Source organism: Heptranchias perlo, chromosome 28, assembly GCF_035084215.1.
Source record: "Heptranchias perlo isolate sHepPer1 chromosome 28, sHepPer1.hap1, whole genome shotgun sequence".
Taxonomy (NCBI): domain Eukaryota; kingdom Metazoa; phylum Chordata; class Chondrichthyes; order Hexanchiformes; family Hexanchidae; genus Heptranchias; species Heptranchias perlo.
In genome coordinates this window covers 14,497,960-14,642,138 of record NC_090352.1, presented here as the reverse complement: position 1 = coordinate 14,642,138, position 144,179 = coordinate 14,497,960, and the positions used below count along the sequence as shown (strand labels likewise).

The following is a 144,179-nucleotide window of genomic DNA, read 5'->3' as shown; positions in this document are numbered from 1 at the left end:
CAAGTGGCATCCTACTGGCTTTAATTGCCTGCGGGATTCCCACCAGCAGGGGCTGCGCATGCACCCCCGCACGTCAGCGCGGAACCCGGAAGTGGGCGGGATCGAGGCGCGATCCGGTCCTGCTCCGGGATTTCGGGATTTTCGGGGCCCCCCCGCCGAGAACGCACACGGTAGCGGGTGCTAAAATCGGGCCCAAGGCCTCTATGTTTTAATCTTATGTACAGAGAGTGTAAGATTTTGTATTTTAGAAGGAAAAGCAAGGAAGGGGGTGTATAACAACTTACATTTATATAGTGCCATTAACATAAAGAAACATCCCAAGACACTTCACAATAGGCATTAAGCCAGGAAGGATGAAATTAGGAGGGATGGGTGAAAGCTTGTACAAAGAGACTGTTTTCAAGCAGGTTTTTAAAGGTAGAGAGAGAGAATGGAGAGTTTTAGGGAGAAAATTCCAGAGAGTAAGGCTGAGGTCACTGAAGGCTCATCCACCAGTGATGGGTGGAAGAAGGGAGAGGCACAGAAGGTCAAAGAAAGAGGAGGGTATATAGGAAGGAGATTGCAGAGATAGAGTGTAGTGAGGCAATGGACTAACCTATAAACAAGGACAAGAATTTTAAATTTAGTGCATTGAAAACGGCGAAGACTTGGATGATGGGCACAACCCTTTCTGTGCCCCTCTGCCACCGAAACAATGACACATGCTTTTGTCACCTCTAAACTCAACCATTCTAGTGGAACTTGTGTAGAGTTTTTGACAAGTTGAAGTTTAATGGAGGTGGAAGATGGGAATAGTTGAGTCTGGAGATGACAAAAGCGTGTATAAGGTTTTGTAGCAAGAGCTTGAGGCAGGCAGGCAATGTTGTGGAGATGGAAGTAAATCGTCTTGGTGATAGATAGGATATGGGATTGAAAGCTCGGCTCAAGATCAAACACTCAATGGAAAACTGCTGACGGTGTGGATGAATAGAGAGACCTAGGGGTTCAGACACATAATTCCTTGAAAATGTGAGTGCTGAACCATAATGAAGGCCAATAGTATTTTAAGTTTTATAAATAGAGGCATAGAGGTCAGTAGCAAAGAGGTAATGATAAAGTTGTACAAAGCAAAGGCTAGGCCATGGTTAAAGTAGCCATGATGTGGAGATGCCGGTGATGGACTGGGGTGCACAAATGTACGGAGTCGTACAACACCAGGTTATAGTCCAACAGCTTTATTTGAAATCACAAGCTTTCAGAGCTTTGCTCTTTCGTCACCTGACGAAGGAGCAAAGCTCCGAAAGCTTGTGATTTCAAATAAAGCTGTTGGACTATAACCTGGTGTTGTACGACTCCGTACAATGGTTAAAGTACTTTTTGGAGGCCCCATACTAGAAAGAACATTAAAGCGATAGGGAGTATACAGTATATATTTACCAGAATGAAACCAGGGATAAGAAGCTATAATTATGAGGAGAAACTTCTGATACTGAGACTATTTCCATTTGAGCAAAGCAGAAGCCCTTGGGCAAAGGCTATTTCCCTGAGAGTCAGTAACAAAGGATCACAAGATAATTACAAATGAGGGAGGCCAATCTGCCACTTTATTGATCCTTCAAGAAAGAACCTAAGGCCCCCATAATAGCAGCCAATTGTTTCTGAAACAATTCCAGAGTTTTTGCCTCCTCTAATCTGCCCAGGAGCCTGTTCCACGTATTGATCAGTCTATGTGTGAAGAAAAGCTGAACATAAGTCCTAAATTTGCCTTTTATTAATATAAACCCATGTCCCCTTATCCTACTTTTGCTGTTTAGTTTAGTTTTCCAGATTTACCTTTTCCATACCATATACTATTTATATACCTTTCAAACACCTCCTTTCAAAGTTGAAAAGCCCATGGTTCTCCAGTATTTCATCAATTTAAAACTGCCACTTACAAAAGTGGGGAGAGAGGTTAGAAGACATTTTTTTACACAAAATTATTAAAGCATGGAATGCTTTGCCATATGGGAATGCATCTTTTAAGAGAAAAGTGGATAAACTTTTGATGCTAACGATGATACAGTGGGTTGAATGGCCGCCTCCTGTGCTGTACCTACTATGATACAGGGCTATGTACCATCTTCTGTCAGTGCTCACCTGCTCAACAATCATCCTTTCCCCTGAGATTCAAGCAATCAACCCAGCACTCCTTTATTTCCAATAGCAGACTTGATCTTCATCTATTCAGAAAGTAGTTGAGTGCAACATAGATTAAATTACCAATACTCTTGTATTTCAAAATGTCTTATTCCATGACACAGAATCATGCTAAATCCTTATCAATGACATCTCAATTCTTAGGTGGACTGTTTGAATAGAAATACATTTTCCTGGTAATTGAAACCTTTGCCTGGAGACTGACCTATCACCTCTCCTGTTAATACCTACTGCTGATTTTGAATTGTCAGTCATTTTTAACTGCCAACTGAGCAGGTAGTGCTTACCATGAATGCTTTTCTCTAATTTGGTTTACCTCTATGTTTCTTTTCCATCCAGAGCAGAAAATAAGAAAGGACAAAGCTGTAGTACCAGTTGTTTCCTTTGCATTGATATTATAATATGATCCAATTATCCTTGAGAACTACTTGTACTCCCCAGATATTAGACCTCTCTAGGGCTTCTTCCGGCTCAAGCAAAGGAACACGTGCTGAGCTCCACTTAATATAATTTTGAAAATGACAACCTTGCACTATTTGATAAACATTAGTTACAAAGCAATAAGCTTCAAAAATTTCACACAGGGCGGCTATTCTTTTCTTTCAAGGGATTCACAAAAGACCTATGTTTCAGTTCCTTACAGTTCTCTTAACTGTTGATGGCAAGATATAGATATCAATTGGTCTACATCTGCGTCTCATTGAAGTTTTTCCATGCTGCTATGTGGAGTCCGACATTCTGTTCTTTACCAGTGAGATCTTAATTGAATTCTAATGCCTTGCGTACTTTAGCTTTTAAACTGCTGCAACGCATTTCCCTAGAGACACTGGGCTACAAAGTTGGAATGCATTTTGCCCACTTTTCGAATCTAGAATGGGCACAGCAATGGCGAATTTTGCAGCATGACAGATCACACCCAATTTGTGTGGCAGTTTGGGCCACTGCTAAATTCGTCAGGTCCTTTTTTTTATAGGTGGTCCTGGTGGACGCCTGATACAAGTTCGGACGGCATTTCAATATTGAATCTTGCTCCCGTTTTATGACCCATTTGCTGCACAAGCTCTGACTGTTTTTTTCGGATCAATAGTGGGCTAACCAGCGGTCCTTAAAGGGACTGCTTGAGACCTTCAAAGAAACCGTCAAGTAAGTTTTTTATACTTACCTCAACGTGGAGCCAGGAGGAGCAGGAGTGCCCCTCCTACCTCCATGTTAATACAGTGGGTCGGCTCAGCATCCGAGCCAGCCGAAATTGGGAAGGCCCAGCTGGCAAGCAGCATAACTGTTATTACAATCGGGCCCAAGGAACAATTTCTTGCGATCCTCGGGCCTCCATCTCCGGGCGCAGGTATCGTTCTCTGCACCCATTTGGCACCCAAAAATGGCCTTAAACCAATTTCCACCCCATTGACTTAAGGTGGCGTTGCTTGTGGCTATCATTTCTGTTTTAGCTTTGAGTTAGGAGGGCTTTCAATCAAATTCCCTTACATCCAGTTCTTTAGGTAGAAGGCTTTCCTGTGCACCTCACGTGAATGTGTTGCATTAATAGTTTTAGATCCATCTTCTGTTTGATTCTAAGCTGTTTTGTGGAGACAAAGTTTCATTTTTAGATGTTTCTGTGACTAGATTTACTTTTCAAACAATTATTCTGATGTTATGCAGGTTTATCTTATTTAAACTGAAGAAGAGTTCTGAGGCATCCAAGCAGGCACTTTCCCATTCAAACAGTATATTTCATTCACCTGCATCTCAACTGCTAAATCCCACTGCCCTTCACCCAGGACTGGTTTATTGTGCCTCACTGGTTTCTTGCATCACCTACTGCAAAGAATGTAATAGAATTAGTGAAGCACCAACATAAATAAAAAGAAACAGTTCCTCACCTAAGTACGCCATTTTTAAGGATGCTGCTTGTCACTAATCCTTATAAGCCCTCTCAACCCTTCCCTGCAATATTCTTTCTTCTGGTTAGCCTAATATCTTCCTTCCTAGATTATTTTGTCTGGTTTCTAGATCACTAACTGAACTGCTGCAGAAAGGTTCGAGACTGGTGCATGAACAAACCTCAAGGGATTATAGGAAACCAATTGGTGAGATCATCAAACTTAACTGCCTGCTCTCTCAGGCTGGGGTCCGGCATCCATCTACAATAAAGAATATGACCTGATTAATGAAGCCCAATATTCTACAAAGCACCTTTACCAGGCAAGTAATCAATATCCCTTTTCCCAGGCAAAAATCGATTACAAAGAATTTCATAATTCTCTGTTGTGGACTTTGCTTAAACCTGGTGCCAAGAATGCATCCAGACCAGGGATGTATTCACCACTGCACTTTTACATATTTAGGGCTTTATTCTCAAAGGATTGTCCTTTACTGCTGTTTTTATTGCAGCCCTCACTAGCACACCAGCTTTATTGGCAACACAGCATAACAACTGGTGTCCATCTCAATCATCTGTGTGGAGAATATACATTTATGTTATATCTAAGTCAGGTTGGTGATGTGTTAGAATGCAAGTCCCATCATTGGAGCTAATGATTTTCTTTTTTATGTCCCACCTGAAAATAAATATAATACAATCAAAAACCATGATCAAAACAGAATGACTGGGCAGCTGTAGGATAAAAGAACTTGCACTCATTGGTTCTGGAGAAATTGAATTCCTACAGTATGCAAAGGATTGCTGAATGAAGAAAATCCTTTTGGCTCCACAAGAAAATTCTTCCCCCTCCCTCCAAGTGATGCCCTCCAGTCCCCCCTCCCAACCACTTACCTGAGTGCAGGGGACCGTTATTTCGAGTCCCCAGTGGAGGCGACCTGCCACCCGAAATCCCACTTCCATCCGCCGACCAGCTAGCGCTTCCTGCCGGGCTCAAGCAGAAGACTGATGGGGCCTTTGCAGATGAGGCCCAGGAATTAAAATCTCCCTGGCCTCACGCTGGCAGGGCCAGATGGTTTGCCATCTGCCACAGCCCCCGCCCAATAGCCTCCCATCAAGAGTTAAAATCGGCTCCATTATTATTTATGTTTTCTTTCAGTTCCTGGGCTCTTCACGTGGAAACTCAATGCAAACTTGTATGAATTAGCAATCCCATAATCAAAAGCTACCTTTTCAGGACACAAAACAGCCAATTATTTAATAAAAACTGGCACGTGCCCAGATCCGTAGCATACATTGCTGAATTGAGCATTTCAGAGAGCTAGAAAAAGCTCCAGCAGGCAGAGTGAGTTATGAGGAACAAAAGGCTTCTCCATCGAAAAAAATATCCAGCACCTGTGTTTGTGTTGGTGCGGTCCCCCAAAATAACTTGGATCTTGGCTTAAAATAGCACAGAGCACTGTAGCTCGTCTGGGTACTTGGAGCATGACTCTAGCAAAGGCAGCTTAAACGTATCAATTCAAAAAGGCGTGGACTCTGGTATATTTTGCACAGCCAGATCCAAGAAATACAACAAAAAATATAGTTTGCAGAGACAGCAGCAATCCAGACACCCCTAGATGTTGAATGGGATCGTTGCTCAGTTTACCTGTGCTGATCTAGGCCCATGTGGTGCTGTAATCATAATAAAATGAAGAAGAGGAGAGGATAGCTATCAAAGGCTCCAAACATTGTAAAACATGCAACAGTCCATTCTTTATTGCATGTGGATATGAAAATTGTTAAGCTATTTCTTCAATGCACGATCCAGCTGATTGCCCAATTTGCCTTGGGCTTCGAAGCTAAAAATAACAGCTTAGAATTAATAAAATGGCAGATATAATATGAAGCAAGGCCTCCAAAAAGTAGCCAAAAATGTTTCCTGTTAGGTTTTGCTGACCATGATTTACTTGAGCCTTTCAAAGGGAGGAGCTGAAAGTACCCAGGCAGCCGTCGAACAAACGAAATTGACAGGCAGGAAAAGACCAGCTGGTCCATCAAGCATGCCCAACACTCATGGTGGTTGGAGCATCAATCCAGAAAAGTAAGAGTACTATTGACCTACCCTGCAGGTCACTCAATGGCGGATGGTGTGGAATTACAAGCATCGGACCTATGACAAACACGCACTCTTATTGGCTGATGTACTACATGAGTACTTTGCATCTGTCTTCACTAAAGAAGAAGATACTGCCTATGTCACAGTAAAGGAGAAGGTGGTAGAGAAATTGAAAAGGATATAAATAGAGGACATAGGTTGGCAGCGCTCAAAGTAGAAAAGTCACCCAGCCTTGGTTACTGAGAGAAGTAAGGGTGGAGATAGCGGAGGCTCTGGCCACAATCTTCCAATTCTCCTTAGATATGGAAGTGGTGCCAGAAGACTGGAGGATTACAAATGTTATACCCCTGTTCAAAAAAGGGGAGGTGGATAAACCCGAAAACTACATGCCAGTCAACCTAACATCTGTGGTGGAGAAACTTTTAGAGACAAGATTAATTGTCACTTGGAAAAATATGTGTTAACAAATCCATATTGGCTGTCATTTATTAATGGCAAATCGTGTTTGACTAACTTGATTGAGTTCTTTGATGAAGTAACAGAGAGGGTTGATGAAGGCAGTGTGGTTGATGTTGTGTATAAGGACTTACAAAAGATGTTTGATACAATACCACAGAATAGACTTGTTAGCAAAATTGAAGCCCATGGGATTAAAGGGGCAGTGGCAACATGAATACAAAATTGGCTAAGGGGCAGAAAGTAGTGGTGAACGGTCATTTTTCAGACTGGAGGGAAGTATACATTGGTTTCACCCAGAGTTCGGTATTAGGACCACTGCTGTTTTTGATATATATTAACGACCTGGACTTGGGTACACAGGGCATAATTTCAAAGTTTGCAGATGACAGAAAACTCTGAAATGTAGTGAACAGTGAAGAGGATAGTAACAGACTTCAGGAGGACACAGACAGACTGGTGAAATGGGCAGAAGCATAGCAGATTAAATTTAACACAGAGAAGTGTGAAGAGTTGCATTTTGGTAGGAAGAATGAGGAAAGGCAGTATAAGCTAAATTGTACAATTTTAAAGGGCGTGCAGGAACAGAGAGACCTGGGGTTGTACATATACAAATCATTGAAGGTAGCAGGACAAGTTGAGAGGCTGTTTTAAAAAAAAGCATACGGGCCTCTTGGCTTTATAAACAGAGGCATAAAGTACAAAAGCAAGGAAGTTATATTAAACCTTTATAAATCACTGCTTAGGCCCCAGCCTAACCAGTGATTGTATCCAATTCTGGGCACCAAATTTCAAGAAGGATGTCAAGACCTTAGAGAGGGTGCAGTGGTGATTTACCAGAATTGTACCAGGAATGTGGGACTTCAGTTACGTGGAGAGACTAGAGAAGCTGGGGTTATTTTTCTTAGAGCAGAAAATGTTATGGGGAGATTTAATGGAGGTGTTCAAAATCATGAAGGATTTTGATGGAGTAAATAAGGAGAAACTGTTTCCAGTGGCAGAAGAGTCAGTAACCAGAGGACACAGATTTAAGGTAATTGGCAAAAGAATCAGAGAATTTTTTTTATGCAGTGAGTTGTTAAAATCTGGAATGCACTGCCTGAAAGGGTGGTGGAAACAGATTCAATAATAACTTTTGAAAGGGAATTGGATAAATACTTGAAGGGGAAAAATTTGCAGGACTATGGGGAAAGAACAGGGGAGTGGGACTAATTGGATAGCTCTTTCAAAGTGCTGCCACAGGCACAATGGGCCAAATGGCCTCCTGTGCTATATCATTCGACTCTATAATCAGCATCCAAACTCTTCCCCACCGGGAGGAGACAGGGAGATAGAGCATCAGCCAGCTTCAGTAGCCTTACAATGTACAGTTGGAAGTCAAACAAACAATCCAAATCAGCCTCATCAGCCTTAGCAACAGGCAGCTCGTTTATATTATCTCATGAGGACAAACAAAACAAATGCTTCCCTGGTCACTGAGGGATGTTGTTTAGAACATTTTGCCACCTTAGCACTGGAGACAATGGTTTCCTTGAAGCAGCTCTTATTAGGCGATGGAGTTCAGTGGGGGAGTAGCAGCGAGTGGAGCGAGAAAGCAAGGAAGGCTGGGGATAGTCAGTTGAGAACGGTTGAGTGGAGTGTGAAGCACAGGCAGAGCGAAGATGTAAGAATAGAGAGGGTAGACAACAAGGCAAGGAACAAGAGGGTGGAGAGGCAGTAAAGCTCTGTTAGGTGAAGGTATAGCTGACACATCGATGTCTAGCTCTTGGATGTCTCTCGACTCAGCTGATTGGATAACATGGCAGCAGATGCTCTCAGTCACCTCATAGTTCTTTTGTTTGAATGGAAGATTCACACGGAGGTAGTTCTGCAATTCCTGAGGTATGGGGCTGTTTAGAGCTTGACCTGTTTGCATTTTTGGACAGACATCGCTCCCTTATTTCTGCTCCTGGACAAGAGGCACATCTGCTTGAAAGTTGGATGGCCTCTGCTTTTCTTGGTACATTAGTTTCTATACAAATTTCTTCTGTTACTCTAGTTTCCAGTGTGCTGCGCAAAGCATACTCAGAAAAGACAAATGCCATTCTAATAATCTGGTTACACCAGCTGTAGTTTTTGGCCATACAGGCCAGCATCAACTTGCCCCACAGATGAGATCTGCTCTTGCAGCTAAGGGAGACGGAGGTCAGATTCTACAGCTGGAACCAGATTATTTCTAAATGACAGCATGGTTGGTGATTGTCAACATGTAGGGAAAGATTTCTCACCAACGGTAGTTGATACTTTGATTAGTTCCCATAAAACATCCACTAAAAGGACTTTCAATACAAATTGGAAGAAGTTTATTGAATGGGGTGCCAACAAGTCGGTTACCTCTCCAGTATGTAGGATACATCATATTTGATAGTACCTACAATATTTGTGTGAATTGGAATTAAAGCCCACTTCCGATTGTGTGTCTGTTTCTGTTACCATGAGCCACTGGCCTCAAAGCTAATTAGAGGAACATCCTTTGAGGTCTCAACCATAGAGACTATCTCTAGCTGGAAACGACACCAGAACAGGATTGTTATTAACATTAGTTTCAGCTTAAAAATTAGGGTATCTTCGTGTAAATCAACCTTATTTGATTTGGCAGGAAGATAGAGCACTTCTTAGAACTCACTTAGGAATTAACCCCAGATTTTTTCCCAGGTTCATTTAAATCAAGAAATTGTTGTTCTCTTGCTTTATCTGTATCTTATGGCAGAAAGATCCTTGGCAAATCAGTAACGAAAGAGTGGATAGTAAAATGGCTGGTAGAATGCATTCTTCACTGCTACTGTCTAGCAGGTCAGAAATCCAGGGGTCTAACTAATGCCTGTTTTTCTCATTCCACAGCTTCTGTCTGGATAGCCCCTTCTCATTTTGTGGATTCTTCCTGGATAATCCCATCATCAGATACATGGAGTATCCCTCATACATTACCTAAATATTACTGTTTAAATTTGGGAAGTGCACAGGATGGTGTTTTTGGCAGATCTGTTTTGGCAACAGGCCTCCTTCCTCCTAAGTTCTGTATTATTTTAATATGGCTGCTATCATATGTGAAGGATGCTGAAATAAAGAAGAAAGATAGATTATCAATCTTGTATGGACTCCTTCATTCTTTCATAGACATCCTTCACACACATGATACCTCCCTATCAGCATCTCAAGCCCTGCTGGGTTTATATTTTGGTTTGGTTGGAATTTCATTGCGCAGTCAATTAGATCATCTGGCACCTTAAACGATGCAGGATTAGGAGGTTTTACGTAACTGTCCAGCATGATGTTACGACAAAAAAATGAGTGTGTGCTTAGCACATGGTTTTTCTTAAGTTCCTAAAATTTAAAAAGGATGTCTATTATTCAAAGAATGAATAAGTTAGTAACCTATCTTGTTACTTATCACAACACTTTCACACTGAGAATTCAACTGATTGGGAAGCCAGTTTTAAGAAACTGCTTCAGTGAAATTTAGGATCACATCACTTAGTGTGAAATTCCAGGTCCTCGACCAGGTACCAACAATAACCGCCTAATGATGTCCTTACTGACAGCTGAAACCCAGATTACATGGAGCAATTTGGTGACCTTCAATTTGCAATTGCCAAAACATGAGACATAAATGAGCTGGGTGGTGGATATTAGTTGTGTAAGTAATTTTTTTAAATTCACTCTCGGGAAGTGGCCGTCACCGGCAAGGCTGGCATTTATTGCCTATCCCTAGCTGTCCTTAAGGTGATGGTGAGCCACCATCTCGAACCGCTGCAGTAGTATGATGAAGGTGCTCCCACAGTGCTGTTAGGTCAGGAGCTGCAGGATTTTGAACCATTGACAATGAAGGAACAATAATATATGTTCAAGTGAGGGTGGTGTGTGACTTGCAGGGGAACCTGGAGGTAATGGTTTTCCCATGCACCTGCTGCCCTTTTCCTTCCAGATCGTGGAGGTCACGCGGAGGTGCTGCAGTGCATCTTGCAGATAGTACACACCAGCCATAGTACACATGATTTGAGCAAGTGGATGGGGTGCCAATCAAGAGGACTGCTTTGTTTTGGATAGTGTCAAGCGTCTTGATTGTTGTTGGAGCTGCACCCATTCAGACAAGTTGAGAATATTCCATCACACTCCTGACTTGTGCCTTGTAGGTGGTGGGGAGTCAGGAGGTGCGCCACTCGCCACAGAATATCCAGCCTCTGGTCTATTCTTGTATGCCATGGCATTTAGGTGGCTGGTCCAGTTGAATTTCTGATCAATGGTGACATCCAGAATGTTGATGGTGGGGGACTTGGTGATGGTAATGTCATTGAATATCAAGGGGAGATGGTTATGCTCTCGATTGAGATGGACATTGACTTACACTTGTGTGGCGCAAATGTAAGTTGCTACTTATCAGCCCAATTCTGGATGTTGTCCAGGTCTTGCTGTATGCGGCACAGACTGCTTCATTATCTGAAGAATTGCGAATGGAGTTGAACACTGTGCAGCGAACAGCCCCACTTCTGACCTTATGATGGAAGGAATGTCATTGATGAAGCAGCTGAAGATGGTTGGGCCTAGGACACTGCTTTGAGGAACTCCTGCAGCAATGTCCTGGGGCTGAAATAATTGGCCTCCATTGACTACAACCATCTTCCTTTGTGCCAGCTATGACTCCAGCCACTGCAAAGTTTTCCCCCTTATCCCCATTAACTTCCATTTTACCAGGGCTCATTGGTGCCACACTCCCTCAAAAGTTGTCTTTATATCAAGGGCAATCACTCTCACTTCACCTCAACTTTGGAATTCAGCTCGTGTCCATGTTTGGACCAAGGCTGTAATGAGGTCTGGAGCCAAGTAGTTCTGGCAAAACTTAAACTGAGCATTGGTGAAGTTATTGGTGAGGATGGGGATGTTCATAGAGCCTCCTCCTCCCATTAGTTGCTTAATTGTCCACCACCGTTCGCGACTGGGTGTGGTAGGGCTGCAGAGCTTTGACCTAATCTGTTGGCTGTGGGATCGCTTAGCTCTGCTGCTTCTGCTGTTTAGCATGCATTTGGTCATGTGTTGTAGCTTAACCAGGTTGGCGCCTCATTTTTAGGTACGCCTGGTGCTGCTCCTGCCATGCTCTTCTACACTCCTCATCGAACCAGGTTGGTCATCTGGCTCGATGGTGATCGAGGAGTGAAGTATATGGCGAGCCATGAGATTACAGATTGTAGTGGTATACAATTCTACTGCTGCTGGTGGTTCACAATGCCTTATGGATGCCCAATTTTGAGCTGCTGGATCTGTATTCAACATATCTTAATCACTTAGCACAGTGGTAGTGCCACAAGACATAATAGAGGGTGTCCTCAGTGTGAAGATGGGATTTGGTCTCCACAGAACTGTGCAGTGGTCACTCCTACCAATGCTGCCATGGACAGATGCATCCAAGACAGGTAGATTGGTGAGGATGAGGTCAAGTATGTTATTACCTCATGTTGGTTCTCTCACCACCTGCAGCTATGTCCTTCAGGTCTCAGCCAGTGGTGATACTATCAAGCCACTGTTGGCGCTGGAAATTGAAGTCCCCACCCAGAGTATTTTCTGTGCCTTTGCTACCTCGGTGCTTCCTCCAAAAGTGGTGTTCAACATGGAGGAGTACTGATTCATCAGCTTAGAGAGGGCTAGGTAGTAATCGGCAAGAGGTTTCCTTGTCCACCGGTGGACAACTTGTAGTGTCAGACAGGCCGTTTTTCGTCCTTTTGCCTGTACCATTTGCATTTGGGTAATCTGCATGTTGCATACATATTGAAATGAGTATACTGATAACAAAAACAGAAAATGTGCGAGATACACAACAGGTCAGTCAGCATTTGTAAAGAGAAAAGACAGATTAACTTTTTAGGATAACCCTTTGTCAGGATTGATTATTGCTATCCAGAGACCTCTGCTAGAAAATGTATATGTGTGGATGTTGGGTGAGGACAGGATTGGTGTTTGCTGTGATGTCCTCCACAGTTGAATAGCCAGTCAACACTACACCAAAAATAGTCACTTAGGCAAGGAACTGGAATATGATTAGAACCTGTACTCTGCCAAGAGTCTGTACCTTCAGAAGAGGAAGAGGGGAAAAGATGTGACTACTGAGGGAGAGGGAATCTTTGTCTACAATAGAGTGCAAGCCTTCAATTAAAACACATATTGTTCAAGTGTCTTGAAATGGGTTCAGCATCAGAAAGTGACTGAAATGGTTTTTAAGTATAGAATCCATTTAAGCTTTGTTTATCATTTTTTTTAGATCACCGTGTTTTGTTTTCTAGTATTCCAACTGAAAGCCACAAAAGATATTGAAGACTATTTTGAGAAGATAAAGAGGGCTGTTGATGAAAGAAGAATTCCTGGTGGTGGTTTTTACGAGAAGGCAAAGAGGAATATAGATGAGGATGAGGACTATGATAATGAGGAGGATGATGATGACGAAGATACCGATGATTATGATGATTCGAAAACCAAAGCTAAACGACATGTGCACAGAACAAGAAAAGCATTAGATGAAGAAAGGGAAAAAAGGGAGTACGAGTATTATTCTCGTGGAAAATTTGCCAGGGACATTGATGACTATGTGCGTTAGTTACAGTATTAGTATTCCATTGCTTTGTCAGATGTTCAAAATGTAATTTGTCAATACAGTGCCTACCAAAAGAAGTAGTAAGAGGAAATAAAGATTTCTACACGTCTCCATTTGATTTTGTTAGTCATACAGTTTACATTAATAGTTTAAGCTTAGTGTTTGCTGTTGGTAGTGAACTGTGATCACATTTATTGCAGAGTTCATTTGGGGTTGAGTGTAATCTTGAAACCCGCTCGTATCTCTAGAGTTGTAGATCTTTAGTACGTGAGAAGTACAAGGGACCTTAATCCCAAATCAACAAAAAAAACCTCCCTCCTACTGATAACTTCTTAGAAATCTGAGACAATTCTTTGTATTATAAGTACTCGGTGCTCTGAAAATCAATTCCACTGGAGGCAATAAAGTGGTTTCAAAGATGCTGCTGAGCTCCAGCACAAGCTTCCACTATGCAAAAGGATTCCTCAGTAATGATGTATTCATTGCTGATGGGTTACCTCTCGAGATCTGTAGGTAGAAATATGGCAGAAACCTATTCATCACGTGTATGTGTATATATGGGGTAATTCTGCAATCCTGCACTATCAGCAGGGAGCCACACTTGCAGTCTGCCTGAGTCAGAGATAGGTTTATAAAATATTGTAACCCTGATATTACAATCTGTGCTCTTTGCAAGTGCAGCCCTCCGCTGATAGCACAGGATGGTGGAATCACTCCTACAATCTTTCCTGGTAACCGATGGCAAATCATTTAGTTAATAAACGTTAAGTAATGACACCAGAGTTGTTAATTTTGCAGCTTAACGATTGTGTCTGAATGATGTGGAGTACTCCTGCAGCTACATCCACGTTGACGGTTACTGCAGATGCAAAAGTGAACCCAAAACATATATGCAGGTCTATCCATCACATGTCAAGTGTGGCATTTGCATATGTAAAGTGTGCTTCACACTTGCACTTAAATGTGTTAAACATCATTTATAAAATAGCAACAAATCACAACCAAGTATGGTAGTGTTGTGGTTATGTTTCTGGACTAACAAACCAGAAAACATGAGTTCAGATCCCACCGTAGCAATTTGAGTTAAGTTTTTAAAAATTTGGAAATAAAAAGATGGTATCAGTAAAAATGACCATGAAGCTGTCGGATTGTCCTTTAATGTCCTTTAGACTGCTGTCTTTACCCAGTCTGGCATATTTGTGACTCCAATCCCATACCAATGTGGTTGACTCTTAAGTGGCCTAGCAAGCCACTCAGTTGTATCAAAGAATGGCATTTCAAGAAGGTGGCCCACTACCACGTTCTCATGGCAACTAGGGGTGGGCAATAAATGCCGGCCTTGCCAGCAACGGCCACATCTCGAGAATGAATTTTTTTAAATGAACAGATAGGAAGCCAATGGGCAGCAAGCAGGAACAAAATCTACCAATGAAGAAGTACCAAGAAGATACTGGAACTACCAATCAAGAATCAGCAGTCAGCAAGGAGAAGTAGAATCAATGAAATCATACAAAATATTTCCTGACAATCCTTTTAGCTGGCATCTTGTTTGGTTGGATAAGGTTGGTAACAAACATAGAAACGTTGATTAGTTCATAACAAAATGATTATATTTACCCATATAATTTCCTTTTGAAATCTCAACAATAGCATTTTCTACAAAGTCCTGCCCCTCTTTCCAGCATCGGGGACTTGAGTTTATGGGGCTTTCCATAGCTATCACTGCGTCAACTGAATGAAGAGGCAGCAGGCGATACTTTCCAGAATGCTCCAGTGTCACCCTGGGCACTACAACTACCAGAATGAAACTTAATGCTGCCTCTCTTCTGATGGTACTAAATACTGAACATTTTGGAACAGTAGCATATAACACACTTACAATCGTAGAATGGTTACAGCACAGAAGGAGGCCATTTGGCCCATCAAACCCGTGCCGGCTCTTTGTAAGAGCAATTCAGTTAGTCCCACTCCCCCACTCTTTCCCAGCAGCCCTGAAAATTTTTACCCATCAAGTATTTATCCAATTCCTTTTTGAAAGCCACGATTGAATCTGTTTCCACCACCCTTTCAGGCAGTGCATTCCGGATCATAACTATTCACTGCATAAAAAAGATTTTCCTCATGTCACTTTTGATTCTTTTGCCAATCACCTTAAAACTATGTCCTCTGGTTCTCAGCCCTTCCACCAATGGGAACAGTTTCTCTTTATTTACTTTAAACCCTTCATGATTTTGAACAGTTCCATCAAAGCTCCTCTTACCCTTCTCTGATCCAAGGAGAACAACTCCAGCTTCTCCAGTCTATCCATGTCACTGAAGTCCCTCATCCCTGGAACCATTTTAGTAAATCTTTTCTGCATCCTCTCTAAGGCCTTCACATCCTTCCTAAAGTGCGGTGCCCAGAATTGGACACAATACTCCAGTTGTGCCCGAACCAGTGTTTTATGAAGGTTCAATATAACTTCCTTGCTTTTGTACTCTATGCCTCTATTTATAAAGTTCAGGATCCCTTATGCTTTTTTAACTGCTTTCCCAACCTGTTCGGCCACCTTCAAAGATTTGTGCACATATACCCCCAGGTCTTCATGGGCTTCAATTTTGCTGACAAGCCTATTATATGGCATTTTATCAAATGCCTTTTGAACGTTCATATACACAATATCATCCGCATTGCCCTCCTTGTTACCTCACCAAAAAATTCAACCAAGTTAGTTAAACACGATTTGCCTTTAACAAATCCATGCTGGTTTTCCTTTATTAATCCACACTTGTCCAAGTGACTATTAATTTTGTCCCAGATTATCGTTTCTAAAAGTTTCCCCACCACCGAGGTTAAACTGACTGGCCTGTAGTTGCCGGGTTTATTCTTACACCCATTTTTGAACAATTCTCCAGTCCTCTGGCATCACCCCCATATCTAAGGAGGATTGGAAGATTATGGCCAGCACCTCCGCAATTTCCATCCTCACTTCCCTCAGCAATGTAGGATGCATCCCATTCGGACCAGGTGACTTATCTACTTTAAGTACAGCCAGCCTTTCTAGTACCTCCTCTTTATCAATTTTTAGCTCATCCAGTTTCTCAACTACCTCCTCTTTTACTGTGACTTTGGCAGCATCTTCTTGGTAAAGACAGATTTATAGTACTCATTTAGTACCTCAGCCATGCCCTCTGCCTCCATGTGTAGATTTCCTTTTTGGTCCCAAATTGGCCCCATTCCCTTCTCTTGCTACCCGTTTACTATTTATATGCCTATAGAAAACTTTTGGATTCCCTTTTACATTAGCTGCCAGTCTATTCTCATACTGTCTTTTTGCCCCTCTTATTTCCTTTTTCACTTCTCCTCTGTACTTTCTATATTCAGCATGGTTCTCACTTGCATTATCAACCTGACATCTGTCATTCGCCCCTTTTTTCTGCTTCACCTTACTCTCTATCTCTTTCATCATCCAGAGAGCTCTGGCTTTGGTTGCCCTACCTTTCACCCTCGTGGGAATGTTCCTAGACTGTACCCGAACCATCTCCTCTTTAAAGGCCGCTCATTGTTCGAATACAGTTTTGCCTGCCAATCTTTGTTTCCAATTTACCCGGGCCAGATCCGTTCTCAACCCACTGAAATTGGCCCACTTCCAATTTAAGTATTTTTACTCTGGATTGTTCCTTGTCCTATTCCATAACTAATCTAAACCTTATGATACTATGATCACTGTTCCCTAAATGTTCCCCCTCTGACACTTGCTCCACTTGATCCACTTCATTCCCCAGAACCAGATCCAGCAATACCTCCTTCCTCATTGGGCCGGAAACACACTGATCAAGAAAGTCCTCCTGAACACACTTCAGAAGTTCCTCCCCCTCTCTGCCCTTTACACTATTGCTATCCCAGTCTAAATTAGGATAGTTGAAGTCCCCCCATTATCACTACTCTATAGTTCTTGCACCTCTCTGTAATTTCCCTGTGAATTTGCTCCTCTATATCCTTCCCACTTGTTGGTGGCCTATAGAATACACCCAGTTGGGCTTTTTTATGATTTAACAGCAAGACTGGCCATTTCCAGAGCAAGACGAGGCTTGTAAGCCTAAAACTTATCAGAGGCATTATTAGGGCCAGTGGATACTTCAATGTAGCTGTGATATTTTTTGACTAATATAAGAAAACAGTAATACATAAATTTTGGATCTCTTATATGAGGAAACGCAATGTAATTAACTATATACAACTTGTACATAATCAAAACAGACAGCAACAAAAATGTTATATCTACAGACACTTTCCATATACAGAACTTTACTTCCTGTTGTCATGTTTTTGAACCACTTTTAATCAACTTTGTCCAATATAAATTCCTATGTCCATATTTATAATGAAAATTGCCAGTGTAAACTTGTCATGCTGTTCCAGTGATGATACTGTAATGCCTCCATTTTGCATCTCCCCGCTTCTTATCCTGTATCGTAGACTAACTCCTATGCTCCAACCAAATAAATAGTGTCAAATCAAAATATATAAAAATAAGAACAAGAATGGCTTTAAAATATCGACTGAACTACATCTGCGTGCCTGCTCTAGTTATCCCACACCCTCTAACTCCACTTCACCTTAATACTTCGCTTGTTTCTGATACCCCGTATGCAATACCACAGGAAATCGACTGGAATAAGAATCTAGCCAAAACTGTAGCCCAGTAATCAATAATACAGACAGCACACAACAATACTACTAATTAATATCAAAGCTAATGCTACATCCCAAAGTGTGCTTTCCTATCTCCGCTCCAGACGGCCGTCTCCCTGAGCCTTATTGATTTGAATACTCGGGCACATCCACCCTTTCAGTCTTCTCTCCAACCAGAAAACTCCTAGTTCTGAAAGTCTATCCTCATATATTTTATTCTCTAATCCCCTTATTCTAGTAGGTCTTCTCTGCACCTTTTCCGGCTCAGTTATATCCTTTCTGTAATGAGGGTTCCAGAACTGCTTACAGTGCTTCTTGTGCAGCCTGACAAAGCTCCGCACAGTGGTCGGGTTACTCCCTTTGATCCACTGTATTCCTCTTTTTACACAACCTAATATTCATTTGCTTTCTTGACAGGAATCAGTCATTGGCTTAATGTCTTGAGGGATTTATTTACTATGATTTGCAGATCCTTATCTGGTGTGGCAGCATATAGTAAATTCTTGTATATAATTTCCCTTATTTAGCTCTATCCAGCGAGATTCAGTCTCACAAGTCCTTGTGGATCTTTTCTGCGCTGTCTCCAACATTTGAATGTCTCCTTTATTTTTTTGATGACTAGAACTGACACAGTACTCAAGGTATAGTCTGACCAGATCACTATACAGTTTGATCACGACTTCCATCGACTTGTATTCTACTGTTTCGGCAATGTAATTCAATACTCTATTGGCTTTTTTGATTGCTGCTCTGCAATGACTGGACATGTTGAGAATTTAAGGCTTCTTTCAACTTCATCCTTAGCTATTCAACACCATTCATGAAGTATGTATGTTGCCCATTTTGTCTTCCTATGTGTAATACTTTGCATTTGTTTGCATTAAATTTCAACTGCCAGTCTGCAGCCCACTCATATATTTTGTTTAGCTCATTCTGTAGTTTCAGGGCTGCCTCCCTCAAATCCACTGTCCCTCCAAGTTTGGTATCATCTGCATTACCAATTTGCATTGAGCTTCAGAATCCAAGTCATTGATATAAATTAGAAACAGTAATGGCCCCAACATTGAGCCCTGGGGTACCCAACTCATTACTTCTCTCCACCATGACATTACCCATTTAACCAGTACCACTTCTTTTCTACCCTTCTGATAATTTCTTATCCATTCCCAAGTTTTGCCTCCATAATTTTGCGCTTAATTAGTCTCCTTTCATGTGCAACTTTATCAACTGCCTTTAGGCAGTCAAAGGATGCAACCTTCCCGGGTTGTCATTTCACAAGCCACTGTTTTCAGTTCCTTAAATCTATCTGGTTTGGAAACTCCCTCCTTTATTGGCTTAAAAATAACTTGTTAGAATGGGCCTTACTTTTGAAAAGTGGAACAGCTCTCCGAGTTTGTGATCTGTTTCACTCTTTCTGATCGGAAATCTGACTCCTAACCTTCCTCGATATTGTCCGAAGTTCTGGTTGGAGGACTCGCGGGCTGGATGCTCCAGCTGAGGTAATTCTGATTGGGGAGGGCTTGAAACTTTCGGCCGTGTCTACTGCCACCGCTATGGAGTATACTCACCCAACCCTTTGTCTGGACTGTGTAATTTGATCCAGTCTGCTGCAGAGTAATTCAAAAGCAAAATACTGCGGATGCTGGAAATCTGAAATAAAAACAGAAAATGCTGGACAAGCTCAGCAAGTCAGACAGCATCTGTGGAGAAAGAAAGTCAGGGTTAATGTTTCAGGTCGAAGACCTTTCGTCAGAACTCGAGCAGAGTAATTCAAGTTCTCTGGAATGTTTAATTTGATCCAGTCATTGTCAGGCAGGCTACAGAGTTCAGACAAGGAACAGTGCTAACACTACTGATTTCAGAGAACAGATAATGCTAACATTACCAAGTCCAGAGAACGCACAGCGCTAACACTACTGATTTTAGAGAACACACAGGGCTAACGCTACCGAGTTCGAAGAACGCACAGCGCTAACACAACCAAGTCCAGAGAACGCAAAGCGCCAGCACTACCAAGTCCAGAGAACGCACAGCGCAAACACTACCAAGTCCAGAGAACGCAAAGCGCCAGCACTACCAAGTCCAGAGAACGCACAGCGCAAACACCACTGATTTCAGAGAACACACAGCGCTAACACTACCGAGTTCGAAGAACGCACAGCGCTAACACTACCGAGTCCAGAGAACGCAAAGCGCTAACACTACTGATTTTAGAGAACGCACAGCGCTAACACTACCGAATTCGGAGAACGCACAGCGCTAACACTACTGATTTCAGAGAACGCAAAGCGCTAACACTACCGAGTCCAGAGAACGCAAAGTGCTAACACTACCGAGTCCAGAGAACGCAAAGCGCTAACACTACCAAGTTCACAGAACGCACAGCGCTAACACTACCAAGTTCAGACAATGCACAGCGCTAACACTACCAAGTTCACAGAACGCACAGCACTAACACTACTGATTTCAGAGAACGCACAGCGCTAACACTACCCAGTTCAAAGAACGAACAGCGCTAACACTACCCAGTTCAAAGAACGAACAGCGCTAACACTACCCAGTTCAAAGAACGAACAGCGCTAACACTACCGAGTTCAGAGAATGCACAACGTTAACACTACCCAGTTCAGAGAACGAACAGCGCTAACACTACCCAGTTCAGAGAACGCACAGCGCTAACACTACCCAGTTCAAAGAACACACAACGCTAACACTACTGAGTTCAGACAACACACAGTGCTAACATTACCAAGTTTTCTTTTTTATTCATTAATGGGACGTGGGCGTCGTTGGCAAGACCAGTATTTATTGCCTATACCTAATTGCCCTTGAGAAGGCGGAGAGCTGCCTTCTTGAACCGCTGCAGTCCGTGTGGTGAAGGTTCTCCCACAGTGCTGTTAGATAGGGAGTTCCAGGATTTTGACCCAGCGACGATGAAGGAACGGCGATATATTTCCAAGTCGGGATGGTGGGTGACTTGGAGGGGAATGTGCAGGTGGTGGTATTCCCGTGCGCCTGCTGCCCTTGTCCTTCTAGGTGGTAGAGGTCGCAGGTTTGGGAGGTGCTGTCGAAGAAGCCTTGGCGAATTACTACAGTGCATCTTGTGGATGGTACACACTGCAGCCACTGTGCGCCAGTGGCGGAGGGAGTGAATGTTTAAGGTGGTGGATGGAATGCCAATCAAGCGGGCTGCTTTGTCCCGGATGGTGTTGAGGTTCGAGTGTTGTTGGAGCTGCACTCATCCATTCAAGTGGAGAGTATTCCATCACACTCCTGACTTGTGCCTTGTAGATGGTGGAAAGGCTTTGGGGAGTCAGGAGGTGAATCACTCGCCGCAGAATACCCAGCCTCTGACCTGCTCTTTTAGCCACAGTATTTATGTGGCTGGTCCAGTTAAGTTTCTGGTCAATGGTGACCCCGAGGATGTTGATGGTGGGGGATTCAGCAATGGTAATGCCATTGAAAGTCGTGGGGAGGTGATTAGACTCTCCTGTTGGAGATGGTCACCGTCTGGCATTTGTGTGGCGTGAATGTTACTTGCTACTTATCAGCCCAAGCCTGAATGTTGTCCAGGTCTTGCTGCATGCAGGCACAGACTGCTTCATTATCTGAGGGGTTGCAAATAAAGCTGAACACTGTGCAATCACCAGCGAGAGTCCCCACTTCTGACCTTGTGATGGAGGGAAGGTCATTGATGAAGCAGGTGAAGATGGTTGGGCCTAGGACACTGCCCTGAGGAAATCCTGCATCGATGTCCTGCGGCTGAGATGATTGGCCTCCAACGATCACCACCATCTTCCTTTGTGCTAGGTATGACTCCAGCCAATGGAGAGTTTTCCCCTTGATTTCCATTGACTTCAATTTTACTAGGGCTCCTTGATGCCACACTCGGTCAAATGCTGCCTTGATGTCAAGGGCAGTCACTCTCACCTCACCTCTGGAATTCAGCTCTTTTGTCCATGTTTGGACCAAGGCTGTAATGAGGACTGGAGCCAAGTGGTCCTAACTGAGCATCGGTGAGCAGGTCATTAATGAGTAAATGCTGCTTCATAGCACTGTTGACAACACCTTCCATCACTTTGCTGATGATTGAGAGTAGACAGTTCACTACTGTGTTCAGAGAACGCACAGCACCGACACTGCCATGTTCAGACAACGCACGGCGCTGACGCTACCGTGTTCAGAGAACGCATGACCCTGACACTGCCGTGTTCAGAGAACGCATGGCCCCGACACTACCGTGTTCAGAGAACGCACGGCGCTGACACTGCCGTGTTCAGAGAACGCACGGCCCTGACGCTACCGTGTTCAGACAATGCACGGCCCTGACGCTACCGTGTTCAGAGAACACACGGCGCTGACACTACCGTGTTCAGAGAACGCACGGCCCTGACGCTACCGTGTTCAGACAACGCACAGCCCTGACACTACCATGTTCAGAGAACGCACGGCCCTGACACTGCCGTGTTCAGAGAACGCACGGCCCTGACACTGCCGTGTTCAGAGAACGCACGGTCCTGACGCTACCGTGTTCAGAGAACGCACGGCCCTGACGCTGCCGTGTTCAGAGAACGCACGGCCCTGATGCTACCGTGTTCAGAGAACGCACGGCGCTGACACTGCCGTGTTCAGAGAACGCACGGCCCTGACGCTACCGTGTTCAGACAACGCACGGCCCTGACGCTACCCTGTTCAGAGAACGCACGGCCCTGACGCTACCGTGTTCAGACAACGCACGGCCCTGACACTGCCGCGTTCAGAGAACGCACGGCGCTGACACTACCGTGTTCAGAGAACGCACGGCGCTGACACTACCGTGTTCAGAGAATGCTCCGCACAGACACTACCATGTTCAGAGAATGCTCAGCGCTGACACTACCGTGTTCAGAGAATGCACGGCACTGACGCTACCGTGTTCAGAGAATGCACAGCACTGACACTACCGTGTTCAGAGAACGCACGGCGCTGACACTACCGTGTTCAGAGAATGCTCCGCACAGACACTACCATGTTCAGAGAATGCTCAGTGCTGACACTACCGTGTTCAGAGAATGCACGGCACTGACACTACCGTGTTCAGAGAACGTCCAGCACTGACACTACCGTGTTCAGGGAATGCACGGCGCTGACACTACCATGTTCAGAGAATGCTCAGCACAGACACTACCGTGTTCAGAGAATGCACGGCACTGACACTACCGTGTTCAGAGAATGCACGGCGCTGACACTGCTGTGTTCAGAGAACGGCCAGCACTGACACTACCGTGTTCAGAGAATGCACGGCGCTGACACTACCATGTTCAGAGAACGTCCAGCACTGACACTACCGTGTTAAGAGAATGCACAGCACTGACTCTACCATGTTCAGAGAACGCACAGCACTGACACTACCGTCTTCAGAGAATGCACGGCACTGACACTACCGTGTTCAGAGAACGCACAGCACAGACACTACCGTGTTCAGAGAATGCACGGCACTGACACTACCGTGTTCAGAGAATGCACAGCGCAGACACTACCGTGTTCAGAGAATGCACGGCGCTGACACTACCATGTTCAGAGAATGCACAGCGCAGACACTACCGTGTTCAGAGAACGTCCAGCACTGACACTACCGTGTTCAGAGAATGCACGGTGCTGACACTACCGTGTTCAGAGAACGCACAGCACTGACTCTACCATGTTCAGATAGGAAGGTGTGAGGCCATGGAGGAATTTCAACGTGATGATGGGAATTTTAAAATCAAGGTGTTGGTGGACCAGGAGCCACTGTAGGTCAGCGAGCACAAGGGCGATGGGTGAACAAGACTTGCTGCGAGTTAGGATACGGGCAACAGAGTTTTGGATGAGCTCAAGTATGTTAAGGGTGGAAGATGGGAGGCTGGTCAGGGGAGCCTTGGAATAGTCAAGTCTATAGGTAACAAAGGCATGGATGAGAGTTTCAGCAGCTGAGGCAGGGGCGGCGACACAGGGCATTATGGAGATGGAATTAGGCGGTCTTGGTGATGGGGCAGACATGTGGTCAGAAGCTCACCTCAGGGTCAAATAGGACGCCAACGGTCTGGTTCAGCCTCAGATCGTGGCCAAGGGAAGGGATGGAGTCAGTGAAATGGCTTCAGTCTTCCCAATATTTAGTTGGAGGAAATTTTTGCTCATCCAGTACTGAATGTCGGAGAAGCAGTGTGACAAATCAGAGACAGTGGAGGGGTTGAGGGAGGTGGTGGTGATGTAGAGCTGGGTTTCGTCAACATAAATGTGGAACCTGACGTTGTATTTTCCGATGATGTCACCAAGGGGCAGCATGTAGATGAGAAATAAGAGGGGGCCAGGAATAGATCCCTGGGGGACTCCAGAGGTAACGGTGCGGGAGCGGGAAGCAAAGCCATTGCAGGTGATTTTCTGGCTATGACTGGATTGATAAGAATGGAAACAGGCGAGCGCAGTCCCACCCAGCTGGACAACAGAAGAGAGTTGTTGGAGGAGGATGGTGTAGTCAACCCTGTCAAAGGCTGCAGACAGGACGAGAAGGATGAGGAAGGAGAGTTTACCACGGTCAACATTATATAGGATGTCATTTGTGACTTTGATAAGGGTCATTTCAGTACTGTGGCAGGGGCCAAAACCTGATTAGAGGGATTCAAACATGCGGGAAAAATGGGCATGGATTTGGGAGGCGACAGCATGTTCAAGGGCTTTGGAGAGGACAGGGAGGTTTGAGATAGGGCGTTAGCTTGCAAGGAAAGAGGGATCGAGGCTGGATTTTTTGAGGAGGGGGGTGATGACGGCAGATTTAAAGGAGAGGGGGACAGTACCTGAGGAGAGGGAACCGTTAACGATATCAGCTAACATGGGGGCCAGGAAGGGAAGTTGGGTGGTTGGCAGTTTGGTAGGAATAGGGTCAAGGAAGCAGGAGGTGGGTCTCATGGTCAAGATGAGCTTGGAGAGGGAATGAGGGGAGATAGGAGAGAAACTAGAGAAAGATGCGAGTTCAGGGCTAGGGCAGGGTGGAACTGTAGAGGAAGTTTGGCTTGGTGGGCTAGGGGAAGGGAGGGAGGTGGCAGAGGCAGCTGAACGGATGGTCTCAATCTTAGTGACAAAGTAGTCAATGAGCTCCTTGCGTTTGTTGTTGGAGGTGAGGGTGGAGGAGGCAGGGGAGAATGGTTTCAGAAGACAGTTTGTAGTGAAGAGAAGGCAGTGTTCAAAGCTGGATAACCTGGTGGTGAAGGATGGAATACTAGAGCCTGGTCTTCAGTTGTTTCCAAGCCTTTATTCTCAGATGTTGGCAAGGGGCTGCAGAAGGTAACCTGAGCCCAGCTGCTGACACACAGGCAAGAGCAACTTTTGAACTAAAATAACCTGGGTTCAGTCACTGGCCTTAGCTGCCTGGAACCGGTTTGAATTAGCTAAGTTTTGTGAAAGACAAAGGAGATGTGATAAGACACAAGTCCTTATTTAGAAAAGGAGTAATGAGGTAATGCTACCTAAGTCCTTGGGACAGAGCCAATGAGGAGAAGACACAGACTAGGCAAGCAAGCCTAAACCAACAAAAGAGAGAGACAACACAGCTTGAAGAGATAAGATTTGGAATAAGAATGAAGGATCTGGGGCGTGGAGCCAGAGCGAAGACTCCGGAGACCAACCATCGCAGAAGTGGAAGAACCTACGTCAGGGACGTAGAGACGACGTATATTCTGTGACCACTCAGGGAGTGTCAGAGAAACCTCGAAAGAGAGAGAGCAAAGACTCCAGAGACCAACCATCGCGGAAGTGGAAGAACCTACGTCTGGGACGTAGAGACGAAGTCGAGAGAGAGAACAGTACGCCTGGTCAGCGTCAGCTTTCCTTTTACGGGTATTATCCTTTATATTCTGTGACCACTCAGGGAGTGTCAGAGAAACCTAGTGGGTGTGCGTTTAGATCCTAGTTTGGGTATAAAACTGTATAACCTGGTGCAAACTGCATGTCTATATCTAACCAGACGTATAAACTATATGTATATGATCTAACGGCGTGAATAAAGTGAATTGAGAGTTAGGAGAGAATTGACTCTTCTCCTCTTTGTACTAAGCCAGTAACCGTAACTGGTGACCTCCGGTCAACACAGAGCTCCACATTACACACACCACACCCTAGTTATGCTCTCTTATATATGGATACGAGAGACCCAATTAATACACACCAACTGAATACAATTAACACTAGTTGATATAAATCATGTGGCTACAATCAACAGCCAGGGGTTATCATTGCATTCCAGATGATCCTGGAATAGTGAGTAGTTTTGGCAGAGGAGAGCAGGACCCGATAGTGCTTTATGTGGTCCAGCCAGATCCGGCGATGAATGGCTAAACCAGTTGTAAATGCCATAAACGTTCAAATCTGCATCCCTTGTACTTAAGGGAGGGGAGATAAGGGCCGTACCCAGGGGAACGAACTGGATGAGAGAGAGTATTGGTTTTAATGGGGACAAGGGAATCAAAGATGGAGGTGAGAATGTGATTGAGCAGATCCGTAGCTGCTGAAATGTCGTGATGAATGGAGGACCAAAGGGTAGACAGTTGGGAATTTGAAAGTGCCGTTGCAAGTGACTTGGTAGAGAGTTTTTTCCAGGGGCGGATACAGAAGGAAGTGGGATTGGAAGGAGAAGGGGGATGTGAGTGGAGAGGGATACAAGGAAGTGATCAGAGATGGCCTTACCTGTGATTGACGCAATGGGAGTAGAGAGGCCATGTGAGTTGGCAAGGTCAAGGGGGTGGCCGTGAATATGGTAGGGGAGTTTATAGAGAGAGATTAAAGGATAGGAGGCCAGTGAACTCAGAGGAGAGAGAGCATGATGAGTTGAAATGGAGGTTGAAATCACCGAGAATGAGAAGTCGCTCCGTGTAGAGGCTGAGGGAGGAAAGCAGTGAAGAGATCTCGTTGAGAAACTTGGCGTGGTACTTGTGTGGGTGCTTGTAAACGAGGATTTTGAAGGTGAGGTGAAAGGGATGGAACAAGGTGAGATGCTCAAAGAAGGAGAAGGTGCCAGAGGAGTAGGGGGGCAGACCAAGACGTGATTTGGTGTTAAGGACCACACCACGACCACAGTGGAGCAAGTGATGGAAGATATAGCTAGGCGGGGAGGCTTCATTGAGGGGGAAAGTGTCATCACAGCGACGAGGGCCTCTATGGGCCCTTCGGAGGATGTCAAATCGCCAAGGCTTCTTCGACAGCACCTCCCAAACCCGCGACCTCTACCACCTAGAAGGACAAGAGCAGCAGGCACATGGGAACAACACCACCCGCACGTTCCCCTCCAAGTCACACACCATCCCGACTTGGAAATATATCGCCGTTCCTTCATCGTCGCTGGGTCAAAATCCTGGAACTCCCTTCCTAACAGCACAGTGGGAGAGCCATCACCACACGGACTGCAGCGGTTCAAGAAGGCGGCTCACCACCACCTTCTCAAGGGCAATTATGGATGGGCAATAAATGCCGGCCTCGCCAGTGACGCCCACATCCCATGAACGAATAAAAAAAATGAGGCACAGAGGGAAGCTGTAGGCAAATCTAAGAGGGAGTCAAGCCTGGGACGGCAGCAGGAGTGTAGGAAGGTCAAGGAGTGCTGAAGGGTTGGGGTAGGAATTTGGGGAGGGCGGGGCAGAGTACTCGAGAGGAGAGAAATGAAAGGAGGCACGACGACAGGAGAGAGGGGCCTTGGAGGGGTAAAGAGAAAAGAGAAGAGACAATAGGAGGGAGTCCAAAGTTAAAGTCAGAGATTCCGTGGTGGGATAAGATTGACAAAGGTAGGATGGAGTCAGCTTGGAGCATCGACAAACTGATGTCGAGGTTCGGAGACAGCTGTGGAGGGCAAGCCAACAGGTTGTCTCCAGTTCCCTGTGCTCTCATATTTGTGAACAGTCTCTTATGAGGAACCTTGTTGAATGCTATCGGCATGATCTGATAAAAACTCCCAACAAACTCCCCTATCTGCTGGAGGAGTGAGGCCTTCACATTGAGCAGCCGCCCACCTCGCTTTGACTTGGAAAACGCTCCATGCCAACCCAGCAATTGACCTGTGGGACCCTTCGAATATGTGGACCCATGAGCGGGCATTGCAAGATCATGCGGGGGGGAACTGTAGCAGTTTCTCTGTGAGGCTGAATTTGACAAATCCGCAGCGTTGACTATTATACATAATTTGAGCTGCAAGGTTGGTTTTGTGAGACGCATTTCATTCAACGAGTATGGGTGAGGGTGACGTAATTGGAAGTGATGTCACTAGCAGAGCGGTAGCTTATTAGCATGTGTTGAGAGTGACGTCTTTGGGTGCACGCGCAGGAAGACGTCATGCTTTGATCGAAAACCGGAAGTACACACACTGTCACTAATCACTCCCATCAAACTAAACACTGTGGGGAAAAAGCTGCCGTGGGGTATTGTGTACAGGCCACGGCTCGTTTTCAGGTTTATTGGGTAGAAAGTGAGAGGAGGGGGGTGTCACCTTTTACATTACAATGTGAATAGTGACACTGCATCCAAGACGTCACTTGCTGCGCATGGGTCGGGCTTTCCGAGAAATCAACTCGTTGCCATTCATGCTCAAGAGTGTGATCCAGGTCAAATGGAGGTGGTAGGGGGGAGGGGAGGAGAGGGTGATCCAGGTCAAATGGAGGGGGTGGGGAGGGAGGAGAGGGTGATCCAGGTCAAATGGAGGGGGTGGGGAGGGAGGAGAGGGTGATCCAGGTCAAATGGAGGGGGTAGGGAGAGGAGAGTGTGATCCAGGTCAAATGGAGGGGGTGGGGGGGGGGAGGAGAGGGTGATCCAGATCTAATGGAGGGAGTGGGGGGGAGGAGAGTGTGACCCAGGTCTAATGGAGGGAGTGGGGGGGGAGGAGATTGTGACCCAGGTCTAATGGAGGGAGAGGAGAGTGTGACCCAGGTCAAATGGTGGGGGTGGGGGGGTGAGGAGAGGGTGATCCAGGTCTAATGGAGGGGGTGGTGGGGAGGGAGGAGAGGGTGATCCAGGTCTAATGGAGGGGGTGGTAGGGAGGGAGGAGAGGGTGATCCAGGTCTAATGGAGGGGGTGGGGGGGCGGGGGAGGAGAGGGTGATCCAGGTCTAATGGAGGGGGTGGTGGGGAGGGAGGAGAGGGTGATCCAGGTCTAATGGAGGGGGTGGGGGGGAGGGAGGAGAGGGTGATCCAGGTCTAATGGAGGGGGTGGTGCGGAGGGAGGAGAGGGTGATCCAGGTCTAATGGAGGGGGTGGTGGGGAGGGAGGAGAGGGTGATCTATCTCCCCGTCTGGTCCACATTCTCCCTCTCTTACCCTCCTTCCTCCTCCTCTTCTTTAGATCTTGATCACATTCTCTCTCTCTCTCTCTCTCTCCCCTCCCTCCCTCCCTCCGGGCTCCCCATCCCCTGCTGCTTCCCCTTCTGCTCTTCCTTTCCCCCCCCCGATTTATGCTTCCTCTCCCTCCCTCCTATAACTACCTACATCGGCTGCACCTCTGCGGCCCGTCCTCCGATCCCCTCCTTCAGTGAATGGCGGCGAGGGAAGTCGCGGCTCTAGAGTGCGCACGCGCCAGTCGCTGGCGCCAGTCACTGTGGAAACGGAATCGAAAGTTCGCTTTGTGGAGCGATCGGAGGCACCGAGCGGGCGGGGCGAACGGAGCAGGATGGAGCCAGCAGGTAAATGCCGGTAACTCTGTGCAGGTTAGAGGCCCGGGGGGGGGCGGGGGGTGTATCCGCCCGGGGGGTTGGGCTTTTATTTATGAATTTATTTCTGTTTATTCTTGGTGTAAGTGCACACATCCGGCTTCGAGGGGATCGCACTGAGCGGCCGCTTAACGTGGCTCTAAAGGGAAAGTGTGGATCTGAGGGGATCTCCGAGAGTGGATTGAGGGATCACATTGAGGGGATCTCATTGAGAGAAAGTGGGTGTTACGCATTCAGGTCTGCTGCAGATGTTTACTCGGGTTCACTGGGTTCATAAGAAATAGGAGCAGGAGTAGGTCATACGGCCCCTCGAGCTTGTTCCACCATTCAATCAGATCATGACTGATCTTCGACCTCAACTCCATTTACCTGCCCGATCCCCATATCCCTTGATTCCCTTAAAGTCCAGAAATCTATCCATCTCAGCCTTGAATATATCCAACGACTCAGCATCTACAGTCCTCTGGGGTAGAGAATTCCAAAGATTGACACCCCTCTGAGTGAAGAAATTTCTCCTCATCTCAGTCTTAAATGGCCGACCCCTTATCCTGTGACTATGCCCTCCAGTTCCAGACTTTCCAGTCAGAGGAAATAACCTCTCAGCATCTACCCTGTCAAGCCCCCTCATAATCTTATATGTTTCAATTAGATCACCTCTCATTCTTCTAAACTCCAGAGAATATAGGCCCATTCTACTCAACCTCACCTCACAGGACAACCCTGTCTTCCCAGGAATTAATCTAGTGAGCCTTCGCTGCACTGCCTCTAAGGAAAGTATATCCTTCCTTAGATAAAGAGACCAAAACTATACACAGTACTATAGGTCAGGTCTCACCAAAGCCCTGTACAATTGTAGTAAGACTTCCTTACTCTTGTGCTCCAAACCCCTTGCAATAAAGGCCACATTCCATTTGATTTCCTAATTGCTTGCTGTACCTGCATGCTAACTTTTTGTGTCTCTTGTACGGGGACACTCAAGTCTCTCTGAATACCAACATTTAATAGTTTCTCACCATTTTAAAAATAGTCTGTTTTTCTATTCTTCCTACCAAAGTGAATAACCTCACATTTCCCCACATTATACTCCATCTGCCACCTTGCCCACTCACTTAACCTGTCTATATCCCTTTGCAGACTCTGTGTCCTCCTCACAGCTTACTTTCACCTAGGTTTGTATTGTCAGCAACTTGGATATATTACACTTGGTCCCTTCAACTAAGTCATTAATGTAGATTGTAAATAGCTGATGCCCAAGCACTGATCCTTACAGCACCCCACTAGTTACAGCCTGCCAGCCTGAAAATGACCCGTTTATCCCTACTCTGTTTTCTGTCCATTAACCAATCCTCTATCCATGCTAATATGTTACCCCCAACCCCATGAGCCCTTATCTTGTGTAACAACCTTTTATGTGGCACCTTATCGAATGCCTTTATAAAATCCAAATATACAACATCCACTGGTTCCCCATTATCTAACCTGCTAGTTACACCCTCAAAAAACTCTTAATAGATTTGTCAAACATTTCAGTTCGCCCCTTAAGCGGCCTGGTCCCCTCCTTCTTGCAGAAGTTGACTCCACTGCCTAATATCTACAACTGCCATTGCAGTGTAACATGAAACTCTTCTGTGCTCTGGAACAAATCTGTGTTTTGCACAAGTGCACTCCTTGGCACTGAAAGGCATTGCCATCGCCGAAATCCCACCATCAGCATCCTGGGGGTTGCCATTAACCAGAAACTCAACTAGACCAGCCACATAAATGCTGTGGCTACTAGAGCAGGTCAGAGGCTGGGTATTCTGAGGCAAGTGTCTCACCTGACTCCCCAAAGCCTGGAAATCCCTACCTAACAGCGCTGTGGGAGTACCTTCACCACACAGACTGCAGAGGTTCAAGAAGAAGGCCCAACACTACCTTCTACCTTCTCAAGGGCAACTGGGGATGCCAATAAATGCTGACTTTGCTAGTGATGCCCACATCCAGATAATGAATAAAATATACTCCAATATCCGCACAGGCGGACCACGGTAACAGTAAGCAAGACATTGTTCAGTTTGATTCACAAGCTGCTTTAATCGACAGTAGGTAAAATATACAATGCTTGGAGTACGATTAGAGACATTTGGTAGAATCAGTATAACATAAAACTATAAAAATAAAGGCCACCACTATACCTTACTTTCTGATATCAGTGTCCTGATTTTAAAAAAAATGTCTCTGACCCACAGAGATAAAAAGATTTTTTGAACATAAAGGAGCTAAATGTCTTTCTGAAGCCAGACATTGGCAATGATTGGTCATTGTTTGGGATCTGTCCAACAACTCTCCCGCCTGCATTTTAAATAAAAGCAGAAAATGCTGGAAACATCAGCAGGTCAGGCAGCATCTGTGGGGAGAGGAAGGTAAGGTTAACATTTCAAGTCAATGTCTTTTCATCAGAACCTTAAGTGTAGGAGGCCAAGGGCAAAGGTCAGAGTGGGAGTGGGACGGAGAATTGAAGTGCAAGCGACCGGGTGAAGCTCAGTATTGTACTCACTGACAGAATGGAGGTGTTCAGCAAAGCGATCCCCCAACCTGCATTTGGTCTCTCCAATGTGAAGGAGACCGTATTGTGAGCAGCGAGTACAGTATACTGGGTAGGAAGAAGTACAAGTAAATCGCTGTCTCATCTGGAAGGAGTGTTTGGGGCCCTGAAAGGTGTTATGGCAGGAGGTGAAAGGATAGACATCTCCTGCACTCAAATGGGAAGGTGCCAGAGGAAAGGGATCAGGTGTTAGGGTTGATAGAGCAGTGGACCAGGGTGTCAAGGTGAGAATGTTTCCTTCAGAATGCTGAAAGGAAGGGAAGGGGAGGGGAAGATGTGTTTGACAGAGGGATTGTGTTAGACACGGCAGAAATGGCTGAGGATAATCCGTCAAATGTAGAGGCTAGAGGATGGAAGGTAAGGACAAGGGGGTCCCCTATTGGTTCTGGGAGGGAATTTTAAATACCTGCATTTTAAGTACCTCTCGTCTGCCTATGAGAACTTTGATGTGGAGATGCTGGTGATGGACTGGGATGGACAAATGTAAGGAGTCTTACAACACCAGGTTATAGTCCAACAGCTGTTGGACTATAACCTGGTGTTGTAAGACTCCTTACATATGAGAACTTTCACCACACAGATTGCAGCGGTTCAAGAAGGCGGCTCACCACCACCTTCTCATGGGCAATTAGGGATGGGCAATAAATGCTGGCCTCGCCAGCGACGCCCACATCCCATGAACGAATAAAAAAAAAATCCATTACTCAGTATGGAGCTGTCTGAGGAAACTAAACCCTTTGAGGCAATTTTCTGCCCAAAACATATTATTAGAAAACTGTTTATGTCCAAGTCTTTTCTTTGGAAAACAGACAAAGATTCCCAAACTGTGACAGTGGGTCTGAGGGGATCTCATAGAGGGAGTGAATCTGAGGGGATCTCATAGAGGGAGTGAATCTGAGGGGATCTCATAGAGGGAGTGAATCTGAGGGGATCTCACAGTGAGTGGCTTAGATGGGATCTTATTCAGAGCTGGTCTGAGGGATCTCATTCAAAGAATGGTCTGAAGATTTTCATTTTTTACAATGTCTGTTTACAATGGTCTGAAGGTTTTCATTCATTGAGCAAGTCTTGATGATCTTATTGAGAAAGCAAATCTGAGGGTACCCCACCCAGTCTAAAGGGTTCTCATTAAGTGAATTGTCTGCGGGAACTTCTATTGTGTTTGAATTTAAAGAGATTACTTTGAGTAGATCTGGAGGGTTTGTATTGAAAAAGCAGGCCCGAAAGGATCTTATGAGAGTGAGTGAGGGGATTGCATTGAGTGAGCCGGTTTGAGGAAATCACATTGAAAAAACAAACCATAAAAAGGGTGCACACTGAACTGTGTTGGTTAGTTACATACAGTATATGTACACACACAGAGGAGAGGCTTACACTGGCCTATCTAGACTAGTATTATGTACACATAGAGAAGGATGAAGTTAATCTAGAAATGGGGAGCTGAGCTGACTAAAGGAGCATGATCAAGGTATGTGAATGGTGAGTGAGGCTAAGGTCTGCAAAAAAAACCCAGCTGAGATGCACAAGCAGGACCAAGTGCCACAAAGGTGGAATCAAGAATGAGGCTGGAAGCTGAGTGTGAGTAGTGGGTGTCAGAAATGAATGGATGATGTCCTTCTCTACAATGTGCCCCTGTCTAACAAACATTTCAAATAAACTGTTGATGTCCTGGGACTATCCTTTTCACTCTTTCAGTTGTATAGTCTGCAAGTTAAATCTCATTAGCATATTATTTGGTGAAACTTTACACGTCCCAACATGCTTTAGGCTGGAAGTTTCTTTATATTATTGTTTGGTCTCTGTAAAGAAGCTTGCAGGAAATGCTATCCTCTGACCTTTAGTGATTTGTTCCGGTTAATGTCTCATTAACCACAAAACAGAAACAGTGTACAGGCTCCAATTTTGTCTAGTTTTTGTTGTGTAAATTTTAGGGTTTTTCTGGTCAAATTGATTTTCAAAAGTTGATAGTTATTAACTGCCTTTGCTCTCTTCTGAATAACATGATTTAAGACTTTATCACAATTAGTCAATCTCCTGTGCATTGCCCATGAACTCTTCCTGTAACTGCCTCCCTCTCTAATTCTTTCTGTCTTTCTGTTACTCTTCCACTCTGAAGTTCCCTTTACAAAGAGCTTATTCTCTTCCCACTAATCCAAAGATAACATTTAATTCACTTTTGGATTTATAAAGGATAATTGCTGCCAGGAACTTTCTATGCCAACAGCGCTTATTGGAAATTCAGGCACCTGTGTCGAAAATTGTGGGCAGTGTGCACAAATTTCCGATATGCGCTGCTATAGGTGAGACTCCCTGCCGGGAGTGCAAACTCATAAAATACCCTATGACTACAGAAATACTGTATATACACAGACACCCGCATTGTTAGTAATAATCTGCTCAATGACCGTGTACAGTAACACTGTCACCATTGGCGGCCGTGCCTTCAGCTGCCTTGACCCTAAGCTCTGAAATTCTCTCTCTAAACCTCTCCACCTCGCTACCTCTCTCTCCTATAATCATAGAATCATAGAAGTTACAACATGGAAACAGGCCCTTCGGCCCAACATGTCCATGTCGCCCAGTTTATACCACTAAGCTAGTCCCAATTGCCTGCACTTGGCCCATATCCCTCTATACCCATCTTACCCATGTAACTGTCCAAATGCTTTTTAAAAGACAAAATTGTACCCGCCTCTACTACTGCCTCTGGCAGCTCGTTCCAGACACTCACCACCCTTTGAGTGAAAAAATTGCCCCTCTGGACCCTTTTGTATCTCTCCCCTCTCACCTTAAATCTATGCCCCCTCGTTATAGACTCCCCTACCTTTGGGAAAAGATTTTGACTATGGACCTTATCTATGCCCCTCATTATTTTATAGACTTCTATAAGATCACCCCTTAACCTCCTACTCTCCAGGGAAAAAAGTCCCAGTCTGTCTAACCTCTCCCTGTAAGTCAAACCATCAAGTCCCGGTAGCATCCTAGTAAATCTTTTCTGCACTCTTTCTAGTTTAATAATATCCTTTCTATAATAGGGTGACCAGAACTGTACACAGTACTCCAAGTGTGGCCTCACCAATGCCCTGTACAACTTCAACAAGACATCCCAACTCCTGCATTCAATGTTCTGACCAATGAAACCAAGCATGCTGAATGCCTTCTTCACCACCCTATCCACCTGTGACTCCACTTTCAAGATAGTCCCTCCTCAAAACCTACCTCTTTGACCAAGATTTTGGTCACCTGTCCTAATATCTCTTTATGTGGCTCGGTGTCAAACTTTGTCCGATAACATTTCTGTGAAGCTCCTTGAGACGTTTTACTATGTTAAAGGTGCTATATAAATGTGAGGAGTTGTTGTTGTTGAACAGTAACACTGTGTAAATCCTCCACTCACTGATCCTGTACAGTAACACTGTATAAATACTCCACTCACTGACCATGTAGAGTAACACTTAGTAATACTCCACTCACTGACTCTGCACAGTAACATTGTTAATAATATTCCACTCACTGACTCTGCACAGTAACATTGTTAATAATATTCCACTCACTGACTCTGCACAGTAACATTGTTAATAATATTCCACTCACTGACTCTGTACGGTAACATTGTTAATAATATTCCATTCACTGACTGTACGGTAACATTGTTAATAATATTCCACTCACTGACTCTGTACGGTAACATTGTTAATAATATTCCATTCACTGACTGTACGGTAACATTGTTAATAATATTCCACTCACTGACTCTGTACGGTAACATTGTTAATAATATTCCACTCACTGACTCTGTACGGTAACATTGTTAATAATATTCCATGATGTGGAGATGCCGGTGATGGACTGGGGTTGACAATTGTAAACAATTTTACAACACCAAGTTATAGTCCAGCAATTTTATTTTAAATTCACAAGCTTTCGGAGGCTACCTCCTTCCTTCCTCAGGTGAACGATGTGACACATCGTTCACCTGAGGAAGGAGGTAGCCTCCGAAAGCTTGTGAATTTAAAATAAAATTGCTGGACTATAACTTGGTGTTGTAAAATTGTTTACAATAATATTCCACTCACTGACTCTGTACGGTAACATTGTTAATAATATTCCACTCACTGACTTTGAACAGCTGTATCCAATTCATCTACAAGTAGAACAATGAAGAACACCAAAGTTTATATTCTTCATTTCAGACAAGAGGCTGAAACGCTTGAGACCAGATTTGGTGAATGGACTCAGCAAAGGTGTCATTGCTGATCTGGTGGATGCAATGCTGCAGGGATCTGTGATTAATGACTCCGAATCTGAAGAAATTCACCAAGCAAATGCAATGACTAAAGACAAGGCAAGATGCCTTATTGACACCGTGGCAAGAAAGGGAGTACGAGCCAGTGAGAAACTAATTGAGAGTCTGAACGAAAAGGACAAAGAGCTATGCAGAAAGCTGGACCTTGATCAGGCAGAAAGTAAGTTACAGAACAGAAAAATGAGCATGGGATCAGTGACTAAATATGAACAAAGCATTCAGAGTAGGAATAGGATGATTTCATGTAAAGTTGTAATGTGCATTCAACCGGCAATCCCAAACCAGAGGAGCTGTGCTCTCACACTATCAATCCCAAACCAGGGGAGCTGTGCGCTCACACTATCAATCCGAAACCAGAGGAATTGTGCGCTCACACTATCAATCCCAAACCAGGGGAGCTGTGCTCTCACACTATCAATCCCAAAACAGGGGAGCTGTGCGCTCACACTATCAATCCTCAAACCAGAGGAATTGTGCGCTCACACTATCAATCCCCAAACCAGGGGAGAGCTGCGCTCACACTATCAATCCCCAAACCAGGGGAGAGCTGCGCTCACACTATCAATCCTCAAACCAGAGGAGCTGTGCGCTCACACTATCAATCCCAAAACAGGGGAGCTGTGCGCTCACACTATCAATCCCAAACCAGGGGAGCTGTGCGCTCACACTATCAATCCCCAAACCAGGGGAGCTGTGCGCTCACACTATCAATCCCAAATCAGGGGAGCTGTGCACTCACACTATCAATCCCAAACCAGAGGAGCTGTGCGCTCACACTATCAATCCCAAACCAGGGGAGCTGTGCGCTCACACTATCAATCCACAAACCAGGGGAGCTGTGCACTCACACTATCAATCCCAAACCAGGGGAGCTGTGCACTCACACTATCAATCCCAAACCAGGGGAGCTGTGCACTCACACTATCAATCCACAAACCAGGGGAGCTGTGCACTCACACTATCAATCCCAAACCAGGGGAGCTGTGCACTCACACTATCAATCCCAAACCAGGGGAGCTGTGCACTCACACTATCAATCCCAAACCAGGGGAGCTGTGCGCTCACACTATCAATCCCCAAACCCGAGGAGCTGTGCGCTCACACTATCAATCCCAAACCAGGGGAGCTGTGCACTCACACTATCAATCCCAAACCAGGGGAGCTGTGCACTCACACTATCAATCCCCAAACCCGAGGAGCTGTGCGCTCACACTATCAATCCCCAAACCAGGGGAGCTGTGCGCTCACACTATCAATCCCCAAACCAGGGGAGCTGTGCGCTCACACTATCAATCCCAAACCAGGGGAGCTGTGCGCTCACACTATCAATCCCCAAACCAGGGGAGCTGTGCGCTCACACTATCAATCCCCAAACCCGAGGAGCTGTGCGCTCACACTATCAATCCCAAACCAGGGGAGCTGTGCACTCACACTATCAATCCCAAACCAGGGGAGCTGTGCACTCACACTATCAATCCCCAAACCCGAGGAGCTGTGCGCTCACACTATCAATCCCCAAACCAGGGGAGCTGTGCGCTCACACTATCAATCCCCAAACCAGGGGAGCTGTGCGCTCACACTATCAATCCCAAACCAGGGGAGCTGTGCGCTCACACTATCAATCCCCAAACCAAGTGAGCTGTGCGCTCACACTATCAATCCCCAAACCCGAGGCGCTGTGCACTCACACTATCAATCCCAAACCAGAGGAGCTGTGCGCTCACACTATCAATCCCCAAACCAGGGGAGCTGTGCGCTCACACTATCAATCCCCAAACCCGCGGAGCTGTGCGCTCACACTATCAATCCCAAACCAGGGGAGCTGTGCGCTCACACTATCAATCCCAAACCAGAGGAGCTGTGCGCTCACACTATCAATCCCAAACCAGGGGAGCTGTGCGCTCACACTATCAATCCCCAAACCAGGGGAGCTGTGCGCTCACACTATCAATCCCCAAACCCGAGGCGCTGTGCGCTCACACTATCAATCCCAAACCAGGGGAGCTGTGCGCTCACACTATCAATCCCCAAACCAAGTGAGCTGTGCGCTCACACTATCAATCCCCAAACCCGAGGCGCTGTGCGCTCACACTATCAATCCCAAACCAGGGGAGCTGTGCGCTCACACTATCAATCCCCAAACCAGGGGAGCTGTGCGCTCACACTATCAATCCCCAAACCAGAGGAGCTGTGCACTCACACTATCAATCCCAAACCAGAGGAGCTGTGCGCTCACACTATCAATCCCCAAACCAGGGGAGCTGTGCGCTCACACTATCAATCCCCAAACCCGCGGAGCTGTGCGCTCACACTATCAATCCCAAACCAGGGGAGCTGTGCGCTCACACTATCAATCCCAAACCAGAGGAGCTGTGCGCTCACACTATCAATCCCAAACCAGGGGAGCTGTGCGCTCACACTATCAATCCCCAAACCAGGGGAGCTGTGCGCTCACACTATCAATCCCCAAACCAGAGGAGCTGTGCGCTCACACTATCAATCCCAAACCAGGGGAGCTGTGCGCTCACACTATCAATCCCCAAACCAGAGGAGCTGTGCGCTCACACTATCAATCCCCAAACCAGAGGAGCTGTGCGCTCACACTATCAATCCTCAAACCAGAGGAGCTGAACGCTAACTCAGCAATCACCAGAAGGACAGGGCACTCTTGTTGAGATTTCCTGAAGGCACAACACGTAGTCCCTGGGCGAATTTTCCCACATCTGCAACCCTGGGTTGGGGAGGAGAAAATCAACCAGAATGCACAATGCTGATTGTGATCTGCAAAAAAGTGAATCTGTGCACATCAGGTGAACACAGGATGAGGATTGACTATAATCCCCATTGTTTGAATAGCTACTGACATTACTGGTTGAGCTCACATAAGGTTGTGAATCTTTGGAATTCTCTTCCCCAGAGGGCTATGAATGCTCAGTTGCTTAGTATATCCAAGGCTGAGATCGATAGATTTTTGGACTCTAGGGGAATCAAGGGATATGGGGATCGGGCGGGAAAGTGGAGTTGAGGTTGAAGATCAGCCATGATCTTATTGAATGGCGGAGCAGGCTCGAGGGGCTGTACGACCTACTCCTGCTCCTATTTCTTATGAATGATTACTTGACGGGTACCAAATAGTGACTGGTGTCCATGGAGCTACGTAAAATGTGTCCGTTGGTGGAAATGCATTGGTCAGCCCATTATTTGGAAAGTCCATTGTATCTCCAAGCAGACCCGGGCTTTGTTCACTGGTTTTGCACTGCAGGTGGCTTGTGAACTCTGTACTGATATTTTTCTATTTTTGCAGCAGATACTTCAACTACTGTTCCAAAGCAAGCTTCCCTGACACCAGCAGGTGCTGTATCTTCTCTATAAGCCATGTGCCTCTGTTGAGCAGTATGCTGTCTGTATGCTTTTCCCTGTGTAACTGCACATAACCCAGCTGTGTTCTGTTTGAGTTGGTCTTGCTGGCAGCTGTAATTACTGGAGTTTTGTTCAATGCCCAGTTCCCGGTGTTATTTTGCATCTGCAATCCGAGCAAATTTTAGTCCTTTTTATGAAAAAGAACTAAATCTTAATATTTTAAATCTGTCTAATATGTGTGTTTAACACATTCAATTTAATGGATGTTTTTGCTGTTTTCATCCCATGTTTTAAATGTTTGTCAAGTTGTCCCTGGACAGTAAATTTGCCAGCGATGACTCCAATCCTTGAGTACTGTGGGGCTGTTCTGATAGTTTAATGTCGTTATTCATTCTATGGTTTTTCCAAAGTGAGAATCTGAATATTGTAAATCACATTGAGAACAACTGGTAACTCCGGAGTGTAACTGGGTGTAAATTACTCAAGGAAATGGAAAACCGTAAACTTGTAATTTTATCACCCCAGGGCCCAGGAGCAGTACAGAACTCCTCAATGGGTTTTACTGATATTTAATCCTTTTTAATGATCTTGAACCTACTGTGTACAACTAATAAAACACTAGAATAAAACAGCACTATCTGAGTTAACGTCTGATTTAACCAGAGGCAGTCTAACCAATATGCATCTAGCAGTCCTCAATTGCCAGCACTTCTATCCTCAATTCCTCCAGCAGCCGGACACTCCCAGGCCATGGCCCGTCCAGCAGCCGGACACTCCCAGGCCATGGCCCGTCCAGCAGCCGGACACTCCCAGGCCATGGCCCGTCCAGCAGCCGGACACTCCCAGGCCATGGCCCGTCCAGCAGCCGGTCACTCCCAGGCCATGGCCCGTCCAGCAGCCGGTCACTCCCAGGCATGTGCCATAGAACAGTCAATCTCTCCTGGTCCAATCCAGCCATTGATCTCTCCTAAGTCCATACCCACTGCAGTTGCTTATCTCTCCCAGGCAACATCATTGTTTCATTCCAGCCAAAGTCCTAATTGCAGCAAGTTCCAAGTTCCCTTCAAACTGCAGCAGCTTTTGCTGCATCCAGTTGTAAACCCCACCCCCCCCGCCCCACGCAAGGATGAATTTCTCCTTCCAAGCATTGTGTGTATTTGTATTGGCCATTAGTGAGATAAAGCCCTCTATGTACCACTTGTGTAAGTTGCACAAGCATTAGTGAGGCATGGAACATTATATATTGGTGTGTAAGTTACACACCTGCCATGATGTCCATCAGTGGAGTGGATATCTTATTACAGGGTCTGTAGTTGTTGCATATGCAATACTGATATTAAGATTCCATTTCTAAGAATCTTTGGATGGGTCTGAGTGTGCTTGTGCTTCGTGTTTGCAGTAAAATAGAATCTCCTATTCCATTTCTGTGCTCCACAGATGTTGGATCAACTGTCCCATCCACTCGCACTCCACCAGCACCAGTGATTCCCGAGTCTGGTGAGTGGATAACTCCGTGTACACAACAGCAGTATGACGAGATTTCCCAAAAGACGAGCAAGGTACTGTACTGATATCCTGAGCTAGTGTAATGTTGCAGACAGCGAGGTACACTCGATGCTGAATGTGCTGGGAGTGAACGAGTGCAGCCCGTTACAGTTCGAGGATTGGCTTCTGAGGTTAACGAAAAACAAATTAAAAAGCATTCAGATCCAGTGCTGTTTGTTGTTTAGGGTAAATTCACCTGGTACAGTAAGATTAATAGCATCACATAGCACTGACTTGCATTGTCTCTTTAGAATCAATGGCCCCGATATTCACAGGGAGCTGGGGAGAGTGCGAGAGAGGTCAAAAATGGCCACACGGAGGTCCAGCTGAGCTTAACGGCAGGAACTCGATATCATTTTTTGGATCCGTTTAGCGCCCGGCAGCCGACCAAATTGATAACAAGGCTGGCAGCCAGGAGGGAAAACCACAGCCGGGGACTCTTGGGGGGGGTGTAGATTGGCCATTGCGGTGGGGTTGGGGGGAGGGGAAGGTCAGACATCGCGGCAGGGGTGGAAGATCGGACATCGCAGCAGGTGGGGTAGGTCAGCGATCGCTGCAGGGGGAGCGGGGACATCGTGGCTGGAGGGGGTCGGCGATCGGGAGGGGGGAGAGAGAGGCCACGATCGGCAGAGGGGAGGCCGAAGACTTCCTTGAGGGGCCGGCCGGAGCGCTCTCGCTCCTTCTGGCCCACATGGAATGCTGGAAAGGTACTTACCTTGTGGAGCCGGCAGCTCCCGCCTCCCATTCACTACCGGGTTTTTCGACCCCTGGGAAACCTGCACAGCAGCAGTGAATTTTAAATCGGTCTCCCAACTGCATTGTGGAAGTCCAATTTAAATATGTTAATAAAGTGTCCCGCCTCTCTACAGTGGGACACTTAGACACCACGAAACCCACCGCTGTAAAAACGGCAATGGGTGTATCCGTGGTGGGATAGGGTCGCGTTTCGTGCGTTTGACAGTTTAAACCCTCCCCAGACCCCCTCCCACCTGTCGTGGGGGTGTTAATATTGAGGCCGTAGACTTTCAGCATAGAGGAAGCCATTGGGTTCACCTTGCCTCTAATTCCATTTCCCTCATGCCCTTTCATATTTTTCTTCAAGTGTTTAGTTAATACCTTAAATTCCTTGCTCCAAAAATAACGGAGAGCTGAACAGCGCTCATTAGATTTAAACTCGCCCACAAACAATCCACGAGCTTTAGAGCGGGAACTTCCTCTAATGGTGAACTGCAGAATGTACAGCGCCCTCTCGCGGGTATCTGTGAACTGTGTGAGCAAATGGAAGAGCAACTTCCGGCAAGCGCAGTCAAACGTGCAAATCCGGAAGTTGCTCCACGAGATCCACTGCTTGTTTGAAAGCTGCACGGGAAGGACAGCTCACCGGTGAAATGAATGGACCAGCGCAAAGTTGCTGGAAACAAACTAATCTACACAATAAAAGGTACGCTGCGTTTTTAGGTCTAAACTATGTCTTGATGACTGCCAAGTCTTGATGACCTCTCTGGCACAGAAAATTAACTTTCAAAAATGTGGAATCTCATTCCTTCCGATTTTAATTGTTGGAGATTTTTTTTTTAATTCCATTTTTAGTCTTTTACTTTTTATTTCTGTCTCTTTTATCTCTGCCTTTTAATTCAATATTTCTTACCCTCTGATTATTTTGCTTTCTCTAACTGATTTTACATTGAATTAATTGTTGTAGCTTTCACTTCCTGGCTGTGTCTGCGCGGCTTGTCAAGGATGCTTCAATCTGATTGGTTGCAGGGAACAGAGAGATCCTTTCCCCGCTCACACAGCTCAGAGATGCCCGCGAGAGGGCGCTGTACATTCTGCAGCTCACCATTAGAGGAAGTTCCCGTACTAAAATTTGTGGATTGTTTGTGGGCAAGTTTAAATCTAACGAGCGGCGTTTGTTCCCCACTCAGAGAAAATTCCGGGCCATAGACTAAGGCTGACACACTACCTATAGGACACACTAAATAAAGAGACTCACACACTACCCATAGAACACAGTAAACAGACAGACTCAAACACTACCCATAGGACACGCTAAATAAAGAGACTCACACACTACCCATAGAACACACTAAATAAAGAGACTCACACACTACCCATAGAACACAGTAAACAGAGAGACTCACACACTACCCATAGGACACACTAAATAAAGAGACTCACACACTACCCATATAGCGCACTAAACAGAGACTCACATACTACCCATAGAGCACACTAAATAAGGAGACTCACACAATCCATACAGCGCACTAAACAGAGAGACTCACACACTACCCATAGAACACAGTAAACAGAGAGACTCACACACTACCCATAGAACACAGTAAACAGAGAGACTCACACACTACCCATAGAACACAGTAAACAGAGAGACTCACACACTACCCATAGAACACAGTAAACAGAGAGACTCACACACTACCCATAGAACATAGTAAACAGAGAGACTCACACACTACCCATAGAACACAGTAAACAGAGAGACTCACACACTACCCATAGAACACAGTAAACAGAGAGACTCACACACTACCCATAGAACACAGTAAACAGAGAGACTCACACACTACTCATAGAACATAGTAAACAGAGAGACTCACACATTACCCATAGAACACACTAAATAAAGAGACTCACACACTACCCATACAGCGCACTAAACAGAGGGACTCACACACTACCCATAGAGCACACTAAACAGAGAGACTCACACACTACCCATACAGCGCACTAAACAGAGGGACTCACACACTACCCATAGAGCACACTAAACAGAGAGACTCACACACTACCCATACAGCGCACTAAACAGAGGGACTCACACACTACCCATAGAGCACACTAAACAGAGAGACTCACACACTACCCATACAGCGCACTAAACAGAGGGACTCACACACTACCCATAGAGCACACTAAATAAGGAGACTCACACACTACCCATACAGCGCACTAAACAGAGAGACTCACACACTACCCATAGAACACATTGTACGAAGAGACACACGCTACCCATAGAACACATTGTACGAAGAGACACATGCTACCCATAGAACACATTGTACGAAGAGACACACGCTACCCATAGAACACATTGTACAAAGAGACACACACTACCCATAGAACACATTGTACGAAGAGACACACGCTACCCATAGAACACATTGTACGAAGAGACACACGCTACCCATGGACCACACTGTACAGAGAGATGCATAACCCATACACCACACACAACTTATATATCATACAAACACAGAATATTTTACCACATGTGGCTATTGAGGCAGAAATTTTACCAGCACTTAAAAGGAAATGGATGATTATTTGAGAAGTAAGATCTTAAAAGGAGATGGGGAAAGGTTAGGAAATTGAATTAGAGTAGATAGCTCCAGTTGAAGAGCTAGCACCAGCACAAGTGCAATGGGTCGAATGGCCTGTGCTATAATTTCTGTTATTCTATGAGACACAAAAAACTTTTAAATACACTGAGCAGATACCCTTACAGTTAAAGAGAAGTTATCTGCTGTTCTGTGTCCAGGTGACTTTAGATAGCATTGTGCAACTTTGCTTCTTCTGATTTTGAGCTTTTTCCCAGTATATCCAAGAGAAAATCCTGTAACTGCACACTTGGGTAATATGATTGAATTGGCTCCATTTTTGGGATGTGTGGCTTAATTGGTTGGGTGCTTGGGATGTGTGACTGGATTGGCTCAGTTTTGGGTTGTGCTACTTGATTGGATTGTTAATGGAGTGTGATGTCGCTACCCATATGTTTATGGGTAATTCAAGACTTTAAAAGGCCCAAAATCACAGCGGTAACTTTTTTTTCTAGGTATACAAGATGTTGCCTAAACCCACCAGGAAGCGTCTGGCCCTGTTGATTAACAACATTGAGTTTGAGAATCCTAATATGATACGGCAAGGTGCAGAGGTGGACGAAGAACAAATGCAGAAACTGCTGAATGGCTTTGGATACCAAGTGGAAAAGCACAATAATTTATCAGCAGAGGTAAAGCTCTTGGTTTATGTCTGGAACGTTCTTTGCAACTCACAGTTTACAGTAAATCTCCCTCTGTATTTGGCTTAACTGCATTCCCCAAAGTACTTACTTTCCTTCCCTCGAAGTCTCCCCCTTTATGTCAGAAAAGCCCATTTCAGTTGTGCTGTGTTAGACCGGTGAATTGTATTATCTGTTCAGGTGGATTTGATGCCATTACCTGCTCAGGATTAATTATTTTATTTGTTCCCTTGCATTGTGTTGAGTTACATTATGGTTTAGAGCATCGTGAGAAGAACCAGTAAGAGTCTGTTAATAAACCCTTCTATGCACCGCAGAATAAATATAGGCCCCTAAATGAGTAAATTGCTCCACAGAATCCATACTATCATACTAGTTCCGCTCCAGATAGTAAAGACTCTGCAAACCCACAATCTGGTGCTCTTGAGCAAAGACATTTAATGCCATACAGCAAAAATTATTCAGTCACAGTTAGTGATATAATACTAAACTCCACAAACCAAATATAATGGCAAATTTTATCTGCAGCCAAATATGCCATTGGAAAGACCAAGACCTGCCAGCAGATTCACCTGTTGATAATGTATTTCGTGGGAGGAGGGTGACAGAGCCAACAAGCATGGACCTCAGTTTGCAAGGACACTGATGCCAATTATAAGAACATAAGAAATAGGAGCAGGAATAGGCCATATGGTCCTTCGAGCCTCCTCCGCCATTCAATAAGATCATGGCTGATCTTCTACCTCAACGCCACTTTCCCGACCTATCCCCATATCCCTTCATTTCCTCAGTGTCCAAAAATCTATCGATCTCAATCTTGAATATACTCAATGACTGAGCAGCCACAACCCTCTGGGATGGAGAATTCCAAAGATCGAAGATATTTTCCCTTATCGCGGTCCTAAATGGCCAACCTCTTATCTTGAGACTATGACCCCTAGTCTCCTGCCAGGAGAAACAGCCTCTCAGCATCGATCCTGTCAAGCCCACAAAGAATTTTATATGTTTCAGTGAGATCACCTCTCATTCTTCTAAACTCCAGAGAATATAGGCCCATTCTACTCAATCTCTCCTCATAGGGCAACCCTCTCATTCCAGGTAACAATCTTGTAGCCTTCATTGCACCCCCAACTAAGGCAAGTTTATCCTTCCTTAGGTAAGGAGACAAAAACTGTACACAATATTCCAGGTGTGGTCTCACCAGAGCCCTATATAATTGCAGCAAGACCTCCTTACTCTTATACTCCAACCCGCTTGTAATAAAGATTAACATACCATTTGCCTTCCTAATTGCTTGCTGTACCTGCATGTTAACTTTCTGTGATTCTTGTACAAAGACACCCAAATCCCTCTGAATACCAGCATTTCTTAGGCCTACATGGCATGATCAGAATTTGTGGAGTAGTAGAGGGGGCTGGAATCTGTGGATTTTGTATGAAGTGTGGTATCTCCAGAGTACGATTTTGAGCAGCATGTAGACCATAACTTAGATTTAAGGTGATTGGCATGAGGAAATACTTTTTTTTACACAGTGAGTGGTTAAGATCTGGAATGCAATGCCTGAGGGGGTAGTGGAGGCAGATTCAATCGTGGCTTTCAAAGGGGAATTGGATAAGCACTTGAAGGGAAAAAATTTGCAGGGCTAAGGGGAAAGGGCGGTGGAGTGGGACCAGCTGGATTGTTCTTGCAGAGAGCCGACACAGACTCGACGGGTTGAATGGCCTCCTTCCGTGCTGTAACCGTTCTGATTCTATGAATTGACAAGGAGTTTGTAGAATTCACTCAGAATCTCCCACCCAACAGTAAATTATAGTATAGCTAACAGACATTTATCTCCCCGAACTCTCCAGCCCCTCCATCTGGCAGTGAAGATACAAAGGGCTTAGTGCATATGTTATGACAGCGCTATAAAGGTTCCACATTCTCAAGTATTATCAGTTATATTATGCTTTTTGAACTTAGACCCACAGAGAATATTCATAAAATGTTACAGCCTAAAATTTATATCACAAGAAGCTTCGTACATAACCTCTACGTCAGTGACTGGCTACTTAAAGCCTCTTTCCGAGGTGATCTGGGGCCTTACACAGACCTGGTGCTCCTAGTGAACACTCTGTACAGTCTTCATACGTGTTACAGATAAGTTCCATGACAGGAGATAGAAATATGGTTTAAATTTACCTGAGACAAATGGAACTGATAGCTGCAGCCATATTTGTAATACTAGACATAATGCAGTTATCATTAAACTTCAGCAGCCCAGTCTGCTGACAGTTATTATTCAGTTGATTTCCCTTAAACTAGCCTATTTTCAGTAGAAGAATACATATGATGGGTGAATTGAGACCCTATCCTAAAGAGCATGTGGCTGTACCTTTCTCCACTATGTTAACTAATGGGTTGCTATACAGCTTGCATTTATATAGCACCTTTCACAACCTCAGGATGTCCCAAAGAGCTTTATAGCCATTGAAGTATGTTCTTATACACTAAGGAGATCAAGGGATATGGGGTTAGGGCAGGAAAGTGGAGTTGAGGTAGAAGATCACCATAATCTTACTGAATGGTGGAGCAGGCTTGAGGGGCTATATGGCCTACTCCCGCTCCTATTTCTTAAGTTCTTATGAAATACTTTTGAACTGTAGTCACTGTTGTAATGTAGGAAACATGGCAGCCAATTTGCACACAGCAAGATTCCATAAACAGCAATGAGATAATGATCTGTTTTAGTGTTGTTGGTTGCAGGATAAATATTGGCCAGGGCACTGGAGAGAACTCCCCTTCTCTTTGAAATAGTGCCATGGAATCTTTTACATCCACCTGAGAGGGTAGATAGTATTTAGCATCTCATCTGAAAGCCGGCACCTCTAACAGTGCAGCATTCCCTCAGTACTGCGCTGGAGTGTCAGGCTGAAGTCTCTGGAGTGGGACTTGAACCTGCAACCTTCTGACTCAGAGGCGAGAGTGCTACCACTGAGCCACGGCTGACACCATAGACAGAGGAACATCCTGTAATTTTCAGACTTTGGGGAACTGAACACTCAATACACTCGGTGCGTAAACCTTTGCTGCATAATCTTGTACCTTCCAGTAGACTTTTTGACTGTAATAGGCAGTGAAAAACTACACTACATGGAACCGTGTTGCCTGGATACAGAGCAATTATGATCCATGCCATAGACTCACTTTTGGCACACGATATAGAATCAGGTTACGCCTGCACTTTCTCTACCGAAAGTCTTGATGGAGTTCCGTGTGATGCAAGAGTTTACGGTAAAGTTAGTGCTCTGTAATAGTCGTATTTATTATTTGAATGGGTCCTCAGATGTTCGGTAACTCATACAGCCTTAGTTAATATCACATTTATTTTAGAACCATAGAAAGGTTACAGCATGGAACGAGGCCATTCGGCCCATCGAGTCCGTGCCGGCTCTATGCAAGAGCAATCCAGCTAGTCCCACTCCCCCACCCTATCCTCATAGCCCTGCAAATTTTTTCCTTTCAAGTACTTATCCAGTTCCCTTTTGAAAGCCACAATTGAATCTGCCTCCACCACCCCTCTTAGCAGGGCATTCCAGATCCTAACCACTCGTTATGTAAAAAGTTTTTCCTCATGTAACTTTTGGTTCTTTTGCCAATCTCCTTAAGTCTCTGGTCCTTGACCCTTCTGCCAATGGGAACAGTTTCTCTCTATTCTGTCTAGACCCTTCGTGATTTTGAATACCTCTATCAAATCTCCTCTCAATCTTCTCTGTTCCAAGGAGAACAACCCCAGCTTTTCCAGTCTATCCACATAACTAAAGTCCCTCATCCCTGGAATCATTCTAGTAAATCTCTTTTGCACCCTCTCTAAAGCCTTCACATCTTTCCTAAAGTGCAGTGGCCAGAACCGGACACAATACTCCAGTTGTGGTCGAACCAGTGTTTTATAAAGGTTCATCATGACTTCCTTGCTTTTGTACTCTATGCCTCTATTTATAAATGATGTGGAGATGCCAGTGATGGACTGGGGTGGACAAATGTAAGGAATCATACAACACCAGGTTTTTATCCAACAGTTTTATTTGAAAATCACAAGCTTTCAGAGGCTTTCTCCTTCGTCCAACCTGACGAAGGAGAAAGCCTCCGAAAGCTTGTGATTTTCAAATAAAACTGTTGGACTATAACCTGATGTTATAAGATTCCTTACATCTGTTTATAAAGCCCAGGATCTTGTATGCTTTTTTAAACCACTTTCTCAACCTGCCCTGCAACCTTCAAGGATTTGTGCACATATGCCCCCAGATCTCTCTGTTCCTGTACCCCTTTTAGACTTGTGCCCTCTAGTTTATATTGCCTCTCCTCGTTCTTCCTACTGAAATGTGTCATTTCGCATTTTTCTGCGTTAAATTTCATCTGCCATGTGTCCGCCCGTTCCACCAGCCTGTCTGTATCCTCTTGAAGTCTATCACTATCCTCCTTACTGTGCACTTCCAAGTTTCGTGCCATTTGCAAATTTTGAAATTGTGCCCTGTACACCCAAGTCCAAGTCATTAATAAATTTCAAGAAAAGCAGTACCGACCCCTGGGGAACCCCTTTTAAATGAAGAATGTGTTTTTATTATAAATAGGACCCAGTGGGTTTCAGAATGCACAGTCCTGTTCAAAAAGTATTGATGTACCATAAATGGATTGATTGTGTTTCAGGGGATGGAGAAAGCACTGACTGCATTTTCAGATCGAGAGGAACACATGCAGTCTGACAGCACCTTTGTGGTTCTCATGTCCCATGGGCTCCGAGATAAAATCTGTGGCAAACATCACAGTAAGAACAGGGAAGATACTTTTCACATCGACAAGATCTTTAACATTTTAAATAACAAGAATTGCAAAGGACTGAGAGGAAAACCCAAAGTCGTCATCATCCAGGCCTGTCGCGGAGGTGAGTGTCACTCTAAGACTCGTTATACGATCTGCCTAGACACTCTGTGCGTTAAAGGGACTGGCAGAGATGGTGTATACAATAGAGAATAGCAGCTCCTATGTATAGTATGAGAATAGCAGCCCCTAAATATGTTATAGAGAATAGCAGCCCCTCTATACATTAAAGAACGAAGCAACTCCTGTGTATTAGAGTAGTCTCTCCTGTGTACATTATAGGATTAGCAGATCCTATGTATATCATATTGTAGGGAATATATATATATTGTAGGGAATAGCAGACCCTATGTATATTCTAGAGAATAACTGCCCCTGTATTTATTATAGAGTGTAGCAGCTCCTGTGTATATTATAGAATAGCAATTCCTATATATGTTACAGGCAATAACAGACCCTGTGTATATTCTAGAGAATAACAGCTACTGAGGATATTATGGACAATAATGGCTCCCATATATATTAACTTCCACTCACTGATACTAGATGTTTTGTTGAGAAATTCTATATCCTTGGATTTGTTGAAATTGTCAGTGAATGACAGAATAAAGTTTAATTTCAGATTTTCATGAGATCCAGAGATAAGCTTGAAATCCTGTTGCTTAATTATTTTCCAGACCAGATAACAATCACAGAACTGATCTCCAAGGCCGCAAGTGATTCCCATTTATGGCAGTGTCAATTTTGCATTGACTGTCGATTAGAATTTCATCGCTATTATCTACCGTTTAACATTTTTCAAAACTGTTGCTCACATTGCAAATAATCCACTTTCCGTCTTCATACTGAAGGTTACATCAATTAGACAATTACATCATTTGGGCAAGAAGGTGGCAGATGGAGTATAATGTGGGGAAATGTGAGGTTATTCACTTTGCTAGGAAGAATAGAGAAACAGAATATTTTTTAAATGGTGAGAAATTATTAAATGTTGGTGTTCGGAGGGATTTGGGTGTCCTTGTACACGAAACATGGAAAGTTAACATGCATGTACAGCAAGCAATTAGGAAGGCAAATAGTGAGTTGGCCTTTATTGCAAGAGGGTTGGAGTACAAGAGTAAGGAAATCTTGCTGCAATTGTATAGGGCTTTCGTGAGACCTCACCTGGAGTACTATGTACAGTTTTGGTCTCCTTGCCTAAGGAAGGATATACTTGCCTCAGAGGCGGTGCAACAAAGATTCACTAGATTGATTCCTGGGATGAGAGTGTTGTCCTATGAGGAGAGATTAAGTAGAATAGGCCTATACTCTCTGGAGTTTAGAAGAATGAGAGGTGATCTCATTGAAAAAATATGATTCTGAGAGGGCTTGACAGGGTAGATGCTGTGAGGCTGTTTACCCTGGCAGGAGAGTCTAGAACTAGGGATCATAGACTCAGGATAAGGGGTCGGCCATTTAGGACTGAGATCAGGAGAAATTTCTTCACTCAGAGGATTGTGAATCTTTGGAATTCTCTACCCCAGAGGGCTGTGGATGCTCAGCCATTGAGTATATTCAAGACTAAGATCGATGGATAGTTGGACACTAAGGGAATCAAGGGATATGGGAATTAGGCAGAAAAGTGGAGTTGAGGTCGAAGATCAGCCATTATCTTATTGAATGGTGGAGCAGGCCCGAGGGGCCATATGGCCTACTCCTGCTCCTATTTTTTATGTTCTTATTAGACAAAGACTAAGAAAGGTAGTCAATCGATGATGTTATCACAAGGGGATTGCTTGTGATCTGGTGACTTTATGTAAACAACTTAACTGAGAGGACGAATAACAATGCCAGTCAGTCATAAATTGTGTGCTGTGCAATTGCAGTGGGTTAACGTCCCTCAATAATTTGTGCTGCTTCTTTGCAGAGAACCTTGGCCATACCTATGTCAGTGACTCTGCAGCTCCTGAGCCCCAGACTGATTATGAAGAAGAGGGTCCTTTTTATCAAGTACACAAAGAAAGTGATTTCATCTGTTTCTACTCCACCACCCCAGGTAACTGCGCAGCTCAGACTAGCATGAACAAGCTCCTTCTCAACAGCATAGCCAACCGCTCATTTCAGGCAATAGTCTAATGTGGTGCAGTCGTTAAGAGAGTCAACAGAAACCTGAGATAGGCGGCGGGAATCTGAGAGAAATTATAGGGACCTGAGAAATTAGTTCTGCCCAAGGGCTGAGACTTGCTCATGTCCATTTGTGATATGTCTCAATTTACAGCAGTTTTCAAGGGTGAAAGGGGTCTGTTACACAGAGAGAAAAGGAAGAGAGAAGGCCCATACAGACATGCTGGAGCCATGGTAATGCATGGGATGCAGCTGTTTATCATTGATTATAATATTAAATTGATAGCCTCGGAGTTTTGTTTAATTGTTTTTAGAGATCAGAAAGAAATTTCAAACATTTTTACTCCTCCTTAAGGGAAAGTATATGACATTGCAAATTGTGTTAGGTGTATCAGAAGGACCAGGCTGGATGGGCTTTTCTCATTTAACACTATTGGATGTTCTTATGGCAGGGGTTGTGAATATACCAGTCTGGCAACAAACAAAATAATTTTATATCTGCAGGATCGACAGGCTCCCCCGTAATGTGAACGGTATGTACGAGGCGGCACGATTCAGGGACCTGTAGAATGAGGTGGCTGCTTTCCCTCTTGTGGATGACAGGCATCCTCCTTTCATTACCCACTAACACTGTCAACCTTTTGCTTTGCAGAAAATGTGTCCCTTAGACATCGTCAAATGGGAAGCATATTCATCCAGAAATTGGTCGATGTAATGCGACAATATGCATCGGAATACGATATCGAGGAGCTATTCCTCCAGGTAGGGATGTGAGAATCGCTATTGCAGGGACTGATGGAATTATTATGGGATGGGAAGTGTTCCCTCTGCCGTGCACTATTCCGTGCCCTAGAAGGTGGACAGATACCTGCTTCAAGGGCTGTGCCAATGCTGTCTAATCACCTGCCAGGAGTTAGATAAGAGTGGAGGTGACTTGTTCTCTAGTTTCCTCTTCCTTATAGGATATGCCTGGACTCACCTCAGCACCCCTCACCCCACTCCCCCACCACCACCGGCAGCATTGCAGAGACTGGGAGATCACTTTGGGGAGAAAAACAGATGTGAACCTACAACCCACCACTCGCTGCTGCCACATGTTCCCTGCACAGCCCATATTGAACACCAGCCAAAGATATTGTATGCAGATACAGTGTTCAAACCTACACTATCTGCAGAATCCGATATTCAAACCTGATTTCCCCCCCCCCCCCCCCAAACCTGAATCTATTAACCCTGCCCAAAATCCAAAACACTGAGTTCTTAATGCTGGAAGTAGCTGATTAATAATTAAATGGCCCTGCTTACTGTGAGGCATCACATGGCTTTAAGAGGTAATAAAAGTTAGTATTTAACTTTTTAAGTTGTTTCTGTGTTCTGTAGATGAATAACTGTGATCCGGGGTGGACTGGCTATGTGGGAAATCAGGAGATTTCCTGAGTGCCCCCCAGCAATAGTTCCATATCGCTGTATTATCGGCACCCTCCCTTTTTCATTGCAAATCCTGAATAACCCAGCACCCTTACATAGTAACTAGTCTGCCCCTGACTGCGAGGCTGTCTATTGTTTGTCTTACTATAGCTGTGTGTTATATGGAATTTTACTACAACAAAACAGTTCTGGAGTGAGTGATAGCTTCAGTGAAACAAGTGGATAACTGCCGCTATAAGGCACAAGAATTGTCCATGACATCACATGATCATAATGGCTTATGACATTCTAAAAACGACTAACTACCCTAAGTGTTCAAAATATTTTTTTTAAATGGAAATTTGTTCATAAATGTTCATGTGTGGGAGGTACAACACACAGCAGTGTATCATGGAATCCCTCACGTGTGGTCATCCTCCCGGGAATTAAAAATGTGGTTTCATTCTCATTCTACATCCACCTTTAGCTTTACACTAATGAATAGTGCAACATTTAAACAGCAATATTACTGTGGAGTGAGAGTGAGCAAGAGGAGAAGTGTAGGGAGTGGGAGAGCATGAAGAAGAGAATGGGAATATAAGAATGGAGATGTGTGAGCAATCAGGAATAGGATAATAAAAAATGGGAGATTGTGGGAAATGTGGAACAGAGTTATGATAAGGAATGGGGAATGGGGACAATGTTGTGGGGCCATGTTGAGCTGTGGGGAAGCCCAGCTTGTGTTATGGTGCAGTGTTTAGCTACAGGGAAGTCCGACTCATGTTGAGTGCAGTGTTAAGCTGTTGGGAAGCCCAGTTTGTGTTCTAGTTCCTTTGGATAAAATGGGCGCCATCACCAGGTTGGCTGGCTCTGTTAGGAACTGTTGCTGTAAATCCCAGCTAGTAATCTGGAAATGTGCGGCTTTTCCCCTTTCAGGTCCAACAGTCATTCCAGGACTTTGCCAGACAGCTGCCCATGAAGGAGAGAGGCACATTGATGAAGAAGTTTTACCTGTTTCCTGGCATTTGACACTTCAGTTCCCAGAGGCGAACCTCAGTACCTGACCTCAAATCCAGCAGCAGAGTTACAGAGAGCTCCCAGAAATCAAAGTTCCTTTCAGATCATTCACTTCCACAGCAGAACATTCAGTACATTTGGAGAATTCTTTTTTACAGCATTCCTTGGTGGGGTGGGGTGGGGTGGGGGAGAGGAGCAGGCAGGTTATACTTTTCCAAACAAGCTGAAAATTATAAATGGCCTCTAGGGATACTGAATGCCAGTTTGCTTCTGATCCGAATTAGATTTACTTCTTGTGCGCTATGGCACCTCTAAATTAATTAGTGCTTTTATTTGCTTTGATAGAGCATTACTGTATTATTTCACAAAGTCTCAAACAGGGTAAGAGTCGGCCACAGTGGATCAGTGCATTGACATTCTGTGTGATTCCCTGTCGTATACATCATTGCCCAGGCTATCAAACCTGTTGCTCTACTCAACAGACAGAGAAAATCTATTTCGGAACCTGCTTTGTTCCTAAGTCCATCTAAACTCAGGAGGGCAAAGATCATCCATCCAACTTCTGCTGGCAACCTGGCTACTTAGGTGTGGCGTATCTCCTCACAGCAGGTACCTGTTCTCAGTGCCTATCTCAGTCAAAATGCACAGAATACCATAAATCTTCGAGTGCAGTACACTCTTCTCTGCCAAGAAACATTCCAAAAGTTGGCATATTATATATGGATACTAAAATATCTGTAAAGAAAAATTAACATTTACCTAAAATTTGCAACCTAGTGTTGAAGGTGCCTATTATACACAGGGGTGTGTTATACTCAAAAGAATTATGGAACATTGTGCTGCTATCTCCCTCAATCCTTCCTTCTATATCTCGAGGCTTTGAACACACAAGCTTGGCATCACCTGATCACTTCTTTTACCCCATCTTCTCTCCTAATCTTCAGCAACTGTTCGCCTGTGATGGTGAAGAGGAGACACCCTTTAAACGTCACTGTTTCTCCTGTTTGGCCTGGAGTTGAGACATTGCAAATGTCTTAAGGGCTAAAATTCTGCTTGCACGCACTGGTGGCATAAGGGGTACGCCAGGTGCACAGCAGGTGGAAAACCGGGTTCTTTGGGCCTGTGCCTCTTTTGCGCTGCTTTGCATCAACTCCCTGGGTTTTCTGACGGGCCTGCCCCGATGGCACAGAAGAGTTGCACCAACTTCATTAGAGCATGCGCTGGGGAATTTGGAGGCGTGTCCCTGATGGCCTGGGAATTCTGATGCGTTGCGCCCTTGGCGTGTGGACAAGGCTGTGTTCCTTTAAAAGCTGGAGCACAGCGCAGCAAACAGAATTAGCTTTAAAACTTGTTTGAGATGTGTCTTCTTCTGGCCATTTTTAGTTCCTTGGGATTTTTTCTTTAGATTGGATGTTTATTTCTTCCCGTTCATTTGCTTTCAACTTTTGCTGCTACCATTCAAGACACTTTGCCTGACTCGTTATGCTGCCTGCTCCTCCCCGCCCCCCCCCCTCCTTCGACATTAACCATCTTCTGCCACCTTTCAGCAGATTGTCCAACAGAAAATGCCCGGTTTCTAACTTTACTGCCAACATGAAATGCAGGTGCCATTTTGAGAAGCAGCACCAACCCAGGAAATGCCAACCTCTGCCTTCAGTGCATTATAGGAACAGGAGTAGGCCATTCAGTCACTTGGGCCTGCTCCGCCATTCAGTTAGATCATTGCTGTTCTGTACCTCAACTCCATTCACCTGCCTTAGCTCCATACCCTTTGCTACCTTTACCTAACAAAAGTGTATCAGTCTCAGTCTTGAAAGCTCCAATTGTCCCAGCATCCAAAGCCTTTAAGGGGTGAGAGTTCCAGGTTTCCACTACCCTTTGTGTGAAAAAGTGTTTCTTGATTTCGCTCCTAAATGACCGAGCTCTACTTTTAAGATTACATCCCCTCGTTCTTGATTCCCTCACCAGAGGAAGTAGTTTCTCTGTATCTACCAAATCGAATCCTTTTAACATTTTAAACACCTTGATCAGATCATTCCTTAATCTTCTGTACTCAAAGGACTACAAGCCAAGTTTATGCAACCTGCCTTCATGATTTAACTCTCTAAGCCCCGGTATCATTCTGGTGAATCTGCGCCGCACTCCCTCCAAGGCCAGTATATCCTTCCTGAGGCGTGATGCCCAAAACTGAACACAGTTCTCCATATGGGGTCAGACCAAGGATCTGTGCAACATGCCAATTGCAATGTGAGTTCATGACAAATATTTAACTGAGGGCACGGCAGAAAACCTGGGGAAGCCTTCTCTGCGTGCTGGCGGTGCAAAATGTGCTCACGTTAGGCAAAACGCGCCTATAGCGGAATGTTAAGCCTTTAATTCTGCAGTTCTTCAACCTCACTAGAGCTGGGCGGTCAATGCCAGATTTTGCCAGCAGAGGGTAGTCACTGCCAGACTTTGTGCCAAAGTGCGTGTGGGCACTCATGAAGTGAGGTCTGTCATTGCCCGGTTGCCGGGGTGAGTATGTGTGGCCCCAATGCCATTTGTTCTGCTCAGTGAGATTCACTCATTCTGTTGGAAATGTTTAATCCTAAATTGCTGAATCCAGCAAGTGCAGTATTATAGCATTGTCGACCCAACTGAACGTTCAAAAGCCCAGTATAGGGCTTTGGTGAGACCACACCTGGAGTACTGTGTACAGTTTTGGTCTCTTTATCTAAGGAAGGATATACTTGCCTTAGAGGCGGTGCAACAAAGATTCACTAGATTGATTCCTGGGATGAGAGGGTTGTCCTATAAGGCGAGATTGAGAAGAATGGGCCTATATTCTCTGGAGTTTAGAAAAATGAGAGGTAATCTCATTGAAACGTATAAAATTCTTACAGGGCTTGACAGGGTAGATGCGGAGATTCTGTTTCTCCTGGCTAGAGAGTCTAGAATGAGGGGTCATAGTCTCAGGATAAGTGGTGGGTGATTTAGGACTGAGAAGAGGAAACATTTCTTCACTCAGAGGGTTGTGAATCTTTGGAATTCCCTACCCCAGAGGACTGTGGATGTTCAGTCGTTGAGTATATTCATGACTGACATCAATAGATTTTTGGACTCTAAGGGAATCAAGGTATATGGGGGTCGGGCGGGAAAGTGAAGTTGAGGTCGAAGATCAGCCATGATCTGATTGAATAGCGGAGCAGACTCGAGGGGCCGTATGGCCTACTCCTGCTCCTGTTTCTTATGTTGTTATGTTTTTACATTAATTCAATCACTATTGCTGGTAGTGAAATGCTTTTTTAATGTTTCTGCTTTTTAATAAATTCAGCTATTATTACAATTTCAGTAAGTACAGAGTGTGTTATTTGAATTGTTTTTACATAGAATTTACAGCACTGGAACAGGCCATTCAGCCCAACTGGTCTGTGCTGGTGTTTATGCTCCACATGAGCCTCCTCCCAAACTACTTTGTCTAACCCTACCTGCATACCCTTCTATTCCTTTCAATCTCATGTACTTATCCAGCTTCCCCTTAAATGCATCTATGCTATTCGCCTCAACTACTCCATGTGGTAGCAAGTTCCACATTCTCACCACTCTCCTGATTTCTTTATTGGATTTATTAGTGACTATCTTATATTCATGGCCCCTAGTTTTGGATTCCCCCACAAGTGGAAACATCTTCTCTATGTCTACCCTTCATAATTTTAAACCCCCATCCTTCTCTGTTCTACAGAAAAGAGCCCCAGCCTATTCAGTCTTTCCTGATTGTTAATATCTTTGTTTTGGTATCATCCTTGTAAATCATTTTTGCACCTTCTCCAGTGCCTCTATATCCTTTTTGTAATATGGAGACCAGAACTGTACACAGTACTCTAAGTGTGCTCTAACCAATGTTCTGTACAAGTTTAACATATCTTCCCTACTTTTCAATTCTAATCCTCTAGAAATGAACCCCAGTACTTTGATTACATTTTTATGGCCTTGTTAACTTGCATTGCTACTTTTAGTGATTTGTGTATCTGTACCCCAGATCCCTCTGCTCCTCTACCGCATTTAGACTCCTGTGGCCTCCTTATTCCTTCTGCCAAAATGTACCATCTCACACTTATCTATATGAAATTCATTTGCCATTTATCTGCCCATTCTTCAGGTCTATTAACGGCTTCTTGTATTTTGTCGCATTCTTCCTCAGTATTAACTATATCCCCCGATTTGGTATCATCCGCAAATTTTGAAATTGTACTTCCGATTCCCGAGTCCAAATCATTTATGTAAATGTTGAACAACAGTGGTACGATCCCCGTAGAACGCCACTTCCCACCTTCCACAGTCTGAATATCTACCTTGAACTCCTACACTCGGCTTTCTGTTTTGTAGCCAGCTTGCTATCCATTCTGCTACTTCCCCCCCTGTCTCCACGTGCTCTGACCCTAGTCATGAGTCTACTATGTGGTATCTTATCAAAGGCCTTTTGAATATCCAAGTTTTTAATGTTAATGCTGTTAGATAACATTCAGAAAGCTGTCAACAAGTATCATTCTTGGAGAATAAATTGGCTGAGGTATTCGTTGTTAATTTTTCTTTTCCCAAAAATGTCTTTTATTGTTTTGTACAAGGAATTCCCACATCTGAGTTCATAGTTAGATGCAGAGTATAAGCGATGTTACAGACTACATAATACTTGCGGGTATAGATACTGAATATCATGTTACACAGTTCTGTACCTTATGGTGAGGCTGCTCAGAGACAAGGGTGGGGTCCTTCCCGGTTAGGGGCTCATGGGATCTTTTACATCCGCTTGAACAGTTGGACACGGCATCGGTTTAATGCCTCATCTGAAAATCATAACTTCCGATAGTGCAGCACTCGCTCACTACTGCACTGAAGTGTCAGCCTTGATAATACGTTCAAGTTCTGGAGTGGGGCTGGAACTCACAAGCTTTTGTTTCAGAGGCTAGAGTATTACCAGTTGAGCAACACAGTTGAGCCAAACTGCTACTGTGGGCTGAGTTTTGGATTCTGACTGAGTAAGACCATTAGAGAGAAGGAGGTTCCTTCAGGTGAGATGAGACACTCACATTCACTCAATGTTCTGCTGTGGCACAAAGATCCAAACGGTAATGTTTGATGAAAGTGTGGCATCAGCTTGCCACTGGTCTCGTAAGGACAAGACAGACACTTCTCCCCAACCTGAAACTTTGCTTTTGGGGAGAAACCACAGTTGATCTCAGTGTCTGTCGGTTGGGTGGGGCGGGCAGGAAAAAATCTGCCAGAGATCCTGCCCCTGAACGTCATTGCCCCTGTTGGAAGTGCACGTGTGTGAGTGCTGGTTGATGGCACAATTGGGCTTGGATGTTATCAAATCCACATCAACAACAACAATTTGCATTTATATAGTGCCTTTAACATAATAAAACGTCCCGAGGTGCATTAGATCCATAGACCTAACAGTTACTGTCGAGGTGAATACACATGAGGAGTGGGCACTTGGGTGAGGTGCTACAGGGTCCTTGGCATCTGTGAAACTATAGCCCAGCATCAGTCAGCACATTGAGGAGAGGAAAGTTAGGGAAGGAAATTGGAGGGAGAGACAAACATTACTGTTACTATGAGACCTGCTCTGGGCTGGGCCACAATTCAGATCTTGCACTGTACCATTAAATTTACACCATCTTGTGGAGGTATTAAATGTGATGGTGAACGCCTTGAGTGGGAATGCAATACACCAAGGTGAATGAGCTCTTCTATTATAATACATTCTTTCCCAGCATTTTCAGACTATGCAACTCCTTAATTCCGTCAGTCATTCCATTCTCACACAATCTAGAGGCTTTTAAAACCTAAGCTTATAACCATAAACCAATTCCTATTCATTCGAAACTCGTAGCATATGTCCAATCGATACCAAATCCCACGCACTCCACCCTGTGCTCACTGATCTCCCCTTCTTGCCTCCAGCACATCAATCTTTAAATCCTCTTCATTGCCTCACACCACCCAATCTCTGCAATTTCTCCAGCTCTATGTCGCAGTATGCATCCTCTGATCTTCTAGCTCTGATCTGCTATATGCACCTTCCTTCTGCTCCTCCATCAGTAGCACAGCCTTCAGCAGCCACATCCTTAGTGCCTGGAATTCCCTCCCTAAACCCCTCCCCGACGATAACTCTTTTCCCTCTTTCAACAGCCTCCTCAAAACCTACCTTTTGATTACTCTCCTGCTTAGTGGTCACCAGTCCACCTGTAAAGCATTTTGTTACATTAAAGATGCTAAATAAATGCAAGTTGTGGTGGAGGACTGATCTGGATGCTGTGGTATGAGTATGGCAGACACTGTCTCTTAGTAACAATCGAACAACTAGTTGGATTAACTGCCCCCTCCCCCACTCACTCATTTGCACTGGCTCACTACTAATGCCTGATCTGAGTTTACACCATTTCTCTGGGGCTTCCGCCACAGTTACTGTAGGAGGCCGGGAGAACCCCATGGAAAATCTACTCCATAATGTTTGTAACAGTACAGCAATCCTGACGAGTCACCAATTAAATCCCATTTTACCTCAGAGGCCTCCAAGCCTTGGCACTATACACCACTATACACCTAGGTCAAACATCTTACATTAAATATCACAAATATACAAATATGTCACAAGTGTTAATATTTGTCAAGCTCTGACAAAAGTTTGTTTATTTGATACTATGTCTGGAATATTACCATCCAGTCAGCTATAGAGATCAGATCAACAAAAGTAAAAAGATAGACCTGTGATTTATATCATGAGTCATATAACATGATTCAGTTTTATTCAGATGATAACTGAATAGAGAACATACTCAGTTCTATATGTCACAGGAACAACACAACAGAAGCTAACGTCCTAAGTCAAAGTGGCTCTAGTGCAACTCGAGGCCTCCTGATCTGCTAAAACTAAGATTGCAAAGGTTTTGCATTTGATGTCCTGGATGGATGTTCCCCATCAGGGAGGATACAACTAGAAAGAAAGAACTTGCATTTATATAGCACCTGTCACAACCTCAGGACATCCCAAAGAGCTTATCAACCAATGAGGTACTTTTGAAGTGTAGTCACTGTTGTAATGTAGGAAACACAGTAGCTAATTTTATACACAGCAAGCTCCCACAATGAGATAATGACCAGATAATCTGTATTTTAAGTGTTAGTTGCGGAATAAATGTTGGCAAGGACACCAAGAGAACTCCCCTGCTCTTCTTCAAAGTAGTGCCATGGGATCTTTTACATCCACCTGAGAGGGCAGACGAGGCCTCGGTTTAACATCTCAACTGAAAGGCAGCACATCCGCCCGTGCAGCACTCCCTCAGTACTGCACTGGGAATGTCAGGTGTATTTTGTACTCAAGTCACTGGAGCGGGACTTGAACCCATGATCTTTCTTGTTGCATATGCTGCAGATGCCTCATTAAGGTCTGACCCAGATGCTTACTCTCTTGTATGTTTGGACTCTTGCTGGGAACAATGATAGAGAGAAAGACAGAGATATAACCAGACAGAGGCAGACAGACAGTTTCATTCTATAAGCACCCCATAGCTTATTGACTATGTCCTTTAGGACGAGCTTGTTGCACACATTTTATCAACCTATCTTTTAACAAAGTTCCTCAAAATGATCTGTCCAAACATTTTTTCAAAGGATTTTGACAAAACTCAGGAGGAAGGAGCTTAACTCCTCAAAAGCACCAAATAGACAAAATCAGGCGGTTCAGGAAACCGCAGCTATTACATCTATAAAACTGTGAGTAGGTACAAGCAATAAATCTTGGGCTTGAGTAGCCCATCCTTTGTTCACATTATTCAGAAATGCCAGGAACTACACCAGAAGCAGCAAAGCCTTCAAATCTCAATCGGCAATCATCAGAGTTTCAGGAGATCAGGAGCAGCTTCACCTCTGTTGGAGAACAATGTGACAGTGCAGTGGAACTGTCACCAGACATGGTGCAGAAATGAGTCAGAACAGACTTTACTAAAGATTGTATTTTGCTGCCACCCCTGCCCTGAGAGCTCCAGTGGTGTTCCACTCACTGCCCAAAATGGACAAGAATTTATCAGCGGCCACATGGGCAGATAACACTTTCTCAAACCAGTCACAGCAACGAGGGCGAAACACAGGGGGATGGCTCGAGTGATTTGGCCACGTGAGATCACAAGACTACTCTGATATCCTTCCTATTACATATTAAAGAGGCCCACATCCCATTTTTGCTGTTATTGTAAATTTCTGTTATTAAAAGACCTGAATACCTGGCACCAGGCTTTAATATTTAAATTATGCCCAGTGCTGATGGTCCAACCAGAAGCAGCCATGCCGGTAATACTTCCCTCGGCTCTGAATCACCCCAGCGGGTGGTTCTATCGAGGCATGTTAATCCATCCTTCCTCTGCTGGAATATCTTCTTCCACAATAACTTATACTCATTCTTATCCAAAGCCTCAAAACTCCCTCAGGCTTCCCTTTCCCTTATAATCTTCAGTCTGCATATGTCCTGTCCCTCCCACTGAGGTTTTCAGTATTAATGGTCCTGCTAGCTAGCCTACCTTAAATGTGTACTGCACTGACATGCTGGAGCCAGCCCTATCTCACCTGAATCTCATCACAAAACCAGTTGTTGTCCACAAATGCTATTGAATGCCAAATTGTTTAACAGTTCCTAGTTCTTCACCACTCTCCCCTTACATCTCAATTAAGTTGACATAAGTTAGTTTGGGTACTGATCCTAGTGACACCACTTCCAGCCTATTGGAACCTCAATGTCCAGAATACTCATTCACTTGGCAGTGGGACATGAAGAAAATGCACAGATGATAAGTTGCAGCTTAATGGCTGCCATCTCCAATCTTATATACAAAGCCCTACTGCATTTCCATCGTACATCTGTACTCTGCAAAGCCTCCAATGGAAGCTACAATTGACAAAATAAATTCCAATTTCACAGCAGAAGCTGCCGCCAGGTTTCTTTCCCACACTGTCAACAAATTATAAAGGAACAGAAAGAGCAAATTAGTTCAGCAATAGCCTAGTAGCTAAACATATAATTTCCAACCTATACAGACCAAAAGTTCCCAGGTTCAATCCCTGGTCTTTGCTGAGTTAGCTGATCTCCACCAGGGCAGCGGTTGGAATCCTACAATTAGCCTCAGTGCCCTGGGCTTGGGAGGAAACTGAAGCAGTGTAGCTGTGTGAGCTCAGTGACTCACTCTTTCCCTATTTATGAAGCACCTTGAATGTTCTTTACGTTAAAGTTATGGTTTCCACAGTAACTGCCTTCAGTGCTGAAGAATTGCTGTTGTCATCTCCAGCTACATTCTCTCTTTTTGTGATTCCACTATTTACAGCATACCAAGAAAATCGAACAATGATCTCTGGCATCATGTTTGTGATCACTTTAGTTTGTTATATTAAAAAAAACTATAGTTACAATTACTTTCTGAAAAGTACACCAAGGTTTGGCAAAGTGCACCAGTTATGATGCCGATTGCTGCTCTAAGAAGCAAGACAGTTCGTCCATGCATGGGAAAGATGGCTGATACAGACATCGGGCAGATGGTCTGCTATAAACAGCAGGTACAGGCACAGACAGACGGCTGCTGGTAGAAATGGAGCAAACAGTGGTGGCTGGGGGAAAGACTGGGCAGGGGAAAATTGTAGGGCTATGAGGAAAGAGCAGGGGAGTGGGATTAATTGGTTAGCCCTTTCAAATAGTCAGCACAGGCACGATGGGCCAAATGGCCTCCTTCTGTGCTGTATGATTTTATGACTGGTTAAGCACAGGGTAGACATTCCTGCCTAGTATAAGCAGTTGGATTCAGTTTGTAGCTTTTGCAGTGCTTTGATGTGTTATTTGAGTTTGTTGTGGCCTCATGGTCAATCGAAGCCAGAGCCACATCTCACCCTGAGTGCACACGTCAACACCTTGTCATGGAAACCTGGCTCCATTCCAGAGCTTTTCCAGTTTCTTGTTTACTTCCTCATACTCGTCATTGTCTTAATGTTTTGAAAGAGCAGTACACGTATCTATCTGCTATAGACTGCACGTGACCGTTTTATAGGCGTTCATGTTACAGGCAGTCTGTTATAGGCAGTGTATGTGAGTTTCTCCATTATAGACAGTGTATAAGACTGATAGACATTGTAGAGTCTGTTACACCCAGTGCCTTTTAAGATATATGTAAATATAAGTTCTTTCTACACCAATGTCTATTAGTGATCTTATGACTGTCTATCCATTATTGACAGTAGATATGTCCATACACACACACCACAAATAATAAATGTGGTTTCCCCATCACTTAATAAATCAATAATCACACTTTATTATAAAGTAATAAATAACATTTTATTCAACAAACATTACATGGCATCATCCGGCCATTATAGAACTTGTAGAATGTGCTCTCACCTCTTAGGCTATATATTACAGTTTAAATAAAAAGAAAAAACTACAAATGCTGGAAATAAAAACAGAAAAGGTTAAAAATACAGAACTAATCTGTCACATCTGTAAAAAGCAAAGACCGGTTAGTGTTTCGGGTATTAACCTTCCGCTGTGACACTTGGGGTTCTGACAAAGGCTCTACACCCGAAACCTGAACCTGTCTTTTCTCTTTACGGACACTGATGGGACTGCTGTCTATTGTCAACAGTTTGTATTTTCACTACACATTACTAATTAGCAGACCCACCCCATCATTTGAAAAAAAACCTTCATTAATCGCCGATTATAAAAAAGTATTGAGCACCTCATCAGCTTCATCCAGTCTGATTGGAAGCTGAGTAGATCCAGTGTTACGTTATGTAAAATAAAAGTTTTTAATACCTTTTGCTGTTTTGGCAGCCCCTGCATCGGCTGCTGTTTAACAGTGTACCTCGATAGTTTTGCCACTTCTGTAGATGTTGCCTACAGGATCTCTGCAACACTGAAGATTCACCTTTTTAATCTTTTTACCTTTTTGTTGTTTTTTCACTTCCCCTTTTCAAATAATACTGTAACCAGCAGCCTACATTCCCAGCTTCACTTTCTCTCTTGATCAATAACCCCTGCCACGAAATTTAATTACACATTCTATATAACAATCTTGGAGATAGTCGGAGTATCTGGAGGTTAATTACTCTCTGTAGTAGAATAGTCTCAGTCTATCAGCCACATGTCTTACAATTGTTCAGGAAAGGCTGGTAAAGATTAAAGTAAGAAAAGGTGTCTGAGGCATCCAGTGTTCACCTCTTAAACAATGAGAGGAAACCTTTTCCTTCGGGAATCTGACTCCTGGTCCTGCGGAGAAAGGAATGGCGATGTTTGGAATCCCTGTACTCGCTGCAATTTTGGGTGGAAGCATTCCAGGTCTGTTCAGTCTGCTGCTGGGTTTTGAGTTGCTGATTTATCACAAATTGCATGTCATCCTGTCAATAATACAACGGAAACGGCAACAGTAAATCCTTCTGTCCATTCGGCTGTAGACAGAGTTAGGCCAGGTGGAGAAGACTCTATTAACTTGATTAAACATTTCACAATATTAATGACACTAACACATATTAAAACTAAGAATCTGCAATATAAGCAGGATCAAAGAGGTCATATTCAGGACAAGATTAGAACCTATGAACACACTGTACTAATAATCTGCCTATTTGACCCTGAGATGAGCTTCCGACTACATATCCGTTCCATCACCAAGGCCGCCTACTTCCACCTCCGTAACATTGCCCGATACCGCCCCTGCCTCAGCTCATCTGCTGCCGAAACCCTCATCCATGACTTTGTTACTCTAGGCTTGACTATTCCAATGCTCTCCTGGCCGGCCTCCCATCTTTCACCCTCCATAAACTTGTACGCATCCGAAACTCTGCTGCCCATATCCCATCTAGCACCAAGTCCCGTTCACCATCACCCCTGAGCTCGCTGACCTACATTGGCTCCCAGTCAAGGAACGCGTCGATTTTAAAATTCTCATCCTTGTTTTCAAATCCCACCATGGCCTCATCCCTCGCCATCTCTGTAACCTCCTCCAGCCCTATAACCCTCTGAGATCTCTATGCTTCTCCAATTCTTGCCTCTTGCGCATCCCCGAGTTTAATCACTCCACCATTGGCGGCTGTGCCTTCAGCTGCCTAGGCCCTAAGCTCTGGAATTTCCTCCCTAAATCTCTCTGCCTCTCTACCTCTCTCTCCTCCTTTAATTTGCTCCTTAAAACCTACCTCTTTGATCAAGCTTTTGATCACCTGTCTTAATATCTCCTTATGTGGCTCGGTGTCAAATTTTGTTTGATAATGCTCCTGTGAAGCGCCTTGAGCTGTTTTACTATGTTAAAGGTGCTATATAAATGCAAGTTGTTGTTGTTTTTATTGTAAGGAAGCAGGGTAATGGTAGAATTCAAACACGGGGTTAGTGAGTTACGGGTGATGCAACAGTAAACTGAAACCAGTTTGATCATATTGTGTGAGCAAATGGCCATTTGACAACAGCGTGAGGACTATTGTTCAAGGGAAATAAGGGCAGATGGGTGAGATTACAAACTTTACACAATCCAAAGGCAAGTTTGCAGACTAATTAGGTGGGTTTGCATGCAACATAAAGTGAACACTACAAGAAAGATGTGATCATGGAGCCACGGAACGGGGACCCCAGGGTGATCAAACGACACAGCAGGATGGGAAACGATATAAACTGGGAGAAAGATGTAACTGGAGGAAAGAATCGAAGGAAGAACACAGGAAGAGGCAGAGTTACATCTCTATCCAGAGGAGCAGGTGATACCATTTTTATTGTATCTATGGCCTTAGATGGTAAGACTGTTAGCAATCTGACTTGTCAACTGTGCTTTGTCATATACTAAATAAAACTAATTACCACAACCATTTTGGTATAGTCTCCTTCTGAATGTCTTACAAGGCAATCTAACAATCTAATCCTGCATTTGTCAGTCCATAAGGTCATCTTTAAATCAATTTTTCATCAGTCCATCTACCCATTTATCTATCAGTCCATCCAGCCAACTATCTCCCAATCTATCTCCCTCAGCATCCATTAAGCATTTCAGATGAGACATTAAACCATGGCCCCCATCAGGTGGGCGTAAAAGATCCCATGGGACTTTTTCAAAGTACAGGAGGTTCATCCCTCAACCGATACCATCAAAACAGATTAACTGGTCATTTATCTCTGCTGTTTGTGAGTCCTTGCTGTGTGCAAATTGGCTGCTGAGTTTGCCCACAAAATAACAGTGACAAAAATATCCTGAGGTTGTAAAAGATCTATATAAATGCAAGTTTGCATCTTTTTTTAAGCCAATCAAGCCATCTTTTTGTCAATCTATTTCCTCACTTATCAGTCCATCTTTGCACTGGTTCACCTATCAATCATTGCTCTATAAATCCATTTATTTGTCTACCAATCCATTTATTTTCTACCGTATCATTCCTTCAATCCATGAATCTATCTTCCATCCATTATTTCATCCATCATTATTCATTCCACTGAACTATCCATACATTTACAGATTGATCCACTTAACCCTCTATCCATTCATCCACCCCTCTATTCATGATTAACGATCTCAAAGTATAGGATCCCTTGGGAAGCAGTGATCATAACATGATAGAATTTCACATCCAGTTTGAGAGCGAGGATCTTGGGTCTGAAACTACTGCATTAAACTTTAATAAGGGCAATTAAAAAGGAATGAGGGCGGAATTGGCTAAAGTGGACTGGGTAAACAGATTAGATGATATGATGGTGGATAAGCAGTGGCAAACATTTAAAAAGATATTTTATGACTCGCAACAAAAATATATCCCTGTGAGGAGGAAAGACTCCACAAAAAGGGTGAACCAACCATGGCTAATTAAGGAAGTAAAGGTTAAAAGAAAAAGCAGACAACATGGCAAAGATTACTGGTAAGCCCAAAGATTGGGAAAACTTTAAAAACCAGCAAAGGATGACTAAAAGAATAATAAAGAGGGAGAAAATAAATTATGAGAGTAAACTAGCAAGAAATATAAAAACTGACAGTAAAAGCTTCTACAAGTATATAAAAAGGAAGAGGGTAGCTAAAGCAAACATTGGTCCCTTAGAGGATGAGACTGGGGAAATAATAATGGAAAACAAGGAACTGGCAGAGGAATTTGAACAGATATCTGTCTTCACAGTAGAAGACACTAACAATATACCAATAATAGTAGAAAATCGAGGGGCAAAGGGGAGGGAGGAACTAAAAACAATCATTATCACTAGAGAAAAAATACTAGGTAACCTGATGGGTCTAAAGGCTGACAAGTCCCCTGGACCTGATGGCTTGCATCCGAGGGTCTTAAAGGAAGTGGCTACAGAGACAGTGGATGCATTGGTTGTAATCTTCCAGAATTCACTAGATTTTGGAAAGGTCCCAGCGGATTGGAAAACCACAAATGTAACACCTCTATTCAAGAAGGGAGTGAGACAGAAAGCAGGTAACTATAGACCAGTTAGCCTAACATCTGTCATTGGGAAAATCTAGAATCCATTATTAAGGAAGTAGTAGCAGAACATTTGGAGACTCATAATACAATCAAGGAGAGTCAACATGGTTTTATGAAGGGGAAATCGTGTCTGACAAATTTATTAGAGTTCTTTGAGGAAGTAACGGGCAGGGTGGATAAAGGGGAACCAATGGATGCAGTATATTTGGATTTCCAAAAGGCATTCAATAAGGTGCCACATAAAAGATTACTGCACAAGATAAGAGCTCATGGTGTTGGGGGTAATATACTGGCATGGATAGAGGATTGGCTAACTAACAGAAAACAAAGAGTCGGGATAAAAGAGTCATTTTCAAAATGGCAATCTGTAACTAGAGGGGTGCTGCAGGGATCAGTGCTGGGGCCTCAACTATTTACAATATATATCAATGACTTGGATGAAGGAACAGAGTGTCATGTGGCCAAATTTGCTGATGATACAAAGATAGGTGGAAAAGCAAGTTGCGATGAGGACACAAAGTGTCTGCAAAGAGATATTGACAGGTTAAGCGAATGGGCAAAAATTTGGTAGATGGAATATAATGTGGGAAAATGTGAAGTCATCCACTTTGGGAGGAAAAATAAAAAAGCAAAATATTATTTGAATGGAGAAATACTACAAAATGCTGCGGTACAGAGGGATCTGGGTGTCCTCGTACATGAAACACAAAAAGTCAACATGCAGGTGCAGTGGGTAATCCGGAAGGCAAACGCAATATTGGCCTTTATTTCTAGGGGGATGGAGTATAATAGCAGGGAAGTCATGCTACAACTGTACAGGGTGTTGGTGAGACCACACCTGGAGTACTGCGTACAGTTCTGGTGCCCTTATTTAAGGAAGGACATACTTGCATTGGAGGCAGTTCAGAGAAGGTTCACTAGGTTGATTCCGGGTATGGAAAGGTTGTCTTATGAGGAAAGATTGAACAGGTTGGGTCTATACTCATTGGAGTTTAGAAGAATGAGAGGAGATCTTATTGAAACTTACAAGATTCTGAGGGGACTCGATAGGGTAGATGCTGAGAGGGTGTTACCCCTCATGGGGGAATCTAAAACTAGGGGGCATAGTCTCAGAATAAGGGGTCACCCATTTAAGATGGAAATGAGGAGGAATTTCTTCTCCCAGAGGGTCGTGAATCTTTGGAATTCTTTACCCCAAAAAGCTGTGGAGGCTGAGTCATTGAATACATTCAAGGCTGAGTTAGACAAATTTTTGATCAGCAAGGGAGTCAAAGGATTTGGGGAAAAGGTGGGAAAGTGGAGTTGAGGTAAAAATCAGATCAGCCATGATCTCATTGAATGGCGGAGCAGGCTCGAGGGGCCGAATGGCCTACTCCTGCTCCTATCTCTTATGGTCTCTTATGGTTTTATGCATCTATCTATCTATTCATCCATCCCTCTATCCATGCATCTACTCCATTGAATATATAAATATACAATATCTGTGACCACAGAAAATCTTCACAATAATAATTATTAGTACTACACTGACAATCCATACCTTCCCTTTGGAGATTGAGTCTCGAATGAGAGTGACTATAAGGTTACTTCTCTAGCTGCACATCGAAGATGTTGTACACGTGGTTTATAGAAAATAACCCATCAAATAGTGCAATTTATATCATGAGTGGTACAGGTTACATAACACAAGTGGTATTGATTATATAACGCAAGTGGTGCTGTAATATCATGAGTAGTACTGGTTATATAACAATTGGTTATATAACATGAGTACCAGAACCACAGATTATCTTCTGGTGCCCATGACCTTAATGGCATTTATTAATGATAAACCACTAGTTCCTGATGTATACTCTGTTTATACATTATATGCTGTAGATAACAGCCAGCTTATTCAGCATTTAACCTTTCTTTCTGCTGTTTACTGTCCTAAATGCAGAGTCATATAGACAACAGTCATGTGATGTTCTTTTCTTCAAGGGCTGATTGTCGTTTTGAGACTAGACCTTGGAGAATGAAGTTACGGTGCAGTTATGAGGGAAAATAAAGATAGCAGCATTCTACTGGCATCTCCCAAGGATTTTTAACTTTTTTGGATCTCCGCTGCTGAATCCTACCTTCTCTCTCCTCTCATCTGTCCCACCATCACAGTCCTAAACAGTGTTCTCTTTCTGCCTTACCCTCCTATCATGCAACTTGTTGCTCTGCTCAGTTGTGCCTTTCTTTTGAAATCCTGCATGCTCTCCTCTCCCAACATGACATATTTCTAATTGGTGTTCTTTCCATATCCCATTCCAACCTCCCCCCTCCTCATTATCCTCATACCCTCACCAACTCAATGCAGTGAAATATGGTCTCACTCTTTTTTCTCCACTGATAATCAACTCATTGGTTACCAAAAAAGATTTTAATGGTTACTTGCACAATTGACTGCTCTATATGTGTTATATAATAATCTCTTAATATACTAAACACATGGGTATAGAATCATTACATCTTACGACAAGAAACAAGCCATTTGGCCCATCAAGTCTGCATTGGTGTTTTTCTCCATGAGACACCTAGTCTAATCTCACTCTCCTGCTCACTTCCCATACCTATTAATATTCCTCTTTTTCAAGCAATTCCCTTTTAAAAGAAATTATGGACTCTGCTTCAGCAATGGTTTGTAGTAGAGAATTCCACATTCTAACCACTCTCTGTGCAAATGTTTTCTAACCTCGACTTTAATTCTCTTTATGATTATCCTAAGTTGTACCCTCTTTTTATTGCTTCACCAACTAGTGGAACAATCTATCACTAGTTACCTTATCACAACCTTTCATAATCTTGAAGACCTCAGTTAAGTCATCCCTTGCAGTGAGTGCAGACCTACCTGCCAGGCCTCTAGCTCCTGTGACAGGCCCACTTTCTGCTGAATGGTCTCCAGCAGCTGGGAGTTCAATGACTTCATGTCTATTTGACACTTGACCAGCTCTACCTCCACAGCATTCTTCCTGTAAAAACACAATCCGTGACTTATTATTTCTTCTGGTTTGACTGTTACAAGTTAACGGATTTTTTCCCATTCATCCCTGTGTTCATTTAGATAGGTCACCCCTCCCTTACCCTTCCACAAAAGGATTGGCGCTATGCCCGACTCCATTGGTCATATTAATATAGATGTCATGACTTAAAAACAGCACAGCCTCCCCACTAAAGCTTAATCAAAGATAGCTCCAGTGCAGAGCAGGGCAATGGCTGAGCTAATATCCATTAAGAAGCATCCCTGCTAATAACAAGGAGAAAGGATTGTATAACTAGAGACTCTGACAAGCTGAAAGCAGCTGAAGAGCCCTGACTAGAAGGGGGAAATGAAACAATACTCTGTCACTCACTTTGCAATCGCAGTGTCCCGTTCACGGATGGCTCGCTGGAGGTGTTGGTCACCAGCATTGTTTTCCAGGCTGCACCTCAGACCATCATTTTCCTTCCTGAGATTCACCAGGTCAGTGCTTTGCAACTGCACCTAGAGGATTCAATCATATCACACTGTTGAGTGAAAACACAGCCTGAACTCTATAGGCACCAAACGCTGCCTCACCACATCCACTCCAATTCAGGTCATGCGAGCTGTGAGTTGAACTGTACACTGTGCCAAACTCTCCCTGCGACCCTTTAACTCATCCACCCCAAACCAGGTCACGTGAGCCATGACCTGAACTGTACACTGTGCCAAGCTCTGCCTGCCAAGCTCCTCACCACATCCTCACCTAAACAGAAATAGAGACTTAGTTGGAGGGATTTTTTATACCAGGACCTTTCATCTCCTCCGGTCGAGACTGATTGGATGTTGGCTGTAGGAGTCCTATGTTAAATGACTTTGGGCACTCTCAATCCAGTTCCTAGTGGCCACAAAACTAGCAAAACAATTAGGTCAGCAATCTCACTCAGATAGGTTGGTGTGAGAGATGGAAAATTGCCACACTGGTGCGGTAGTGGGTCCTCTCCTGTACACTGATGAGCAATACAATTGGAGCTTTACTCTGCATCTAATCTTTGTGTAATTTGGTGAAGATTTCAGTATTTCAGGCAGAATAATAAATCCATTCTTTTACAACACAGTTATAATTTCACTAGAAACTGCATGGCAGCCAGAGAAACCCTTAACAGTATCTTACCAGTAGATACCAGCAGGACAGTGAGTGAGAGCAGGAACCCTGGCTCCCCACTCCCAGGGTCAACTTTACCTCTACACCATTCAGGCACTGACTCTGGGACTTTGCCAGTCTCTATACCACACCAGGTGGTTCATTTACCCACCAGGCTATCAGGGAGCTTGTCTGGGGCAGTGCCACCTCATGTGCTGCATGCAGCATTACCTGTCTCTGAAGCTCCTCAATCGTCTGCTGCTTCTCTTCGTTCATTCCCTGCTTCCACTGGGATTGCTGCCGTCCCCACTTCAGCTCCTCCTGCATTTCCTCCTGACCACCTTCCGTGAGAACCTTAGCAAAATGATCGAAAATGATTAAACAACAATCAGGAGAAGCAGTTATTGGATATTATTCCAACAGGTGTCAGCCCAGCAGTAACAGTGTCATCCATCCAAGGGTATTGGTAGGCATGTGCCATGACCTCAATTTTACTCAACAGGGCTACATTTACAAGAGTGTTCAACCCAGGGCCTCCACTATTAATAGTTGGACCCCAAGCTACAAAGATGGCTGCTAAGGCAGTATGTAATCCTATCGGTAGATTAGTTTCTGCTTCACAGCTGATTGACCAGCTCTTTTTTTCTGTCTTGCAGCTCCCGACCCACCCGTCCTTCGCCTCAGGGATCCTGCTAGTTGCATGTTAACCTTAATGTTGCATTTACCTCAAACCCTGCTAAATGTGCTGCTCAGCTTATCTTTAGTAAACACACACCTTTGGAGCCATTATTATCAGCAGGTGATGGCTGTGTCTGTAATTTGCCCTTATCCCACTGCTGGCTTGGATCCCTTTACTTTTCCCGGTTTATTCACAAGACACAAGTCCAAAGAGCACCTCCTGCTGTCCAGGACATTGTACCCAAGCTGAGCTGAGCTGCTGTTGGCTGGGCATGGTGATGGACGAACCTGCCCTCGGGTGGATGATGGGCAGTATTCTATCCTGAGACAGGGACAATGTGAGGGGGGAGGGGCACCCCTTGGCTCATGTGACAATGAAGAGGAGGCCAAATCTTGCTGCAGCATGCGGTCCCTTCCTCTCTGGTGGAACATCATGGAAACCAGTAATTAGCTCTTACTCGCTGATAGAGATAGGGGCCCCGATATTAGCAGGGAGGCGGGATGGCAGCCGGGGGGCGATTGGATGCGTGGCAAACCCCCATGAACCAAACTTACCGTTTCCGACGCGATCGCACGTTGATTAATAGTGGTTAACGTCCTCTCTGGGTTTGGCGCCCGGCAGCTAGCCTGTACCATCAGGAGCTGCAACGTGAGGGGGTGGGGGGGGGGGCGAGAAAGAGAGAGACTGAGACGTCATCTGGTGTTGGAACGGAAGACCAGGTGGGGGGGGTGCGGGGGGAGAGGGTAAGATCGAGGTGGGGGGGGAGAGGGGAAGATCAGGGGGGAGGAGAGGGAAAGATCGGGAGGGGGGAGGAGAGGGGAAGATCGTGGGAGGGGGGAGAGGGGAAGATCGTGGGAGGGGGGAGAGGGGAAGATCGTGGGAGGGGGGAGAGGGGAAGATCGTGGGAGGGGGGAGAGGGGAAGATCGTGGGAGGGGGGAGAGGGGAAGATCGTGGGAGGGGGGAGAGGGGAAGATCGTGGGAGGGGGGAGAGGGGAAGATCGTGGGAGGGGGGAGAGGGGAAGATCGTGGGAGGGGGGAGAGGGGAAGATCGTGGGAGGGGGGAGAGGGGAAGATCGTGGGAGGGGGGAGAGGGGAAGATCGTGGGAGGGGGGAGAGGGGAAGATCGTGGGAGGGTGAGAGCGGAAGATCGGGGGAGGGGGAGAGCGGACGATCGGGGGAGGGGGGGAGGGGGAGAGCGGAAGATCGTGGGAGGGGGAGAGCGGAAGATCGGGGGAGGGGGAGAGCGGAAGATCGGGGAGGGGGAGAGCGGAAGATCGGGGAGGGGGAGAGGAGAAGATCGTGGGGGGAGAGGGGAAGATCGTGGGGGGAGAGGGGAAGATCGTGACGGGGGAGAGGAGAAGATCGTGGGGGGAGAGGGGAAGATCGGGGAGGGGGAGAGGAGAAGATCGTGGGGGGAGAGGGGAAGATCGTGACGGGGGAGAGGAGAAGATCGTGGGGGGAGAGGGGAAGATCGGGGAGGGGGAGAGCGGAAGATCGGGGGAGGGGGAGAGCGGAAGATCGTGGGAGGGGGAGAGCGGAAGATCGTGGGAGGGGGAGAGGAGAAGATCGTGGGGGGAGAGGGGAAGATCGGGGGAGGGGGAGAGCGGAAGATCGTGGGAGGGGGAGAGCGGAAGATCGGGGAGGGGGAGAGGAGAAGATCGTGGGGGGAGAGGGGAAGATCGTGACGGGGGAGAGGAGAAGATCGTGGGGGGAGAGGGGAAGATCGGGGGAGGGGGAGAGCGGAAGATCGGGGGAGGGGGAGAGCGGAAGATCGTGGGAGGGGGAGAGCGGAAGATCGTGGGAGGGGGAGAGCGGAAGATCGTGGGAGGGGGAGAGCGGAAGATCGTGGGAGGGGGAGAGCGGATGATCGTGGGAGGGGGAGAGCGGAAGATCGGGGAGGGGGAGAGCGGAAGATCGGGGGCGGGGGAGAGCGGAAGATCGGGGGAGGGGGAGAGCGGAAGATCGGGGGAGGGGGAGAGCGGAAGATCGGGGGAGGGGGAGAGCGGAAGATCAGGAGCGGGAGAGGGGAAGATCGGGAGCGGGAGACATCGGACATCAGAGCAGGCTTCAAAGGTAGGTGCACTTAGTGTTTTCACTTCCTTGCATGGTTTTTTATTTAATTTATTTAGTTTCTTTTTCCCTGATCCGACCCTTCATACCTGGTTTCACCAGGCGTGAATCAGAAGCGGTGGGCAAGCTGCCCAGGTAAGTTAAAAATCTTGCTAATCCCTTCATCTGTCACAGGTAAAATGCCTTAAGTACCTCCATGAGGTACATTTGGCTCTTTAACTGTCATCCCACAGGCTTTAATTGCTGGCGGGACTTCTGTTTTCGGGTCACCCGCGCGCACACAGGTGTATCCCTGGGAAACTCGGAAGTCGGCAGGTTGGAGCCGGCTTCCGAACCCGAACGGGATTTGCGTGATTTTGGATTGGGATTGTTGAAACGCACTTACTGCCAGCAGACAGAGGAGACTTTCATTCCATCAGCCCCGGCTGGATTTGAATTCACATCCCAGAGGTGAAGGGCCAGTGCCTCACTCACTGTGCACCCTGTCCAACATAGGTCCATTCGGATCCCCCCCTGAATTTAACTGGTCAATAGGTGTAAGATCTTCCTTACCAGTGTAGCTGAACCATGTACTAGGCTGTGTACCAGATCCTTCAGGTGTGAGAGGGTCGCCTGGAGACTGTGTGACTGACATCCAGTCAACCTGTTGGAGCACTCCACATTCATCAAGATGAGTAGCTGCTGATGGATCTTCTCAATCTCATTCTTTATCTAGGTCAAGTTACAGAAAAGTATGTCAGATAAATAGTTTAGAAACAAAGAGCAGCAAATTCCCTACTTGGAGCACTTGGTCATGTCACCTCTATACTACTGCAAAAGTATATCCACTAAGAAGCATCCCTGCAAAATTTAAGATGTGATAACCTATAAATATAAAAGGCCTACACATTGGCTCCTGTACCTGATCTTTCTCTGCCTCCCAGGTCTCAGTCTCAGTCTCCAGACTGTGCTCAATTTCTGAGAGCAGGGAATCATTGCGATTTGTGGATTCCTGCATCATCAGCTGCTCACTTAGCTCCTGGAGTCGGCTCTGCAGCTGTCGATTCAGCACCTGCACCTCATCGACATCCTCCTGTGAGAGGGTTAGCTTCAGGAATGAAGAGAACGGCAAACATATCATCCACATTCAGAGAGAAGTCACATTCTCAGTAATGTGTCATTATTGTAGAGATACTCACACACAGTGTAAATATTACAGGATAAAACAGATTGGAACAAATGGGCCCATCAAGACCGCTCCTTCTGCACACCAACCAAACTGTTCTCTCCCCCCCCACCCCCCCCCCCCCCCGTCCCCCTCCTCCTGAGCCACTGACTCTGGGGGACACTCTATGGATGGCATCTTGGCCAAGTGGCCATTCCTGATGTTTGAGGCCAGTATCAGCAGGCCATTCAACTTTAGAAGGCATCACATGAAGCCCAAAGGTTTTTCTCAATCAGCACTCACATTCTAGGAGGCACTACCAGATAATGACCAGGATCAGTCCTGGATGATTTCAACCTCCCCCTCTCAAGCCCAAGGGAACTAAGATAAATTGCAGTACAGAGATCAGCTGATAGCATAGACTGGGCCCTTAATCCTCCATCAGGTGGTGTCTTTACCCACTAGGACCCATCAGATGAGCTTGACTAGGTATAAATTGGACTCTACCCCACCTATTTAATCTCCTAAAAGAAAGATCTATAGAAATATTCTCTGATCCCCAAAGGTAACCAAGCATTTTCCTGACCACAGCAGCAGAGAGACTGTTATGTCTGTGGGGTATTTCAACATCGCAGTCTGTTTATCCCTACAACGTCCAGTCCAGCTCCTAACTACAGATTTATCCAGCTCTTGTTTTGATTGAGTTATCAACACACACACAGTGTTACCGGCTTCTGCTAGGGGAAAAAAAAAACCAGTAAGTGCTGGAAATGTGAAACAAACAATCACAAAGCAAGTAACCGTTACCCTGCTGAGTAAACAGCAACTCCGCACGGTCACACAGCAAGTAACTGGGGAGTCTATTGTCCTCACCTTTGGGCTCTACGTGGATGATTGTTCTTGCTCACAGAAGCTCTATGAAGGACTGCCTAGAACGTGCATGAAGGCACTCAGCATGACCAACCATCCCAAATATGGAAACTTCTGAAAGTCCCACTTCCTCTCTAGAGAATTAACTGGCTCTGGCTAATCGGCAACAGCAGTGGAAAGCTGTGTATTCGTATGTACGTGTGGGTGTATGTATGTATTTAGGGAGTGTGTGTGTGTGTGTTTGGGAGGTCGTGTGTGTGTGTGTATTTGGGAGGTCGTGTGTATGTGTGTGTATTTGGGAGGTCGTGTGTGTGTGTGTATGTGTGTGTATTTGGGAGGTCGTGTGTGTGTGTGTGTGTATTTGGGAGGTCGTGTGTGTGTGTGTGTGTGTGTATTTGGGAGGTCGTGTGTGTGTGTGTGTGTCTGTATTTGGGAGGTCGTGTGTGTGTGTGTGTATTTGGGAGGTCGTGTGTGTGTGTGCGTGTATTTGGGAGGTCGTGTGTGTGTGTGCGTGTGTGTCTGTATTTGGGAGGTCGTGTGTGTGTCTGTATTTGGGAGGTCGTGTGTGTGTGTGTGTATCTGGGAGGTTTTGTGTGTGTGTGTGTGTGTCTGGGAGGTTGTGTGTGTGTGTGTGTGTGTGTCTGGGAGGTTGTGTGTGTGTGTGTGTGTGTGTATTTAGGAGGGTGTGTGTGTATTTGGGAGTGTGTGTGTGTATTTGGGAGTGTGTGTGTGTATTTGGGAGTGTGTGTGTGTGTATTTGGGAGTGGGTGTGTGTGTATTTGGGAGTGTGTGTGTGTATGTGTATTTGGGAGGGTGTGTGTGTATATTTGGGAGGTTGTGTGTGTATATATATTTGGGAGTGTGTGCGTGTGTGTGTGTGTATTTGGGAGTCTGTGTATGTATTTGGGTGTGTGTGTGTATATTCGGGAGGGTGTATGTGTGTGTGTATTTGGGAGTGTGTGTGTGTATTTGGGAGTGTGTGTGTGTTTGGGAGTGTGTGTGTGTATTTGTGTGTGTGTGTGTGTGTGTGTATTTGGGAGTGTGTGTGTATTTGGGTGTGTGTGTGTATTTGGGAGTGTGTGTGTGTATTTGGGAGTGTGTGTGTGTGTATTTGGGAGTGTGTGTGTGTGTGTGTGTGTATTTGGGAGGGCGTGTGTGTGTGTATTTGAGAGGGTGTGTATTTGGGAGGATGTGTGTGTGTGTGTGTGTATTTGGGAGGGTGTGTGTGTGTGTGTGTGTATTTGGGAGTGTGTGTGTGTATTTGGGAGTGTGTGTGTGTGTATTTGGGAGGTTGTGTGTGTGGGTGTGTATTTGGCAGGGTGTGTGTGTGTATTTGGGAGTGTGTTTGTGTGTGGGTGTGTATTTGGCAGGGTGTGTGTGTGTATTTGGGAGTGTGTTTGTGTGTGGGTGTGTATATTTGGGAGTGTGTTTGTGTGTGTGTGTATTTGGGAGTGTGTGTGTGTATTTGGGAGGGAGTGTGTGTGTATATTTGGGAGGGTGTGCGTGTGTATATTTGGGAGGGTGTGTGTATTTGGGAGGGTGTGTCTGTGTATGTATTTGGGAGGGTGTGCGTGTGTATATTTGGGAGGGTGTGCGTGTGTGTATTTGGGAGGGTGTGTGTATGTGTGTATTTGGGAGGGCGTGTGTGTGTGTATTTGGGAGGGTGTGTGTGTGTGTGTATTTGGGAGTGTGTGTGTGTGTGTATTTGGGAGGTTGTGGGTGTGGGTGTGTATTTGGGAGTGTGTGTGTGTGTGTATTTGGGAGGGTGTGTGTGTGTGTGTATTTGGGAGTGTGTGTGTGTGTGTATTTGGGAGGGTGTGTATTTGGGAGTGTGTGTGTGTGTGTATTTGGGAGGGTGTGTGTGTGTGTGTATTTGGGAGTGTGTGTGTGTGTGTATTTGGGAGGTTGTGGGTGTGGGTGTGTATTTGGGAGTGTGTGTGTGTGTGTGTGTATTTGGGAGTGTGTGTGTGTGTATTTGGGAGGTTGTGTGTGTGTTTGGGAGGTTGTGTTTGTGTTTGGGAGGTTGTGTGTGTGTGTGTGTGTGTGTTTGTTTGGGAGGTTGTGTGTGTGTGTTTGGGAGGTTGTGTGTGTGTGTGTTTGGGAGGGTGTGTGTGTGTGTGTGTGTGTGTTTGGGAGGTTGTGTGTGTGTGTGTGTTTGGGAGGTTGTGTGTGTGTGTATTTGGGAGATTGTGTGTATGTGTGTGTGTGTATTTGGGAGGTTGTGTGTGTTTATTTGGGAGGTTGTGTGTGTGTATGTGTGTGTATTTGGGAGGTCGTGTGTGTGTGTGTATTTGGGAGGTCGTGTGTGTGTGTGTGTGTGTGTGTCTGTGTATTTGGGAGGTCGTGTGTGTGTGTATTTGGGAGGTCGTGTGTGTGTGTGTGTGTATTTGGAAGGTTGTGTGTGTGTATCTGGGAGTTTTGTGTGTGTGTGTGTGTGTCTGGGAGGGTGTGTGTGTGTGTATATAGGAGGGTGTGTGTGTATTTCATAGAATCATAGAAGTTACAACATGGAAACAGGCCCTTCGGCCCAACATGTCCATGTCGCCCAGTTTATACCACTAAGCTAGTCCCAATTGCCTGCACTTGGCCCATATCCCTCGATACCCATCTTCCCCATGTAACTGTCCAAATGCTTTTTAAAAGACAAAATTGTACCCGCCTCTACTACTGCCTCTGGCAGCTCGTTCCAGACACTCACCACCCTTTGAGTGAAAAAATTGCCCCTCTGGATCCTTTTGTATCTCTCCCCTCTCACCTTAAATCTGTGCCCCCTCGTTATAGACTCCCCTACCTTTGGGAAAAGATTTTGACTATCGACCTTATCTATGCCCCTCATTATTTTATAGACTTCTATAAGATCACCCCTTAACCTCCTACTCTCCAGGGAAAAAAGTCCCAGTCTGTCTAACCTCTCCCTGTAAGTCAAACCATCAAGTCCCGGTAGCATCCTAGTAAATCTTTTCTGCACTCTTTCTAGTTTAATAATATCCTTTCTATAATAGGGTGACCAGAACTGTACACAGTATTCCAAGTGTGGCCTTACTAATGTCTTGTACAACTTCAACAAGACATCCCAACTCCTGCATTCAATGTTCTGACCAATGAAACCAAGCATGCTGAATGCCTTCTTCACCACCCTATCCACCTGTGACTCCACTTTCAAGGAGCTATGAATCTGTACTCCTAGATTTGGGAGGGTGAGTGTGTGTGTATATTTGGGAGTGTGTGTGTGTATATATTTGGGAGTGTGTGTGTATATATTTGGGAGTGTGTATTTGGGAGTGTGTGTGTGTATTTGGGAGTGTGTGTGTGTGTGTATGTGTATTTGAGAGTGTGTGTGTGTGTATATTTGGGAGGGTGTGTGTGTGTATATATTTGGGAGTGTGTGTGTGTATTTGGGAGTGTGTGTCTGTGTATGTATTTGGGAGTGTGTGTGTGTGTGTTTATGTGTATTTGGGAGGTTGTGTGTGTGTATATTTGGGAGGGGGTGTGTGTGTGTATATATTTGGGAGTGTGTGTCTGTGTAGGTATTTGGGAGTGTGTGTGTGTATATTTGGGAGGGTGTATGTGTGTGTATTTGGGAGTGTGCATGTGTATTTGGGAGTGTGTGTGTATTTGGGAGTGTGTGTGTGTGTGTGTATTTGGAAGTGTGTGTGTGTGTATTTGGGAGTGTGTGTGTGTATATTTGGGAGTGCGTTTGTGTATTTGGGAGTGCGTATGTGTATTTGGGAGGGCGTGTGTGTGTGTGTATTTGGGAGTGTGTGTGTGTGCGTATTTGGGAGTGTGTGTGTGTGTATTTGGGAGTGTGTGTGTGTGTATTTGGGAGTGTGTGTGTATTTGGGAGTGTGTGTGTGTGTGTGTATTTGGGAGGGCGTGTGTATCTGTGTATTTGGGAGGGCGTGTGTGTGTGTATTTGGGTGTGTGTGTGTGTGTGTATTTGGGAGGGGGTGTGTGTGTGTGTGTGTATTTGGGTGGGGGTGTGTATTTGGGAGTGTGTGTGTGTGTGTGTGTGGGTATTTGGGAGGTTGTGTGTGTGGGTGTGTATTTGGCAGGGTGTGTGTGTGTGTATTTGGGAGTGTGTGTGTGTATTTGGGAGTGTGTGTGTGTGCGCATTTGGGGTGAGGGTGGTGGTGGGGGGGGGGGGGGGGGTGGGGGGGGGGGGGGGGGGGGGGGGTGGGGGGGGGTGGGGGGTGGGGGGGTGTGGTGTGTGTGTGTGTATTTGGGAGGGTGTGCGTGTGTGTGTGTGTATTTGGGAGGGTGTGTGTGTGTGTGTGTATTTGGGAGGGTGTGTGTGTGTGTGCATTTGGGAGGGTGTGTGTGTGTGCGCATTTGGGAGGTTGTGTGTGTGTGTGTGTATTTGGGAGGGTGTGCGTGTGTGTGTGTATTTGGGAGGGTGTGTGTGTGTGTGTGTATTTGGGAGGGTGTGTGTGTGTGTGTGCATTTGGGAGGGTGTGTGTGTGTATTTGGGAGGGTGTGTGTGCATTTGGGAGGGTGTGTGTGTGTGTATTTGGGAGGGTGTGCGTGTGTGTGTGTGTGTGTATTTGGGAGGGTGTGTGTGTGTGTGTGTGTATTTGGGAGGGTGTGTGTGTGTATTTGGGAGGGTGTGTGTGTGTGTATTTGGGAGGTGTGTGTGTGTATTTGGGAGAGTGTGTGTGTGTGTATTTGGGAGGGTGTGTGTGTGTATTTGGGAGGGTGTGTGTGTGTGTATTTGGGAGGTGTGTGTGTGTATTTGGGAGTGTGTGTGTGTGTGTATTTGGGAGAGTGTGTGTGTGTGTATTTGGGAGGGTGTGTGTATGTGTGGGTGTGTATTTGGGAGGGTGTGTGTGTGTATTTGGGAGCGTGTGTGTGTATTTGGGAGTGTGTGTGTGTGTATTTGGGAGGGTGTGCGTGTGTATTTGGGAGGGTGTGTGTGTGTATTTGGGAGTGTGTGTGTGTGTGTGTATTTGGGAGGGTGTGTGTGTGTGTGTGTATTTGGGAGTGTGTGTGTGTGTATTTGGGAGGGGGTGTGTATGTGTGTATTTGGGAGTGTGTGTATGTATGTGTATTTGGGAGGGTGTGTGTGTGTATTTGGGAGGGTGTGTGTGTATTTGGGAGTGTGTGTGTGTGTGTGTGTATTTGGGAGGGTGTGTGTGTGTATTTGGGAGGGTGTGTGTGTATTTGGGAGTGTGTGTGTGTGTGTGTATTTGGGAGGGTGTGTGTGTGTATTTGGGAGAGTGTGTGTGTGTATTTGGGAGAGTGTGTGTGTGTGTGTGTGTGTGTATTTGGGAGGGTGTGTGTATGTGTGGGTGTGTATTTGGCAGGGTGTGTGTGTGTATTTGGGAGGGTGTGTGTGTGTATTTGGGAGGGTGTGTGTGTGTGTGTGTATTTGGGAGGGTGTGTGTGTGTATTTGGGAGGGTGTGTGTGTGTGTGTGTGTGTGTATTTGGGAGTGTGTGTGTGTATTTGGGAGTGTGTGTGTGTGTGTGTGTATTTGGGAGTGTGTGTGTGTGTATTTGGGAGTGTGTGTGTGTGTATTTGGGAGTGTGTGTGTGTGTATTTGGGAGGGTGTGTGTGTGTGTGTATTTGGGAGGGTGTGTGTGTGTTTGTATTTGGGAGGGTGTGTGTGTGTGTGTGTGTATTTGGGAGGGTGTGTGTGTGTATTTGGGAGTGTGTGGGTGTGTATTTGGGAGTGTGTGTGTGTGTATTTGGGAGTGTGTGTGTGTGTATTTGGGAGGTTGTGTGTGTGTGTTTGGGAGGTTGTGTTTGTGTTTGGGAGGTTGTGTGTGTGTGTATTTGGGAGGTTGTGTGTGTGTGTGTGTGTATTTGGGAGGTTGTGTGTGTGTGTGTGTTTGGGAGGTTGTGTGTGTGTGTGTGTTTGGGAGGTTGTGTGTGTGTGTGTGTGTGTGTTTGTTTGGGAGGTTGTGTGTGTGTGTTTGGGAGGTTGTGTGTGTGTGTGTGTGTTTGGGAGGTTATGTGTGTGTGTGTGTTTGGGAGGTTGTGTGTGTGTGTATTTGGGAGATTGTGTGTATGTGTGTGTGTGTGTATTTGGGAGTGTGTGTGTGTGTGTATTTGGGAGTGTGTGTGTGTGTGTATTTGGGAGGGGGTGTGTATGTGTGTATTTGGGAGTGTGTGTATGTATGTGTATTTGGGAGGGTGTGTGTGTGTATTTGGGAGGGTGTGTGTGTGTATTTGGGAGTGTGTGTGTGTGTGTGTGTGTATTTGGGAGGTGTGTGTATTTGGGAGAGTGTGTGTGTGTGTATTTGGGAGTGTGTGTGTGTGTGTGTGTGTATTTGGGAGAGTGTGTGTGTGTATTGGGGTGTGTGTGTGTGTGTTTTGGAGGGTGTGTGGTGTGTATTTGGGGGGGGTGTGTGTGTGTGTGGTTTGGGTGGGTGTTGTGTGTGTGTGTGTTTTGGGAGGGGTGGGTGTGTGTGGGTGTGTGTGTGTGTGGGGGGTGTTGTGTGTGTGTGTGTGTTGGGGGGTGTGTGGTGGTGTGGGTGTGTTTGGAGGGTGTGTGTGTGTATTTGGGAGGGTGTGTGTGTGTATTTGGGAGGGTGTGTATTTGGGAGGGTGTGTGTGTGTGTGTGTATTTGGGAGTGTGTGTGTGTATTTGGGAGGGTGTGTGTGTGTGTGTGTATTTGGGAGTGTGTGTGTGTGTGTGTATTTGGGAGTGTGTGTGTGTGTATTTGGGAGGGTGTGTGTGTGTGTGTGTATTTGGGAGGGTGTGTGTGTGTGTGTGTGTGTATTTGGGAGGGTGTGTGTGTGTGTGTATTTGGGAGGGTGTGTGTGTGTGTGTATTTGGGAGTGTGTGTGTGTGTGTGTGTGTGTATTTGGGAGGTTGTGTGTGTGGGTGTGTATTTGGGAGTGTGTGTGTGTGTGTGTGTATTTGGGAGTGTGTGTGTGTGTATTTGGGAGGTTGTGTTTGTGTTTGGGAGGTTGTGTGTGTGTGTATTTGGGAGGTTGTGTGTGTGTGCGTGTGTGTGTATTTGGGAGGTTGTGTGTGTGTGTGTGTTTGTTTGGGAGGTTGTGTGTGTGTGTTTGGGAGGTTGTGTGTGTGTGTGTGTGTTTGGGAGGTTATGTGTGTGTGTGTGTTTGGCAGGTTGTGTGTGTTTATTTGGGAGGTTGTGTGTGTGTGTATGTGTGTGTATTTGGGAGGTCGTGTGTGTGTGTGTGTGTATTTGGGAGGTCGTGTGTGTGTGTGTGTGTGTATTTGGGAGGTCGTGTGTGTGTGTGTCTGTGTATTTGGGAGGTCGTGTGTGTGTGTATTTGGGAGGTCGTGTGTGTGTGTGTGTGTGTGTATTTGGAAGGTCGTGTGTGTGTATCTGGGAGTTTTGTGTGTGTGTGTGTATTTGGAAGGTCGTGTGTGTGTATCTGGGAGTTTTGTGTGTGTGTGTGTGTCTGGGAGGGTGTGTGTGTGTATATAGGAGGGTGTGTGTGTATTTAGGAGGGTGTGTGTGTGTATATATTTGGGAGTGTGTATTTGGGAGTGTGTGTGTGTGTGTATTTGGGAGTGTGTGTGTGTGTGTGTGTGTATGTGTATTTGGGAGTGTGTGTGTGTGTGTGTGTGTGTATTTGGGAGTGTGTGTGTGTATTTGGGAGTGTGTGTGTGTGTTTATGTGTATTTGGGAGGTTGTGTGTGTATATATTTGGGAGTGTGTGTCTGTGTAGGTATTTGGGAGTGTGTGTGTGTATATTTGGGAGGGTGTATGTGTGTGTATTTGGGAGTGTGCATGTGTATTTGGGAGTCTGTGTGTATTTGGGAGTGTGTGTGTGTGTGTATTTGGGAGTGCGTGTGTGTGTATTTGGAAGTGTGTGTGTGTGTATTTGGGAGTGTGTGTGTGTGTATTTGGGAGTGCGTGTGTGTATTTGGGAGTGCGTATGTGTATTTGGGAATGCGTGTGTGTGTGTGTACTTGGGAGGGTGTGTGTGTGTGTATTTGGGAGGGCGTGTGTGTGTGTGTATTTGGGAGTGTGTGTGTGTGTGTGTATTTGGGAGTGTGTGAGTGTGTATTTGGGAGTGTGTGTGTATTTGGGAGTGTGTGTGTATTTGGGAGTGTGTGTGTGTATTTGGGAGGGCGTGTGTATCTGTGTATTTGGGAGGGCGTGTGTATCTGTGTATTTGGGAGGGCGTGTGTGTGTGTATTTGGCTGTGTGTGTGTGTATTTGGGAGGGTGTGTGTGTGTGTGTGTGTATTTGGGAGTGTGTGTGTATTTGGGAGTGTGTGTGTGTGTGGGTATTTGGGAGGTTGTGTGTGTGGGTGTGTATTTGGCAGGGTGTGTGTGTGTGTATTTGGGAGTGTGTGTGTATTTGGGAGGGTGCGTGTATTTGGGAGGGTGCGTGTATTTGGGAGGGTGCGTGTATTTGGGAGGGTGTGTGTATTTGGGAGGGTGTGTGTGTGTGTGTGCATTTGGGAGGGTGTGTGTGTGTGTATTTGGGAGGGTGTGTGTGTGTGTGCATTTGGGAGGGTGTGTGTGTGTGTGTGTGTGTGTGCGCATTTGGGAGGTTGTGTGTGTGTGTGTGTATTTGGGAGGGTGTGCGTGTGTGTGTGTATTTGGGAGGGTGTGTGTGTGCATTTGGGAGGGTGTGTGTGTGTGTATTTGGGAGGGGGTGTGTGCATTTGGGAGGGTGTGTGTGTGTATTTGGGAGGGTGTGCATGTGTGTGTGTGTGTGTATTTGGGAGGGTGTGTGTGTATTTGGGAGGGTGTGTGTGTGTGTGTGTGTGTATTTGGGAGGGTGTGTGTGTGTGTATTTGGGAGGGTGTGTGTGTGTGTATTTGGGAGGGTGTGTGTGTGTGTGCATTTGGGAGGGTGTGTGTGTATTTGGGAGGGTGTGTGTGTGTGTGTGTGTGTGTGCGCATTTGGGAGGTTGTGTGTGTGTGTGTGTATTTGGGAGGGTGTGCGTGTGTGTGTGTATTTGGGAGGGTGTGTGTGTGCATTTGGGAGGGTGTGTGTGTGTGTATTTGGGAGGGGGTGTGTGCATTTGGGAGGGTGTGTGTGTGTATTTGGGAGGGTGTGCATGTGTGTGTGTGTGTATTTGGGAGGGTGTGTGTGTATTTGGGAGGGTGTGTGTGTGTGTGTGTGTGTATTTGGGAGGGTGTGTGTGTGTGTATTTGGGAGGGTGTGTGTGTGTGTATTTGGGAGGTGTGTGTGTGTATTTGGGAGAGTGTGTGTGTGTGTATTTGGGAGGGTGTGTGTGTGTGTGCGTGTATTTGGGAGGGTGTGTGTGTGTGTATTTGGGAGGTGTGTGTGTGTATTTGGGAGAGTGTGTGTGTGTATTTGGGAGAGTGTGTGTGTGTGTGTATTTGGGAGAGTGTGTGTGTGTGTATTTGGGAGGGTGTGTGTATGTGTGGGTGTGTATTTGGCAGGGTGTGTGTGTGTATTTGGGAGCATGTGTGTGTATTTGGGAGGGTGTGTGTGTGTGTGTGTGTGTATTTGGGAGGGTGTGCGTGTGTATTTGGGAGGGTGTGTGTGTGTGTGTGTATTTGGGAGTGTGTGTGTGTGTGTATTTGGGAGGGTGTGTGTGTGTGTGTATTTGGGAGGGTGTGTGTGTGTGTGTATTTGGGAGTGTGTGTGTGTGTGTGTGTGTGTGTGTGTATTTGGGAGTGTGTGTGTGTGTGTGTGTATTTGGGAGTGTGTGTGTGTGTGTGTGTATTTGGGAGGGTGTGTGTGTATTTGGGAGGGTGTGTGTGTGTGTGTGTGTGTGTATTTGGGAGGGTGTGTGTGTGTGTATTTGGGAGGGTGTGTGTGTGTGTGTGTGTGTATTTGGGAGGGTGTGTGTGTGTGTATTTGGGAGGGTGTGTGTGTGTATTTGGGAGAGTGTGTGTGTGTATTTGGGAGGGTGTGTGTGTGTGCGTGTATTTGGGAGGGTGTGTGTGTGTGTATTTGGGAGTGTGTGTGTGTGTGTGTATTTGGGAGTGTGTGAGTGTGTATTTGGGAGTGTGTGTGTGTGTGTATTTGGGAGTGTGTGTGTATTTGGGAGTGTGTGTGTGTATTTGGGAGGGCGTGTGTATCTGTGTATTTGGGAGGGCGTGTGTATCTGTGTATTTGGGAGGGCGTGTGTGTGTGTATTTGGCTGTGTGTGTGTGTATTTGGGAGGGTGTGTGTGTGTGTGTATGTATTTGGGAGTGTGTGTGTATTTGGGAGTGTGTGGGTATTTGGGAGGTTGTGTGTGTGGGTGTGTATTTGGCAGGGTGTGTGTGTGTGTATTTGGGAGTGTGTGTGTGTATTTGGGAGTGTGTGTGTATTTGGGAGGGTGCGTGTATTTGGGAGGGTGTGTGTATTTGGGAGGGTGTGTGTGTGTGTGTGCATTTGGGAGGGTGTGTGTGTGTGTGTGTATTTGGGAGGGTGTGTGTGTGTGTGCATTTGGGAGTGTGTGTGTGTGTGTATTTGGGAGGGTGTGTGTGTGTGTGTGTGTGCGCATTTGGGAGGTTGTGTGTGTGTGTGTGTGTATTTGGGAGGGTGTGCGTGTGTGTGTGTATTTGGGAGGGTGTGTGTGTGTGTGTGTGCATTTGGGAGGGTGTGTGTGTGTGTATTTGGGAGGGGGTGTGTGCATTTGGGAGGGTGTGTGTGTGTATTTGGGAGGGTGTGCATGTGTGTGTGTGTGTGTATTTGGGAGGGTGTGTGTGTATTTGGGAGGGTGTGTGTGTGTGTGTGTGTGTGTGTATTTGGGAGGGTGTGTGTGTGTGTATTTGGGAGGGTGTGTGTGTGTGTATTTGGGAGAGTGTGTGTGTGTGTATTTGGGAGGGTGTGTGTGTGTGCGTGTATTTGGGAGGGTGTGTGTGTGTGTATTTGGGAGGTGTGTGTGTGTATTTGGGAGAGTGTGTGTGTGTATTTGGGAGTGTGTGTGTGTGTGTATTTGGGAGAGTGTGTGTGTGTGTGTATTTGGGAGAGTGTGTGTGTGTGTATTTGGGAGGGTGTGTGTATGTGTGGGTGTGTATTTGGCAGGGTGTGTGTGTGTATTTGGGAGCGTGTGTGTGTATTTGGGAGGGTGTGTGTGTGTGTGTGTGTATTTGGGAGGGTGTGCGTGTGTATTTGGGAGGGTGTGTGTGTGTGTGTGTATTTGGGAGTGTGTGTGTGTGTGTATTTGGGAGGGTGTGTGTGTGTGTGTATTTGGGAGGGTGTGTGTGTGTGTATTTGGGAGTGTGTGTGTGTGTGTGTGTGTATTTGGGAGTGTGTGTGTGTGTGTATTTGGGAGTGTGTGTGTGTGTGTGTGTATTTGGGAGGGTGTGTGTGTATTTGGGAGGGTGTGTGTGTGTGTGTGTGTGTATATTTGGGAGGGTGTGTGTGTGTGTATTTGGGAGGGTGTGTGTGTATTTGGGAGAGTGTGTGTGTGTATTTGGGAGGGTGTGTGTGTGTGCGTGTATTTGGGAGGGTGTGTGTGTGTGTATTTGGGAGGTGTGTGTGTGTATTTGGGAGAGTGTGTGTGTGTATTTGGGAGTGTGTGTGTATTTGGGAGAGTGTGTGTGTGTGTGTATTTGGGAGAGTGTGTGTGTGTATTTGGGAGCGTGTGTGTGTATTTGGGAGGGTGTGTGTGTGTGAGTTTATTTGGGAGGGTGTGCGTGTGTATTTGGGAGGGTGTGTGTGTGTGTGTGTATTTGGGAGTGTGTGTGTGTGTGTGTATTTGGGAGGGTGTGTGTGTGTGTGTGTATTTGGGAGGGTGTGTGTGTGTGTGTATTTGGGAGTGTGTGTGTGTGTGTGTATTTGGGAGTGTGTGTGTATTTGGGAGTGTGTGTGTGTGTGTATTTGGGAGGGGATGTGTATGTGTGTATTTGGGAGTGTGTGTATGTATGTGTATTTGGGAGGGTGTGTGTGTGTATTTGGGAGAGTGTGTGTGTGTGTATTTGGGAGTGTGTGTGTGTGTATTTGGGAGAGTGTGTGTGTGTATTTGGGAGGGTGTGTGTATGTGTGGGTGTGTATTTGGCAGGGTGTGTGTGTGTATTTGGGAGGGTGTGTATGTGTATTTGGGAGGGTGTGTATGTGTATTTGGGAGGGTGTGTGTGTGTGTGTATTTGGGAGGGTGTGTGTGTGTATTTGGGAGGGTGTGTGTGTGTGTGTGTGTATTTGGGAGTGTGTGTGTGTATTTGGGAGGGTGTGTGTGTGTGTGTGCATTTGGGAGTGTGTGTGTGTGTGTATTTGGGAGTGTGTGTGTGTGTATTTGGGAGGGTGTGTGTGTGTGTGTATTTGGGAGGGTGTGTGTGTGTGTGTATTTGGGAGGGAGTGTGTGTGTGTGTGTATTTGGGAGGGTGTGTGTGTGTATTTGGGAGGGTGTGTGTGTGTGTATTTGGGAGGGTGTGTGTGTGTGTGTATTTGGGAGGGTGTATGTGTGTGTGTGTGTGTATTTGGGAGGGTGTGTGTGTGTGTGTGTGTATTTGGGAGGGTGTATGTGTGTGTGTGTATTTGGGAGGGTGTGTGTGTGTGTGTGTGTATTTGGGAGGGTGTGTGTGTGTATTTGGGAGGGTGTGTGTGTGTGTGCATTTGGGAGGGTGTGTGTGTGTGTATTTGGGAGGGTGTGTGTGCATTTGAGAGGGTGTGTGTGTGTGTGTATTTGGGAGGGTGTGCGTGTGTGTGTGTGTGTATTTGGGAGGGTGTGTGTGTGTATTTGGGAGGGTGTGTGTGTGTATTTGGGAGGGTGTGTGTGTGTGTGTGTGTATTTGGGAGGGTGTGTGTGTGTGTATTTGGGAGGGGGTGTGTATGTGTGTATTTGGGAGTGTGTGTATGTGTGTGTATTTGGGAGGGTGTGTGTGTTTATTTGGGAGTGTGTGTGTGTGTGTGTGTGTATTTGGGAGGGTGTGTGTGTGTGTATTTGGGAGGGTGTGTGTGTGTGTGTATTTGGGAGGGTGTGTGTGTGTGTGTATGTATTTGGGAGGGTGTGTGTGTGTGTGCATTTGGGAGGTTGTGTGTGGTGTGTGTGTATTTGGGAGGGTGTGTGTGTGTGTATTTGGGAGGGTGTGTGTGTGTGTATTTGGGAGGGTGTGTGTGTGTATTTGGGAGGGTGTGTGTGTGTGTGTGTGCATTTGGGAGGGTGTGTGTGTGTGTGTGTGTGTGTATTTGGGAGTGTGTGTGTGTGTGTTTGGGAGGGTGTGTGTGTATTTGGGAGAGTGTGTGTGTGTGTATTTGGGAGGGTGTGTGTATGTGTGGGTGTGTATTTGGCAGGGTGTGTGTGTGTATTTGGGAGCGTGTGTGTGTATTTGGGAGGGTGTGTGTGTGTGTGTGTGTATTTGGGAGGGTGTGCGTGTGTATTTGGGAGGGTGTGTGTGTGTGTGTGTATTTGGGAGTGTGTGTGTGTATTTGGGAGGGTGTGTGTGTGTGTGTGTATTTGGGAGGGTGTGTGTGTGTGTATTTGGGAGTGTGTGTGTGTGTGTGTGTGTGTATTTGGGAGTGTGTGTGTGTGTGTGTATTTGGGAGTGTGTGTGTGTGTGTGTGTATTTGGGAGGGTGTGTGTGTATTTGGGAGGGTGTGTGTGTGTGTGTGTGTGTATATTTGGGAGGGTGTGTGTGTGTGTATTTGGGAGGGTGTGTGTGTGTATTTGGGAGAGTGTGTGTGTGTATTTGGGAGGGTGTGTGTGTGTGCGTGTATTTGGGAGGGTGTGTGTGTGTGTATTTGGGAGGTGTGTGTGTGTATTTGGGAGAGTGTGTGTGTGTATTTGGGAGTGTGTGTGTGTGTGTATTTGGGAGAGTGTGTGTGTGTGTGTATTTGGGAGAGTGTGTGTGTGTATTTGGGAGCGTGTGTGTGTATTTGGGAGGGTGTGTGTGTGTGTGAGTTTATTTGGGAGGGTGTGCGTGTGTATTTGGGAGGGTGTGTGTGTGTGTGTGTATTTGGGAGTGTGTGTGTGTGTGTGTATTTGGGAGGGTGTGTGTGTGTGTGTGTATTTGGGAGGGTGTGTGTGTGTGTGTATTTGGGAGTGTGTGTGTGTGTGTGTATTTGGGAGTGTGTGTGTGTGTGTATTTGGGAGTGTGTGTGTGTGTGTGTATTTGGGAGGGGGTGTGTATGTGTGTATTTGGGAGTGTGTGTATGTATGTGTATTTGGGAGGGTGTGTGTGTGTATTTGGGAGAGTGTGTGTGTGTATTTGGGAGAGTGTGTGTGTGTATTTGGGAGGGTGTGTGTATGTGTGGGTGTGTATTTGGGAGGGTGTGTGTGTGTATTTGGGAGGGTGTGTGTGTGTGTGTGTGTATTTGGGAGTGTGTGTGTGTATTTGGGAGGGTGTGTGTGTGTGTGTGCATTTGGGAGTGTGTGTGTGTGTGTATTTGGGAGTGTGTGTGTGTGTATTTGGGAGGGTGTGTGTGTGTGTGTATTTGGGAGGGTGTGTGTGTGTGTGTATTTGGGAGGGAGTGTGTGTGTGTGTGTATTTGGGAGGGTGTGTGTGTGTGTGTATTTGGGAGGGTGTGTGTGTGTGTATTTGGGAGGGTGTGTGTGTGTGTATTTGGGAGGGTGTATGTGTGTGTGTGTGTGTATTTGGGAGGGTGTGTGTGTGTGTGTGTGTATTTTTGGAGGGTGTATGTGTGTGTGTGTATTTGGGAGGGTGTATGTGTGTGTGTGTATTTGGGAGGGTGTGTGTGTGTATTTGGGAGGGTGTGTGTGTGTGTGCATTTGGGAGGGTGTGTGTGTGTGTATTTGGGAGGGTGTGTGTGCATTTGGGAGGGTGTGTGTGTGTGTGTATTTGGGAGGGTGTGCGTGTGTGTGTGTGTGTATTTGGGAGGGTGTGTGTGTGTATTTGGGAGGGTGTGTGTGTGTATTTGGGAGGGTGTGTGTGTGTGTGTGTGTGTATTTGGGAGGGTGTGTGTGTGTGTATTTGGGAGGGGGTGTGTATGTGTGTATTTGGGAGTGTGTGTATGTGTGTGTATTTGGGAGGGTGTGTGTGTTTATTTGGGAGTGTGTGTGTGTGTGTGTGTGTATTTGGGAGGGTGTGTGTGTGTGTATTTGGGAGGGTGTGTGTGTGTGTGTATTTGGGAGGGTGTGTGTGTGTGTGTGTATTTGGGAGGGTGTGTGTGTGTGTGTGTATTTGGGAGGGTGTGTGTGTGTGTGCATTTGGGAGGTTGTGTGTGTGTGTGTGTATTTGGGAGGGTGTGTGTGTGTGTATTTGGGAGGGTGTGTGTGTGTATTTGGGAGGGTGTGTGTGTGTGTGTGCATTTGGGAGGGTGTGTGTGTGTGTGTGTGTGTGTGTATTTGGGAGTGTGTGTGTGTGTGTTTGGGAGGGTGTGTGTGTGTGTGTGTATTTGGGAGGGTGTGTGTGTGTGTATTTGGGAGGGTGTGTGTGTGTGTGTATTTGGGAGGGTGTGTGTGTGTGTGTGTATTTGGGAGGGTGTGCGTGTGTGTGTGTATTTGGGAGGGTGTGTGTGTGTATTTGGGAGGGTGTGTGTGTGTGTGCATTTGGGAGGGTGTGTGTGTGTGTATTTGGGAGGGTGTGTGTGCATTTGGGAGGGTGTGTGTGTTTGTGTATTTGGGAGGGTGTGTGTGTGTATTTGGGAGGGTGTGTGTGTATTTGGGAGGGTGTGTGTGTGTGTGTATTTGGGAGGGTGTGTGTGTGTGTATTTGGGAGGGGGTGTGTATGTGTGTATTTGGGAGTGTGTGTATGTGTGTGTATTTGGGAGGGTGTGTGTGTGTATTTGGGAGGGTGTGTGTGTGTATTTGGGAGTGTGTGTGTGTGTGTGTGTGTATTTGGGAGGGTGTGTGTGTGTGTATTTGGGAGGGTGTGTGTGTGTGTGTATTTGGGAGGGTGTGTGTGTGTGTATTTGAGAGGGTGTGTGTGTGTGTATTTGGGAGGGTGTGTGTGTGTATTTGGGAGGGTGTGTGTTTGTGTGTGTATTTGGGAGGGTGTATGTGTGTGTGTGTGTGTATTTGGGAGGGTGTGTGTGTATGTGTGTGTATTTGGGAGGGTGTGTGTGTGTGTGTGTATTTGGGAGGGTGTGTGTGTGTGTGTGTGTGTGTATTTGGGAGGGTGTGTGTGTGTGTGTGTGTGTGTATTTGGGAGTGTGTGTGTGTGTGTTTGGGAGGGTGTGTGTGTGTGTGTGTATTTGGGAGGGTGTGTGTGTGTGTGTGTGTATTTGGGAGTGTGTGTGTGTGTGTGTGTATTTGGGAGGGTGTGTGTGTGTGTGTATGTGTGTATTTGGGAGGGTGTGTGTGTGTGTGTGTATTTGGGAGGGTGTGTGTAGAATCATAGAAGTTTACAACATGGAAACAGGCCCTTCGGCCCAACATGTCCATGTCGCCCAGTTTATACCACTAAGCTAGTCCCAATTGCCTGCACTTGGCCCATATCCCTCTATACCCATCTTACCCATGTAACTGTCCAAATGCTTTTTAAAGACAAAATTGTACCCGCCTCTACTACTGCCTCTGGCAGCTCGTTCCAGACACTCACCACCCTTTGAGTGAAAAAATTGCCCCTCTGGATCCTTTTGTATCTCTCCTCTCTCACCTTAAATCTATGCCCCCTCGTTATAGACTCCCCTACCTTTGGGAAAAGATTTTGACTATCTACCTTATCTATGCCCCTCGTTATTTTATAGACTTCTGTAAGATCACCCCTTAACCTCCTACTCTCCAAGGAAAAAAGTCCCAGTCTGTCTAACCTCTCCCTGTAAGTCAAACCATCAAGTCCCGGTAGCATCCTAGTAAATCTTTTCTGCACTCTTTCTAGTTTAATAATATCCTTTCTATAATAGGGTGACCAGAACTGTACACAGTATTCCAAGTGTGGCCTTACTAATGTCTTGTACAACTTCAACAAGACATCCCAACTCCTGTATTCAATGTTCTGACCAATGAAACCAAGCATGCTGAATGCCTTCTTCACCACCCTATCCACCTGTGACTCCACTTTCAAGGAGCTATGAACCTGTACTCCTAGATCTCTTTGTTCTATAACTCTCCCCAACGCCCTACCATTAACGGAGTAGGTCCTGGCCCAATTCGATCTACCAAAATGCATCACCTCACATTTATCTAAATTAAACTCCATCTGCCATTCATCGGCCCACTGGCCCACTGGTGTGTGTGTGTGTGTATTTGGGAGGGTGTGTGTGTGTGTGTTTGTGTGTATTTGGGAGGTTGTGTGTGTGTGTATTTGGGAGGTTGTGTGTGTGTGTGTATTTGGGAGGGTGTGTGTGTGTGTGTGTGTGTATTTGGGAGGGTGTGTGTGTGTGTGTGTGTATTTGGGAGGGTGTGTGTGTGTGTGTGTGTGTGTATTTGGGAGGGTGTGTGTGTGCGCATGTGTAGGTTCTGGGTGTGGGTGTCTATGTGGGAGGTTTGTGCCTGATTTTGAAGATGAGAGTATTTGTGTGTCCATTACAAGATAGATGCAGTTGATCTTAATTCATCCATCCAGAAAGCTCTTACAGTCTCCCATCACTGCATCCAATTATTTCTTAAATTATTCCTGGGTTTTTGCAATGACTATCCACTCTGAAAGAAGAACTTCCTGATATCAGTCCGAAATTTGCCTTTTACTCGTTTGACCTTGTGCCCGAACTGGCATAGAGGGATATAGAAGGGAGTTAACGCGGGAGTGGGGGGTTGAGCCTTGACCGGAAGTCACCCACAGCCAGGAGGAGTGACAATAGTGGTCCCTCTAAGGACCACTGCTTAAGCCACTCACTGCCCGGTATAACCGGGAACAGCATGCAACACGCACAGTCTGCCCTTTGAACCTCGAAATTACATCGTGGTCCTATGAGTCATCGGACTCCAATTGGCATATTTTAATTGCGGCTTCTGCCTGATTCAGGCATCTGCCTGGGCCGCCCTTAAAGGCCCCAGGTAAATTGGCGGCGGGTGGGACTGGATCAGGAACAGGGCGGTAAGTACAGCATTCTGATTTTAGGGCCGCTACCACTCCGTTCTCCCCCCACCCCCCACCCCCGGCAGACTGAGTTAAAATTGCCCTTCGAGTTTTATCAGTCAATCTTCATAGCTCGGTGTCTGATGCTAGGGATCAGCCTCATGGCTCTTCTCTGAAGTGCTTCCAATGCCTGAATATCTCCTCTGTGTCTTAGGGACCAAAACTAGATACAGTACTCAAGGTGCAGTCTGACCAGAGCAATCTACAGTGTGAACATGACTTCCTCTGACTTGTACTTTACTGTTTTATTGGATTTGTTGATTGCTGCTCTGCAATGGCTGGACATGTTGGGTGAAATTCGCCTTGGCCATTAACACAAAACAGGCGATAGCAAATTGGAAAAGAAAATCAAGTGGAGTGTAAAACGAGCAGCCGATTCGCCATCGCCCATGACAAATTTCATGCCCCATTGAGTGTTAAATCTACTAAAACCCCATGGTCTCTCTCAACTTCACCCTTAGACACCATTCATGGACTACTTATGGCAATCCATTTCTTTCGCTGTACTGACCACTGATCCTATAAACCTATATACTGATTCCAGAAGTCTATCCCATGGCTCTCACCTGCAGCAGCTGCTCCTGGTTCTTTCGCTGCAGCCGTGAGAATTGTTCCTGCATCGAGTCGAGGCTGCTCTTCAGTGACAGATTCTCCGTCTCCACTGTGACTATCCGCTGCTCCAGGTTATGTTTCTGCTCAGACAGTAGGGCTATCTGTTGAGAGACAATGAAGAACTTTGTCAACACTTGGAACATGCCCACCTTAAAAGAGCCTCCTTAAGGTACAACTCAATAAATCCAGGGAGCAAGGATTCCCCGGTCACTGTCTGCAGCAAGATCATAAATGTGTTTGTGAAGATTTCCTCTGATCTGTAGTTCCAGCAAAATCAGAAACACTTTCTAAAAAAAATGTCAGTAAAAATAGTGACCAAGAAATTGTTACCTGCTGAGGTTTTATCCCCTTCCCAAGCAAGGACGGGGATAAACCTCTTGCTGGTCTACAGTTTCATACTCGCCAACAACTCTCCATAACTCAATCCTGTCCATCTACATAAAAAAAGACTTACATTTATATAGTGCCCGTCACGACCTCAGGACATCCCAAAGTGCTTTACAGCCAATGAAGTATTTCTGAAGTGTAGTCACTGTTGTAACTTAGGGAACGCGGCAGCTAATTTGCAGACAGCGGCTCCCACAAACAGATAATGACCAGATAATCTGTTTTTTAGCAATGTTGGTTGAGGGATAAATATTGACCAAGACACCTGGTTGAACTCTCCTGCTCTTCTTCGAAATGTGTCATGGGATCTTTTACGTCCACCTGAGAGGGCAGACGGAGCCTCGGTTTAATGTCTCATCCAAAAGGTGGCACCTCAGACAGTGCAGTGTTTCGTCAGTACTGCACTGGACTGTCAGCCTAGATTTTGTGCTCAAGGTTCTGGAGTGGGACGTAAACCCACAACCTTCTGACTCAGAGGGGAGAGCGCTTCCAACTGAACCACAGTTAACATCATATAGAAACCATCTGAACCTCTCCGTAACTTAAGAATTTCTGGATTGTGGAATTTAGGACTGGGATACTCAAGTTGAAATCAGCGTCTTACTTTGAATGTGGGACTATATCACTGCTCCGATCCCCAGATAGCGTCTTTAAGTAGCCAGATTACTCACTGCTGTTGCGTAATGTCTTGCCAATAGTGTAACAAATACGGAGAGTATTAAAGTATTAACAGTTAGAGCCTGATTTACAGGAGAAGCGTTTCTAGGCTGACGATTCCGTGCAGTATTCAGGGACTGCTGCATTATCAGAGGAAACATCATTAAGATGAGATATTAAAGCGAGCATCTGTCTGCCTGTCCAGGTGGATGTAAAAGATCTGACGGCACATTTATGAAGAAGAGCAGGGAATTTCCCAGTGTCTGAGCCAATATTCATCCCTCAACCTACACCACTAAAATAGATTATCATTCATCTGGTTGCTGTCTGTGGGATCTTGCTGTGCAAAAATTAACTATCACATTTGCCTACATAACAAGTGACCACACTTCAAAAAGTAATTAATTAGCTGGGACATCCTGAGGATGTGAAAGGCACTATGTAAATGCGAGTTCTTTCTTTCTTTGATGTACCTGAAACTTTTAATGCTTCAGATTATTAAAGTTCCAATAGATGAAGTATTTAGTACCAGAGAGAGAATAATAAAATACAACAGAAAGAGAAGTAAAGTACTGGCTGGGTTGGCATGAATACTTTGTAGAATTAAAGAACCAAGCCCCTGCCTCCCCATGGCTTGTTAGTAAATGCACCACCGTGCGGCCAAATTGCCCAACCAGTCTGTGTTGGTGATTATCCTCCACACAAGCAATAGTCCTAACCCTACGTGCACACTCTGTTCCCGTATCTCTTTATTCCCCTGCCCTTCAATCATTTATCTAATCTATTCTTAAAAGCTGGAATTGGTCTCTGCTTCAATCCACAATCTCGGTCTAAAGAAGTCTCTCTTGTTCCCTGTTCTAAATCTCTTACCTTTAATCTTCTATCTATGTTCCCTTCTTCTCGGTCCCTCATTCACTGAAAACAATATGTTTCTATCTATTCGTTCCCATTCCGTCATAACTTCAAACTCCTCTATCAAATTACCCCTTAATCTCATGTACAGATCAGGAAGGTGCTAGGCCCAGTCCCTGGTCTGTGTTGAGTTCGCTGATTGCCCCTGGGGCAGCACTAAGGATGCTATGGTTGGCCTCAGCGCCCCTGTGTTAGGAAGGGGACAAATCAGCCAAGGTTGCTGCTCCCGCTCTTGATCACTATCCACCGGCTCCTGCTGCAAAGTGCGTGACCAAAGATGTTGGCTGAAGACAGGATCGAGCTCAGCTGTAACGTCCTCCTTGAAGGAATAACCCGACACTCGTTACATAGGCAAGCCTATGAGAAAATGGCCCCTTGAACATAGTATCAGTGGGCTGCGGGCACCTTTGAAATGCACTCCATCACTGGTCAGTGTCTGTGGGTGGGGGAGGGACAAAAATAAAAGAGAATGAGAATACCAGCAGGAAAAGTATTAGCATATTAATATTTGAGCAGGAAGAGTATTAAAGTGTTCAGCCCCAACATGGGCAGCATTAAAAAGCAGCAGAGTGCACCAAAAACACTGAAGAATAGTTAGTTTTCAGCAGATTAAGATTTAAGTACTGTGAGATAGGTCATTACAGTCGTTCAGATTAGAACCGGAGCACGCAGTCAGATGAGCAATCTATAACCACTAATATCTGCAAACTCCACACCCACCTCAGGCCCAGGCTCCACACCCAACTCAGGCCCAGGCTCCACACCCACCTCAGGCCCAGGCTCCACACCCACCTCAGGCCCAGGCTCCACACCCACCTCAGGCCCAGGCTCCACACCCACCTCAGGCCCAGGCTCCACACCCACCACAGGCCCAGGCTCCACACCCACCTCAGGCCCAGGCTCCACACCCACCTCAGGCCCAGGCTCCACACCCACCTCAGGCCCAGGCTCCACACCCACCTCAGGCCCAGGCTCCACACCCACCTCAGGCCCAGGCTCCACACCCACCTCAGGCCCAGGCTCCACACCCACCTCAGGCCCAGGCTCCACACCCACCTCAGGCCCAGGCTCCACACCCACCTCAGGCCCAGGCTCCACACCCACCTCAGGCCCAGGCTCCACACCCACCTCAGGCCCAGGCTCCATACCCACCTCAGGCCCAGGCTCCACACCCACCACAGGCCCAGACTCCATACCCACCTCAGTCCAGAGGCTCTGTGCCCTTGTTGCATTCTCATTCCACAGAAGTTCCTTTCCCCTAAATCTGTCCCTCAGTATATGGATCTCGTGTGTGAGGGTCTGCTCCACTTTCGCTGCCTGGAGAAAGAGGTAAATGAGTTACTGAGGTGTGTACATTTATCACATCCATTCCTTCCCACACAGTTCTCTGAACCAACACAGTTTTCATTTATACACAAAATTTCTTTAAGAGCGGCTCAATTATATTATGAATGCTGTTTCTGTACCCTTATCCTTGGGCATGTGCTCCTAGCTCACATTCCCCACGATGCACTCTTTGCTGTCTGCATCTGTCAATAAACATATATTAAAATTTGCTAAAGACAATGGAATAGAGCTGCCCAATGGCTGGTGGGTAAAGAAACTGCCTAGTGTAACATTGAGCCATGCAGGCTGCAGATCCCAGATTCAATCCCCGACCTGTGCTGAGTTAGCTGATCTCAGCTGGGGCAGCAATTGAGGCACCGCAGCTGACTTCAGTATTCCTGGGCTAGGAAGTAGAGAAATCACCCAGTGGCTTTTACTGGAGGTGTGCTTGTGGGGCGTTAGAAAAGGACTGGGTTAGTTTCAGCTGTGCTCCCCCTCCTGGTCGAATGGACCGCCAATACTTGCTATCAAGACTCGGAGTGGATACAGTATCCAAACATGGAACAAATACAATGACCACACAAGGAGGGGATAGTGTGACCAAACACGGAGGGGGTACAGTGAGCACACGCGGAGGGGGCACAGTGAGCACACGCGGAGGGGGTACAGTGAGCACACGCGGAGGGGGCACAGTGAGCACACGCGGAGGGGGCACAGTGAGCACACGCAGAGGGGGCACAGTGTCCACACGCGCAGGGGGCACAGTGAGCACACGCGGAGGGGGCACAGTGTCCACACGCGCAGGGGGCACAGTGAGCACACGCGGAGGGGGCACAGTGAGCACACGCGCAGGGGGCACAGTGAGCACACGCGAAGGGGGCACAGTGAGCACACGCGCAGGGGGCACAGTGAGCACACGCGGAGGGGGCACAGTGAGCACACGCGGAGGGGGCACAGTGTCCACACGCGCAGGGGGCACAGTGAGCACACGCGCAGGGGGCACAGTGAGCACACGCGGAGGGGGCACAGTGAGCACACGCGGAGGGGGCACAGTGAGCACACGCGGAGGGGGCACAGTGAGCACACGCGGAGGGGGCACAGTGAGCACACGCGGAGGGGGCACAGTGAGCACACGCGGAGGGGGCACAGTGAGCACACGCGGAGGGGGCACGGTGAGCACACGCGGAGGGGGCACGGTGAGCACACGCGGAGGGGGCACAGTGAGCACACACGGAGGGGGCACAGTGTCCACACGCGGAGGGGGCACAGTGAGCACACACGGAGGGGGCACAGTGTCCACATGCGCAGGGGGCACAGTGAGCACACACGGAGGGGGTACAGTGTCCACACACGGAGGGGGTACAGTGTCCACACACGGAGGGGGTACAGTGTCCACACACGGAGGGGGCACAGTGTCCACACACGGAGGGGGTACAGTGAGCACACACGGAGGGGGTACAGTGTCCACACACGGAGGGGGTACAGCGAGCACACACGGAGGGGGTACAGTGTCCACGCACGGAGGGGGTACATTGTCCACACACGGAGGGGGTACATTGTCCACACACGGAGGGGGTACAGCGTCCACACACGGAGGGGGTACAGTGAGCACACACGGAGGGGGTACAGTGAGCACACACGGAGGGGTACAGTGTCCACACACGGAGGGGGTACAGTGAGCACACATGGAGGGGGTACAGCGTCCACACACGGAGGGGGTACAGTGAGCACACACGGAGGGGGTACAGTGTCCACACACGGAGGGGGTACAGCGTCCACACACGGAGGGGGTACAGTGTCCACACACGGTGGGGGTACATTGTCCACACACGGATGGGGTACATTGTCCACACACGGAGGGGGTACAGCGTCCACACACGGAGGGGGTACAGCGTCCACACACGGAGGGGGTACAGCGTCCACACACGGAGGGGGTACAGCGTCCACACACGGAGGGGGTACAGCGAGCACACACGGAGGGGGTACAGCGAGCACACACGGAGTGGGTACAGTGTCCACACACGGAGGGGGTACAGTGTCCACACGCGGAGTGGGTACAGTGTCCACACGCGGAGTGGGTACAGTGTCCACACGCGGAGTGGGTACAGCCACAATCCATACCACTTGCTCTGTGGTTGTTTTTCAGACGCTGTATATACAAATGCGATCACTTCCTATCCTGTTCTGTCAAGTTTACTCAGCATCTGTTACAGATGTTTACCTCCCAGCCAATATCTCCATTTCATGACTCACCACAAAGATTTCTGCTGTGCTTGTGTTATTGCTACCTCCTTGTGTATATCCCAATACAGAAAAAAACATCACCTAACCTAACCGACTTCGCCAGGTGAAAGGTCACGTACATGCCCCAAATCCTAGACCAAGCACATTCTATGTTATCACCAGGACAGTGTGTGCTGTACTTAGCAGAACTGTGTGGGAGGCTTCAGGAAAGCATGAAGGAAAAACCTGTGTGTTTTATATACACGAACAGCCTCTACAAGAGAGATGAGGTGTGTTTAAAGGTGGCTGAGACTGTGTAACTGAAAACCTACCCTGGGAGGTCAATACCTAGAAAGAAAGTCATTTCCAATTTATTCATTATTTGCCAGTTTCGGTTTTCTCTGCTTCTCTTGGAGGTGCCGATTCCTGTTGGGATCTGGTTTCACAGGCACCAACTGTCCTCTGACACCTCACCCCAATTGCCATTGATCACACCTGAGCTTAGAGAGCGAGTGTGTCAGGCTACTCTACCATGGCAGGCATCACTTCAGTCCTCATCTGGCTCCTATACATTTTCTAGCAGGAGTCACTGGATAGTGAGTCTGATCACCTCCAATTTAAAATGCTGGTGACACAGAAGCATGGCACAGCGTGAAGGCAGACACTGTCTGTGCTCATCACTGATGCCTATTAGTCTGAGTGCCCAAAGCTCACTGAATATAACAATAGGGTCAGCTTCTATAACTGTTGCCTTTCTTCAGGAGAAGGACAAAAATGATGGAAAATTGTAAGCACATTCTTAAAAATTGACAATGGAACAGATTCTGTCACATAGTGAGGATTCAAATATTTCCAAATCTATACCACTGCCGTGTGCTTGTTTTTCAGGCCCCATATCTGCAGATGAGATTTCCTTCTATCCTGTTCTGAAATGTTTCCTCACCATATGACTGATGTCATTTTTCTGTCATAGAAACCCAGCCAAGCACTTTTACATCTGCAGCCAGTATTTCCATCCCAATGCTCATCTGCTGTGCTTATATTAACATGACCTGCCCCTACAATGCATCTCTGGAACTACCTGCCCCTACACCTCACCTCTGGAACTACCTGCCCCTACACCTCACCTCTGGAACTACCTGCCCCTACAATGCATCTCTGGAACTACCTGCCCCTACACCACACCTCTGGAACTACCTGCCCCTACACCTCACCTCTGGAACTACCTGCCCCTACACCTCACCTCTGGAACTACCTGCCCCTACACCACACCTCTGGAACTACCTGCCCCTACACCACACCTCTGGAACTACCTGTCCCTACATCAGGCAGAATGACTTTGGGAATACCCAGATTTTACCGAAGGGTGTCAGCTTGGCTCAGTTAGCAAAACTCTCACTGAGTCAGAAGGTCAAGGGATCAAGTCCCAGTTCAGAACTTGAGCACATAACCTAACTTGACACGCAGTGCAGTAGTGAGGGAATGCTACATTGTTGGAAGGGACACCTTCTTGGACAAGACATTAAACCAAGGTCCCATCTACCTGTTCAGGTGTATGTAAAAAATCCCATGGCACTATTTGAAGAGCAGCGAATTCTCTTGTTATCCAGGCCAACATCTGCCTCAAATATCACCACTAAAAACAGATGAACTGGAATTCATCTCATTTCCTATTTGGGAGGCCTCGCAATGCACAAAATGGCTCTGCTTGCCTGCATAACTGCACGGATCGAACCTTAGATAGTAATTCATGTGACGCACTTTGAGACATTCCTCAGTGATGTGCTAAGGCACTATATCAATACAAGTCTTTTTTCTTAAAGAGATGTGTGGTTTGCAAAATGTTCTTGACAGTTTTATTTAAAGATGATTCCAGCTCCCTAAAGAATCCCCAGGAATGCACAGAACAGAGAAGAACAGGTCCAGCCCAAATATTAAACAGACTGACTTGATATTCAGAGACATCAACTGCACTGTGACTATCAACAGGAGTAAAGAGAGAATGTCACTGCCTGATTCAAACACTTGCACCAAAAGCAATCAACTGTGAAATCTTTGTAACCTAAGTCGAGTCTCAGGAACACAAAGCACTAGGGTGCAGTCTGACGCTGGGCCATTTGTTCAGTCAATGTAATTAACAAGGTTTGGCAGTGTCCCTCTCCATCACCGTCACACTCTCTGTGTCATACAAGGGTGTGCAGCTCAGGGAAAACTTGAATACCCCATCTTGTATTCGAAATATGAGACCCAGAGGACTGCCAACACATAGCTAGAGGGGTGTGGAGGTGTACTGAGATGAAACGGTAAGGGAAACACAAGCTGATTAGACACATACATCAGGTAAAGCATGCACTGGGTACAGTATAGCAGGTAAAATATCTACTGGGTACAGTACAGCAGGTAAAACACATGTTAGGTACAGTACAGTGGGTAAAGCACACTGTTGGGTACAGTACAGCGGGTAAAGCACACTGTTGGGTACAGTACAGTGGGTAAAGCACACTGTTGGGTACAGTACAGTGGGTAAAGCACACTGTTGGGTACAGTACAGCAGGTAAAACACACTGTTGGGTACAGTACAGCAGGTAAAACACACTGTTGGGTACAGTACAGCGGGTAAAACACACTGTTGGGTACAGTACAGCGGGTAAAGCACACTGTTGGGTACAGTACAGCAGGTAAAGCACACTGTTGGGTACAGTACAGTGGGTAAAGCACACTGTTGGGTACAGTACAGCGGGTAAAGCACACTGTTGGGTACAGTACAGCAGGTAAAGCACACTGTTGGGTACAGTACAGTGGGTAAAGCACACTGTTGGGTACAGTACAGTGGGTAAAGCACACTGTTGGGTACAGTACAGTGGGTAAAGCACACTGTTGGCTACAGTACAGCAGGTAAAGCACACTGTTGGGTACAGTACAGCGGGTAAAGCACACTGTTGGGTACAGTACAGTGGGTAAAGCACACTGTTGGCTACAGTACAGCAGGTAAAACACACTGTTGGGTACAGTACAGCGGGTAAAGCACACTGTTGGGTACAGTACAGTGGGTAAAGCACACTGTTGGCTACAGTACAGCAGGTAAAACACACTGTTGGGTACAGTACAGCGGGTAAAGCACACTGTTGGGTACAGTACAGTGGGTAAAGCACACTGTTGGCTACAGTACAGCAGGTAAAGCACACTGTTGGCTACAGTACAGCGGGTAAAGCACACTGTTGGGTACAGTACAGTGGGTAAAGCACACTGTTGGCTACAGTACAGCAGGTAAAGCACACTGTTGGCTACAGTACAGCGGGTAAAGCACACTGTTGGCTACAGTACAGCAGGTAAAGCACACTGTTGGCTACAGTACAGCGGGTAAAGCACACTGTTGGGTACAGTACAGCGGGTAAAGCACACTGTTGGCTACAGTACAGCGGGTAAAGCACACTGTTGGCTACAGTACAGCGGGTAAAGCACACTGTTGGGTACAGTACAGCGGGTAAAGCACACTGTTGGCTACAGTACAGCGGGTAAAGCACACTGTTGGGTACAGTACAGCGGGTAAAGCACACTGTTGGGTACAGTACAGCGGGTAAAGCACACTGTTGGGTACAGTACAGCAGGTAAAACACACTGTTGGCTACAGTACAGCGGGTAAAGCACACTGTTGGCTACAGTACAGCGGGTAAAGCACACTGTTGGGTACAGTACAGCGGGTAAAGCACACTGTTGGCTACAGTACAGCGGGTAAAGCACACTGTTGGGTACAGTACAGCAGGTAAAGCACACTGTTGGGTACAGTACAGTGGGTAAAGCACACTGTTGGCTACAGTACAGCGGGTAAAGCACAGGCTGGGTACAGTACAGCAGGTAAAGTGCAACCTGGGCTACTGCTATTGCTACAGGCCCCTCTCAATGGGAATCCCACAAGTTTCTTCCAGTTATTACCTGAACCAGGAAGAGGTTATATTCTACTTCAAGGTCAGAAAGCAGTTAGTTGTTCGAAGTCTGTTCCAGTACATGCTACACATACTCCATACAGACAGGAGTTTATCCAGGGGGCATTTATGTAACATTGGAGTGCTACAGTTTCACTTTGCACCAACACTGCAGTTATAGTGTAGATACAGCCTGAAACTGAAGTTTAGGGTCCAACCTGACACTAGAACAATGCAAGATGAGAATCCGAGGAGAGCTCTGCTTTGGGCCTTAATACCCTATTTACACTACACGGGGTCGATTTTGAAGTCATTGGAAATAAAATTGGGAGGGATGTAAAACCGGCTATCACCCATTTTACACTATCGCCCAAAATCAAGATCTGCCCCCACAGGTTTAGAATCGGTGTAAAGCCAAAACCATTTAACACCAATGCTAAACTCGGGTGCTGGAGTTTCCTCCACATTTGCGTTCAGATAAACACGTAATCTGGCTGCAAGCCAACTACTTTGGTGGCTTAAAGGATCGTGAAATTTTGGACGTAAGTGAGTTATATAAGAAAATATTAGGACAGGTGACCAAAAGCTTGGTCAAAGAGGTAGGTTTAAAGGAGCGTCTTAAAGAAGGAGAGAGAGGTAGAGAGGCAGAGGGGTTTAGGGAGGTGAATTCCAGAGCTTAAATGAATTTCATTTAATTTCAGACATAAATGTAAAGTAATAGAAGAGACTAAAGGAATCTCAGAGAGGAAATGGTGCATTTTCCCCTAAATTGGAGCTAGGGTTAAATAACATTTTCCACAGAGTACGCAGCGGTTTGTGTGAGAATGGAGCAATCTGCTGCCCCTGGAATCACCGTGGGGTTTCTGTGCTTTATTATCCAGATGAAACACTTCCTGGAACACGTGAAATGCCCACAGCAGCCACGCCTGCATTTTTTAAAAACTTACATCATAAAAAGAACAGGTCAGATCGTTGCCTGGAGACAGTTTACATTACAGCACCGGGTGGGGGGAATGCAGCTTTAGCAGCTTTGTGGGATGACGTTCGCAGAATTAATCAAGGCTAAAAAGCATTCAACACCCATGACGTTACCGATGGTTTTTCCAGTACAATAACATATTGTGTAACCCACGCATAGTGGACTTAACATCAATAAAAACACATGAATGGAGCCAACACAGAAACTCGTGAGAGTCTGGCTGGCCAGTCAGGGCTGCCAGGAAGATGCCAGCATGAAAGCAAAATGATTCACTTCAAAGTATCCATTCCCTAATAGGAGTTAATGATGGGACCTGCACTGGAATGCACTTAATTAAAACTCATTTCCTTATGTTCCTGTTACTGCAGCATGCACGATTTCACCCATTTGGACTGTTTAGGACCAAGCTGCACATTAAAGCAACAGGAAGCATTTATCCGTTTCGAAATGTGCAACCCACATTGCCTTGTCCTTTAGCTTACCAGATAAACCCCTGTGTCTGCCCCTTGAAATGTGCACAGAATGTTCTGGAACCAGCGCAGAACAATTAGCTCCTGTCTGTCCTCAGAACAAGACCACCTCCTCTTCCTGCTACCGACAGTTAGACTACGATTAAGATCAAACACAATGATCAGGCTATTTTTCTATGTCTGTACATATGACAACATTTGAGGACAAGTGGGACAGGTCGAACTGAAGAGGGACAGTTTATTGTAATAGACAGTGGAAAATGACATTGATTTACAAGTTGCCTGTCAATAAACCCCTAATTGGGGCAATGCAGTGGACACTGTAGTATATTAGTCGGGTTACTTGAAGTATCAGGGGATGAAAACAGCAACAACTTGCATTTACATAATGCTAATAATGCAGGAAAAATGTCCCAAAGTGCTTCACAGAGGCCTAAGAAAAATATGGATGCTGAGCTAAAGAAGGAGATATTAGGAGAGGTGACCAAAAGCTTGGTCAAATAGGTTTAATGAGATTCTTAAAGGAGGAGAGAGATTGGGATGCAGATTGGTTTATGGAGGGAGTTACAGAGCATGGGCCCTAGGTAGCTGAAAGCATGGCCACCAATGGTGGGGTGATGGGATAGGGAAGGTGCACAAAAGGCCAGATGTTTGAGGAACAGAGGATTCGGGAGGTTGTAGGGATGGAGGAGCTCATGGAGATAGGGAGGGGCCAAGCCATGAAGTGATTCAAACACAAAGATGAGAATTTTAAATTTGAGGTGTTGGAGGACTAGAAGCCAATGTAGATCAGTGAGGACAGGGGTGATTGGTAAATGGGACTAGGTGCAGGATAGGATACGGGCAGTACAATTTTGGATGAGCTGAAGTTTAGAGAGAATGGAGGATGGGAGGCCGACCATGAGAGCATTGGAATAGTCGAGTCGGGAGATTACAAAGACATTGATAAAACTTGTATTATTTGAGTTAGTTGAAACATTTGTGGCGAAGGCAGTCGCATTGAAGTTCCGAAATATTGTTTGAGGAGGCGGCTGTATTAATTGAGTTAGTTTAAGCTCTCAAAGATCTAAATACAAAATTCAAAAGAAGGTGATTTGCAACTGTGCTGTTAATGGTATTTAAAAACAGAAAAGGTTTGTTACAGCTAGCCCCAACAAGGGCATAAGGTTTATAGTTAGTTGAGCTTTATTTGGGCTGCATCTAATAACCAGGTTAGAATGCTGGAGTTAAATCCAGTCACTATATAAACTGCCAATCCAAACATCTAAACTTGAGTTTAGAAGGTTGAGGAATGATCTAATCGATGTATTTAAAATGACTAAGGGATTTGATAGGACGGATACAGAGAAACTATTTCCTCTGGTGGGGAAATCCAGAACAAGATTAAAATTAGAGCTAGGCCATTTAGGATTGAAATCAGGAAACACTTTTTCACAAAAAGGTTAGCAGAAATCTAGAAATCGCTCCCCCAAAAAGCTGTGGACGCTGAGTCAACTGAGATTGATAGATTTTGTTAGGTAAGGGTACGGAACAAAGGCGGGTAAATGGAGTTGAGGTACAGATCAGCCTACATCTAATTGAATGGCAGAACAGGCTCCAGGGATGGAATGGCCTTCTCCTGTTCCTATATTCCTATGTTCCAACTCCTTGAATTACTCATTGAAATAACACTGTTTGAAGACCTATTTAAACCTCAATATCTGCAATGTAGGCTGGCTATCAAGTAGCCCCTCTGCTTTGGCCCCAAGTATGGAAGGATTGTATAGTGAGCTTCACTCAGCCCTTGGACATAAGGATTTATCAAAAATACAGTTCACAGAAAAATGAATAAAATTGAACTATTCCAACCCTGACCCTTGAAATAAAGCTGAGATTCTCTCACTCAGTTGCTAACAGATCACACAATCACAAGATTGGATCTTGCTGCTCCTGTATCCTCTCCACCGCTGTCTTCTCTATTTACCTCAGGTGCTTGTTTTATAGAACTCTGACTATGGACCCCAGTCTCAGCTCTGCTCTGTAACTATGTGCTGTTAGCTATACTTCTGATAAATTTCCTCAGGACCATTTCTGTCCATCCTGACCATGCCACTCCATCTCCTCTTGCTGGCAACAAACCATGGACTTGCACCAAGGTTGCCTGTAGTAAATTACTCCATGCCCAAGGGTTGAGGGGAAGGCATGGGGGCATTCCATGTGCACCTCAGAGCCACTGCACACCCACAGTGATGGAGCCATTTCATGCTAAGTTTTAGGGGGGGGAATCGGAAAGCACAAAGGGTGACAAAGATGAGGTGCATCCCTCCTCGAGACTTCTCATAGAGCTTAGCCCAATAACTGACCTAAGTCACTGGCAAATTGACAGCTCAAACTCATATTAGTTAACTTGTAGATAGAATAGCGGTCTGTTTAATGCATCCAAGTCTTACTTTGTTCAGTTGCTCCACCAGTCTCTGGTTTTGTTCACTTAGATCACGTTCCATGTCTATTTTGACCTTCTCAACCTCTCGTAGGTATTGTTGCTGCTTCTGGAGCTCTAGCTGCAACCGTTGCAGATCATTTTCCAGTTCTGCTACTCGAGCTTCCCACTCGCTCTCCCTTCCTTCATGCTTCAGACGCGATGCGTATTTCTCCTGTTCAAGCTCCTACAGAAAATATAAGACACAATGAGGAGGTTCGAACAAATTACATTACATTATTACTGTTGTCACATATTTGATGTTGGAATTGGTGCTTAAACAATGCCTCATATAATATCCATATTTGTTGCTAGAAACCACTTACACCAGAACAATAAGTGATGGTGTGAACAAATTGTGAACATGAATTTCTATTTTTACTGCTGATTATTAATTACAAGATAATTATGGATGAGGAATGCAATTCAGCTTAACGTAACTCACCCATCCAAAAAGATGATATGTCCTCCCATTTCAGTATCTGATTTTTAAAAAAATTAGTCCAAGGTCATCACCTCCACTATTCTATCTGGAAGTCCATTCCAGGTATTGATTGTGCGAAGAACTTCCTGATCCCAGTCTTTAAAATACCTTTTACTAATGTGAACCAATGGTTACTAATGTTACCAGGGCTCCAAGGGTTAAATTATGAGGAGAGATTACATAAATTAGGCTTTTATTCCCTAGAATATAGAAGGTTAAGGAGTGATTTGATTGAGGTTATAAGGATTTTGAAAGGAATTGATAGGGTAGATAGAGAAAAACTCTTTCCACTGGTGGGGGAGACTAGGACAAGGGGACATAACCTTAAAATCAGAGCCAGGCCATTCAGGAGAGAAGTTAGGAAACACTTCTTCACACAAAGGGTGGTAGAAGTGTGGAACTCTCTCCCACAAAAAGCAATAGATGATAGCTCAATAAATAATGTTAAATTTGGGATCGATAGATTTTTGCTAGCCAAGGATATTAGGGGATATGGAGCCAAGGTGGGTAAATGGAGTTAGGACACAGATCAGCCTTGATCTCATTGAATGGCAAAACAGGCTCGGGGGGCCGAATGGCTGACTCCTGTTCCTATGTTCCCATGCTCCTTTGTCCTACTGTTGCAATTTAATTCTGGATTTACCTTTTCCATTGCCTTAACTATCGTATAGACCCCCACAAGATCACCTCTCAGATGCTTCCTTTCCAGACTCAAAAACCGAAGTTGCTGCTGTCTTTCCTCATAACTGAGACATTTAACACGAGGAATCAGCCTTGTGGCTCTTTGCACTGCCTCCAGTGCCTGACTGTCTCCTTTGTTTCTTGGTGCTCAGCACTAGACACAGTACTCAAGTCCAACATCCTTAGCCTTTGCTCAGAGTTTAAATTCCTGGTATGCAGAATCATCTTTGTTGTCCCCTCTCAAGGGCAATAACATCCTTCCTATGGTTAAGTTAACAGAACAGCACTCAGAACTCCAGTTGGGAACTAATCAATGTCTTATACAATCTCTTTGGCTTTGTACTCTGTCCATTTGGTTATGTACCTTAATTGCCTTTTTCACTGTGACTATGAATTCATCCTAAGAATTGTAACATGTAATAGTAACACAGCAGTAATCACCAGACTGTTACCATTAATCTTACGTCAATTATATGTAAAGTGATGGAATCAAATATCAGGAGTAAACTTGAGGATAATCTGTAGAAAAATAACTGAGTAAACAGCAGTCAATGTGGCTTCAAAAGGGAAGAGCCTACCTGACAAATCTCCATGACTTCTTTGAAGAAGCTACAACCCAAATGAACTTTGGGAAACTATGATGTGTGGCTTACCTAGATTTCCAAATGGAATTTCACAAAAAGAATCCCCACTGGTTAAGTTCAAACCTGTGGGGATTCAGGGAAAAGGCAAAGGAAGTCAGGCTTGATTCCTTTGGTGACCTAATCGACATTTTCCAGATTATAAATGGGACTGACAAAACCGATCCAGGCAAATTGTTCACGATAAGGAAGGGTTCAAATTCCAGGGACACAAGTTAAAAATTAGGAATTTAGGAGTAAAGTAAAATCAAGTAAAGGGTAAAAATTGTGCAATAAGTTACCAGGAAAGGACTGTAACAAGCTTACGGCATTTCCTTAGATAGTCTCTTGGGTACAATAGGGTTAGTCACTTCCGTAAGTGGTCTGAACATTTAGAAGTGTGCCCATACTCCCCAATATCTAACTACATGATAGTATAATCAAGGGGTGTCAAATAGTATCCTCTTGTGATCTGAGATTGATATTTACATCTTCCGACACGTGCTTCTTCAATTTCTTTGAAGGCAACCAAGATACAAAAAAGTTAAGATGCTTTATTTCACAGCGAGCGAACAACAGTTATGATCAGATTCACTTTGTTCAAACAGTACAGCTTGTCTTTACATAATAATACAAAAATAATACAAAAGCTTGCTACACTTCCCTGCACCAGTGGGTCATTTAGCTTTACTTGAACAAAACAACTCCTAACTTCATTCCTGCATTCTCCTTCTGAATCTGGCCAAAGCTTGTCCTCACAGCTTTCTGTTTAAAACCTGACTGACTTTGTCACCTTTGCTGGATCTTACTGACTCCTTGCGTCTCTGTCTCTATTGTTTTTTCTTACTTCCCTCTGTTCACTGCCAGAAAGTACCAGAGACTTCCCAAAACAATGGGTGTGAGGGGTTTAGCAATTATCAAGATAGGCTAACAAATTGTTTAATTTTTAGAGTCTGTGGGGAAACAACATCAAAGCTTAGCTCATTAGTATTTAAGCCACCTATCACCTCAATGTAATTTTTTAAAACTTGTGTAAATACACTTTACTTTTAAAAAATCATTTAAAAGTAACTAATTTTCCCCAAATCCTTTCTGTAGAGAAATAGTTAAAAATTCTGAAATGTGACAAAGACATTAAAACAGAAAGCATAAATAGATTCATAATTAACAGTGTTTCTGGAAAGAAGGGATTGAGGGATTCGATAAGAAGTGGGTTTGAAATCTATGAAAAATGGATGGGCTTGTTGGATCTAATGGCCTTTTCTTTTTCCTAAAAATTCTTATGTTTGTATGTCTGAAAGTTAGGTAACTACATTGTTACCTTCTTTGTGAAATAATTTTAAAGCTGACTAAACAGGAGAACAGTTATTTCAATAATTAACTATTCTAAACTTAGAAAAGGGAAAAAATGAAAAAATGCACATAAAATAAAAACTGGTCTTTTGCTGATACTTCCACTCTACAGTTAACACCTTACATCAAATCACACATCCTTAGTGTTCACAGCTACCAGTTCTCCAGCAGGGACCTCCTCCACACCCTTCAATGGGTCAGAGGAAATGTGTTTCTTTCTATTCTCCAAAGATAGTTTTATTATGTCTCTCAAAAGTCTAACCAACAAAAGCCTCAGAGTTGGTGAAAAACTGACCACATTGGAAATCTGAAATAAAAACGGTAAATACTGAGACTACACAGCAGGATTATCAGAACGCAAAAAAAAAGGCTGGTTCATGTCTGGGTGTTCATCCTTGTTCAGAACAAAGAGCCTACACCTGAAACATTAACCAACCACTGTTTACTATTTTTCAAATGCTGATCGATCTGCTGTGTATTTGCAGCATTTTCTGCCTTTATTCCACCACTCCCTTTTGATGGCTCAACCCCTCTTCATCTGTTGACATTCTTGACTTCACTATCTGTGACCTCAATTGGAACTCCCACATCTCTTCCATTGCTGAATCTAATTTTAAGAAGCTCAGGCTCCTCCTCATGCCAAAGATTCCTCTGCCCTCAAAAAATCTTAACTTATTGTAAAGCCCAAGACTGATCAATATTATGAATCCTGCTCCTTTTTATGGGGAGGATCTTTAAGTCCCTCTCTCACACTCCTGGACATATAAATATATAAATATATATACATATAAAAGCTGATCAACTGATTGGTGATTCCCCTCTCACCACTAGCCTCTAACTTCTTGCTCTATTCCAACCTTTCATGTATTTTTCTATTTCATCTATACTATGGTCAACTTTCCCCTCTTGTTCCTTCTAAGCTTCATTACAATAACTTATATGCCCTCCCTTCCCTACATCTCCAATGTGTTGAAATCAAGATTTACTGCACTTACGAGTCAAACTCATTTTCTCCTAGGATATCAAATCCATGGAACTCCTTGACTCCCTTTGTCTTTCCTTTTTCCTACATTCTTCAGGCTTTGAAACCCCCAGCTTGGTATCACTTAATTACTTCTCCCTGATTTTACATCTTCTACTTTACTCTTTCCAACACTGGTCCTGCTTTCATGCACCTTGGCGTTTTGCTGGGTTTCTCAATTTTAAAAAGTGGTGAAAAGATCAAATAAAAAATACTGCTGGACAATGATGCTTATGGCTAAGTCATGTCAACACACCAACAATCTCATTGGACAGGACTCCATTCATTGAATCCCAATGTACCAAATTCTCCCATTGTTTGAAATTTCAATGGACACAGTACACCAATCTATCAAATTCCTTGTCTGATAAAATCAACATTTATCAAATCCCTCCTTCATGAAATGGGATCCCTGTGTCCTAAATTCCCATGTCACAGAAACCCAAAGCCTCTTTGAAATTAGATGTTTTCCTTCCTGCTCCATAGAAGGTTGAAAATCATGGTGAGCTGTGGTCTCATGGGCACTCGCAGCTCTCTACTATTTCTCTAAGTACTCATTCTTCATGTGTGAGCCTCAACAGTAAATGGTGGCAAATTATTCACCCAAAGGAGACATCATAGCTGAGCCTAATTCTCTCCTTGCCCAATGTTCACAAACAGGCACTTTTCAGATGTGGTCACTGAATAGGGATCTATTTGTAGTACCCCAGCCTTTACCCACCTGACATCAACGAAATCCATGCAGATCTAGGATCCAAAATGATACCTTTATGGTTTGCAGGACTTTGCATCATGGGGGAAGAGGGTTGTATTTGGTTATTGGGTCCATCCATACATTCTTAATAATGTTTCACCATCAGTTCCTTTGCCACTAACCTGATCTACTCCAGTTATCCAGGTTACTCTTGGGGACTCACTGAGCTTGACAGCAGCTCAGGCAGCTGCTTTTGATTTCTGTAACAACTCAAAACAATTAACCTATTAACCCCAAGCCCCTTTCAGAAGCTACATCAGCTACTCTTGTATCTGAAATCTACACTCCCCTTGCAGCATTCAGTCCCCACCATCCATGGGAGGAAAAATATAGTAGAAACTGAAGGAAGTTTACTGAGAAACCTTCGGTCTGTGGGGGGGTCAGTGAGAGTCCCTAAATCATCAAGTCAGGACCATGGCGATCACTTCCGAATGCTGCACAGTTATCCAGAAAGACTTTAATAATTGTACATCTGATTGTACAAAATATAAATGCGGCGCTAGGATTGCTATTTAACCCAAGGTTCAGAGTCTTCGAGAGATAAAGTGCTGGTGTAACAACCTTTAAATAACATGTTCGCCTGCCAAGAAAGTAAATTGTCTAACGTCTTATTAGATCGGGACAGAGAATGAAGAAACAGCCGAGTCTGGGAGCTGTCCTCGTTATTCTAGCTAAATTCAGTGATAGACAGAAACATATAGAAATTCAAATATATGTCGATCCCACTGATGTACCCCTTCCCTGGTCACTCACCTCCAGTTTCTGGCTGTATTCCTCGTGTAGTTTATCGTTTCGCCTCTTCAAGTCCTGGTTGTCTGAGAGCAGAGCTTTTCCCAGCTCGGCGGCCACATGCACTTCTTTCTCTCTCTGTTTGAGGAGAGACAGCAGGTCGGCCGGGTCCATCACGAAAGCTGACACATCCCCAGCACGGTCCCGACCGAACGGGAATAAATCCTCCTCCAGAGGGGACTTCATCTCCAGAACCCCACCAGCGGTCATATAGGACAAGCGGCCAAGGGTCCTGAGCCTCACAGCCCTGCAAACATGGCCTGAAGGGATGGAGATTGGGACCCAAAAGTTGGTGTGAAGTTTCTTCAAAGTTTGCGGAGAGGCCGGAGCTTTGGTCCAGACTGTCCCGGGTTCTGGGATGTTTTGGCTCTGATTTTATAGTCGGGCTCGATGGAAATGAGCGTCTCCGAATCGGCGTCTTCCCCCAGGGGAGACAGATGGTGAAATGAGAGATGGAGGAGAATGAGAGAGGATAAGATCAGATCAGGAGCCGCATCCAGCATCAAACCCCGCACCTTTCAATGGGAGTTCCGCGTTAGTGGGAGTGACTGAAAGAAACTAATCACATTGGAGACTCTGAGGCAGATACAAGCAGTCAGTCACCTGGAACAGTGCAATCACAGTGAGCAATTAAACATTTGAAATGAATCTGAAGCCCAGACACGCCCAGATAGCGTCCAAAATAAAGTGACGGAGTCCAGCACAGTGACTGAGCTGCATCCCAGCTTCAAACAGCGTCACAAAACAACAAACACCATGGGTAAAAACGGCACGACAGACAACCTAACTGAATTAGGCTGTTTACAGCCCGAGCCTCCGGATTAGTTTCTGACCCCTTCACAGCTACATCCACCTCTCGAACATCTCCCGCCCCCGGTCTATCTACTGCTGAAACCCTTACTTATGCATTTGACATCTCCAACTTCCATTATTCCAATATTCTCCTGGTTGGCCTCCCGCCCTCCACCAGCTTCAGTTCACCCAAAACTCTGCTGCCCCTATCCTATCCCACACCAAGTCACACTTGCCCATCACACCCTATCCTGGCTGGCCTTCATTAGTTACCGGTCTCCCTAAGACTCACATTTAAAATTTTTATCCTTGTGTTTAAATCTTTCCATGGCCTTGCCCCATCCGATCTCTGTAGCCCCCTTCCAACCCTCCAACCCCATCCTGAACTCTCCTCATCTCAGACTCTTGACTTCTTATGCATCTCCTCTCCTTTCTATTATCAGTGGGCATGCCTTCAGCCTCCTAGGTCCCACTCTCTGGAATTCCTTCCCTAAACACCCCAGTCTCTCCACCACTCCTCCATTAAGACCCTCCTTAAAAACCACCTTACTGACCAAGCTTTTGGTTACCCCTCCTAATCTCTCCTTTGGCTCTGCATCAATTTCCTTCACAACTCTGTGAAGTGCTTTGAGCTGTTTTTCTAGCTTAACCGCATTATATAAATGCAAATTGTTGTATAATATCAGGGGCAGTATTAGAATCATAGAATCATAGAAGTTTACAACATGGAAACAGGCCCTTCGGCCCAACATGTCCATGTCGCCCAGTTTATACCACTAAGCTAGTCCCAATTGCCTGCACTTGGCCCATATCCCTCTATACCCATCTTACCCATGTAACTGTCCAAATGCTTTTTAAAAGACAAAATTGTACCCGCCTCTACTACTGCCTCTGGCAGCTCATTCCAGACACTCACCACCCTTTGAGTGAAAAAATTGCCCCTCTGGACCCTTTTGTATCTCTCCCCTCACCTTAAATCTATGCCCCCTCGTTATAGACTCCCCTACCTTTGGGAAAAGATTTTGACTATCTACCTTATCATTATTTTATAGACTTCTATAAGATCACCCCTAAACCTCCTACTCTCCAGGGAAAAAAGTCTCAGAATATCCAACCTCTCCCTATAAGTTTAATAATATCCCTCTAGTTTAATAATATCCTTTCTATAATAGGGTGACCAGAACTGTACACAGTATTCCAAGTGTGGCCTTATTAATGTCTTGTACAACTTCAATAAGACATCCCAACTCCTGTATTCAATGTTCTGACCAATGAAACCAAGCATGCTGAATGCCTTCTTCACCACCCTATCCACTTTCAAGGAGCTATGAACCTGTACTCCTAGATCTCTTTGTTCTATGACTCTCCCCAATGCCCTACCATTAACGGAGTAGGTCCTGGCCCGATTCGATCTACCAAAATGCATCACCTCACATTTATCTAATTTAAACTCCATCTGCCATTCATCGGCCCACTGGCCCAATTTATCAAGATCCCATTGCAATCCCAGATAACCTTCTTCACTGTCCACAATGCCACCAATCTTGGTGTCATCTGCAAACTTACTAACCATGCCTCCTAAATTCTCATCCAAATCATTAATATAAATAACAAATAACAGCGGACCCAGCACCGATCCCTGAGGCACACCGCTGGTCACAGGCCTCCAGTTTGAAAAACAACCCTCTACAACCACCCTCTGTCTTCTGTCGTCAATCCAATTTTGTATCCAATTGGCTACCTCACCTTGGATCCCGTGAGATTTAACCTTATGTAACAACCTACCATGCGGTACCTTGTCAAAGGCTTTGCTAAAGTCCATGTAGACCACGTCTACTGCACAGCCCTCATCTATCTTCTTGGTTACCCCTTCAAAAAACTCAATCAAATTCGTGAGACATGATTTTCCTCTCACAAAACCATGCTGACTGTTCCTAATCAGTCCCTGCCTCTCCAAATGCCCGTAGATCCTGTCTCTCAGAATATCCTCTAACAACTTACCCACTACAGATGTCAGGCTCACCGGTCTGTAGTTCCCAGGCTTTTCCCTGCCGTCCTTCTTAGAGTCATTGAGTCATAGAGTTATACAGCACGGATAGAGGCCCTTCGGCCCATCGTGTCCGCGCCGGCCATCAGCCCTGTCTACTCTAATCCCATATTCCCGCATTTGGTCCGTAGCCTTGTATGCTATGGCATTTCAAGTGCTCATCCAAATGCTTCTTGAATGTTGTGAGGGTTCCTGCCTCCACAACCCTTTCAGGCAGTGAGTTCCAGACTCCAACCACCCTCTGGGTGAAAAAGTTCTTTCTCAAATCCCCTCTAAACCTCCCGCCTTTTACCTTGAATCTATGTCTCCTTGTTATAGAACCCTCAACGAAGGGAAAAAGCTCCTTAGTATCCATCCTATCTGTGCCCCTCATAATTTTGTACACCTCAAACATGTCCCCCCTCAGCCTCCTCTGCTCCAAGGAAAACAAACCCAATCTTCCCAGTCTCTCTTCATAGCTGAAGCGCTCCAGCCCTGGTAACATCCTGGTGAATCTCCTCTGCACCCTCTCCAAAGCGATCACATCCTTCCTGTAGTGCGGCGACCAGAACTGCACACAGTACTCCAGCTGTGGCCTAACCAGTGTTTTATACAGCTCCATCATAACCTCCTTGCTCTTATATTCTATGCCTCGGCTAATAAAGGCAAGTATCCCATATGCCTTCTTTACCACCTTATCTACCTGTTCCGCCGCCTTCAGGGATCTGTGAACTTGCACACCAAGATCCCTCTGACCCTCTGTCTTGCCTAGGGTCCTCCCATTCATTGTGTATTCCCTTGCCTTGTTAGTCCCTCCAAAGTGCATCACCTCGCACTTTTCCGGGTTAAATTCCATTTGCCACTGTTCCGCCCATCTGACCAACCCATCTATATCGTCCTGCAGACTGAGGCTATCCTCCTCGCTATTTACCACCCTACCAATTTTTGTATCATCAGCGAACTTACTGATCATACCTTTTACATTCATATCCAAGTCATTAATGTAGACCACAAACAGCAAGGGACCCAGCACCGATCCCTGTGGTACCCCACTGGCCACAGGCTTCCAGTCACAAAAACAACCTTCGACCATCACCTTCTGCCTTCTGCCACTAAGCCAGTTTTGTATCCAAAGTGCCAAGGCACCCTGGATTCCATGGGCTCGTACCTTCTTGACCAGTCTCCTGTTGTCCAAAGGCACAACATTTGCTACCCTCCAATCTTCAGGCACCTCACCTGTAGCTGTCGATGATTCAAATATCTCTACTAGGGGACCCGCAATTTCCTCCCTAACCTCCCATAACATCCTGGGATACATTTCATCAGGTCCCGGAGATTTATCTACCTTGATGCACGTTAAGACTTCCAGCACCTCCCTCTCTGTAATATGTACACTCCTCAAGACATCACTATTTATTTCCCCAAGTTCCCTAACATCCATGCCTTTGGTGTATATACAAAAATAATTTGAATGGGCTATCACTCCTGTTTTATTGTTGTTGCCCATCAGTAGTGCCTGATACATCCCATGGGTTGGGCTTACGTTAATCCCATGATTCCTACCAGCCTATTTAAAATAGGACGTTTTCATGTTATATTGGTCTATTTTAAATTTGGAATAGGATCCTTTCAGGTTGCCCATAGCTCACCGTTGGTGACTCTTGAGTATCAAAGTGTTGGCTTTACCAGCTCACTGGAAGCCATTATGATTGGTGGACCACATCAAATTTGTTTTGATTTCCTTTCACTTTATTTTTATTTTAGTTACTTTTTGTCAGTTTGTTTAAAGCTAGATTGGGTGAGCCATCTCTCCCTGGAATTTTAATAGTGTTGCCCAAATAAAGGGAGACACTTGTCCAAACCAGTTGTCTTCCACCAGCCTATTTAAGTAGGATCCATTCAAATAATCCATAGTTCGCACCTGGATGTCTCAGAAGTATCAACATTTGCTATTTACTGGCTCAATGGATTTCTTCCATGACTGATGGGCATCACATGATCATTTTGTTGTGACTGCCTCGATATTTTCCTTATTTGTTCATGGGATGTGGGCTTTGCTGGCGAGGCCAGCATTTATTGCCCATCCCTAATTGCCCTTGAGAAGGTGGTGGTGAGCCGCCTTCTTGAACCGCTGCAGTCCGTGTAGTGAAGGTTCTCCCTTAGGAAGGAAGTTCCAGGATTTTGACCCAGCGACGATGAAGGAACGGCGATGTATTTCCAAGTCAGGTTAGTGTGTGACTTGGAGGGGACAGTGCAGGTGGTGTTATTCCCATGTGCCTGCTGCCCTTGTTCTTCTAGGTGGTAGAGGTCGCGGGTTTGGGAGGTGCTGTCGAAGAAGCCTTGGCGAGTTGCTGCAGTGCATCCTGTGGATGGTACACACTGCAGCCACGGTGCGCCGGTGGTGAAGGGAGTGAATGTTTAGGGTGGTGGATGGGGTGCCAATCAAGCGGGCTGCTTTGTCCTGGATGGTGTTGAGCTGCTTGAGTGTTGTCGGAGCTGCACTCATCCAGGCAAGTGGAGAGTATTCCATCACACTCCTGACTTGTGCCTTGTAGATGGTGGAAAGGCTTTGGGTAGTCAGGAGGTGAGTCACTCGCCACAGAATACCCAGCCTCTGACCTGCTCTTGTAGCCACAGTATTTATATGGCTGGTCCAGTTAAGTTTCTGGTCAATGGTGATCCCCAGGGTGTTGATGGTGGGGGATTCAGCGATGGTAATGCCGTTGAATGTCAAGGGGAGGTGGTTAGACTTTCTCTTGTTGGGGGAGATGGTCATTGCCTGGCACTTGTCTGGCACGAATGTTACTTGCCACTTATCAGCCCAAGCCTGGATATTGTCCAGGTCTTGCTGCATGCGGGCATGGACTGCTTCATTATCTGAGGGGTTGCGAATGGAACGGAACACTGTGCAATCATCAGCGAACATCCATATTTCTGACCTTATGATGGAGGGAAGCTCATTGATGAAGCAGCTGAAGATGGTTGAGCCTAGGACACTGCCCTGAGGAACTCCTGCAGCAGTGTCCTGGGGCTGAGATGATTGGCCTCCAACAACCACTACCATCTTACTTTGTGCTAGGTATGACTCCAGCCACTGGACAGTTTTCCCCCTGATCCCACTGACTTCAATTTTACTAGGGCTCCTTGGTGCCACACTCGGTCAAATGCTGCCTTGCTGTCAAGGGCAGTCACTCTCACCTCACCTCTGGAATTCAGCTCTTTTGTCCATGTTTGAACCAAGGCTGTAATGAGGTCTGGAGCCGAATGGTCCTGGCGGAACCCAAATTGAGCATTGGTGAGCAGGCTGTTGGTGAGTAAGTGCCGCTTGATAGCACTGTTGACGATACCTTCCATCACTTTGCTGATGATTGAGAGTAGACTGAAGGGGCGGTTATTAGCAGGATTGGATTTGTCCTGCTTTTTGTGGACAGGACATACCTGGGCAATTTTCCACATTGTCGGGTAGATGCCAGTGTTGTAGCTGCACTCGAACAGTTTGGCTAGAGGCGCGGCTAGTTCTGGAGCACAAGTATTCAGCACTACAGCCGGGATGTTGTCGGGGCCCATAGCCTTTGCTGTATCCAGTGCACTCAGCCATTTCTTGATATCACGTGGAGTGAATCGAATTGGCTGAAGACTGGCTTCTGTGATGGTGGGGATATCGGGAGGAGCCGAGATGGATCATCCACTCGACACTTCTGGCTGAAAATGGATGCAAACGCTTCAGCCTTGTCTTTTGCACTCACCTGCTGGACTCCGCCATCATTGAGGATGGGGATGTTTACAGAATCTCCTCCTCCCGTTAGTTGTTTAATTGTTCACCACCATTTACGACTGGATGTGGCAGGACTGCAGAGCTTTAATCTGATCTATTGGTTGTGGAATCGCTTAGCTCTGTCTATAGCATGTTGCTTCCGCTGTTTAGCATGTATGTAGTCCTGAGTTGTAGCTTCACCAGGTTGACACCTCATTTTTAGGTACACCTGGTGCTGCTCCTGGCATGCTCTTCTACACTCCTCATTGAACCAGGGTTGATCCCCTGGCTTGTTGGTAATGGTAAAGTGAGGACTATGCCGGGCCATGAGGTTACAGATTGTGCTGGAATACAATTCTGCTGCTGCTGATGGCCCACAGCGCCTCATGGTTGCCCAGTTTTGAGCTGCTAGATCTGTTCTGAATCTATCCCATTTAGCACGGTGATAGTGCCACACAACACATTGGATGGCATCCTCAATACGAAGACGGGACTTCGTCTCCACGAGGACTGTGCGGTGGTCACTCCTACCAATACTGTCATGGACAGATGCAACTGCTACAGGTAGATAGTGAGGACGAGGCCAAGTAGGTTTTTCCCTCGTGTTGGTTCGCTCACCACCTGCCGCAGGCCCAGTCTGGCAGCTATGTCCTTCAGGACTCGGCCAGCTCAGTCAGTAGTGCTGCTACCGAGCCACTCTTGGTGATGGACATTGAAGTCCCCCACCCAGAGTACATTCTGTGCCCTTGCTACCCTCAGTGCTTCCTCCAAGTGGTGCTCAACATGGAGAAGGACTGATTCATCAGCTGAGGGAGGATGGTAAATGGTAATCAGCAGGAGGTTTCCTTGCCCATGTTTGACCTGATGCCATGAGATTTCATGGGGTCCGGAGTCAATGTTGAGGACTCCCAGGGCCACTCCATCCTGACTGTATACCACGGTACCGCCACCTCTGGTGGGTCTGTCCTGCCGGTGGGACAGGACATACCCAGGGATGGTGATGGAAGAGTCTGGGACGTTGGCTGAAAGGTATGATCCTGTGAGTATGGCTATGTCAAGCTGTTGCTTGACTAGTCTGTGGGACAGCACTCCCAATTTTGGCACAAGTCCCCTGATGTCGACTGGGCTTGGTTTGCCATTGTCGTGCCTGGTGCCTAGTGGTCCGATGCCGGGTGGTCCATCCGGTTTTATTCTTATTATGACTTTTTTTAGCGAGATTGTACAACTGAGTGGCTTGCAAGGCCATTTCAGAGGGCAATTAAGAATCAACCACATTGCTGTGGGTCTGGAGTCACATATAGGCCAGACCGGGTAAACTATTATTTTAGTTACTTTAGTTAATTATTTTGTTTAAAATTAGGTTGGGTGGGCCTCAGAATCCATGAGCTAAGAATGGGAGGAGGAATCCAGCATGGTTTCTACTCCTGATTATCATCCAGTGACTATTGCTGGACAGGGCACATGTGGCTAACGAGACACTGGGAATCAGGATTTGCTGTGATGCCTTTCATAAACTGTCAAAGTTCACTGTCTAGGCTCACATGTGTAAAATATAAGGACTTGCACAAGACCAGGTTATAGTCCAACAGTTTTATTTTAAATCACAAGCTTTCGGAGCTTTCCTCCTTCGTCAGTTCCACTCACCTGACGAAGGAGGAAAGCTCCGAAAGCTTGTGATTTAAAATAAAACTGTTGGACTATAACCTGGTCTTGTGCAAGTCCTTACATTTGTCCACCCCAGTCCATCACCGGCATCTCCACATCATGTGTAAAATAGCCCTTTGGTGAGGTAATGGTGGGCTTCAAGCACATGTGGAAATGTACCCCAGTGAGGAGAAGGGGCCAACAGGTGGACCAGTCAAACTAAAAATGCATGCATTAAATGGTGACTCATTTTCATCATCAGTAAGACAGACAATATCCTGCGGTGCCCACTGGTTGCAGAAAGCTTCAAGTAAATTGCCAGGCACTGCACGTTTGTGCTCCAAGGCCACCTGGGCTTGCACTACAGCTTAGAAAATCAGCAGCAGCATCCAGGCAAGATTATGTAGATGGGGCAAACTTGCCCCAACCCCTTGGACACAGGATAAGGTTTGCAAAAAAATCAATGGCCTTTGGAATGTCACCAAGAGAAGGGAACAGGAATAGTTAAAGGAAGAATAATAGAATAAATCGGGTTTGTGAACCAATATATTGGAAATTGCTTGTAATGTAAGCATTCTGTTACCATCACAGTATAAGCTGTATACGGTACGATAGTTTAAATTAATATGTAAATGTTACACAAAGATCACTGTTCTCTACTTACAGGGCCAATCAACCTGTCATATTTGTAAAGAAACCATACACTGTCCTACAAAGGCATGTCTCTTTGAGAGACTGCTTCATATCAGTATGCTGCATGCGTGCCCACTGTCATTCACATTCTATGTTTGAAACACTGAGTGAATGGGTATGTATGATTTTGCACAGCAGGAATGAATGGCACATGTTATCCTGTGAATCTGAAGTGCTACCCCTGACTCATCCACGCATATAAAACAGCTCCATCTGTTTATTTTTCACCATCACCAACATTTTGTGGAACTATACCTCTTGCTCTCTCTAGGCCAAGTTATTTTACACCCAGCAGAGCCAGACATGGTACTGCTGGCTGAAGTTACCAGAAGACTGTGCTGCCCTGGAAGTCCCAGTCATGTGGTGTTGCTCTGGCATGAGTCCATTCTATGAGCAGGCCTTGCTGAGATGGGCAGCCAGTATGCAGAGCATAGAACATCTGTGATATCACAGCATGCAGGGCCATTAAAGAAATATATGTGAACTTCCATGATTGCACATTAAAGGACTTGATTATTTGTTATCTCATGTGCTCTCCTCACTGAAGGATACAGAAGTCCACTCCCTAGCCTCCTCCAGGACCATGCTGCAGGTGACACCAAGGTGCTTCCTCCCTCTCTACATTGCAGGAGTACGGCACACACATCAACTGCTTCACAAGTTTTAGATGTAGAGGTAGATTCATTAAGTGAAGGAACAGGACTATGGGCAGGTGGTATCATCAGGGAATTCTTCACTGAAGTCCGGAGATGCTGCACGGAGACCTAACCACCCAGGAACCTCTCCTGATGAGCTAAGAAACTTGCATTTAGTATAGCGCCTTATATTCTCAGGATGTCCTGAAACTCGTCACAGCCAATGAATTATTTTGGAAGTGCAGTCACCTAGATAAACACAGCAGCTAATTTGTGCACAGTAAGATCCCACAAACAGCAAATGAGATGAAATACCAGTTAATCTGTTTTTTGGTGGTGTTGCTTGAGTGATAACCTCTCAGTAGATGATGCTGGCCCACACACTGTGTCCACTTCATTTGATTATGTAACTTGTAGTGTGAAGCAAGTTTGGATGCTCTGAGAGTCGGTCACAGATCTTGAACAGCCTAGATAAAAGGATTGGGAAAGACATCTCTAGTCTGAGATCTGTGGTGCAGCAAATCGAAATTGTGGCACATGCTATAGCTGCCTCAGTGAGAGGCCATAACCACAGTGTGTTCATCTCACATGCACAGTCACTAAGGAATCTTTGAGAGACAAGCTTCAGGAACCCATGAGGGCCTGTTAAGGAATTAGACTGCAGGCCACCCTGGAGAGGGATTGCAGGAGCTGATACAGGTGCATCATTCAGGCTAGTGTATCTAATATATCCGTGTCCTCCAGCAGCTTGAGATGCAGTACTGGTCAAGATTTTCTAGTTGCCTCTCATGTTGGCAGTATCCCTGTGCCAATACCAAACCCAACATAAATCTCAGTTGGAACACTGCACGTCTGATCCCTTGAACATCAGAGCAACATCTCAGGAAACTTCTGGGACTGATGCTCCTGCATCTGGATTGACTTCACTGGAGGCAATGGCCCCTCTGCCCAGAGCCAGCAGCCATAGAATATCCCCAGGGGATCACAACTAGTGGTACCTTAGGATATACAGTTCGAAGAAGGAGCACTCAGACCACAGGATCACAGCAGTAAATACAATCACAGTTAAGTCATCTCCCTCATTCATTTATTGGCACTTACTTCCATAGTCTTTCACAGAAATTTTTATACCTTAATATACCTTTTCACACTACCACAGTTCTGCACATACTCTCTCCATAGTAAAATGCAAAGCACAATCAACATAATTCTGCACAATAAGACACATTAACAATAAATGTTGTCACTAATTAAAATATCTCGCTGTCTATACCTGTTTTGTGTAGATCAATTTAGTGCACACCAAGATATTAGCACAGCATCAGCCTGCGCCATAATAGCAATACAGTACGTGCCACGATATTAGCCAGTAACCATCACAGTTAAAATATAGAGGAGCAGTGCTGAGTAGCCACAGTCACCAAAACCATCTTTGTATTTGCCAAGGGAAGGGGCACCATTAACCTCACCAGGTGGGATACAGCCCAATTGGCGTTTAGCAAACTTGAACAAACTTTTAATTGGTATTAGCAGTGGGCAACAAACTAACAGCAGAAGATTAATGCTAATAAAGGTGGAAAACTGGCAGAGCACCAGAAACTTTGGCCACAAAGATATCCTGATATTTGGTCCCATTTACAGGTACTTCTATTGGTGCTAGCAGCAGAAATTATAGCCTAAGAGAAGCCAGTCATTGAACAGGTATTAAACTGCACAATGGTATTCCTTGCAAAAAAAAGTGAATTAGCTATTTAGAACACTGACTTTAATAAATGGACCTTCCAAAGTTATACTGATAATCAACTTATTCACATTAGTGCCATAAGTCAATCAGAGTTTATTATAACATTGTCTGCAATGGGTTTTGCCTCACTCTGGTGAACGGCCTACTTTAGTCAGCCCTGGGGTAAAGAAGAGGAAGGAGGTAAAAAAGGATGAAAAGGAGCCACCAGCTCTTCCTTAGAAACAAAAATAAATCACAGAATACAGATAAGCAGAGCTCCTAAAGTCTCTCAATTATACAGGGAGCAAGAGGGCATAATGCAAAACACTGGAATCCCAATCCATTCTCCATACCACTAGTTGCACCACTGGGAGATGTGACGAGACCTTTGTGGCCAATAGGGTCGGACAGAACATGCCAATAACAAAAGCCAATTAGAGGGGGCCAAGTCTGAAGAAAGTTATACTGTTAGAAACATAGTCTTCTCTGACTGGGCTTTTGCAGATGATCTTAATCCAAGCAGACTGCAAAAGCAAATAAAAGAGAGACAATTGTGTCCACTCAAGACAGGTGACGTTAGCTAAACACTTACCTGAAGGGCTCTGTAGTTTGGAGATACATTATATGTTTTGTGACACCATCTATTTCGTTAGTAATTTCCACTCCATGATTTATGACAGATGCAGACAGCAAGGAGTGCAAAGTGTGGTGTGTAAGGCATGAGCATACGTCTAAGACAGATGAAGTCATGTGTGAACAGAAGGCTGGCTCGTGTCCTTTATTTACCACAAACACATGCTCAAAAAGTTTAATCAACCTGCCTTTTGAAGATGAGCAGCAGACGAATGCAATTTCTCAGCTGGAGATATTCAAACTCCCTCTCACCCCTCAAACTGTGCAGCAGTTTAGGAGCAAATCTGCAGTTCACTGGATGTGAATTCAAGTTAATCCACAAGTCAAACCAAAATCTGCTCCCACAGGTGCTGGATGTATCAAGGTTACCCCACTATGGTTGAAATGAAAATATTTCTCCAGGAATATGAAACTGTCATTTGACATCCTGTACCAAGTTAGCACCCAGCAGTGAGAGAGACTGTACATCACATGATGAGGGTGAGGAGAAAAAAAGAGTAAATTGGAGATAAGCAATCTTCAGGGAGCTCAGGTGACAAGGAGCCAGGCATGCTGTATATCAGCATCGGCCATTATTAAATAGAGGGCACTTTTCTTCTGGAAAAGTATTTACATGTCAATTAAACTTAAACCTACTAGCTTGGATGTGCCCTTTCCAATCTCTAAAAAGCACTCTAATTTACCTTAGTGTCCCTAGATTACACAGGGGAGCCTCAGCCAGGTGTTCCAGTCTCGACCGCTATCCAGAACCTCTCCTGAAGTGCGTTTGCATGGACATCAGGTGAGACTTAGTGATATTCCCCAGGGTTAAGTAGCATACCAACATTTAGCATCGTGGGAACTAAACCTCATTAAAGATTTATCACCTTCAGGAGAGGAGATGGGGGGGGGGGGGGGGGGGTAAATATTTTTTATATCTATCACACATGGAGCTCCTCCATGCCCCAGTGGGTAAAGGTATCATTTGACCCAGTGATGAGCTTCCGACCACATATCGGCTCCATCACCAAGACCGCCTACTTCCACCTCCGTAACATCACCCATCTCCGCCCCGCCTCAGCTCATCTGCTGCTGAAACCCTCATCCATGCCTTTGTTATCTCCAGACTTGACTATTTCAATGCTCTCCTGGCCAGGGTCCCATCTTCCATAAACTTGAACTCATCCAAAACTCTGCTGCCTGTATCCTAACTTGCGTCAAGTCCTGTTCTCCCATCATCCCTGTTCTCGCTGACCTACATTGGCTCCTGGTCCGGGAATGCCTTGATTTTAAAATTCTCATCCTTGTTTTCAAATGCTTCTATGGTCTCACGCCTCCCTATCTCTGTAACCTTCTCCAGCCCTACAACCCTCCGAGATCTCTGTGCTCCTCCAATTCTTGCCTCTTGCGCATCTTCAATTTTAATCGCTCCATCATTGGCGGCCATGCCTTCAGCTGCCTAGGCCCTAAGCTTTGGAATTCCCTCCCCGCCTCTCTACCTCTCTGTCCTCCTTTAAGACGCTCCTTAAAACCTACCTCTTGACCAAGCTTTTGTCCTAATATCTCCTCATATGGCTCGGTGTCAAACTTTGTTTGATAATGCTCCTATGAAGCGCCTTGGGATGTTTTACTACGTTAAGGGTGCTATATAAATGCATGTTGTTGTTGTGCTGTAGCACTAGGCCACAAACAAGATAGTTGCAGATTTGATTCCTGTTGCATTAGCTGCTCAGGCAGGGCATCAGTTCACTGCTACAATTAACCTCAGCATCCCCATGTGGGAAAGAATTCATCCAGGGTTCCTGCTTCTGACCCAGTGACTCCTGCTGGAAATGTGTGTTTATGATCATTGGCAGAGGACAGGATCAGGTTTAGCAAGGGTGTCCTGACAGTAAAATTGCCGGCTGACAATCTTTGACTAGGCTCACAAAGAAACAATGGCGTCTTTGGGCAAAGTATCAGAGGGTGCCTGGCACTTGTGGGATTGTACCTCAGCAAGAATCAGTGCCTTCAGAAGAGAAGCTGGGAAAATTGAAGGGTGAGGGGGTGGGGGTTGGGGGGGGGGGTAGACTGGATTTAAAGTCACAAACTGTAATACAGTCTTCAATGGATCAATAAGAATAAATATAAATTTCCTATCTAAGTTGTTAGTTCACTGTCCAGCTTGGCTGGAATTTCCTCATTCAAAAAGCTGTAGAACAGCCAGTCTCTCCCCTGGAGTTCTGTGCACTGGTTGACTTAACAAATCCAGGAATCCATCTCAGTTCTGAACACTGATTTACATTCACGCTCCTCCCAGTCAACAAGGAGCTTTGCTAAACACCTCAAACTTTTGGGTTACTGAACAAATGGTCCAGCGTGAAGCAGCATTCAGCATATTGTGGTATGTCTTTGTACTGCCACTAGTATCAGGGTCAGAGAGGTCAGTGAAGGGACAGACGCCCAGTTGATTACATTACTCACAGGTTTCTGAAGTTGCCTCATCATGTAGTGCTCAGCCGCTGTGGTGCTTGGTTTGCTTCAAGCCATCTGCTCTGCACACATTTCAGTATAGCAGCCTCAGCCTTGGCTCCAAGACCTGAGCTGAGCTCTTAACCATCATTCTCAAATACTTGTGCTTATAGTAATGCCTGCACTGTGAGCTTGCAGTAAGCAGTGGGTGGGTGAGTGCTGAAGATAGATCATTGAAAAAAGCTCATAATCCAATAGGTGATTCCTAGCTCACCTCCAACCTTCACACACACACACCTCTCCTTTTCAAAACTTTATGAACCTACTCTCTTTCCTTTAATGATACAGCTATGGTTATCACTCCACTCAACTTTCCTCTCTCTCTTTCCCCCAAAGCTGCAAATGCACAATCCTACACATATGCCCTCCTTAGTGTGTTGAAATCAAATCTCACCACATTGACTCCTACCCATACTCATTCTTTCCCAGGACCTCTAATCTGTAGCACTCTCACCTTCCACAATCTTTCCTTCCGTCTGTAATCTACTATTTTCTTCCAACCTAATCTTGGCATTATCTAATCACTACTTTCTAATTTATCCTCACATCTTTATGGCCGTAACAACACGAGTTGATAAGACCATAAAGAATGCAAACAAAGTACTGGGGTTAATTTCTAGAGGAATAGAATACAAAAGCAGGAAGGTAATGTTAAATTTATATAGAACTTGGATTAGACCATACTTGGAGTACTGGTTTCCATTAGGATTGCCAAATCTGCTTGGAGCCATTCCTGGAGGTTTGATCGTGTTTCGTCTGCAAACGTTATTCCATTTACCTTATAAAGGTTGGGTTCCCCTATAGTTGTGTATCTTTGCTCGTGATTTCACATAAGCAGCTGTTGTGCGAGAAGTTTAGCATGCACCCCTGATGCACCCTGGTCTCCCTCTTCCCGCTCCCCACCCCTCCCAAATGCCGCCATCCCGTCTCCCTCTCTCCCCGACCCCCTCCATCCCCAGTCTCCCCCGACACCCCCATCCCGTCTCCCCCGACGCCTCCATCCCCAATCTCCCTCTCCCCAATGTTCCCACACCATCTGCCTCCCCCAACCCCCTCCATCCTGTCTCCCTCTTCCCCCAAAGCCTCCATCCTATCTCCCTCTCCCCATCCCTTTTCCCTCTCTCCCTGACACCCCCATCCCCTTTCCTTCACCCCCAATTCTCCATCCCGTTTCTCTCACCCCCACCTCCCCATCCCGTCTCCCTCTCCCCGATTCCACATCCTGTCTCCCTGCCCCTTCCTGTCTCCCTCTCTCTCCCGACGCCCCTATCCCGTTTCCCTCTCTCCACGCAGAATTCAATCTGTACTTCTCCTTATAATCCTAACTCCAACCCTAACCATATATTCACCCAGCTTTGTTGAAAAGGTGCTAATTTTCACATTAACTGTGTTATCTGCACAATTCTGCAAGAGTGAAAAATAGTTCTTTACTTGTGTGCTAGTCTGAAGGAGCTGACACTTGTGAAGTTTGGAATAGGACGGACAGATAGCTGGTTCCACTGTTTGAACTGTAGGGCCTTCAATAACTCTAACCCTATCTCTGTGACCAGGAACGAGTGGATGGGGCATTGACAGCATTCAAGAGCTTATCGAGGTAACTGTTTAATACAAGCCCTAGTTATCCATTTAGAATTGAGTATTAGCATTTGATTCCTCCATGTGAGCGTGATTCTAATTAAATGACCCTGCTGTGCGCAAAAGTGGAACAATTTCTGCAAATGCATTAGTTCAGAATACCCATTATCATGCCATCTGCAAAGTGGAAGTAAACTTTTTATGTAAATTAGCACATTATTTATAATACATTCACAGCACCAGCTAGCCAGAACGCTCAGTTCGGTTTACAAAGTTAAAGTAGATAGTTAAAACATTATACCCTGATTGCAACATAGTGCCTCATCTACTCTGCTCCCGGCTTCTGTACACCTCGGCGCTAAGGGAATATAAACCTCAACATTTAATTTTTCTTCATACTCTTCAAGGTGAGGATATTCATGCTGGGGAAGATGTAGGAAAAGAAAAATAACGTGAACAGCCTGTTATTATAATAAGAATTACTGTGTTGTTAAAATAATAAAGATGCACATGATCGTTCTCCCCTCCTGGGACGCTTGGGACGGTGTACAGGCGTCGGATGCTGGCTCAGACTATGGCGGTAGGGGCGGCCAAAGCCAGTTGAAACCCTGCTGTTTTAAAAACCCCACAGCAAGAACTTCTCTGTCTTTTCCCTGAATGGGCGGAGTCTGACAAGACCACCCTGCCGAACTCGACAAGGAAGTAAAGCATGGCTTGAATCGGAAGTGACGTAGCCAAGGTGATCGAAGCATGGCTTGGGCAGGAAGAGATACAACGAGCACACAACTGAGTACTTAAGGGGTGTCAGACTGAAGATTAATCTAATCATGGCCCGGCACCAGCTAAACGAGGTACTTAACAAAAGGGACACTATAGGCCAAGGACTGTACATGAGCAAAGGAACCAATTGAAGGATGGCCATGCAGCTGAGGCCCAATCGCCGGGCCCAACGGGACTGTACATGAGGTGGCCATGCATCCAAAAAGGCATTAGCGAGGGGTGCCAAGTTCAGACCACGCGGCAGAGAAGGACAACGAACCAGAAAGGACATCAGGGAAGTTCCCTAAAGGCCAGAACAGGAGCAAGGAAAAGAAGATAAGGATCCCGAGTCAGCGCGCTCTGTCATCCAAGGGAAAAACAGGAAATAAAGCCTGTATAATACCTGTATATTACTGTCTTGTTTGTTAAACTATATAGATGCATGTGTTTAATAAATCTTTCTAAGTTGTTTTGAATGAATTGGTCTTACCATCGATTTGTGCCAGTTGTAACCTTAAAAGTAAGTAAAATTCTTACAAAGAACATAACTGGCATGGAAGGAAACAATGGAGAGAATTTCATGGATAAAAATATGGAAGATTCCGCTTTCCCACCGCAACACACCATCCCTCTCTTCCCCCATCCAGCAAATGGTAACAGTAGAGAGCAATAGAACAGCTAAAGGTTATTGTGCATTTGATAGCTTGGTGTGTTATAATCAGAGCCACTAGCTTACAGTGACATACAGAGCAAGTCAAATTCCATTTTATTGCATGGCATTCCAAGGATTTTACTAGTGATTTGGGGAAGGCGTATTCTGCAATTCCATCTGGTTTTCCATGAGCATAAGAGCCTCGGATTTAATCCATTATCACCACCATTCCCAGGGAGGGCTTCTGCACAGGAAGCGCATGCTAGAGTACACAGCTTTATACCGCATCACAGTTTAAGCTCTGCTTAAGACTAATGCTCCTACCTTAATCTGAGGCCTCAGCCCAAAGTATATCATTCAAAAACACTATCACGCAGAATATTCGCCTGAGGCCTCATTCCATAGTTTATCCTACGAGTCAATTTTTTAAAAATATATTTGTTCTTGTGATGTTTGTCACTGGCAAAGCAACATTCATTGCCCATCCCTGGTTGCCCAAGGGCATTAAGAGTCAATCAGAATGGGCCAGATCTTGCTGCGAGCGGTGAACGAAGGGCACTAGCCGTTCGTTAGAATTGCACTTGCCCATAGACTTTCAATGAGCTTACACAGCAAGTTGTTTTAAGTTAGAGATCCATTCAGCACGGCGCCCTCTAAAGGACATCTGGGACCTGTGTGTCTCTTTAACTAATGAGATTGAAGAACTGTTAATAAGCAGCTCAGCGTCTGAACCAGGAAATATAAGTTAGAATAGTGAATTCAATGTCAAATCAAGTACAGTAAGCAAAATAAAGAAAGGGAAAGAAAGATCGGATTAAAAGACAGAGATAAAAGAGACAGAAAGAAAAAGTAAGAAAAAATGTATTTAATTTTTTTAAAATGGCCAACAATAATTAAAAGCTGAAGGAATGAGACTCCACACTTATAAAAGTTAATTTTCAGTGCCAGAGAGGTTGTTTAGCAGTAATTAAGGCTTACTACACTGCTAAAAGGGTACTTACACTAGAATGGACAAGCCCTAACTTTTTTGGGCGAGTTTAGTCTGTATCTATGAGGTAAGCACAGGCACCCCATTCAATATATTTGACGGCAAGATGCCGATTTCGTGCAGCTTTTGGAGGAGCAGGGTATCTTGGACAGCAACTTCTGGATTTCGATGTTTAACTGCCCATGTGCAGGTGCCGGAAGTTATTGTCCAGTTTGCACATAAATAACGGTGAGCAGTGAGCACTGTTAGCCTTACCGTTATTTTTACAGCAAAATCCATCCCATAGTGTGGCACTGCAGTCACATGTAGGCCAGGCCAGGCCAGGTAGAGGTGGCAGGTTACCATCCCTAATGAACACTGGTAAATCAGTTGGGTTTTTATGACAATCTGGCAGCTTTTATGATCATTTTCTGGCAATACAAATGACCAGATTTATTCAATTCAATTTCACAACTTGCCATGGTTTGAACTCAATCTTTGGATTGCTAGTCCAGTTCCATAACCACTAGGCAACCATACTGCATGATGGCCAATCTCAGTCTTTAGGCCTCATCCTAGAGCTCACCAATGCAAACTATCCTATGGTCAATCCTTGGTCTGAGGTATTGCCCCAATCCTCACATCTTCAGAAAACAGTGAAGCTCATGTTGACTGAATCACTTCTCCTGACATGCTCTGCTGGGGCAATGCTATGTGTGAATAAACTGCTGGGCATGTATTCCTTCCCTCAGTTGTCCCAGCTGTAGCAATTCTGTTGTTGACACTCAATACAAAACAGCGTGAATAGCATTTCCCCAAGATCCTGAGAGGTTCAGCGACACCAGAGGCTATGCCAGGAGTTCGAGCAATTTATTACCATTGGTGAACCCCTCATATTGGTGTTTACCCCATGTACAGTTTTATTCAGCTTAGGGTTTATGTTTGTATTAAATGTGGATCTCGGTGGGGACGATGGCTAAGAGTGCTCGGTATTGTTGATACAGGGTGATATTTAGACTGATGGATTAATGATTGCAGTGTAATTACTGCAAATTTATTGAGAAATCATTTGTTGATTTCCAGGGAATGCTATGGCCAGTACATTGATGGCAGAGCCATGGGCTTTATTACATTCCATGATCGAATTTTGTGAATGATAATTTAACAAAGTATTGAAAATGGACCCGTGGTGGATGGTGGACAATAAACTGCAGCAGACAGGGCCTTCCTCCGTTTGAGGAACATTTCTGTCCAATGCATCCCAGATTCATGCACAATGTGTTTACAATACTAATGCCATACAACAGTCGTTATATGTTGTCCCAGCTCTTACTTGCATTCAGGAACCTTTTAAAATACACACACCTACCTGTAAATTTAGATACATTACTTGTAATTGTATTTAAAGCATAATACGGTCATTGAATCATCAATCTATGTTGAGTTAACTGGTCTCAGCTTTACACCTCACAAAATGGACCTTGTAAACACTGCACCACAGAAGTAGTTAGCAGAAATCTGAGAGTCTGAGTGGTTAACTGCTCCACAGGGGGTTCCTATCTTGTCCACCATCGACTGCTAACTGGTTTCCAGGAATGCACAGATGGCGTTTATAAAGTCATGTGGTTTCTCAGCATGGACCCAATGACCAGTTCCAGGAACATGTTGAATAATAGAATTGGGAAATAGCCGTTTGATCTCAGGATAATTCTTGGAGCTTTGAAAAGAACACAAGAAAATTAATTAGTTAATAGTAATGACATTGTATGTACTCCATATATCTTTTTTTTTACTCGTTCATGGGATGTGGGCGTCGCTGGCGAGGCCGGCATTTATTGCCCATCCCTAATTGCCCTTGAGAAGGTGGTGGTGAGCCGCCTTCTTGAACCGCTGCAGTCTGTGTGGTGAAGGTTCTCCCACAGTGATGTTAGAAAGGGAGTTCCAGGATTTTGACCCAGTGACGATGAAGGAACGGCGACATATTTCCAAGTCGGGATGGTGTGTGACTTGGAGGGGAACGTGCAGGTGGTGTTGTTCCCATGTGCCTGCTGCTCTTGTCCCTCTAGGTGGTAAAGGTCGCGGGTTTGGGAGGAGCTGTCGAAGAAGCCTTGGCGAGTTGCTGCAGTGCATCCTGTGGATGGTGCACACTGCAGCCACTGTGCGCCGGTGGTGAAGGGAGTGAATGTTTAGGGTGGTGGATGGGGTGCCAATCAAGCGAGCTGCTTTGTCCTGGATGGTGTCGAGCTTCTTGAGTGTTATTGGAGCTGCACTCATCCAGGCAAGTGGAGAGTATTCCATCACACTCCTGACTTGTGCCTTGTAGATGGTGGAAAGGCTTTGGGGAGTCAGGAGGTGAGTCACCCGCTGCAGAATACCCAGCCTCTGACCTGCTCTCGTAGCCACAGTATTTATATGGCTGGTCCAGTTAAGTTTCTGGTCAATGGTGACCCCCAGGATGTTGATGGTGGGGGATTCGGCGATGGTAATGCCGTTGAATGTTAAGGGGAGGTGGTTAGACTCTCTTGTTGGAGATGGTCATTGCCTGGCACTTATCGGGCACGAATGTTACTTGCCACTTATCAGCCCAAGCCTGGACGTTGTCCAGGTCTTGCTGCATGCGGGCTCGGACTGCTTCATTATTTGAGGGGTTGCGAATGGAACTGAACACTGTGCAATCATCAGCGAACATCCCCATTTCTGACCTTATGATGGAGGGAAGGTCATTGATGAAGCAGCTGAAGATGGTTGGTCTTAGGACACTGCCCTGAGGAACTCCTGCAGCAATGTCCTGGGGCTGAGATGATTGGCCTCAAACAACCACTACCATCTTCCTTTGTGCTAGGTATGACTCCAGCCACTGGAGAGTTTTCCCCGAATCCCATTGACTTCAATTTTACTAGGGCTCCTTGGTGCCACACTCGATCAAATGCTGCCTTGATGTCAAGGGCAGTCACTCTCACCTCACCTCACCTCTGGAATTCAGCACTTTTGTCCATGTTTGGACCAAGGCTGTAATGAGGTCTGGAGCCGAGTGGTCCTGGCGGAACCCAAACTGAGCATCGGTGAGCAGGTTATTGGTGAGTAAGTGCCGCTTGATAGCACTGTCGACGACACCTTCCATCACTTTGCTGATGATTGAGAGTAGACTGATGGGGCGATAATTGGCCGGATTGGATTTGTCCTGCTTTTTGTGGAAAGGACATACCTGGGCAATTTTCCACATTGTCGGGTATGCCAGTGTTGTAGCTGCACTGGAACAGTTTGGCTAGAGGCGCAGCTAGTTCTGGAGCACAAGTCTTCAGCACTACAGCTGGGATGTTGTCGGGGCCCACAGCCTTTGCTGTATCCAGTGCACTCAGCCGTATCTTGATATCACGTGGAGTGAATCGAATTGGCTGAAGACTGGCTTCTGTAATGGTGGGGATATCGGGAGAAGGCCGAGATGGATCATCCACTCGCACTTCTGGCTGAAGATGGTTGCAAACGCTTCAGCCTTGTCTTTTGCACTCACGTGCTGGACTCCGCCATCATTGAGCATGGGGATGTTTGCACAGCCTCCTCCTCCTGTTAGTTGTTTAATTGTCCACCGCCATTCACGACTGGATGTAGCAGGACTAGAGAGCTTTGATCTGATCCGTTGGTTGTGGAATCGCTTAGCTCTGTCTATAGCATGTTGCTTCCGCTGTTTAGCATGCATGTAGTCCTGAGTTGTAGCTTCACCAGGTTGGCACCTCATTTTTAGGTACGCCTGATGCTGCTCCTGGCATGCTCATGTACACTCCTCATTGAACCAGGGTTGGTCCCCTGGTTTGTTGGTAATGGTAGAGTGAGGAATATGCCGGGCCATGAGGTTACAGATTGTGCTGGAATACAATTCTGCTGCTGCTGATGGCCCACAGTGCCTCATGGATGCCCAGTTTTGTGCTGCTAGATCTGTTCTGAATCTATCCCATTTAGCATGGTGGTAATGCCACACAACACGCTGGATGGTGTCCTCAGTGCGAAGACGGAACTTCATCTCCACGAGGACTGTGCGGTGGTCACTCCTACCAATACTGTGATGGACAGATGCATTTGCGACAGGTAGATTGGTGAGGACAAGGTCAAGTAAGTTTTTCTCTCGTGTTGGTTCGCTCACCACCTGCCACAGGCCCAGTCTGGCAGCTATGTCCTTCAGGACTTGGCCAGCTCGGTCAGTAGTGGTGCTACCGAGCCACTCTTGGTGATGGACATTGAAGTTCCCCACCCAGAGTACATTTTGTGCCCTTGCTACCCTCAGTGCTTCTTCCAAGTGGTGCTCAACATGGCGGAGGACTGATTCATCAGCTGAGGGAGGACTGTAGGTGATTTCCTTGCCCATGTTTGACCTGATGCCATGAGAATTCATGGGGTCCAGAGTCAATGTTGAGGACTCCCAGGGCCACCCCCTCCTGACTGTATATCACTGTACTGCCACCTCTGGTGGGTCTGTCCTGCTGGTGGGACAGGACATACCCAGGGATATACCCAGGGATGGTGATGGAAGAATCTGGGATGTTGGCTGAAAGGTATGGTTCTGTGAGTATTGCTATGTCAGGCTGTTGCTTGACTAGTCTGTGGGACAGCTCTCCCAATTTGGCACAAATCCCCAGATGTTAGTGAGGAGGACTTTGCAGGGTCGACTCGGCTTGGTTTGCCGTTGTCGTGTCCGGTGCCTAGTGGTCCGATGCCGGGTGGTCCGTCCGGTTTTATTCGTATTATGACATTTCGTAGCGAGATTTTACAACTGACTGGCTTGCTAGGCCATACCTGCTGAAGTAAACCACACTATAACCTCTACTCTATTGGGTAACACGAAGATATACAGACCAGGAGGTTATTGGTTCAATTCCTGATTTATGCTGACTTAGCATCCCAACTGTTAGCCTAGCTGAGGTCAACAACTACAACTTGCCTCAGCTCCTCTGAACTAGGGAGGGGAAAATTAACCGGTCCAACTTTCTAAATTTGCACCAGTTAGTAATGCTAACTTGTAAAGTAGACCAATAGGAAGGGCAAAGTTTGCACAATTTAATTTTTTTGATATTATGAGGAAGAGGAAGTATAGGAAATGGGTTAAGCGCATTGTTCATTCATGTATTTCATGTAGAATAAACTACTTTGTTGGTTTACAATTGGCCTCAGCTCACTAAGTACTTAGGAGTCTAGCTTCCAAAAAGATAGGAGGGACACACTTGCAAGACAACAGTATCCAGTACATGCAACAAGTGGTGGTCTTGTTTTGGCCCCTGGGTCATGCTATTACACAATTTGATATTAGGCAATAAAAATACACTCCTGATAGTAAGGGATGCAGGGTCCGCTGATGAGAGTTACTGGTGACAAGCCCAAGAGAACATCTAGTTCAAACCCAAAATTTGTAAGTCTAGGTTACACACGAAGAATTACAAAGGGGGCCCCACTGAATACTCCTCATATACCCATTGGTGAGTTTAAAGAAATCTGAAATGTGGAGGATTCTATGCTTCTTTGCTCCTTTGTGAAGCGTATTGCGTGCTGTTCTATATTAATTGTGCCATACGAAGGATATGTTATTATTCTAGCAGGCCTGGCGCTCCTGCATTCAAGTATCGCTTTCCAGCACACCCAAGCGAGGGCCAGTGGGTATAGGGTGTGAATTCTGGGCAGAGTGCACTCATGTAATGAAGTTGAGCATGCTGATTAGCTGTGTCATTAGCAAATTCCGTTAGGTTATGGAAGTTCTTACCTGATGTAAGGAGAGTTAGCCCCACCCAGAAAAAAAGTGGGGGCAGTGTAAGGAGTGTTGAATTCTGGGAAGCTCATGAGATAATCCATGTTGTTTGCAATAGCCTCCAGGTTAACCCGCCAAGTGTATCGACCGTCACGTTCCACCAGGTTAGTCAAGATAAACTGCCTGGTGCGGAAATCCTGTTAATGAAAGGAACGGTATCAACAGAGGGTATTACACTAGGGACATACCAATCATAATAGGTCTGATGACCATGAAGAATCCCTCAGCAAAGTTGAATTTTTAAAAAAGCGCTGAACAAACACCACGCAAAAGGCACAGTCTAAGGCGGCCTGGGATAATTCATTGACCCTCAGCCACATGTAATGTGGATTTTCAATCTTCCCCTCCTCTCCTGAAGGCAATGAATTTTACTGGGGTACGATTCCTCCACTGATGGGCGCCTTACAATACCCCACCATGGTCATTCTTCATGCATGAGTCCAGACAGTAAGTGCACAGCAGGCCACTCAACTGTGTAGGACATTCACAGCCCAGCCCAATTCTATTCTTATGTAAGATCCATACATTCTTGAATAACCTGTCAACAGTCACTCTCATACGTGAAGAGAAGACATTTGGGTGAAGTACCAAACAGTGTCCGTGGAATCCTATCCTGGCAATCAGTGGGCAACAAGAGGAGAGATAATTGGAGAGAAGAGAAAATGTCTAAGGCACAAGGGACATGGCAGTGGAAGAATAACCTGCCATGGAGAGACATAGCAATGAGAGAATAATTCACCACAGGCTCAGGGGGGGAAAAAGGCAATAAAACAATAACCCACCCCAGGAAGTACATAGTGGTGTGAGAACAATCCTACCCAAGCCTAGAAGGACTCAGCGGCATTAGAATAACCTACCGCAGGCCCAGGAAAGAAGACAGCTGTGCGCCAACATGCACATTTTGACAAAAAGAACAAACTCAGTTAGTCTCTATGTTGAAATGGTTAAACAGAGAACTGAAGACAGTGGCTGCCTTGCTCTACTTGAGCTATTCTGTTGTTCACATTCAAATGTTGCTTTTTATAAACTACCACAGATGGTGATTGAGATTTTTACCTCAATGTATGGTTGGAGCTGTCGCTCAGCTTGGTTTCGTGCAGTGGACCTCGACAAGTCATCATCCACGGTTACTGCCCTCATGGCGGTGATGTAATTTGGGAAAGATGTGGTTGTCTGAATGGGACTGATGTCCACTACAACAAGCTTTTCTATCAGTTGTGGCTGTGCAGAGACAACAGAACATATTACCACTCTGTGGCTATTACTATAAAGATGATTGCACTTCAGGAAACAAGTTTTGAATTATTGTCTCCAATGGTTTAGTGGGAAAATGCACTGCCTGGTGTGGTACTGAACCAAACAGGCCAAGAGGTCCCAGGTTCAATTTCCAGTCTATGCTGAGTTAGCTGATCTCAGCCAGAGCAGCAACACTGGCATCACTGCCCTTGGGTTGGGGGAGGAATAATCAGTCAGGGTTCCTGTTCCTGATTGTTCATCGGTGATCTCTGCCATGAAAGTACAAGTGTGTGGATGTCAAGCATGGATAGGATCAGGCTTGGTTGTGATGCCCTATTGACAGCCTGCTAACACAGATCAACACAATCCTATCTTCATCTGACATTCACACCTTTGCCGATTGGGAACCTTAGCTGATTTTTCTTGTTGTCCTCCCTAGTCCAAAAGCCAAGTGCCCAACTGGTGCACCCAAATGCTGACCCAGTTCAGATCAGCAAACTTGGCACACACCAGAGATCAAACCTGTGAATCTATGTATGGCTTAGTGCTGCACTAGGCAGTGCCTTCACCCATTAGGCCGTCGGGGAAACTCGGACTGCCACTATTAACCAAAGTGAATAGTAACCAGCTCATTGGTCGTATTCCCTGCTGTCAATCAAACGTACTCTCAGCAGTGCCGTCGTCATAGCGATCTTGCCACCCATGCTGTGTCCAATCAGAATACACTCTGAGAGCTGCAACATGTCCAGGAGGTTGAGAAGATCAAAGCTCATTGCTTCATAGGTCATCACTGGACTGTGCCCACTATCACCATGGTTACGGTTATCCACTGTCACCACCTGGTTAGACAAGAGAACATGGTCAGAATTTGGCTGTAAATAGACATTGGGCAGAACTTGCTCCCGAAATAACGGACGGGCTCAACAGCGCTCTCCGTTTTAAATGCCGAATTGAAGGAGCAAGTTCCCGCGTTTGCACATGCGCAATAAAATGCGGAAATCATGAACTTGCTCCTATTGGTTCACCGGTGATTTGACAGCTGCACATTAAAGGGCCATTACACGTTGCAATCATTAAAAATTCACAAACTTGCTCATCCACCCAGTTGGAAAGTAACTAATTTTGCCACCAAACAGGTACACCTAAAAATACCAGGTCTAAACAACTAAAAATTAAATTTAAAAAATGGAGTCTCATGTTATTCCTTATTTTAATAGTTTTTGGTCATTACATTTTTTAAAATTTACAATGACTTCCAGAATTCTAACTTTAAATGAATGAAGTCTGCTAGCCTGCTCTTCCTGACAGATTTTGTGGGCGTGTCTTCTATTCTCACAGACTGTTCCATGCGCATCAACTTACCTTGCTCAGAGGCCGAGTTGATAGCGCACAATTTTTTTTTAAAGTTCAAAATCAAGCAAGTGGACGTCACACAGCCCGCAGTAAGTACATTCATTAATTTAATTCGCAAGAGCTGCGGCGAGTGTTACCACACCGCTCTGCGCAAGTTCCGGCCCAATGTCTGGTCTTACAATTTCCACTGGAATCTCACAACACACACTGAACTACTGCACTGGGATAGCCCCACACATTCACTGATTCTGCTTTATTCAGGCTTTTACTAAAGCAAAGAGGTTGTAACAGAAGAGAAAAGTTAGCGTGCTACAAGTACTGGAGTCTGGGAACAGTTCGGTAATAACTCACCTTCCTGCCCGTCCGCTGAACCACTCCCTTGGCTATCGAATAAAAATTTGATTTACTGCCAAAGAGTCCATGGAGGAAGACCAGTGGAGTCTCTGTGTTTCTGCCATCCATTACATCATAGGCCAGGTCCACTGGTCTAAAGGGAGCAGAACAACATTGAATAGCCAGAGTTAACTCACAGAAAATCCGTAACAAAATTCACCTTATCCGAGGTTCAATAACGGGGACTAGAAAATGAAACTGTAATGGTGCAAACATTGAAACCCCGGTGCCAGAGAGTTACAGAAAAATAAACTCCCGCAATCTGACCCTCCAAATCCAGCCAACAGACCGAACCCTTACGCACTGACCCTCTAAATCCAGCCAACAGACCGAACCCTTACAAACTGACCCTCTAAATCCAACCAACAGACCGAACCCTTACAAACTGACCCTCCAGATCCAGCCAACAGACCGAACCCTTACAAACTGACCCTCCAAATCGAGCCCTCTGACCAAACGCTGCAAACTGACCCTTCAAATAGTCGAGACCCCCGCCAAGGTAATTAATACCTGAATCCACAGGGTCACCTGCCCATCACCGCCACTGGCGCCCTGGCTCGAGTCGGGCCTAAGCGTCGATTTGGCTGCACATGCAGAGACTGATCGAACAAACAGCGTTAGATTGGAGCGCACCCGGGCCGACAGCCATAGCGGGCGAGCGGCGGGGAATCAGACAGAGCGGCGCGGCCCAGGAGCTGCGGCTTTGCCTGTCGCAGGTCCCGAGGCTGAAATCATCCGATATTACCGTAGGGGGAGGGGTTAAAGTGAACGGTCCTGCCCGTTTCACTGAGCCCCCGCCTCACTCACCTGACTGAGGAGGCCCCGCTCGCCCATCTGAAGGGGGCCGGGAGACGGTCCCCCAGCAACCCGGCCCAGCGGCCACTTCTCAGCAGCAGGGCGCCCATGGCCCACGGGCCGCCCGTAACCAGAGGCAACCGGCGCATTCTGATGACGTCGCTGGCGCCTGATAGCGGCTGTCCTCGGATTGAAGAATCTTCCCCCCTCCTCTTCGGGTTGCCAACTCTCCAGGATTGTCCTGTCGTCTCCAGGAATTAAAAACTAATCTCCTGGACATTGCTGTGTTTTAAAAAAAATTATTTGAACACTTTACTACTTATAAAAATAGTAAGGAATCTTACAACACCAGGTTATAGTCCAACAAATTTATTTTAAAATCACAAGCTTTCGGAGATTATCTCCTTCGTCAGATGAATGAGTGAAAAGGTTCTCAAATCGCATATCTTATACTATGTTGGGACAGCATCACACCAATCAAAAGGTGTCGTTGTTATTCAAACAGGCCAGTCACGGAGAACAGCACGTCCCAGTACACTAGATATACATTGTGTCTATTATACAGGCAGGCAGAAAGAAACTCAAAATGGCAGAGAGAGAGAGAGAGAATTTTTAAAAATATAT

At 45.6% G+C, this 144,179-nt stretch overlaps 3 protein-coding genes across 6 annotated transcripts; 1 reads left to right on the top strand and 2 right to left on the bottom strand.

Annotated features, from left to right (window-relative positions):
• The first annotated feature begins 29,408 nt into the window (after positions 1-29,408).
• LOC137344868 (caspase-1-like) lies at positions 29,409-58,144 on the top strand. Of its 2 annotated transcripts, none has more exons than XM_068008099.1 (9): positions 29,409-29,574; positions 36,379-36,651; positions 39,799-39,843; positions 41,289-41,410; positions 45,250-45,426; positions 50,122-50,356; positions 52,199-52,327; positions 53,048-53,157; positions 54,739-58,144. In XM_068008099.1, exons 1-9 carry the CDS (start codon positions 29,562-29,564, stop codon positions 54,829-54,831), a joined length of 1,197 nt encoding a protein of 398 aa, XP_067864200.1. In that variant the 5' UTR covers positions 29,409-29,561; the 3' UTR covers positions 54,832-58,144. The 2 variants fall into 2 exon arrangements, with proteins under 2 accessions (XP_067864200.1, XP_067864199.1); XM_068008098.1 differs by having other exon boundaries at positions 39,796-39,843.
• A 7,652-nt stretch (positions 58,145-65,796) lies between these two features.
• Positions 65,797-116,264, bottom strand: LOC137344867 (BICD family-like cargo adapter 1). 2 transcript variants are annotated; one of them, XM_068008096.1, is made up of 11 exons: positions 115,609-116,264; positions 109,914-110,129; positions 99,764-99,880; positions 96,562-96,708; positions 77,073-77,258; positions 76,724-76,882; positions 74,655-74,741; positions 73,653-73,775; positions 72,669-72,799; positions 72,167-72,287; positions 65,797-66,237 (listed from the first exon to the last, which is right to left on the bottom strand). In XM_068008096.1, exons 1-11 carry the CDS (start codon positions 115,852-115,854, stop codon positions 66,055-66,057), a joined length of 1,716 nt encoding a protein of 571 aa, XP_067864197.1. In that variant the 5' UTR covers positions 115,855-116,264; the 3' UTR covers positions 65,797-66,054. The 2 variants fall into 2 exon arrangements, with proteins under 2 accessions (XP_067864197.1, XP_067864198.1); XM_068008097.1 differs by lacking the exon at positions 74,655-74,741 and having other exon boundaries at positions 115,609-116,261.
• A 15,530-nt stretch (positions 116,265-131,794) lies between these two features.
• On the bottom strand, positions 131,795-143,702 carry abhd11 (abhydrolase domain containing 11). 2 transcript variants are annotated; one of them, XM_068008094.1, is made up of 6 exons: positions 143,568-143,702; positions 142,719-142,854; positions 141,680-141,853; positions 140,835-140,999; positions 139,734-139,915; positions 131,795-135,704 (listed from the first exon to the last, which is right to left on the bottom strand). In XM_068008094.1, the coding sequence occupies exons 1-6, from the start codon at positions 143,663-143,665 to the stop codon at positions 135,566-135,568; spliced, it is 894 nt and encodes a 297-aa protein (XP_067864195.1). In that variant the 5' UTR covers positions 143,666-143,702; the 3' UTR covers positions 131,795-135,565. The 2 variants fall into 2 exon arrangements, with proteins under 2 accessions (XP_067864195.1, XP_067864196.1); XM_068008095.1 differs by lacking the exon at positions 143,568-143,702 and adding an exon at positions 143,271-143,539.
• Positions 143,703-144,179: the final 477 nt, after the last annotated feature.

Excerpts from the sequence above, each read along its gene's own strand:
- LOC137344868 (XM_068008098.1), top strand. Across the intron at positions 39,844-41,288 it reads AGCTTCCCTGACACCAGCAG|ATGTTGGATCAACTGTCCCA; the intron begins GTGCTGTATCTT and ends TGTGCTCCACAG. Across the intron at positions 45,427-50,121 it reads ACAATAATTTATCAGCAGAG|GGGATGGAGAAAGCACTGAC; the intron begins GTAAAGCTCTTG and ends ATTGTGTTTCAG.
- LOC137344867 (XM_068008096.1), bottom strand. The coding sequence starts at position 115,854 with ATGACCGCTGGTGGGGTTCTGGAGATGAAGTCCCCTCTGGAGGAGGAT. Across the intron at positions 77,259-96,561 it reads ACCAGGAGCAGCTGCTGCAG|CTAACCCTCTCACAGGAGGA; the intron begins GTGAGAGCCATG and ends TCATTCCTGAAG. Across the intron at positions 66,238-72,166 it reads AGGAGCTAGAGGCCTGGCAG|GATGACATGCAATTTGTGAT; the intron begins GTAGGTCTGCAC and ends TATTATTGACAG.
- abhd11 (XM_068008094.1), bottom strand. The coding sequence starts at position 143,665 with ATGGGCGCCCTGCTGCTGAGAAGTGGCCGCTGGGCCGGGTTGCTGGGG. Across the intron at positions 141,854-142,718 it reads TTCAGCGGACGGGCAGGAAG|GTGGTGACAGTGGATAACCG; the intron begins GTGAGTTATTAC and ends TTGTCTAACCAG. Across the intron at positions 135,705-139,733 it reads GCTAACTCTCCTTACATCAG|CTCCAAGAATTATCCTGAGA; the intron begins GTAAGAACTTCC and ends TTCTTTTCAAAG.